General features: G+C 41.7%; 7 protein-coding genes and 1 long non-coding RNA gene across 13 annotated transcripts; 3 read left to right on the top strand and 5 right to left on the bottom strand.

The window, feature by feature from the left end:
* Window positions 1-5,395: 5,395 nt before the first annotated feature.
* LOC109879928 (B-cell CLL/lymphoma 7 protein family member A) lies at window positions 5,396-14,045 on the bottom strand. Of its 2 annotated transcripts, none has more exons than XM_020472135.2 (6): window positions 13,831-14,045; window positions 12,883-12,964; window positions 12,500-12,596; window positions 12,217-12,396; window positions 9,199-9,302; window positions 5,396-6,387 (listed from the first exon to the last, which is right to left on the bottom strand). In XM_020472135.2, the coding sequence occupies exons 1-6, from the start codon at window positions 13,920-13,922 to the stop codon at window positions 6,313-6,315; spliced, it is 630 nt and encodes a 209-aa protein (XP_020327724.1). In that variant the 5' UTR covers window positions 13,923-14,045; the 3' UTR covers window positions 5,396-6,312. The 2 variants fall into 2 exon arrangements, with proteins under 2 accessions (XP_020327724.1, XP_031676392.1); XM_031820532.1 differs by lacking the exon at window positions 13,831-14,045 and adding an exon at window positions 13,644-13,744.
* A 5,743-nt stretch (window positions 14,046-19,788) lies between these two features.
* On the bottom strand, window positions 19,789-24,638 carry LOC109879921 (26S proteasome non-ATPase regulatory subunit 9). The gene is made up of 6 exons (XM_020472123.2): window positions 24,427-24,638; window positions 24,071-24,170; window positions 23,703-23,896; window positions 23,459-23,560; window positions 23,203-23,291; window positions 19,789-19,989 (listed from the first exon to the last, which is right to left on the bottom strand). The coding sequence occupies exons 1-6, from the start codon at window positions 24,550-24,552 to the stop codon at window positions 19,962-19,964; spliced, it is 639 nt and encodes a 212-aa protein (XP_020327712.1). The 5' UTR covers window positions 24,553-24,638; the 3' UTR covers window positions 19,789-19,961.
* Window positions 24,639-39,940: 15,302 nt separating this feature from the next.
* On the bottom strand, window positions 39,941-43,962 carry gtf2h3 (general transcription factor IIH, polypeptide 3). The gene is made up of 13 exons (XM_020472113.2): window positions 43,849-43,962; window positions 43,433-43,512; window positions 43,223-43,329; window positions 42,960-43,105; window positions 42,784-42,846; window positions 41,692-41,721; window positions 41,533-41,561; window positions 41,368-41,442; window positions 41,226-41,279; window positions 41,074-41,142; window positions 40,849-40,984; window positions 40,731-40,767; window positions 39,941-40,609 (listed from the first exon to the last, which is right to left on the bottom strand). Exons 1-13 carry the CDS (start codon window positions 43,862-43,864, stop codon window positions 40,540-40,542), a joined length of 912 nt encoding a protein of 303 aa, XP_020327702.1. The 5' UTR covers window positions 43,865-43,962; the 3' UTR covers window positions 39,941-40,539.
* Window positions 43,963-44,332: 370 nt separating this feature from the next.
* LOC109873693 (uncharacterized) lies at window positions 44,333-46,948 on the top strand. Of its 2 annotated transcripts, XR_004208971.1 has the most exons (7): window positions 44,333-44,731; window positions 44,960-45,001; window positions 45,264-45,657; window positions 45,782-45,894; window positions 46,000-46,068; window positions 46,288-46,363; window positions 46,480-46,948. It is a non-coding gene; the product is annotated as an uncharacterized LOC109873693 (long non-coding RNA). The 2 variants fall into 2 exon arrangements; XR_004208970.1 differs by having other exon boundaries at window positions 44,960-45,657.
* Window positions 46,949-47,623: 675 nt separating this feature from the next.
* LOC109879890 (transmembrane emp24 domain-containing protein 2) lies at window positions 47,624-53,103 on the bottom strand. Of its 2 annotated transcripts, XM_020472087.2 has the most exons (5): window positions 52,552-52,731; window positions 50,466-50,658; window positions 50,263-50,283; window positions 49,372-49,479; window positions 47,624-49,176 (listed from the first exon to the last, which is right to left on the bottom strand). In XM_020472087.2, the coding sequence occupies exons 1-5, from the start codon at window positions 52,729-52,731 to the stop codon at window positions 49,052-49,054; spliced, it is 627 nt and encodes a 208-aa protein (XP_020327676.1). In that variant the 3' UTR covers window positions 47,624-49,051. The 2 variants fall into 2 exon arrangements, with proteins under 2 accessions (XP_020327676.1, XP_020327682.1); XM_020472093.2 differs by lacking the exon at window positions 50,263-50,283 and having other exon boundaries at window positions 47,936-49,176; window positions 52,552-53,103.
* A 2,534-nt stretch (window positions 53,104-55,637) lies between these two features.
* On the bottom strand, window positions 55,638-65,933 carry LOC109879880 (vacuolar protein sorting-associated protein 33A). Its single transcript, XM_020472078.2, has 13 exons — window positions 65,782-65,933; window positions 65,464-65,529; window positions 65,148-65,275; window positions 64,823-65,009; window positions 64,566-64,682; window positions 64,270-64,444; window positions 63,896-64,092; window positions 59,140-59,266; window positions 58,849-58,916; window positions 57,790-57,927; window positions 57,527-57,664; window positions 57,059-57,227; window positions 55,638-56,293 (listed from the first exon to the last, which is right to left on the bottom strand). The coding sequence occupies exons 1-13, from the start codon at window positions 65,881-65,883 to the stop codon at window positions 56,100-56,102; spliced, it is 1,806 nt and encodes a 601-aa protein (XP_020327667.1). The 5' UTR covers window positions 65,884-65,933; the 3' UTR covers window positions 55,638-56,099.
* A 44-nt stretch (window positions 65,934-65,977) lies between these two features.
* Window positions 65,978-113,062, top strand: LOC109879871 (rabphilin-3A). Its single transcript, XM_020472065.2, has 19 exons — window positions 65,978-66,724; window positions 100,755-100,935; window positions 101,719-101,812; window positions 103,059-103,070; window positions 103,488-103,616; window positions 103,834-103,963; window positions 104,149-104,232; window positions 104,527-104,692; window positions 105,786-105,974; window positions 106,110-106,289; window positions 108,338-108,417; window positions 108,583-108,657; window positions 108,918-109,027; window positions 109,207-109,333; window positions 109,435-109,491; window positions 109,615-109,769; window positions 109,986-110,067; window positions 110,255-110,351; window positions 110,459-113,062. The coding sequence occupies exons 3-19, from the start codon at window positions 101,739-101,741 to the stop codon at window positions 110,587-110,589; spliced, it is 1,878 nt and encodes a 625-aa protein (XP_020327654.1). The 5' UTR covers window positions 65,978-66,724; window positions 100,755-100,935; window positions 101,719-101,738; the 3' UTR covers window positions 110,590-113,062.
* Window positions 113,063-119,751: 6,689 nt separating this feature from the next.
* On the top strand, window positions 119,752-139,809 carry LOC109879864 (uncharacterized). 3 transcript variants are annotated; one of them, XM_020472053.2, is made up of 8 exons: window positions 119,752-119,925; window positions 120,225-120,694; window positions 124,529-124,661; window positions 128,997-129,131; window positions 130,662-131,629; window positions 133,665-133,794; window positions 138,183-138,302; window positions 138,520-139,358. In XM_020472053.2, exons 1-8 carry the CDS (start codon window positions 119,918-119,920, stop codon window positions 138,683-138,685), a joined length of 2,130 nt encoding a protein of 709 aa, XP_020327642.1. In that variant the 5' UTR covers window positions 119,752-119,917; the 3' UTR covers window positions 138,686-139,358. The 3 variants fall into 3 exon arrangements, with proteins under 3 accessions (XP_020327642.1, XP_020327633.1, XP_031676315.1); XM_020472044.2 differs by lacking the exon at window positions 119,752-119,925 and having other exon boundaries at window positions 120,052-120,694; window positions 138,520-139,809; XM_031820455.1 differs by lacking the exon at window positions 119,752-119,925 and having other exon boundaries at window positions 120,067-120,694; window positions 124,601-124,661; window positions 138,520-139,744.
* Window positions 139,810-143,083: the final 3,274 nt, after the last annotated feature.

Below are 143,083 nucleotides of genomic sequence, written 5' to 3'. Positions count from 1 at the left end.
TTTCTGATCCCCAGCAACATGGTCACCCCCACAATTGAAACACACACTTTTTCCCTTTAAACTACACTTGTCCCATGCCCTCCTGCACACTTATCACACTTTAATCTCCCTTCTGCATACTGCTGTAACATGACCATAAATTTGGCACCTGAAACACCTTAGTGGGTTCGGAACAAAAACTCTCACAGGATAATTTATACCCTAGCATGACTTTATCCGGCAACACAAAAAATATTTTGCTGTGCACAGGCTCATTCTCTGTGGGAGAGGGCGCAAAGATGAGAAGGAGAACTGGAGGTAAACTTTGTTTGCTATTACTATAGCACTTTTTTTTTTGCCCATAATGATGTTATTCAGAGTTATTGACTTCACAGTAATCCCGATTCGAGTAATTTACATTCAACATGTTGACTCAAAAGCTGCACTGACAGGTAACGTTAAGCTAACGAACTAACATGAGGGACTACCCAGTCGAGTTAACACTGAGACGGTTGTTGTATTTGCAGAAGGAAGTGAATAGATTGTGTGTACAATACAATTATTTAGCATCTAGCTACATAGATGGGTTGGCTGACAGCGTCACAAAAATTATGTGCAATCTTCCATGGGGCTTAAATCAGCCTGTTGTGATTCTGGATGGCCAGATTGCTAGCAAGAATGACACTGCCATGTGTGGAAATAATAAGTGTCTTATTTCAGCATATTTCATCCAAGTTATTGACACCATGTCTTGTTTTGACTGATTTCATGTCAATGCAAATATGGCTCAAATTCACTAGCTAGCTAACCAACAACTGTAACGATTTATTTGAAACAACAAGTGGTCATTGTGCAAATGTATTTGTTTTCAATAAAAAATAGGAAACTAAATATAGCTTACATGTTAACAATCTAAGCCAACCTAATTTGTTTTGCCACATGGTTGCACGCATTTAGATTTAGTTGCTAAAGCGACAGAGAGAACACAGGTATTGTGGTTAGTGAAGGGTAAAACAGTTGAATGTTAATCAGGTTTAAGATTGAGTGAAAAAAAATGTATGTAAACATTATTTGCCTGTTCATGTTGCGTGCATATTGCTTGTGTGTTTGTCTGTTCAGGATAGTCCATATTGCTACGGCACTGATACTATGCCTTCTCTGTAATAATATAGGAAATCCAAGACGGCAGAACGTCAGACAGCAAGGAAGAGAGGGGAGAAGACAGGAGAACATCTCGAGAGGGCAGGCCCACACAAGACAAACATGGCATATTAATCTCAAGGCAGAGGAACTAGTCCTTGCTAAACATAAATATGCCACTTCTGACATGTCCTGTGTGTATAAATTGTTAAGACACTGATATTTTCCCATCACTGAAGGCAATCATACAGACTGTGCTGACCATCCGTTAGCAGCTGTGAGAGATCTTTCAGTGCATTAAGACATCTACATACCTGGCTTAGGAGACCAAGATAGAATGCCCCATGACAATTGACAAGGATATTCATACTGTAATACTAACACACCCGGGAAAGAGTGAAGTCATAGTCCGGTTTGCACCTACAGTTTAATTTCTCATTTTTATGGATGGACTAATCCTAGTACTGGGTAATATAACTAGCAACCATTGTGAATATTTAGTTGGATAATGGATTGTATGCTGGTACATGTGTAAAATTGTGAAGTGTTGTTACTACAGCGTTGTTGGAGGGGGTGTATTTGTTTTTGTGTAATTACTTGGGTAGAAATATTGTCAAGTAGTTAATTGACCTTGGACCTTTCAACATCCACGCGATTAGGAATATACCATCTTCATAGTCATGTTATGCTTGGTTCAATAGCTATTGATGAGGAAACAGAATACCCAATATAAAACAAATTTTACCTCTGTAAGCAGGACACCACTTTCAGCCCCAGAGACTCAAAACCACAAGCAGATCAACCAAAGTTATGGATCCACTTTCTCCAAGAATCATACTCCCATTGGGCCAGAGTCTTCCTGATCATTGGAGTGAGGCCCAGAAGCCGTCACACCACCTGACGACCCAGGTTTTTTTCTCACTTTAGTCAGGATCAATTTCAAGTTCACTGTCCGTAGACAGCTCAGGGTCTTCAGGCACGTAACATGCATTTTGTCTCTCCCGATTCCTACCCCATTGAAGTTGAAAATTTAAATGGGTTAGGTAAGGGTTAATGGCAGGGGACTTGCCTGTTTTGCATGTTATTTTGGCATTAATACATGTCACATCAGTTTGCAAACAATGTAAAAAATATATACATTGAGTTAATAAAACTGCATACAAACATGGTGTCTTTTTAGTTTTTTTGAGCAAGGCAGCTCCAAAATGCAGGTATTTCAGCCTTGCTCAGTGCTTCTGTGGTGGTGGGACAAGCCAGCAGAAGAGTGTTGTGCTGTGATTGGCCCAGTGTTCTGTCACTCATGGGGACACTACGTCGCCACCAAGTCTAAGGGCAGAGCTCGAAAATTCAAGCCCCCTTGGGTGCTGCCATAGAGTTATTAGAAGTGCCCATCCAAGAATGCTCAAGGTCCTTGGCCACAGAATTACATAAAATCATGTTATATCTACAGTAGCTTTGATTGGACTTTCAAAATCTTAGCTAGCAGTCATCACCATGAATCAAGTCGACAATCTACTGGCAAATCCTTTTTAATCCTTGTCATATGAAGAGAAATTATAGATAAAACGTATTGGTGCTCATCGGCCATTGGACATAAACATTACACAAGTTGGAAATCGCATTCAACAGAGTGGTTTGGAAGGAATCAGTGGCTAACAAAGCAATCATTAGCTTCCTATTCAGTGAAGTGGCTGTGTGGTCACAAGTCTAAGATTAAGGGCCTCTTTTCCTAGTTTAAAATAACATTCAACATTGGCCATGCTGTCAATGAAGCATGATTTGTGCCACGCACAAAACTTAATTTGGAACTGCAAAATCTGACTTTAGTGAGTTTAAGACAACTGAGAACTGGAAAAATTAACTAAGACTGGGAAAATACATTTTGAACCTTCATCCAACTCCGAATTGTAAATCTGGAACTCGGCCTCTTTTTAGAGATCCTGGTTTGAGTCCAGGCTCTGTCGCAGCCGTCCGCGACCCGAGACCCATGGGGCGGCGCATAATCGGCCCAGAATCGTCAGGATTAGGAAAGGGTTTGGCCTGCAGGGATGTCCTTGTCCCATTGCACTGTAGCCTTACTTGTGGCGGGCCAGGCGTATGCACGCTGACACTGTCGCCAGGTGCACAGTGTTTCCGACGACACATTGGTGCGGCTGGCTTCCGGGTTAAGTGGGCATTGTGTCAAGAAGCAGTGCAACTTGGTTGGGTCGTGTTTCGGAGGACACATGGCTCTCGACCTTGGCCTCTCCCGAGTCCGTACAGGAGTTGCAGCGATGAGACAAGACTAACTTCCAATTGGGGAGAAAAAGGGGTAAACGTTTTAAAAAAATAGTTATACTAAGTGTATGTTGTGTAGTAAGCTGTTAGTAGCCCATGTGCTTCACCCTAATCATTTGGCCTATTTCCACCTCTTAATTTCAAATACTGTTTTGACATGGTGGTGCACATGTAGCCTATAACCTGTTTTTGAGAAATGTAATTATTGAAAATTATAAGAGCTCTCATTGTCTGCTTATAAGACCCCTTTATTTATCCTATGGTTCTGACTTGGTGTACAGGGATAACACTAAGAACCGCCCATGTTCTGAATTCTGTCGCTTTACATTTGAAAAGTGCTGAACAAAGTTATATTGACTATATCTATCCTAGCTCGCTCATTAATGTCTTAATCGAAATTACAGATTGCCTCATCTGCTTTTCCTCCCAGCGTCTGAGACAACCTCAATGGTGCTGCCTATGCTGTCTCCATTTTAAAGTAGTACATTCTTCTTCATTGGCTGATTGCTCCCAACTCAGGAATTCCCACCCAGTTGACTACTTAAATCAAAATGCATTTGTCACATGCTTCACAAACAGGGTAGACAAACAGTGAACTGCTTACTTAAGGGCCCTTCACAACAATTCAAAAATAAAGATAACACAAGGAATAAATACACAATGAATAACGAAAACTTGGCTATATACACAGGGTACCAGTACCGAGTCGATGTGCAGGTGTAAAGGGTAATTGAGATAGATACAAAATGCCCTCAATGGTGCAGCTGTAGAACTTTGAGGATCTGAGGGCCCATGATAAATATTTTCAGCCTCCTGAAGGGGAAGAAGCATCATCATGCCTTCTTCGCGACTGTGTTGGTGTGTGTGGACCATGTTGAATTCCTTAGTGATGTGGACACAGAGGAACTTGATCTCAACCCGCTCCACTATTGCCTCATCGATGTGAATGGGGTCGTGCGTTGCCCTCCATTTCCTGTAGTCAACGATAAGCACCTTTGTCTTGCGGACGTTGAGGGAAAGGTTGTTGTCCTGGCACCACACTGGCAGGTCACGGACCTCGTCCTTATAGGCTGTCTCACAGTCGTCGGCGATCAGGCTTACCACCGTCTTGTCGTCAGCAAACTAAATGATGGTGTTGAAGATAGGTGCGGCTACGCAATCATGGGTGAACAGGGAGCACAGGAGGGGCCTAAGCACGCACCCCTGAGGGGCCCCCGTGTTGAGGGCCATTGTGGTTGATGTGTTGTTGCCTACCCTCACCACCTGGGGGCGGCCCATCAGGAGGTCCAGGATCCAGTTGCAAAGGGAGGTGTTCAGTCTCAGGGTCGAGCTTTGTGATGAGCTTGGAGGGCAGTATGGTGTTATATACACGTCCTGATAATCCATCTGGCCTTGTTAATGTTAACCTGTTTGAAGGTCTTACATCGGCTAAAGAGAGCGAGATCACATAGTCACCCGGAACAGAGTCACTGGTCACATACACATATTTAACAGATGTTATTGCCGGTGTAGCAAAATGCTTGTAAAAAAAAAAATACTGCAAAGTTGCTTAGGAGCTCGAAGCAGAGCTGCCATATCTGTTGGCGCCATCATGCATGGTTCAGTGTTGCTTTCCTCGAAGCAAGCATAGAAGGCATTTAGCTCATCTGGTAGGCTCACGTTGCTGAGCAGCCCAAGGCTGGGTTTCCCTTTGTAATCTGTGACAGTTTGCAAGCCCTCAATGGCAATGTCCTCCATCTCTATGACAGGCACAACTCCCTTAAAGTCTTTTTTTCCTAAAGTTTCCAAAATGCCATGTGCATCTACTTATCAGTGCATTCATAACCTAACCATTACAAAACTTATTTTATCAAATAAGCCTTACGTAAGCAAATTCCAGAGTAAAACCTTGCTTCGCCTCTTCCTCTCCGACTCAATTCTGGAAGATATCCATATTACAGGTTTCTAAACTAGAGCAATCTGCATTGTTATGCAGCTGCCACCGATATAAAGCTACAAGTTTTTTTTTTGTAGAATTGTTTTATTTTAAAACCTTTTACATGACGAAATCAATTAATATTTGTGGAATAAATTATGCTAGTTAAACCCCACTCAAATGTATTCCAACACTAATAAAATAATAATACAAATAAGGGTCCCAAAAGAAGACATTCAACATTTGACTTTCTGTAGGACTAATTGAATAAGGCATTTTTAGTTGGGCAAAGGCTGACGAGGAAACAACTATTTAGGCCACTTACACTTCGCAAGTAGAGGTTATACTTATTGTTTAATCTATACATAGTGTTGCCAGCACTGCTGGACTTCAGTGAGGTATTCAAAGAGCTATAACCAAGCAGCCTACATTTGCACTGAAAAATGCTTTGAAAAGGTTAACAAAAACTGGGCAATGGGCACTTGATATACCAGAGTGAAGTATACACACACTATAGAAACAAATCTACACACATTATTCTGGCAATTCAAGGCACACAAACCTGGAAGTAGGCCTATGCTACAAGCTACAGCTTTCACACAAGGAGAAAGGGAAACCAATATGCAACCAAGTGCCACTAATTAATAAAAAATGTAGGTGTTGTCTTATAGTTAAATTAACTAATGTCTAACTGTCAAAGTAATAAAAAGGTTCCAACAGCAGCAGAACCAACAGATCATAAAAGGATTCAAACAGTGTGTTGACCCTCCTGAGCAAAACAACAAAAGTGACTAAATCAAAATACTGTATGTACATACACTTTGGCGAAGAACCAAAACAATAGCAGGTGTTAGTGGCAAAATGAGAGGGGGGTGGGGGTGCTGGATTCCTCTGGGACCATTGCAGAAGAAGAAAGAGATGAAGACACGGGAGAGGTTAGGACACCTGAAGTGATTAGGAAATAGCGACAGGTTGAGGAATTGCTGATGGGAGAAGATAAGTTAGATTTCCTCAAAATCAGCTGAGGGAGTTTCCAACTTGCCCTTCTTATTGGGAGGAGTGCCATCTTCAGATTCCTGCAAAAATAAAACAAATCATTTCAGAAAAAGTCAGCTTTTCATATTAAAATACTTTCTGTCAAACAAGTTTCATTATACTGCATCAATAAAATGTATAATTGACAAGCATACAGTACCAGTCAAAAGTTTTTATTTGTACTATTTTCTACATTGTAGGATAGTGAAGACATTAAAACTATGAAATAACACACATGGAATTATTTAGTCCACAAAAAAAATGTGCTAAACAAATCAAAATATATTTCAATTAATAGGTGCCTTTGTGGAATTTCTTTCCTTAATGCGTTTGAGCCAATCAGTTGTGTTGTGACAAGGTAGAGGTGGTACACAGAAGATAGCCTTATTTGGCAAAAGACCAAGTCCAAATTGTGGCAACAGCTCAAATAAGCAAAGAGAAATAACAGTCTATCATTACTTTAAGACATGAAGGTCAGTCAATCTGGAAAATGTAAAGAACTTTGAAAGTTTGTTCAAGTTCAGTCGCAAAAACCATCAAGCGCAATGATGAAACTGGCTCTCATGAGGACGGCCACAGGAAAGGAAGACAGAGTTACCGCTGCTGCAGAGGAGAACTTCATTAGTTACCAGCCTCTGAAATTGCAGCCCAAATAAATTCTTCAGAGTTCAAGTAAGTAACAGACATCTCAACATCAACTGTTCAGAGGTGACTGCGTGAATCAAGCCTTCATGGTCAAAATGCTGCAAAGAGACCACTACCAAAGGTCACCAATAAGAAGAAGAGACCTTGGGCCAAGAAACACGAGCAATGGGCACTAGACCGGTGGAAATCTGTCCTTTGGTCTGATGAGTCCAAATTTTAGATTTTTGGTTCCAACTGCCGTGTCTTTGTGAGACGCAGAGTAGGTGAACTGATGATCTCTGCATGTATAGTTCCCACCATGAAGCATGGAGGTGGTGGTATAATGGTGCTTTGCTGGTGACTGTCTGTGATTTATTTAGAATTCAAGGCACACTTCATTTACAAAATAGCTTCCTATACTCTACTCAGCAAACTGGATGCAGTCTATCACAGTGCCATCTGTTTTGTCACCAAAGCCCCTTATACCACCCACCACTGCGACCTGTATGCTCTAGTCGGCTGGCCCTCGCTACATATTCGTCGCCAGACCCACTGGCTCCAGGTAATCTATAAGTCTATGCTAGGTAAAGCTACGCCTTATCTCAGCTCACTGGTCATGATAACGACACCCACCCGTAGCACGCACTCCAGCAGATACATCTCACTGGTCATCCCGAAAGCCAAGACCTCCTTTGGCCGCCTTTCCTTCCAGTTCTATGAATGAATTGAATGAATTGCAAAAATCGCTGAAGCTGAAGATTTATATTTCCCTCACTAACTTCAAACATCAGCTATCTGAACAACTAACCGATCGCTGCAGCTGTACATAGCTCATCTGTAAATAGCCCACCCAATCTACCTACCTCATCCCCATATTGTTTTTATTTACTTTCCTGCTCTTTTGCATACCAGTTATTCTACTTGCACATCATCATCTGCTATGTATCACTCCAGTGTTAATTTGCTAAACTGAAATTACTTCTCTACTATGGCCTATTTATTGCCTTACCCCCTCATGCCATTTTCACACACTGTATATAGACTTTCCCCCCCTATTGTGTTATTGACTGTATGCTTGTTTATTCCATGTGTAACTGTTGTTGTGTTGCACTGCTTTGCTTTATCTTGGTCAGGTTGCAGTTGTAAATGAGAGCGTGTTCTCATTAGCTTACCTGGTTAAATAAAGGTGAAATAAAAAATAATCTTTTTTTTAAAGGCACACTTAACAAGCATGGATACCACAGCATTCTGCGGCGATACGCCATCCCATCTGGTTTGCCTGTAGTGGGACTATTTGTTTTTCAACAGGACAATGACCCAACAACTCCAGGCTGTGTAATTTGACCAAGAAGGAGAATGATGAAGTGCTGCATCAGATGACCTGGCCTCCACAATCACCCGACCTCAACCCAATTGAGATGGTTTGGGATGAGTTGGACCGCAGAGTGAAGGAAAAGCAGCCAACAAGTGCTCAGCATATGTGGGAACTCCTTCAAGACTGAAAAGCAGTCCTCATTAAGCTGGTTGAGGGAATGCCAAGAGTGTGCAAAGCTGTCATCAAGGCAAAGGGTGGCTATTTTGAAGAATCTCAAATATAAAATATATTTTGATTTGTTTAACACTTTTATAGTTACTACATTATTCCATGTGTGTTATTTCATGGGTTTGATGTCTTTAGCCAGCAGCATACCACTGCTGGCTTGCTTCTGAAGCTAAGCAGGGTTGGTCCAGGTCAGTCCCTGGATGGGAGACCAGATGCTGCTGGAAGTGGTGTTGGTGTTGGAGGGCCAGTAGTAGGCACTACTTCCTCTGGTCTAAAAAAAATATCCCAATACCCCAGGGCAGTGACTGGTGACACTGCCCTGTGTAGGGTGCAGTCTTTCGGATGGGACTTTAAACGGGTATCCTGACTCTCCGAGGTCATTCAAGATCCCATGGCACTTATAGTATGAGTAGGGGTGTTAAACCCGGTGTCCTGGCCCTCAAACCATCATGGTCACCTAATAATCCCTAGTTTACAATTGGCTCATCCCTCTCCTCTGTTACCATTCCCCAGGTCGTTGCTGTAAATGAGAATGTGTTCTCATTCAACTTACCTGGTAAAATAACATAAATGTACTATTATTTTACAATGTAGAAAAACCCTTGAATGAGTAGGTGTATCCAAACTTTTTACTGGTACTGTATACAAAGACATTCTAGTCTTGGATGGTTGTGGAAGAGAGGACCTGAGAATCTTGAGGAGTGTCTGAAGATGGTTCATTCCCTCCTGTGGACCTTCCGTCCCTCTTGGGTGTGCTTGTGTTGGAATACTCTGAGGAGTGAACATTTCCTGCAATAACAGAAAGTCTGTTTCAGGCATAACCATGGTAGACAAGATGATTTAAGGAAATTGAATAAGAAGGACAAGGCACTACTTCTGTAACAGTTCTGATTAAAAGTGAATTATTAAAATAGGCAAGTACATTTTCTGTTACATGCCGACTACACGCGTGCATCCGTCATTGCTGTTTTGTCCATCCACACCAGACGCAATCATGACACGGAGGTTAAAATATCAAAACCAACTGTGAACCAACGACAGTGCCTTTGGAAAGTATTCAGACCCCTTGACTTTTTCCTACGTTACAGCCTATTCTAAAATTGATTAAATCGTTTTCCCCCCCCTCAATCTACACACAATACTCCATAATGACAAAGAAAAAATTGTGTTTTAGACATTTTTGCAAATGACAAATTATTTTAAAAAGTATCACATTTATATAAGTATTCAGACCATTTACTCAGTACATTGTTGAAGCACCTTTGGCAGCGATTACAGCATTGAGACGCTATAAGCGTGACACATTTGGGGAGTTTCTCCCATTCTTCTCTGCAGATCCTCTCAATCTCTGTCAGGTTAGAAGGGGAGCGTTGCTACACAGCAGGTCTCTCCAGAGATGTTTGATCGGGTTCAAATCCAGGCTCTGGCTGGGCCACTCAAGGACATTCATTCAAAGACTTGTCCCAAAGCCAGTCCTGCATTGTCTTGGCTGTGTGCTTAGGGTTGTTGTCCTGTTGGAAGGTGAACCTTCGCCCCAATCTGAGGTCCTAGGCAGGTTTTCATCAAGGATCGCTCTGCTCCATTCATCTTTTCCTCGATCCTGACTAGTCTCCCAGTCCCGGCCTCTGAAAAACATCCCCACAGCATGATGCTGCCACCACCATTCTTCACTGTAGGGATGGTGCCAGGTTTCCTCCAGATGTGATGCTTGGCATTCAGGCCAAAGAGTTCAATCTTGGTTTCATCAGACCAGAGAGACTTTCTCATGGTCAGAGTCCTTTAGGTGCCTTTTGGCAAACTCCAAACGGGCTGTCATGTGACTTATGAGGAGTAGCTTCCGTCTGGCCACACTACCATAAAGACCTGATTGGTGGAGTGCTGCAGAGATGGTTGTCCTTCTGGAAGTTTCTCCCATCTCCACAGAGACACTCTGGAGCTCTGTCAGAGTGACCATTGGGTTCTTGGTCACCTCCCTGACCAAGGCTGTTCTCCCCCGATTGCTCAGTTTGGCCAGGCAGACAGTTCTAGGAAGAGCTTGGGTGGTTCCAAACTTATCCATTTAAGAATGATTAAGGCCACTGTGTTCTTGGAGACCTTCAATGCTGCATACATTTTTTGGTAACCTTCCCCAGATCTGTGCCTTGACACAATCCTGTCTCTGAGCTCTGCGGACAATTCCTTCGAACCGCATGGCCTGATTTTTTTTATCTTACATGCACTGTCAACTGTGGTACCTCATATAGACAGGTGTGTGCCTTTCCAAATCATGTCTAATCAATTGAATTTACCAAAGGTGGACTCATCTCAAGGATGACCAATGGAAACAGGATGCACCTAAGCTCAATTTCGAGTCTCATAGCAAAGGGTCTGAATACTTATGTATATAAGGTGTTTCTGTTTAAGTTAATATATTTGCAAAAGTTGTATATTTTTTCTCTCTCGCTTTGTCATTATGGGGTATTGTGTGTAAATGGCTGAGGATTTGTTTTTATTCAATCGATTTTAGAATAAGGCTGTAACATAAAACGTAGAAAAGGTCAAGGCATCTGAATACTTTCTGAAAGCACTATATTCATTTTGGGGTAGGTCGAACACACAAAACAATCATGAACATTTAGCTAGATAGATGTTGCGAGCCAGTTTGTCCTGGGAGATAAACATTGGGTTGTTATTTTACCTGACATAATTATGGTTCTCTTTTCAGCTGACTCTTTGTAGAATTTCTACCCATAGTCATGTTTCTCTACTCTGACTATTAATCCACAGAAAAAGTGAAACCTAGTTTGTTTTCTTTAATGAATCTCTCCTCTTGTCTTTCAAGCATCCACGTGGGTTTGAATCTTCCTGATATCCAATGAGGGGACATGCACTGTGTGGAATGTCTCAAATAGAACTAAATTATATTTTAGCGTTTGGCTTCGCAGACACGTTCACACGAGCGGTGTGGGTTAAATTATTGAATAACATGTGTAAATGTATAAATCCTCTGTTCAACCCCACAAGAGGAAACAATCTGTTTGCCTGTCTAGTACATAACAGCTAAACTTTTATCAAAATATATGAGAAACTCTTGTTGCTCAGACTTGTGAATAAATCTCTCTCGGTAGATGCCCATTTTTACAATACTGTTATGAGGCATGTTTAGCATTTCATGATATCTTCCATACCCCCATCGTTGATTATGGTTTGTCAATATGTATCGCTAGCCTGAAAATCTTTAACAAAAACTTGCTAAATTGTTTCAAGCCATTCTCTGTATGCTGATGGGTTAATTCATAGAATTGTTCCCAATGCTGCCATTGACATTGGTGAAGATGAAATAACATTTGTTTTCACGCATGACTAAGTCACTTTGGGGGGGGGGGGGGGGGGGGAAGAGTGCTAAATGGCATATTATTTTGTTCACCAAATGTTCCTTATGAATGCCATCTCTACAAGCCATAATATGTACACCTTTGACCTTGACAGCTGTGCAACTGCCATTTTTTTTACTATTCCGGGATTATGTGGGCTGTATAAAAGCATTCTGCATTAAGTCTTATTGTTTGACAAGTTGATACTACTCTTAGAAAATACCTCAAGGTAAGACAAGAGCACAGCTTTAATGAGGACAATATGCTGTATGCATGGTATAGTTTCATATAGTTTAGTTGAAACTAAGGCAATGCTCTCCCTTTCTGTGCTAGGTAGCATATTGACTGACCACTCTTGCCGTCTGTGCTCTTCAGCTGCTCTTTGCCAGGGGACTGGCTCTGGTCGCTCTTAGCCTCGTTGCTGTCACTCTGGGAAGTTGCCGTGGCCTCTGGGGCAGGGCTGGCACTGTTGCTGTTCTCCTGCTTCATCGGGGAGCAGTCAGCAATGGAGCTCTGGTTACTGTTATCATCTAAGAGATACGGAAAGTGAAATTAAGATGTTTACAACTATTATTGAACATCAGTTTGAAGTATTTTGCTCTTTGTTGGCACAAGGTGTGAATTGGCTCATACCATGCATGTCCATCATTCCAGGAGAGGAGCTGTTTTCTGGTGTTGTGACCTCCGACCCATACTTGTCATCCTTGCCTTTCTTCTTATTTTTGCTCTTCTGCAAGATTGCACATAAAATGCTGTAGTTGTTCTATTTATTATGTGTAACATATTACATTATGTATTTTATCTCAATATAATCACTTTGTATAGGTCATATCAGAAGGAATTTGAAAGGAGATGAAAAAAGGAAGCATAATGGTGATCAACCACCTTACTTCTGCAATTTAACTGTTTCCAGTTTCATTCTACACTCACCATTAAAAAAAATAGATATATATCTATATATCTATATATATATTTTTTTTTTTAAATTGGTGCCCCCAAACACCCTGCGGACTTACATCATTTGACTTGGGTTCGGTTACTGGCACCCACTTGTAGATTCGCAAGGATGTGTCACCGACTGTTACCCATTTCTTCTCCCTGCATTAGATACACAAATAATGAGGAACACTTGTTTGCATTTGTGTATTAATTTCAAAATGTCAACAAAACACCACAATAATATTTTTGTTTGCTATCACTTTAAATGTCAATTCCCCGTAGAAAATGTCCTTCAATATTTCTGTGGAAAGTTCATTTGAAAGTTAGGAATGTACGTACTTGTAGCCATTTGAGATATATACCAATGAGTGAGCCTACAGGCGAATAGCCTAAACTAAATTATTTAAATTAAATGTAGTGGTGATTACATTTAGGCTACGAACACATCCAAATTAGTGCAAATCTATAAATTGCAATTTTATTAAACTATAGGACCATCCAAAATAAAATTGTAAAGCAATTCGGTCTTCGCACAGTTCCTCTTCCCACCAGCACCCCACGCGCTCCCTATATTTGTAGGACACAAAAACCTCTCCAAGCGCTAAATTTAAAACCCCGCGAACATAGAAACTATTCTAACTATTGACCGCTGTCGTCGAACGGCGGCTGTGATGTTATTATTGATAACATTCGAGCGGTGAAAAAACAGTAGCCGACAAAGCTTCTCAAGCCGGCAGTACATGTACTATGCTAGAACGGCAAAGGCTTCATGTGACTGCAACGAAATGGCTTCTAGGTTCAACCCACAATATTTTCTGAATAGATGTAATATTCCCACATGATACGTGTTTAAGCGACCTCCTCCTCTGACCAGGGCACGGGAGCGCAGCGCACATGAGCCGAGATATCATCCGACCGAATTTCATTCAATATATCTTTCGTTTCACAAATATGTTCTTCTCCCGGTCTCTCCTCCCCCACTAGCAATGCTGCTCTCGGGTCTTAGATAACGCGTTCCCTCTTACCAATTTCGTACTTTATCAACAGCAGCCATAACCCGCTTGATGTCATCTTTCGCCCTACTCCGTGTCTCCGCGCGGACCGACCTGCCCGACATAGCTGCTATAGGTAAAATATTTTCTTAAACTCGCCGGCAGTTTAGACACAATGCAAACACACTGAAACGAGCTGTAGGAGGAAGTAATGCGCCTGCGCCAAGGACAGCGTTCAGAACAAGCAAAGCGCGTGCACGCCCAATTTTTTTTGTGTTTTGTAGACAGACAGCCTGAACAGAAGTTCCACTACTTCAGACAAAAGTTTTACAGCATTTAAGTCTCCCAGAAAACAAAAGTTAATGCATAGACTATACATTCATTTTTTAAAGTATAATTACTTGGAACAAATAAATTAAAAACATTTGCAATAAAATGTGTGATTTAATTTTTCATGTCATAACATATGCTGTATTCAATTGATCTTTATTAGCCAATCATAGCCAATAAAAGGTCACATCAGACTGCACCCATGAGGAAACCTGTATGTGTGTGCTTCATGAACTAGATATTTCCCATGAGTCTTTTACAGCACTCTTGCCACCTCTCCGTCATGATTTAGATCTCACTCTTGCCACCTCCCCGGTCAACAACAAGACCCAGGCCCTCGCACGATTCTGCCTGGGATCTTACCTCAGAACCCTGAGGCTGATCCCAGTCAACCTGCGAGCCCCAGTCTATTTTCTGCTCCCCACACACTATGTCCAGCTCCAGAAGTTAAGACATTTTAAACTGGAAAAAGAAGCAGTCACGGTTTTAACTAAACACGGCTCTCTTCTCTCTCTTGTGCAGGAGCGGGAACCAATGTGTACAGTGCGCAGGCTTGCTATAGGTGAGCCCACGACGGTTTGGCGCAACGTGGCCAATCTTACTCTGCTGAATTGGCACCAGGACCTGTCCTGGATGGTCACCCACAAGATCCTCCCAGTCAGGGCCGTTATGCACTCCCGGGGCATTGCGAGGACATCCGCATGCCCCTGAACAGGCTGCAGCCAAGGTGAGTAGGTGAGGCACTTGCTCTGGGAGTGCAGAGCCGCCATGGACCTGTGGAAGGAAAAAGGCCCCCTGATCTCCCTGTGTCTGCCAGCAGGGGAGGACCTAACGCACCAGCTCGTGCTGTATGGGGTGGGCTGAAGGCCTATTCCACAAAGGGCCTTCACCAAGCTCTGGCCCACCCTCATGTCTGAAGGAAGCACTGTGGTCCTCCCGCAAACTGCTGGTAGCGAAACGAGTAGACACCCAGGCAGTGGCCATGGTAGCCACGGAAGCCCTGTGGTGGTCCCAGCGGCCACGACCTGACAGCGCTGCGGCACCTAGAGCGATGCGCCTAGGGGAGGGATCTCCTCTGGGCCCCGACGGACAGGACGGTAATTGATTCAGAGGAGCAGGAGGTGGTGTGTTTGATAAGGACTCACCACGCTCCTATACAAAGGACAGAAGACAGCCTTTTAACAAAGTGACTTTAACATGTTTTTCATTTGTTAAATAATTTGTATACATTTTAAATGGATTTTACAGAATGAGGTTTTGACAGGAAAACACACTTTTATTCAAGGTTGTTTCTATTGTTTTTAACATGTACTTTTTTAACCAGGTAGACTAGTTGAGAACAAGTTCTTATTTGCAACTGCGACCTGACCAAGATAAAGCAAAGCAGTTTGACACATCAACACAGAGTTACACATTGTTTATTCAAACATACAGTCAATAATACAGTAGGAAAAAGTCTATACAGTATGTGCAAATGAAGTAGGATAAGGGAGGTAAGGCAATAAATAGGCCATGGTGGCAAAGTAATTACAATATAGCAATTAAACACTGGAATGGTAGATGTGCAGATTAATGTGCAAGTAGAAATACTGGGCTGCAAAGGAGCAAGATAAATACACTGCTCAAAAAAATAAAGGGAACATTAAAATAACACATCCTAGATCTGAATGAATGAAATATTCTTATTAAATACTTTTCTTTACATAGTTGAATGTGCTGACAACAAAATCACACAAAAATTATCAATGGAAATCAAATTTATCAACCCATGGAGGTCTGGATTTGGAGTCCCACTCAAAATTAAAGTGGAAAACCACACTACAGGCTGATCCAACTTTGATGTAATGTCCTTAAAACAAGTCTAAATGAGGCTCAGTAGTGTGTGTGGCCTCCACGTGCCTGTATGACCTCCCTACAACGCCTGGGCATGCTCCTGATGAGGTGGCGGATGGTCTCCTGAGGGATCTCCTCCCAGACCTGGACTAAGGCATCCGCCAACTCCTGGACAGTCTGTGGTGCAACGTGGCGTTGGTGGATGGAGCGAGACATGATGTCCCAGATGTGCTCAATTGGATTCAGGTCTGGGGAACGGGCGGGCTAGTCCATAGCATCAATGCCTTCCTCTTGCAGGAACTGCTGACACACTCCAGCCACATGAGGTCTAGCATTGTCTTGCATTAGGAGGAACCCAGGGCCAACCGCACCAGCATATGGTCTCACAAGGGGTCTGAGGATCTCATCTCGGTACCTAATGGCAGTCAGGCTACCTCTGGCGAGCACATGGAGGGCTGTGCGGCCCCCCAAAGAAATGCCACCCCACACCATGACTGACCCACCGCCAAACCGGTCATGCTGGAGGATGTTGCAGGCAGCAGAACGTTCTCCACAGCGTCTCCAGACTTTGTCACGTCTGTCACGTGCTCAGTGTGAACCTGCTTTCATCTGTGAAGAGCACAGGGCGCCAGTGGCGAATTTGCCAATCTTGGTGTTCTCTGGCAAACGCCAAACGTCCTGCACGGTGTTGGGCTGTAAGCACAACCCCCACCTGTGGACGTCGGACCCTCATACCACCCTCATGGAGTCGTTTCTGACCGTTTGAGCAGACACGTGCACATTTGTGGCCTGCTGGAGGTCATTTTGCAGGGCTCTGGCAGTGCTCCTCCTGCTCCTCATTGCACAAAGGCGGAGGTAGCGGTCCTGCTGCTGGGTTGTTGCCCTCCTACGGCCTCCTCTAGGTCTCCTGATGTACTGGCCTGTCTCCTGGTAGCGCCTCCATGCTCTGGACACTACGCTGACAGACACAGCAAACCTTCTTGCCACAGCTCGCATTGATGTGCCATCCTGGATGAGCTGCACTACCTGAGCCACTTGTGTAGGTTGTAGACTCCGTCTCATGCTACCACTAGAGTGAAAGCACCGCCAGCATTCAAAAGTGACCAAAACGTCAGCCAGGAAGCATAGGAACTGAGAAGTGGTCTGTGGTCACCACCTGCAGAACCACTCCTTTATTGGGGGTGTCTTGCTAATTGCCTATAATTTCCAACTGTTGTCTATTCCATTTTCACAACAGCATGTGAAATTTGTCAATCAGTGTTGCTTCCTAAGTGGACAGTTTGATTTCCCGGAAGTGTGATAGACTTGGAGTTACATTGTGTTGTTTAAGTGTTCCCTTTATTCTTTTGAGCAGTGTATATATATATATTTAGGTCCCCTTTTCATCTAAGCCTACACTGTACAGGACTGAACAATAAACCTCATCTTTACTCAGTTACCAACAACCATAAACATGCTATTTATATCCGTTCATATTCTCGTTGTTCTAGATGGACACTGCATGCTGAATATCATTGTAAACAGATATAGCCAATAAGGCTGGGAATTGCCAGGACCCTCACGCTATGATCACCATACTTAGATGCCGATATGATATGTATTGTGATTCTCACGATTCTTTAAGCATTGTGATTCGATACTGCAATTTTATTGCGATTCAATGATTAAACTAACAATCTGCTTTTGCTTGAAGCAGCAGATGCTCTTTCTGGGGTCCACACAAAAAACAGAACATGACAAGTAACAAAACACTGATACATTGACAGTCACACAAATTTAAAATACCACGATAAACAAACAATAAAACAACATTTTTGTGTGTGTTTGTGCTCCCTCACAGTTCCAAACATATTGCTCACCAAATGTTTATTTTTTGTAATTTTTTATTATGATTAACCCATCCATATTTGTCCCTCTTCCAAGTACACATATCTTTTACAACTTTTCTGCTACATATACAGTTTAAGTCAGAAGTTTACATACACCTTATCCAAATACATTTAAATTCAGTTAACAATTCCTGACCTTTAATCCTAGTAAAAATTCCCTGTCTTAGGTCAGTTAGGATCACCAACTTATTTTAAGAATGTGAAATGTCAGAATAATAGTAGAGCGAATTAATATTTCAGATTTTATTTCTTCCATCACATTCCCAGTGGGTCAGAAGTTTACATACACTCAATTAGTATTTGGTATAATTTACTTTAAATTGTTTAACTTGGGTCAAACGTTTCAGGTAGCTTTCCACAAGCTTCCCGCAATAAATTGGGTGAATTTTGGCCATTTCCTCCTGACAGAGCTGGTGTAACTGAGTCAGGTTGGTAGGCCTCCTTGCTCGCACACACCTTTTCAGTTCTGCCCATGATGACCACTCCAATACCTTGACTTTGTTATCCTTAAGCCATTTTGCCACAACTTTGGAAGTAAGCTTGGGGTCATTGTCCATTTGGAAGACCCATTTGCAACCAAGCTTTAACTTCCTGACTAATGTCTTGAGATGTTGCTTCAATATATCCACATCATTTTCTTTCCTCATGATGCCATCTATTTTGTGAAGTGCACCCTCCTGCAGCAAAGCACCCCCACAACATGATGCTGCCACCCCCGTGCTTCACAGTTGGGATGGTGCTTCTTCGACATGCAAGCCTCCCCCTTTGTCCTCCAAACATAACAATGGTCATTATGGCCAAACAGTTCTATTTTTGTTTCATCAGACCAGAGGACATTTCTCCAAAAAGTATGATCTTTGTCCCCATGTGCAGTTGCAAACCGTAGTGTTTTTTTTATGGCGGTTTTGGAGCAGTGGCTTCTTGCTGAGTGGCCTTTCATGTTATGTCGAGATAGGACTCGTTTTACTGTGGATAAAGATACTTTTGTACCGGTTTCCTCCAGCATCTTCACAAGGTCCTTGCTGTTGTTCTGGGATTGATTTGTACTTCTCTAGGAGACAGAACGCTTCTCCTTCCTGAGCGGTATGATGGCTGTGTGGTCCCATGGTTTTTGTACTGGCATACAATTGTTTGTACAGATTAACGTGGTACCTTCAGGCGTTTTGAAATTGCTCTCAAAGATGAACCAGACTTGTGGAGGTCTACAACTTTCTTTCTTAGGTCTTGGCTGATTTCCTTTGATTTTCCCATGATGTCATCAAGCAAATAGGCACTGAGTTTGAAGGTAGGCCTTGAAATACATCCACAGGTACACCACCAATTGACTCAAATTATGTCAATTAGCCTATCAGAAGCTTCTAAAGCCATGACATCATTTTCTGGAATGTTCCAAGCTGTTTAAAGGCACAGTCAACTTAGCGTATGTAAACTTCTGACCCACTGGAATCGTGATACAGTGAATTATAAGTGAAATAATCTGTCTGTAAACAATTGTTGGAAAAATGACTTGTGTCATGCACAAAGTATATGTCCTAACAGACTTGCCAAAACTATAGTTTATTCACAAGAAATTTGTGGAGTGGTTGAAAGGGGCAGAACGACAGATTTTTACCTTGTCAGCTTGGGGATTGTCAGCTCAGCTCAGGGATTCAATCCAGAAACTTTTCTGTTACTGGCCCAACGCTCGAACCACTAGGCTACCTGCCGCCTATTGTTGAGTAACTTTGCCTGAAACCAGAAATTACAATGGCTCCCCAAGCTAAATTGCTTAGGCTTTTTGGAAATTGTAAATGTCTCTAATATAAAAAAAATTGTCAAATGTTTTTATTTTATTTTTAGCTGATACATCAGGTGAGGAGTTGGGCAAATGGAAATGTCAGACAAATATTGAAAAAATATATATTTTCACACTGAAAGCAATATGTAAACTCAAATAAAATAATGTTAATATTTTTTTTATTAGAACATTAAATTGACATTGAATCAGTTGAAAATGTCAGTCTTCTAATTTATGGGCTCAAACAATTCCTTTACTCATAGCCATCCAGTGCATAACAGTAAGGTTGGTGTTAAAGTTGAACCCTTACGATCTTGCTGGTCATATGGTCCTTATCATCTGTGGATGGGCACAATGTTACATCTGTTGGGAAAACAATTAATAAGAAGTCAATAGTTTATCTTCTACAGTTGTCATGGTGCTGGCTAGCCAAATTAATATAGATTTAGTCTGGATAAAATAAAATCCTGTCCAAGAATTAATGGCAAACCAGCTTTTCAAGATGGCTAGCTCATTTGAGGAGTCACCTGAAGCGTGAGAGGAATTGGAGATCGAGGAATACAGCAGAGGGCTCGTAATGAGGACGACTGGCTACTGTTCTGAACTGTGTGGTGAGCTTTCTGGAAACCAGATCTGCTGGAGCATCACCCAGGTGGGTGCTACACAGAATGGAAGAGGAGAAGTCTAGTAGCTATGTCCAATGGCTATAAAAGTCAGGCTGGTTCTCAGACTTGCCCTCTACAAGATCAGCAGCAGACACAGTCACCATCATCTACCATCCTCTGACCAGCTACCGCCACTAAAGCCATAAACGGACCCTCTCCATGTCACCAGGAGGCAGCTTTTAAAGACTTGGCCTCTATTAGTTGACCAGTCATATAATATTGCTTGTTGGTTTTTTGCTCGAAGCGGTTTGAGATTCTATGAAAAGCACTATAGAAATTAAATACATGATTAATTATAATTTAGCTAACAATGCCAGCTAGCGGTTTTGATTGGTGTACATTGGCCTACATTGGGCAGTTTCTATGGACTCCTTGACTGAAGAGGGGGACTACAATTCAGTGGCAAAGTGGCAGTGAGGAATTCATTTCTCAAGAGTATTCGTCCAAAGTTATGAGTAGACTGTATCCTGAGTGAGAGCATGGTGAGATAAAATACAAGGGCCTCCCGAGTGGCGCAGTGGTCTAAGGCACTGCATCGCAGTGCTAGCTGTGCCACTAGAGATTCTGGGTTCGAGCCCAGGCTCTGTCGCAGCCGGCCGTGACCAGGAGACCCATGGAGCGGCGCACAATTGGTCATCTGGGTTAGGGGAGGGTTTGGCCGGCAGGGATATCCTTGTCTCATCACGCACTAGCGACTCCTGTGGCAGGCTGTGCACAGTGCACGCTGACATGGTCGCCAGGTGTTTCCTCCAACACATTGGTGCAGCTGGATGGGCATTGGTGGGCATTGTGTCAAGAAGTTGTGCGGCTTGGTTGGGTTTTGGAGGACGCATGGCTCTCAACCTTCGCCTCTCCCGAGTCCATACGGGAGTTGCAGAGATGAGACTAACTTCTCCCAATTGGACACCATGAAAAAGGGGGGCTGAAAAACACACAAAAAATAAAAACGACATCTCCGACAAATGACATCTCGTTCCACAGGTACGGACGTCGAGAGCTACCTGCCTACCCCCAGATGACCTGATATGGCTGCTCAGCTCCTTCTGTTGGCCACCTGCACCCCCCTCTGCCCAAGCCTTGTGCTATTGACTGTCACTCCATGTGTCGGAGGCTCAAAGTACTCAGAACTTTGTAGCCCAGACCTATACTCATGTCATTCATATTTTTATTTGATGTTTGTTTTGCTTTTCAAGCAGTCTGAGATTTGTTTACTTGTGTGTACTGCAATTCAGCTTTTAGCTGCCAAGTATGGCTTACATGTAAAATAGTTTATAAACTACCACTACTAACAAATATCTCAGGTGATGAATTAGAGTGCCTTCAGAAAGTATTCATATCCCTTGACTTAGTCCACATTTTCTTGTGTTACAGCCTGATTTCTAAATAGATTAAATATTTTCTCTCTCACCCATCTATACACAATACCCCATAATGACAAAATTTAAATATGTTTTTAGACATTTTTGCACATTCATTGAAAACGCAGTATTCACACCCCATGCCTGAAAATACAAAGAGTTGTACTAAGTGATATGTTTCGGGCAAACACGACACAACACCTTGTATTCAGGACATAAAGATAAATTCTTTGACACATTTTCGCAGTTTTATTTTAGTGCCTTATTGCAAACAGAATGAATGTTTTGTAATATTTTTTTAATTCTGTATATTCTTCCTTATTTTAACTCTTTCATTTAGGTTAGTATTGTGCAGTATTTAGGTTAGTATTGTGTATCTTTGTAGGGACTGGGTGTATTGACACATCATCCAAAGTGTAATTAATAACTTCACCATGCTCAAAGGGATTTCAATGTCTGTTTTTTTTACCCATCTACCAATAAGCAGTGGTATCTGTACTCCACTATTTATATTTTTGACTACTTTTACTTTACTACATTCCTTAAAAGAAAATATTGTACTTTTTACTCTATATATTTTCCTTGATACCCAAAAGTACTCGATACATCTTGAATGCTTAGCAGGACATGAAAATGGTCCAATTCACTCACTTATCAACCGAACATCCCTGGTCATCCCTACTGCCTCTGATCTGGCGGACTCATTAAAACACACATGCTTCATTTGTAAATTATGTCTGAATGTTGGAGTGTGCCCCTTGCTTTCTGTAAATAAAATAAAAACAAGAAAATGGTGCCATCTGGTTTGCTTAAAATAAGGAATTTTAAATAATTTATACTTTTAATACTTAAGTATATTTTAAAACAAATACTTTAACCCAAGTAGAATTTTACTGGGTGACTTTTACTTGAGTCATTTTCTATAAAAAGGTAGCATTACTTTTACTCAAGTATGACAGTTGGGTACTTTTTCCACCACTACCAATAGGTGCCTTTCTTTGCAAGGCACTGGGACATCTCCATGGTCTGTTGCTGAATCTGTGTTTGAAATTCACTGCTCGACTGAGGGACCTTGCAGATAATTGTATGTGTGGGGTACAGAGATGAGTTAGTCATTCAGAAATCATGTTAAACACGATTACTGCACACAGAGGGAGTCCATGCAACGTATTATATGTGACATGTTTAGCCAATTTTTACTCCTGAACTTATTTAGGCTTGCCTTAACAAAGGGTCTGAATACTTATTGATGCAATACATTTTTGCTTTTAATTTTATGAATTTCTTTAAAACAAATATATATAAAAACATAATTCCATTTTGACATTATGGGGTATTGTGTGTAAGCCAGTGGCACACAATCTCAATAATAAATATTTCATTCAGGGTGTAACACAGCTACATGTGGAAAAAGTCAAGTGGTGTGAATACTTTCTGAAGACACTGTACATGATGTGTATTTTGGCATGGCATGTATTTTAAATGTGAACCACAGTAAAGTTAGATCAAATAGTAATCAGTCTAATCTCTACCTCAATAGGTAGGACACTCACCCCAGTAAACCTCTGCCCGACCACCGCTGTGGGGTAAGTCCCATTTGGGTCTTCTGGCCATTTCGAATCACTGTAACGTTTAATGGTCTCTAAGGAACAGAAAAGACAACATGTCACGCATGGTAAGTTATCACTGTAGTGACTGCATTTCATATTGCTGTCATAATGGCACGTTACCCCGCCAATGATTAGGTCACTTGGCACAACAAAATACAACTGGTTATAACAAGATTATTATAGTCACAGGCGAACATACCCCTTCACTATGCTGAACCACTGAGGCAATATTCTGCAGGTTCTGGAAGTTCCCTGTGTTGATGGATCCAAATGCTATGATTTCATCACTAATTCGCAAGCCCTATGGGAAAAAACAAATGTATCACAGCTGAAAAAAATAACACTCTTAAATAACCCCAAACACACAAAGTAAATAACAATGTCTGTGTTGTAAACAAATTCTATATAGGTTTTAGGTCAATCTAGAAACTGTAAACACTCACAGCCTGACAGGCAGGGGAGCCTTGTGAGACAGCATCCACACGGGCAAAGGGAGAGGGCAGGGTGACCTCCTGCTCCATGGACTCAGTCTGGGATTCTGCCTGGTCTTGCTCGCGCTTCGCCTTCTCTAGAGCATGCAGCCTGTGCAGGGCCTCCTCGATTTCCACCATGATGGCTTTGTGATCATTCTGTAGACCTGCCTCATCCACAAGGTGGCCATAGTTAGCCGGGGGGAAAATACATTAGGCAGTAGCACACACGAACAATGGTCCCTTACATACTACACTGTAAATAGTTTGTCTGACTGTTGTCAAGTAATGTGTCAGTTAAAACATGTTATATTGAGCAGCAGTGCTACAAGCTCTCTTACAAGAAATAGTGTGCCTTGCTGTTCTGATCTGGTACACATTAACATCTGCGCGAGGGAATCCCTCTGCATCAACCAAAGGACCTTCCATTCCAACCTCTTGCTAAAAGAGAACACACAAATTATTGACGGGGAATCATATTTCTTGCGTCATATAATAGCCTCACAACACGCACAAACACGTTGTTTCTAACGTTAGATAATACAGACTGAATAAAGCTAGCATTGATTGACGTAACTTAGCTACAACATATTGGAAAAATAACCACATTTGAGCTCGCAAGCTAGCGTTAGCTCGCTAACGTCAGCTGGTCCGAAATATAAACAAACAACGTATCCATGTAACGTTACAAACGTACATCTTCTAAAACGTCGTAGTAAGCTTTAATTTGTTCTTCAATAGTGTCTTTCTTTTTTATAAGACTTTGGACATCTTCCATTGTTATTGTCGAATTTCCATCGTTGTTTTCCTCCGTCATCTTCATGATTCTCTCTCGTCCGGAAACTCAATAACGACAACTACCAAACGGTGAATAACAAAAACAGTCAGACAAGTTAAAATACTTAGGCCCGGTTGCTATTTCCGGTTTATTCTTCTTCTTCGGTGGGTTTATCGGCGGTTGGCATCCAACGTTATGGTGCATTACCGCCACCTACTGTACTGGAATGTGCGCCAGAGACAGGGAGAAACTAAATCCTACCTGCCAGCATTGCTCTAAAAAAAGATAACAAAATATTTAAGACTATATCTAATGACGTTCTACTCAACATACTCTTTAAACTAATTTCCTGTATCCCCTTCTCCCTCAAACTAGATCTCATCCATTCTCTTTCCCTCCAATAATGTCCACACGGTATCTACACATTTTTATTTTTTAAAATGTTATTTCACCTTTATTTAACCAGGTAGGCAAGTTGAGAACAAGTTCTCATTTGCAACTGCGACCTGGGCAAGATAAAGCATAGCAGTTCGACACATACAACAAGAGAGAGTTACACATGGAATAAACAAAACATACAGTCAATAATACAGTAGGAAAAAAAAGGAAAAAAAGTTTATATACAGTGAGTGCAAATGAGGTAAGATAAGATAAGGGAGTTAAAGCAATAAATAGGCCATGGTGGCGAAGAAATTACAATATAGCAATTAAACACTGGAATGGTAGATGTGCAGTCGATGAATGTGCAAGTAGAGATACTGGGGTGCAAAGGAGCAAGATAAATAAATAAATACAGTATGGGGATGAGGTAGTTGGAGTGATCTGTGAGCTGCTCTGATAGCTGGTGCTTAAAGCTAGTGAGGGAGATATGAGTCTCGAGCTTTAGTGATTTTTGCAGTTCGTTTCAGTCATTAGCAGCAGAGAACTGGAAGGAAAGGCTGCCAAAGGAGGAATTGGCTTTGGGGGTGACCAGTGAGATATACCTGCTGGAGCGCATGCTACGAGTGGGTGCTGCTATGGTGACCAGTGAGCTGATATAAGGCGGGGCTTTACCAAGCAGAGACTTGTAGATGACCTGGAGCCAGTGGGTTTGGCAACGAGTATGAAGCGAGGGCCAGCCAACGAGAGCATACAGGTCGCAGTGGTGGGTAGTTTATGGGGCTTTGCTGACAAAATGGATGGCACTGTGATAGACTGCATCCAATTTGTTGAGTAGAGTGTTGGAGGCTATTTTATAAGTGACTTGGCCAGGTCGCTGCACAGTAATGTCTCTTATCGATGGCGGTTATGATATCGTTTAGGACCTTGAGCGTGGCTGAGGTGCACCCATGACCAGCTGTGAAACCAGATTGCATAGCGGAGAAGGTACAGTGGGATTCGAAATGGTCGGTAATCTGTTTGTTAACTTGGCTTTTGAAGACCTTAGAAAGGCAGGGTAGGATAGATATAGGTCTGTAGCAGTTTGGGTCTAGAGTGTCTCCCCCTTTGAAGAGGGGGATGACCGGGGCAGCTTTCCAATCTTAGGGAATCTCAGACGATACGAAAGAGAGGTTGAACAGGCTAGTGATAGGGGTTGCAACAATTTCGGCAGATAATTGTAGAAATAGAGGGTCCAGATTGTTTAGCCCTGTCACGTCCTGACCATAGAAAGTCTGTATTTTCTATGGTAGAGTAGGTTAGGGCATGACTGGAGGGTTGTTCTAGTTTATATTTTCTATGTGGGGTCCTAGGTTTGATTTTCTATGTTGGTGATTTGTATGATTCCCAATTAGAGGCAGCTGGTTATCATTGTCTGTAATTGGGGATCATACTTACAGTCGTCTGAAAAAGTTTGGGCACCCCTCTGAGGCTGCATAATAATTTACTCTGTCGTCACAGAAAATGATCACAGTGGCATGCCATTCATTTTCTAATTAAAGCTGAGTACTGGGGTATTGTCCAGAAAAATATTTTTAGTGTAGCAATATTAAGTTGTATGAAAGTAAATCAGATGTGACAAATAGGCTATGCAAAAATGTTGGCACCCTTGTCATTCTGTTGATTTGAATACCTGTAACTACTTAGCATTGATTAATTGGAACACACAATTGGTTTGGTGAACTCATTAAGCCTTGAACTTCATAGACAAGTGCATCCAATCATGAGAAAAGGTATTTAAGGTGGCCAATTGCAAGTTGTTGTTCTCTTTGACTCTCCTCTGAAGAGTGGCAACATGGGGGCCTCAAAACAACTCTCAAATGACCTAAAAACAAAGATTGTTCAACATTATGGTTTATTGGAAGCTATCGCAGAGATTTAAGCTGTCAGTGTCCACTGTGGTGAGAACGGTCAAAAACAGCCCACAGACCACCTCCAAAGATCTACAACACCATCTTGCTGCAGATGGTGTCACTGTGCATCGTTCAACAATTCAGCGCACTTTGCACAAGGAGAAGCTGTATGGGAGAGTGATGCGGAAGTAGCCTGTTCTGCACACACGCCAAAAACAAAGTCGCTTGAGGTATGCAAACGCACATTTGGACAAGCCAGCTTCATTTTGGAATAAGGTGCTGTGGACTGATGAAACAAAGATTGAGGTGTTTGGTCATAACAAGCATAACATGCATAATAACGCATGGCAGCAAAAGAACACAGCATTCCAAGAAAAGCACTTGCTACCCACAGTCAAATTTGGTAGGGGTTCCATCATGCTGTGGGGCTGTGTGGCCAGTGGCGGTACTGGGAATCTTGTTAAAGTTGAGGGTCGCATGGATTCCACTCAATATCAGCAGATTCTTGGGAATAATGTTGAAGAATGAGTCACAAAGTTGAAGTTACGCAGGGGCTGGATATTTCAACAAGACAACAAACACAAAACACTGCTCAAAATCTACCTAGGCATTTATGCAGAGGAACAAGTACAATGTTCTGGAATGGCCATCCCAGACCTGAATATCATTGAGAATCTGTGGGATGATTTGAAGTGGGCTTTCCATGCTCGGCAACCATCAAACCTAACTCAACTGGAGATGTTTTGTAAGGAGGAATGGTCCAAAATACCTTCATCCAGAATCCAAACACTCATTAGAGGTGATGAGAAGAGTCTAGAGACTGTTATTTTAGCAAAAGGAGGCTCTACTAAATATTGATGTGATTTTTCTTTCGGGGTGCCCAAATTTATGCACCTGTCCAATTTTGTTTTGATGCATATTGCACATTTTCTGTTAATCCAATAAACCTCATTTCACTACTGAAATATTACTGTGTCCATCAGTTATTTGATAGATCAAAATAAATTGCTGACCCAAACACCCAATTATTTATAAACGGAAATCATGGAAATTGTCAGGGGTGCCCAAACTTTTTCATACGACTGTAAGTAACATTTTTTTCCACTTGTGGGTTATGGTATATTGTTTATGTTTAGTTGCCTGTTAGCACTATTGTTAGCTTCACGTTTAGTTTGAGATTGTTTTTGTTTTGCTGTGAGTTTCACTTAGTAATAAAAAGATGTGGAACCCAGATCACTTTGGTCCACTTATTATGAAGATCGATGATAAGCCCGGCTGATTTGTAGGGGTCCAGATTTTGCAGCTCTTTCAGAACATCAGCTTTCTGGATTTGGGTGAAGGAGAAATGGGGGAGGCTTAAGCGAGTTGCTGTGGGGAGTGCAAGGCTGTTGACCGGGTAGGGGTAGCCAGGTGGAAAGCATTGCCAGCCCTAGAAAAATGCTTATTGAAATTCTCAATTATAGTGGATTTATCGGTGGTGACAGTGTTTCATATATGCTCCACGGTCTCTGTTTCCTGGCTATGCTCACATTTTCCTGTTGGATGCTTTCCTTTCACATGTAAGGTCTTATTCAACTGTCTGTGTCCCACCCTTAATCTTGTAAATGTAGCCTCCTCTCTTCTGTCCCTTCCTGCCGTTCTCCCCTCCCCAACTTTCCTCTGTACTTGAAATAAATGCCTGCCCTTAGTATCTCTATTCCACTGCTCCTGACATTTCTCCACCATCACTTTCCATATCTTGCTTTTTGCCTCTGCATTGCTCATTGAAACTACCACATCAACATCCCCACTACTTAGTGCTTGTTTAGTCAGTACATCAACTGCCTCGTTCCCTTCCACTCCCACATGAGCTGGGACCCATGTAAATATGAACTGTATACCCATTTGTTTACTCCTGCCATGGGTTTGTACCTTAACTTACTCCAACCACTGCAAGGCCAGCAGTATGGCCATCATCTCAGCAGTATATACAGCCAGATGATCTGTAATACGTTTCCTGACTCTCACCCCACATCCCTGCACTACAAATGCTGACCTAGTACGTCCTGTCCTTGGATCTTTTGGACCATCTGTGTATATGGCCACAAAATTCTGATACACAGTATCAAGACTCTTTATCAAGCCTCTTTATCTTTCTGTATTCTCTCCAACACTTCTAGAACTACTACTGGAGGTGGGAGTAGCCATGGTGGATTCACAGGGATAGATACCATTGGACTAAACTCCCTTCCATACAGCTCTATCTCCTTCACCTGGGTATTACCCACCCACCCAAAGCTTATGTTCTGTCTTCGCTCATGTTCCCAGCATGCCTGTAAAATGCCTGTAAAATCCCTGAGATAACCATGTCTCTGTAGGCTGACCCAATAACTAATTGCCAGCTGCTGTCTCCTAATATGCAATGGCATTTCCCCCATCTCCACCTGTAGTGCAGCCACTGGGGACTTCTGAAGCGCCACACTACAAATTCCAATGATGTCCGGGCTGCCGAACCATACGCTATACTTCCATAGTCTACTACAGATTGGATAAATGCAACATATATGGTCTTCAATGAGGCACGCCCAGCCCCCCACTCCTTTCCTGTCAGACAGCGTATCACATTTAGTACCTTCTTACACTTTCCCACCACTCTCTCAATGTGTTCTGCCCAGGGCATTCTAGTATCAAAGTATACCCCAAGGAACCTGAAGGCCTCCACCTCTCCAAGTTTCTCCCATATAACCTCAAGCATTCCTCATCTCACACCTTCCACCTGGTAAAGAGCACTGTCTGAGTTTTCTCTACAGAGAACCTGAATCCCCACATTACTGCCCACCACTCTACCTCATCAATTGCTTCCTGTACCTTCCTGACTATACAGTATATGGCACATTTCTTCCTCTCTTCCGTAAGGCCCCATCATCTGCAAACAACAACCTCCCAATATCCGGCTGTGCCTGAGAGTAAACATCATTGATCATGATTGAGAACAACAGAGGACTAATCACACTCCACTGTGGTGTACCATTATCCACCATGTAGCTGCCTGAGAGAGACTTCCCCACCCTCACCTGGATAGACCTTCCAAACAGGAAATCCTTTATCCAGTTGTACGTTCTTCCTCCTACCCCCATAATATCATGCTTGATTAACAACCCCTCCTTCCACATCATATCGTATGCCTTCTCCACATCAAAAAATACAGCTACAACAGTCTCCTTGTTCACCTGAGCCTTCCTGACCTCTGCTTCTGGGTCCATTGTTCCCTTTCCCTTCCTGAATCCGCTCTGATGTGGCGATATTAACTCCCTGCTCTCCAGGAAGTAAGTTAGCCTCTCCGTTATCATACACTACATAATCTTACATACATGTGATGTTAACGTTATTGGCCGATAGCTTTTTGGCCTCGTTGGGTCCTTCCGGATTGGTACCACTACTGCCTCCTTCCAGCTGCCTGGTAGTTTCCCCTCCTCCCACACTCTGTTGTACAACACCAATACCTTATCCAGCGCCTCATCACTAAGATGGGCCAACATAACATAGCACACCTCATCTTTCCCATGTGAAGTTAATCCAGCCTTTCCTATTGCCCTTTTCACCTCTGCCATGGTAAATGGTGCATTCTTTCCTGTTTCTATGTGTCACAAACATTTTAAATGACTAGGTTTTCATTGCAAGACAGAAGCCAGAGCTAAAATGGCTATAATATCAATATGCATTTGGAAGAAAATCAGTTTTTTTGTAAGGTTAAGCAATGCAGCTTGGCTTTACAGCTCAACCTGATACTCAAGACAACCGGAAGAAATCAGATACAGACTACAAAAATAAAATAATGTCCACTTTCCTTATACATTTTTTTTATATAATTAGATGTTCTGCTGTACATCCACTAATTTCTTCATTATCTTTGGAAACTTTATTTGAAACATGTAAACAGTGTACTCCACAACAGTGATTACATGGAATACAATCAGCTTTAATCCTTTACAAGAGCAGGTATATGCAAGGGATTTTAACTGTACCTTTAACATAGTCTAAGTCTTATATCGTAAAGTAACACGTAAACCATAATCACAAACCATTGAATAAATGATTTTGCTTTGACCTCTTATTTAAAGGGTTTATCAATGAAAGGTTTCACATTTTATTCACAATCTTCATGACTATTTTATCACATTGTTTGCATAGGCACTTAGAATACTAAGTGAAGATAAACCTAAGAAATAGGATAGTAGCAATCAACAGTAAGTCTGCTCACTACCTCAGTAAGTGCTCAGTTATTACAAAAATACTTTCCTACTGTCCTCATATTCGACAAACTTCAATGTCCGAGACATAACTTTTTTCTGACAGCATATAAGAGCACATATCTTGTAATTATGAAAGTGACTTGTGCAAACAAATAAGAGAACGTAAAAACGTGGTCAAGAATGTAAACATTGACGACTGCTCTTTGTGATCTGTGAAACCAAATAGCAGAAAGAATTGCCTGTGGTAACAATGGTTCCAAGATCAGCCATCAGGTAGTGCATTTTATGTCCAAAGTTGGCATCAAGGAATGTTGAGGTCTGTTTGTCTTTGAGGATCCCACCAAACTAAAAAAAGGTGCCATTATTTGGTGCCTCTGTTATCAATTAAGCTGCTTCCTATAGTCCTACAGAAATACTTATTGTTGTCAATCACCTGTAACTCACCAATATTTACTCCACAAAGCTCACACAAGCATTAAGAACCAGGGTCAAGGGGTTGACCACTGTACCCCAGTCTTAATATGGCTAACACTCTGTCTCCGTTAGACAAGTGTTGTTGTTGGACTCTTGACCCTCTAAAAATATCACTGACTGGTCTTTGACATCATCTGCCTGTGCAAGAGTAGAGACAGAATAGCTTTGCAAAAACTCTGTACCTACGGCTGTAGCTGCTCTTTGAGGGAGTTCATTCCTTGGTCCACCTTCTTCTGTCTGCCCTTGGTCTTGTGTCTCCAGGGCCATCTTTTGCCTCACTTCCCCTCTTGGAGGGAGCACGGCGACCCAGAATAGAACTCTTATCTGGGATAAGATTGAGTGCTGGCCCATCCAGCTTCTCAATGAAGGCCACTGCTCAATGTTAAATTGAGGACAAAATGAGAAAATTACCAAAAAGGACTGTCGTAATCTCAGCACGAAGACTATGTACAATCAACAAGTGATGCATGCACATACCATTATCTCACCAAATTGGTGAAGTAGTAGCCAAAACTCTCCTGCCATGAGGCTGTGAGGGAGGCCCAAGTGGATCACATATTGCATGTTAGAGTGAAGCCGGGGTGGGTAAATCAGGCCAGACAGGAAGTTGTCAGCATTTGCTGGCTCACTATTGGAGGTGGAGAGAGCCTGGAAGACATTCTGACTGCACTTCCATACGCATGTAAACTTGTCCTGTTGTGCTCGCTTGGCATCCATCTCAATAATGGCTGACAATTGTGAGTGTCACACAGTTAGTACACAGGAGAAACTTGAAATGGTCTGGAAATGTTTTACTCAAACTAATTTAATAATTTGGCTTTCTTCATACTGACATTTATGTGTCTGTGGTGCCATGTTTTATCCAAATAAAGGAACACTGTCTTCTGTTACATTACAATTAGTCATTTAGCAGACACTCTTATCCAGAGCAACTTACATGATCTTAAGATAGCTAGGTGAGACAACCACATATCTCAGTCACCTGTTATAGCAGGCAGAAAGGGATCACTGACAACCTCAGCCCTCTCATCAGGAAATGGCAGTCTCAGTATGTGGGTGTGACCCAGTTTAAAGACTTGTCAATGTTAAATTCTAAATTAAAAGCAATTGTAAACTAAGTTGAATCACAATAGTAGATGAGTCCTTAACATTGCTAAGGAAGATATTGGTGATGTTAGATAGACAATGGTCAGGGGAGGGGGTTTGCCATAATAACCACACACATCGTTGCATAGAAACTCTGTATGAGCGCCTCAGATCCAGCGTTGCTGCTCTGCTGCCATATTTCAGCTCTCTTTTACTCCCACTTTGTGACATAGCAAACGCAGGTCAAAGTCATTGCATAATTGTTTAAATACTTTGAACAACTCATAGACAAACATAGGCAGGATGTAAATACAAACACAGATAGAAATACACGTTTTACTTAGCATAGTTGCAGTTAATATAACAATCAGCATGTAGCTAGATCAAAATTATCATAATAAAAATGACCAGTAAATGATTAATAAAATAACTAACATGATGCCAGTTGATCAAGCATAACCACTGATTTTTCTCCGACTAATTCAGAGGTCATGTCTGACATTTCAATAAAATATATTCTTTAGCTAAATGCATTCTTGTTCAGCAAAGCAATCTTAATTCCTGGTAATATAAAATAACTTGTCACACTTCATCAGTTTTCCCTCTACCGTTACCACTTCAGTTACCAAAATCTAGCTTCTTCACCACTGGAAAACTGTGTAACGTCCCGGAGCGAGGAGGCTACCCAAATTCAAAACCTAGTCATTGAATACATTACAAATACAGACCAGACTCAGAGAAAGAACGCCAGCTAGCTACCTGTTCAAATTAGTTTACCAAGAAATAATATATATATGCAAAAGTATGCGGACACTCCTTCAAATTAGTAGATTTGGCTATTTCAGCAACACCTGTTGCTGACAGGTGTATAAAAATCGAGCACACAACCATGCCATCTCCATAGACAAACATTGCCAGTAGAATGGATTTACTGGAGAGCTCTGTTACTGCCACGGTCAACTGTAACTACTGTTATTGTGAAGTGGAAACGTTTAGGAGCAACAACATCTCAGCCGTGAAGTGGTAGGCCACACAAGCTCACAGAACTATTATTGTTGACGATATATAGTTTTGGCAATATTGCAATATTTTTGTGCAAGCTTACTATACCTGCACCAAAACACCACTATTTTCCCTTCATACTTTGTTGTCAATCTTCTTTTTAATAGGGATCCAATTTTTTTTCAGACCCATTATTTCTATGACTGATCAAAACTCCCTCTCGTCCTTCTACATGTGGTGGGCAATATGTATGAAACACGAATCGCAATAAAATCACAGTATCGAATCACAATAGATATAGAATTTAGATAATCGCAATGCATATTGTATTGGCACCTAGGTGATTGTCATGAAACCAGTTTTAACCATGGCAGTAGCAAGAAAACTAACAAACAGATAAAAATAAAATAGTACCACAATAACATAACAATAACGAGGGTATATACAAGGAGAACCGATACAGAGTCACTGTACGGCGGTAGGAGGAAGTTGGTGCTGATATGTACATGTAGGTTTGGTGAGGTGATTGATTGAAGTACTATGTACATGTATTATTGCAGTAAAAAGTGTCTGACGTTTCTCATTACCATAACACTACTTCAGGTTGCTGTAAATACTACAATAGGCTTGGATTTTTTTTTTTTACATAGTATCTCATAGAAATACTTTGATTATTCTTTGTATGATAACTAGTTTAAAATATATCGCTAATTCTGTACCTTTCCATAATTTTCACCCTAATTATTAATATACAGGATGTGACTCTTATTCTGAAGGATCCCAGAAATCGGTGACCCGGAAGTACCTTGTTTCACAGAGGAGGTTTGATTTGCTTGGTCTTGGTGTTTTCAATCTATCCCGGAACTCGGGAAAAAACGAGGTCAAGCTATGACGTCAGTGATCTGAAGGTTGGCGCTCTTGAAAGATTAGTTTCTGACTTGGAATTCCGAGTTGAATGAACAATGTTTTTGTTGTTGTATTGAACGCACTGAAGTCAGAGATTTCCGAGTTATTTTGAACGCGGCATGTTGGTTTCCACTAGTTACCACAGCCACAAAGTCAAAATTGGCACTATCGTAAACATTGATTTGTTAGATCAGTCACAATTTACCTATCATATATCACGGTTTTGATGCTTTCGAAAAAGACCTCCGATAGAGCTATAAAGAACGGACGTGTTTTTACCTTTATTTAACTAGGCAAGTCAGATAAGAACAAATCATGATTTACAATGACGGCCTAGGAACAGTGCCCCTTGTTCAGGGGCAGAACGACCCTGTCAGCTTCGGGATTTCGGCTACTGGCCCAACGCTCTAAACACTAGGCTACCTGCCGCCCCTTATACAATGGTATAGTCTGCTCATGTTTGGGTTCCCTGTGTTTCCAAACTGAAATGTTGGACAATGTGAGATATAAAGTCGCGTAATCTTTGGGATTTTGTGATCGATCATTTACAGTATTTAAAGTCATGGGGTGTTGTGCTTGTTCACGCACTCTCACTGAGTGGTTCTCGCGTTCAGTGTTGCCATGTTCGCAGTTTTCTTGCAAAATTGGAAAACGATGTCGCCGGTTTAAATGTATTGGTTGCGGGTATTTGGGCTATTTCTAAGTTGCACCGCGGCCGACATGGAATTTCTCTTAAAAAATATACACTGCTCAAAAAAATAAACGGAACACTTAAACAACACAATGTAACTCCAAGTCAATCACACTTCTGTGAAATCAAACTGTCCACTTAGGAAGCAACACTGATTGACAATACATTTCACATGCTGTTGTGCAAATGGAATAGACAACAGGTGGAAATTATAGGCAATTAGCAAGACACCCCCAATAAAGGAGTGGTTCTGCAGGTGGTGACCACAGACCACTTCTCGCTTCCTGGCTGATATTTTGGTCACTTTTGAATGCTGGTGGTGCTTTCACTCTAGTGGTAGCATGAGACGGAGTCTATAACCCACACAAGTGGCTCGGGTAGTGCAGCTCATCCAGCATTGCACATCAATGCGAGCTGTGGCAAGAAGGTTTGCTGTGTCTGTCAGCGTAGTGTCCAGAGCATGGAGGCTCTACCAGGAGACAGGCCAGTACATCAGGAGACCTGTAGGAGGGCAACAACCCAGCAGCAGGACCGCTACCTCTGCCGTTGTGCAAGGAGGAGCAGGAGGAGCACTGCCAGAGCCCTGCAAAATGACCTCCAGCAGGCCACAAATGTGCATGTGTCTGCTCAAACGGTCAGAAACAGACTCCATGAGGGTGGTATGAGGGCCCGACGTCCACAGGTGGGGGATGTGCTTACAGCCCAACAGCGTGCAGGACGTTTGGCATTTGCCAGAGAACACCAAGATTGGCAAATTTGCCACTGGCGCCCTGTGCTCTTCACAGATGAAAGCAGGTTCACACTGAGCACATGACAGACGTGACAGAGTCTGGAGACGCCGTGGAGAACATTCTGCTGCCTGCAACATCCTCCAGCATGACCGGTTTGGCGGTGGGGCAGTCATGGTGTGGGGTGGCATTTCTTTGGGGGGGCCGCACAGCCCTCCATGTGCTCGCCAGAGGTAGCCTGACTGCCATTAGGTACCGAGATGAGATCCTCAGACCCCTTGTGAGACCATATGCTGGTGCGGTTGGCCCTGGGTTCCTCCTAATGCAAGACAATGCTAGACCTTGTGTGGCTGGAGTGTGTCAGCAGTTCCTGCAAGAGGAAGGCATTGATGCTATGGACTGGCCTGCCCGTTCCCCAGACCTGAATCCAATTGAGCACATCTGGGACATCATGTCTCGCTCCATCCACCAACGCCACGTTGCACCACAGACTGTCCAGGAGTTGGCGGATGCTTTAGTCTAGGTCTGGGAGATCCCTCAGGAGACCATCCGCCACCTCATCAGGAGCATGCCCAGGCGTTGTAGGGAGGTCATACAGGCACGTGGAGGCCACACACACTACTGAGCCTCATTTTGACTTGTTTTAAGGACATTACATCAAAGTTGGATCAGCCTGTAGTGTGGTTTTCCACTTTAATTTTGAGTTTCACTCCAAATCCAGACCTCCATGGGTTGATACATTTGATTTCCATTGATAATTTTTGTATGATTCTGTTGTCAGCACATTCAACTATGTAAAGCAAAAAGTATTTAATAAGAATATTTCATTCATTCAGATCTAGGATGTGTTATTTTAGTGTTCCCTTAATTTTTTTGAGCAGTGTATATTTCACTGTGACCTGCTGCTGACTGTCAGGCAGTGAGGCAGGCAGTTGCTGAGTGGTGGGGAGAACCGGAGGAGTGTATGTGTGTTGAGCAAGAGGTGTGAGAGCAGCACGTTCGCACGTTGTGACAACTGTTTGTTCTTTTTCGGACAACTTTTTTTTTAAACCAGTTGTAGGTAGGCTATTTAGAGTGTCAGGTCGTTGATGTAAATGAGAATGTGTTCTCAGTCAACGTACCTGGTAAAATAAGGGTCTAATAAAAATAAACATGCACAAAGGGGATTTATTTACAATTATAAACATGGTTCGAACCCTGAAAGCTGTGGTATAATAGACCATGTACCACACGATTGACGAAACATTTACTTTTTACTGTTCAAATTACATTGGTAACCAGTTTATAATAGCAATAAGGCGTATATTGGCTATATACCCTACCCCCTTGTGCCTTGTTGCTTAATCATAGCAGTCAAACGAGTTAAATCGACATCCATTGATGGAAAATGATCTGGTCAGTTTAATTTGGATGAATTATCTTTTCTCTTGCAACATATTTAAATGGGTTAATTATGTCATAGCTTGCAATAATTATTATTTAGAGGAAATCCGAATGTTGCTTCTAACATCGTTACAAGTTACTATGATATTCATTGGCTCGATAATGGAAAAGCGTGTATTGTATAGTTCTGGCAACTCCTCTCTTGCTGTGAAAAAAATGTATTGGACAAGTGTTCAGACCTTTTGTGTGGGTTTTGTTTGGTGACGGGCTACACATTGAGCTTGACCTGGCAACCCTGCTCGCGCTACCCTGCCTAGTCAGTTGAATGAGAGAGTAAAGCCAACTGAAACTGAGGAGCAGCGCCAGATAAACGAAATATTTTAAACGTTATCATCACGGTGAGCGAGTTATAAAGCATAGGATATGAAACATAAAGTTACGCGAAGTGTAATTATATAATTGTTATTTTTATAATGTTATGATAGTTTAATTCATTTATAAACGTCCGTTAGTATAGAAGCTAACGTCGGCTAAAGTTAGCTCCAGTCAAGCTAACCCGCATGGCGACAGGACCAACGTCTTTGGCCATTAATGTTCACAGTGTAAACAAAGGGAAACATTGTAACTTGCTGTTTTTTGGGTTGAGAATTACATTTTGTTTTTCTGCGATATCTTTACAACTTTTTTTTTTTTTGTATGTTGGCTATTTATAATTGTGTAAGAGTAGCCAAGTCAGTTGAATGAGTGAGAGCCAACTGAAAACTGTATTGAAGAGAGAAGCACCAGATAAACTATTTCAAATCTTCAATGTTTCAGACTCCATTAAATTCTTCCCACCATAACGTTACCTTTTCCAGGCCCAATGTTTAAGAGGGTGCACTACACAACTAGAACATGTGTTTTGTGGTTTTTCACTTTGAGCTAAGGGGGTTTAAGAGGGTAATGGCCTACACTTTGCCATTGCAGAGCAAGTAGTCAATGTTGCATTATGTGAGTACCATAAATTACTACGTTTTTGGTCACTTTACCCGAAAAACGGTGGGGAGACAGACCATCACAATACATTGTAAACAACTAGTTGGCTTTCGTTTCACTACATGCTGCTAGTACAAAACCATGGTATTTTTTAAAATTGTACTACCATGGTTCATTGTTGTAACAAAAAAAACTAAAAGTCACTACAATAGCAAGAAAAAACACGAAATGGCCAAAAGTATGTGGACACCAGCTTGTCGAACATCTCATTCCAAAACCATGGGCATTAATATGGGGTTGGTCCCCCTTTGCTGCTATAATAGCCTCCACTCTTCTGGAAAGGCTTTCCACTCGATGTTGTAACATTGCTTGCTTCCATTCAGCCACAAGAGCATTAGTGAGGTTGGGAGCTGATGTTGCGCGATTAGGCCTGGCACGCAGTCAGCGTCCCAATTCATCCCGAAGGTGTTCGATGGAGTTGAAGTCAGGACTCTGTGCAGGCCAGTCAAGTTCTTCCACACCGATCTCGACAAACCATTTCTGTATGGACCTCGCTTTGTACATGGGGGCATTGTTATGCTGAAACAGGAAAGGGCAATGCCCAAACTGTTGCCACAAAGTTGGAAGCAAATAATCATCTAGAATATCATTGTAGGCTGTAGCTTTAAGATTTCCCTTCACTGGAACTAATGGGCCTAGCCCGAACCATGAAAAACAGCCCCAGACCATTATTCCTCTTCCACTAAACTTTACAGTTGGCCCTAAGCATTGGGGCAGGTAGGGTTCTCCTGGCATCCATTAAACCCAGATCTGTCCGTCGGACTGCCAGATGGTGAAGCATGAATCATCACTCCAGATAACAAGTTTCCAGTGTCCAATGGCGGTGAGCTTTATACCACTCCAGCCGATGCTTTGAGCATGGTGATCTTAGGCTTATGTGAGGCTATTCGGCCATGGAAGCCCATTTCATGAAGCTCTGGACTAACAGTTCTTGTGCTGATGTTGCTTCCAGAGGCAGTTTGGAACTCAGTAGAACGGGTTGACGATTTGTACTTGGTGTTCCCGCTCTGTGAGCTTGTGTGGCCTACCACTTCATGGCTGAGCAGTTGTTGCCCCTGGATGTTTCCACAATAACATAATTTACAGTTGACTGGCTCAGCTCTAGCAGAGCAGAAATCTGAATGGTTGGAAAGGTGGCATCCTATAATGGTGCCACGTTTAAAGTCACTGAGCTCTTCAGTAAGGCCATTCTACTGCCAATGTTTGGCTTTGGAGATTGCATGGCTGTGTGTTCGATTTTATACACCTGTCATTTACAGGTGTGGCTGAAATAATTTGAAGCGGTGTCCACATACACACACCAAGGTACTGGTGCAAATACCATGATATTTTCCTGCCATGGCAGTACAATGGGGAAAAAATGACCATGTCAGGAAATACCATGGTATTTTCCTGCCAAGGATAGTGACCGAAAAACCATGATAGTGCCATGGTATTAAGGGGTAATAATCAGCTGCCTGCCTGATGACCACCGTGTTAGCTAGTGACGACCGATGACACTAGGAAAAACATTTAATTTAATCTTTATGGAATTAGTTTTCACTTAACAAATGGTAAGAGGGTATTGTAAAAAAAACAATTCAGAATGTTGGTATGAGTGGATGCAAAAACGTATAGGAATTCATATTAAGGAATATTAGGCCAGATTTATTGATTAACAAATTCTGTATTTAAAAGTATCAAAAACATGCATGTAAAAATTGTGAAATGTGACATAAAAAAAACAACTAATTGTAGCCATTAACTTTTGTGATCATAAACCGAGAGCTATATGGTGGATTCATGACGGAAACTCGGAACCTCAGAGTAAAAATGTACCTAGGTTATTTGTGTAGAGCTTCCCGTTGGTTTATTCTGATACTGTCTGAGTGGGAAACTCGGGTATTATCGGATCCAAGTCAAACATGTCATGAATCAAGCATTAGCACTTCCTAAACCATTGGTGGCCAACTCTGTTGTAGTGGTGTGTTGCAGGCTTTTGTTCCTTTGTTATTTTGATTAGTTCAATCAGGTGTGTTACTGCTTGCCTGAAACAAAAACTTGCACCCACACAAGCCCTCTTTGTATTAGTGGCTATCCCTGGCCTAAACCAATATTTCCTCTTGACATAACCTGCGGTTTACCAAGGAGGGTGATACAGTAATACCTTACCAAAAGAAAACCGTGGTAATCTTTAAATAAAACTTTCCAATTACAAAGGTCCATGTACAGTGTTAATTTGCATGTCACGTTGATGGCTTGAGTTTCTTCTTCTTTGACTTCACCACCTGGGGCAATGGAATTTTGAAGGCAGTCCTACAAGGAAAAGGCATTTGAAGATGACTAAACACATTTGCACAGAAACAAAAATAATTACCACCTGTTCCTACTTCCCTTAATGTCTATTACAACAAGAGTAAAGGTCTGTAATACTCACTCGCACGTTGTGCAGATGGGACTGAAGTTGCAGAATACTTCAAGAGAATAGGGTTTGTTCATTAGAAATTAAATCATTATACAACTTTTATACAATGAGAAAACAAAATATAACTCACTTGACAAACACACTGAGCAGACATAACCAATCTCAATGAGGTTTCTGTGGCAAAAGCATGCTGCTCTGTAATCCACATGTACAGGAGGTGGCAGCACCAGTTGGGAGCGTTGGTCAGAGTCTGGCAGGAATACCCACTACAGATAAAAGAGAATGTAACCAATGTCACACAAAACACAAGACATAAAAGCTAATCAATCTTTAACTCTGTCATTTTTATCCTCACCAGAAGATATTGTGCCAAGGCAATCTTCTGTGGTATCTTCAAGTACAATCCTCCAGTTATGTCACAGGCCTGTTAAGACAAATACAGTAGAAAATGGTGAACATTCTGAAAATGTTTGTGCACATCTATATGATAAAGCAATCAAAACTTGCCTGTTGGAGGAGACCTGAGTCCGAGTCCAACACACAGGCGTCTATTAGGATACTCTGTAACAAGACAAGACAAAATAGAGACACAGTTTCTTTAATAAACATATGCTAAAGAAAGCGAAAGCTGAGAAGACAGTAATTTTACCTGCTTCTGGGCAGCGAAGATCACATTCATGAAGTTCATGTATTGCAAGGCACAGTCTTCTGCTGCTTTAACGACCTATTCCGCAAAAACACAAAACAAATATTCAAACCACACTCACCAAAAGAGTAAGCTACCCTTGTGAAACTGACTCCAGTGAGGTCTTACCAATATCCTTGACTTCATTTCTTGTCCGGCTGAAAAAAAGCACGGAAACATATGACTGAAAACCATGACTGGTATAATGACCATTACAAAATTGTAAGATTAAATCTGATGGAATTTATTAACACTTTATTAACCTAGTAATTGAAATGCTCTGAATACCTTCCAGCTCCTTTGCGACTCTATGGATATCTGAATATTGAAAGTAAAAGAAACATACAAGCATCCAGCTCAAATTTGACGAGGGGAATTTTATTTATAATTTACAAATCGACAAAACACCAACAAAAACCAGCCATTTAAAACTAATTCAGTGGCTGCGCGTCAAAGTTCTCTAGAACCCTCTTCCCGACAACTAAAGGTCTGAAGCTTCTGCGCATGTGCGTGATTCTCTACTTCACGCAGTTTCTGCTCTACTCATTCGGCTTCCCAGAGAACAGGCGACTCTGGCAAATGGTGCTTATTTAATAAAGTTGGATTAAAGCTGAATCAATGTCTGCAAGATCACATAATGACAGTATTCTGCACAACAGAACTGAATATAATAGCATAGCGTTACTGTAAGACAAAAAAAAACAACATATATGATATTTTCCCCCTTATGATAGTGTGAATGGTCGTATTAAATACATTTTTTAAGTGTGAAACGTCAATCAGTTTCATGGGGATATATATTTAGATGTTCTTGAGTTATCAACAGTGTTGTTCTAAAGTAGCCTACAGGGTTGTTTTGAATTATGTACGGTGACTAAATTTAGAACAGATGGTGTTAAAGTAGCATACCTGTGTTTTGTTTCAATCAAAGCACATATTTTGCCTAGTGGCGCACGTTGTTGAGTTTTGACCGCACGAGAGAAAAATGGGAACAGCCGCACAATCATCCTAAAATCTCATAAATTATTTATTTTCTTACAGTAACGTTAAACTATGCTATTATATTTGGTTCTGTTATTGACTACTGTCATTATGTGATCTTGCAGACATTGATTCAGCTATGACCTAACTTTATTAAATGAGCACCCTTCGCCAGAGCAGCCTATACTCTGGGCAGCTGAACGAGTAAAGCTGAGAACCCTGCATATGCGCAGAAACGTCTGACCGTAAGTTGTCGGGAAAGGGTTCCAGAGACTGATGTGCAGCCTTGCCCAAAATAATTTCAGGGAAATTGATTAATATCTGCTCTAAGATGGTGATTATGCTGCTGTTCTAATGTAAATGCATTGTAATGACTAAGCATTTTAGTGGAAAGGATACAGCAGAGAGCTTTAGCAAGTGATCCCGCCAATAGTGTGTCTGTCTGGTTTCCCTTCACTTCAGCTGAAAAACATAACAAAAGTGAGGATCTTATAAGAGTACACAAAGGGAGTTGACAAACACTGCTAACTTTGTTATTTTTTTGGCAATGCACAAGGAAATTATTCTGCACTTACTTCTTGACATGAGATTCTTGATCTCTTCTGCAATGAAGTCATTGGCAACTGACAATAGCTCATACTTGCCATCCCCACTTGTTGATGCATTTTCATCCCCATGACCATCTCCAGATTTCCAGAGCTTACAAGGATACAGAAAATGACTGCAGCATATGACAAGGAAGGAAGGAGATTTGTAATTAGATTGGAACATAAAATCACCGGACAGAAACCAGCATTTATAAGTATTCTGTGTATCTACAAGTGACAAGTTTGAATACCTTTCCTGACAATGGCTGGCAATTATGGCCAGCTTGTTGGTCCTAGTCATGACCAAGTGGGAGTTACCCATCACCATGACTGCATCCAGACACTTGGACAGGGTGAACTAAGAGAGGAGAAAGACAAATCATGCATATCTCAGTCTAATATATTCTTTGAAATAGAGGCCAACTCTGTAGACAATTGCACAATTAATAATAGTTAAATACCTGAGGTTCTCGATTAGCTTGCTGACCCCACCATATGGGATTGACATCCACAACAATGACCAGAAGACTGACTTCATCCTCTGCAGACAAACACAGAAGTTAGCTTGACCGGTGGCTATGGTTGTTATGACAATAACTAACTTGTGCCTTTTCTCATGCATTCATTTTATATCAGTGATTAGTACTACGCCAACGTTACTAATTTCTAGTTAGCTAGTGATTAGCACAAACTAGCCAATGTTAGCTAGCTAGCCAGCTATTTCATTTCTTCATAAAACTCATTCAATGCCAGCAAGCTTGTAAGCCAATGTTTTCACTATATATATATATGTTACACTTCCAATGTTTTAACATATTCATTATTGTTTAAGATTGATTTATTATGGCTAAATCTCTATTATGGTGAATTCACTTACCCGACGCCATCACCATAAGTTAACATTGCTAACTCCTCCAGCGTGCCCAAACTAAAGACCCGCCCATTTCTCCCTAAAACAACCAATAAGAAATTAGTTGTACATCATCAAATTGCGACATCTGATATTTATGCCGCGTTTATAACACCTGGGAACATGGAAATCTCTGACTTCCGAGCATTCACAACAACTTGGAACTTGGGGAAAAATGAGCTTGGACTGAGAAAAAGGTCCGTGCTATTCGTGGTCCTTGGGAAGTCTCTATCCCATTGAAGCTTATATTTAACATGGTTAGGGAAAGGTTTCTCAAACTCGGTCCTCGAGTGCCCGTTTTGGTCTTTGCCCTAGCACTATACAGCTGATTTAAATAATAAACTAATCATCAAGCTTTGATCATTTGAATCAGCTATGTAGTGTTTTTTTCCGGAATGCCCAGTTGCGTGAACGCACTGAAGTCGGAGAATTCAGAGTTCCCAGTTGTTTTGAACGCGGAATCCATCCCAAAAAACTAACAAACATTTACCTTAAACCCAGTATAACTGTGACAGAATTTGCTATTTAAACGTATTATATTTGACGCAAATCAAGGATTGTCTTTTCTCAGTCCACAACGCAAGAAGGTACACTTGAATGAGCATAATTCGCGTCAGAGGAGGACAAACGTGGCTGTTTAATGAGCGCGAGCAAGTACATGACTAGTAGCTCGCTAACGTTAGATAGCTGGAGAACGAAGGACTAGGTAGCGTAGTTGTCAGCAAAAATCCATCTGGCACATACTAGGTTAGCTGGCTAGAAAGTTTATTCTACAAATATTCAGGTATCATCTTGCCCGCTTTCTGCTTTGGTTGAGGTGTGGACTTGTTTGACAGAATGGACAAAGATGGTGAGTTTAGGTGTCATTGAAGAACTTGATGAGTAGACATGCTTCTCATATGGTCCCACATAGCAATATATACATGGTCTTGCCTGTAGTTGATTTCAGATGGGGGTTGTTTCCATGTAAGCACAACACACTATTCACTTTTTAGTGAGAGTGTAATCAAGTAGATTTGCACTTCTATATGGTTCATATTTTCATATGACTGACCTTCCCATGGCCATCTGCTTTCAGAGCTGGTGGAGTACTTCAGGAAGCATGAGACAGGACCCTGAGGTACCCTCTGCTGTAGCAGCAATCTCCTGGAATTCCTCAAAAGAGACCAAAGTCAGATTTACTTAGACAAGACATTACTTTTCTACCCTCCTTCACTTGTTATACTGATGTGTAAATCAAGAGGCAAATCTTTTGTCTGATGGTTACTGAATTCAATATATTTTCCTTATCGCTGCTGAAGGGTTGGCACTCGATTTGTCAATTATTAGCAAATAGACAAGTTGTGGTATTGATTGGTTGGGTGCTTTATGTCCCTGAGCAGGTGAGACCATCCTGGGCCTGAGAGAGAATCTGACCCAGACCATTGGGTGTCTGGAGGAGGCGGACTCCTCTGTGGCTGTCTCGTCTGGTGGCGAACTGTTCCTCCGCTTCATCAGCCTCACATCACTGGAAAACCCTGGGAGTAGAGGGCTATCACCTATCCCTCTTGCTGCAACACCTAGGCTACTCTTATACACTCGAGCTCACTTTACCGTGATTTGACATATATTCAATGGCGAGAGTACCTTGAGTTGTACAACGTACCATCATGATTTGAGATGTCATTCTCAGAAATGTTTTATTTGTCCCCCGAACAGGATCTCTCTCAATGCAAGAAAGCTATGGTAGAGAGAGGAGAGCTCTTTCTAAAGAAAATATCCCTTTCCAGGAGCAAAGTAAGGATGGAGCTGTCAGTATTTCTATAGAATTTGGTTTTTCGAACGAAGTCTCAAACCCGCCCCACTGGAACACATGGTGATTCTGCCTCTGACAAACACTGTTTTCTATTGCCATTCACAGAAAATACTGACACACTCATCCTCCCGGGTGGTTCTTAGGGTACTGGCGAGTGCAGCAGCCGACAAGAAACGTTTCATTGTGTACGTCACTGAGTCACAACCAGACTCTGCAGGGTGTGTGCTCAACCCAAACGCATGCGTATGTATAATACCAAACTAAGCAAACCCTAGAGAGGAACTTGAAAGAATATTCACAAGTATACTTTTGTCTCTTTACAGACAAAAAATGGCAGAGAAATTACGCAACCTAAACATTCCAGTCACAGTGGTTCTTGATGCTGCAGTGGGGTAAATATCAAAATCATTTCAGTTGAGTCATGAAATTATATAAATAAATCGGATTGAGATCTCAGCTCAATCATACTATTTTTTTTTAAAGGACCTTAAAATTACTGTTTTAATAATACCCACTTTTGATTTATACAGGTAGTCTATATGAAGGATATATGCAGTCAGTGAAATCCATGTATCTTATTACAGTACTGAAAATAGTGTGTTTTGTTAAAGGTAAATAATGGAAAAGGTGGACCTGGTGATTGTGGGTGCAGAGGGAGTGGTGGAAAGTGGTGGCATTATTAACAAGGTACTGTGTATTTTCTGAATTGGATAACACACCAACTAGACAATCTTATGTTTGTCCTTTGGATGATACCAGTTACACATCATGGGTTACCCTGTGTTCTGCAACCCACTTGACAGATTGGCACCTATCAACTGGCTGTGTGTTCAAAGGCTCACAACAAGCCTTTCTACGTTGTGGCAGAAAGCTTCAAATTTGTAAGACTCTTCCCTCTAAACCAGCAAGATGTCCCAGACCGATTTAAGGTAATTGCACTAAAATATGGTCATTAACATTCATCTTTAATTTACAATCTGTAGAAACTGAGAATAGAAAGGTTCAGAACTTGTCAAACATTCCAGCACAGTTAAAGTATATGGCAATTAGAAAATCAAAACTGGATGGTTTTCAGAGATAGATGGGAGGAGTGAGGGTAGCTGAAGGGTGGGACTAAACAAATACAAATTAAAAAAAGATAACTAAATGTAAAATATACAGTTTCCATAAAGTGTAGTATGTAGACGTAACAAAAATATAAATGCAACAATTCCAATGATTTTGAGTTAGAAGGAAATCAATCAATTGAAATAAATTAGGCCCTGATCTATGGATTTCACATGAATGGGCAAGGGTGCAGCCATGGGTGGGACTGGGGAGCCAGGCCCAGCCAGTCAGAATGAGTTTTTCCCCACAAAAGGGCTTTATTACAGAAAGAACTACTCCTCAGTTTCATTAGCTGTTCGTGTGGCTGGTCTCAGACCATCCAACAGGTGAAGAAGCCAGATGTGGAGGTCCTGGGCTGGCGTGGTTACGCATGGTCTGCGGGTTGTGAGGCTGGTTGGAAGTACTGCCAAATTCTGTAAAACGACAGAGGAGGCTTATAGTAGAGAAATTAACATTAAATTCTCTGGCATCAGCTCTGGTGGAAATTCCTGCAGTCCGCATGCCATTTTCAAGCTCCCTCAACTTCAGACTAGTGGTGTTGTGACAACTACACATGTGTCCTTTTGTCCCCAGCACAAGTTGCACCTGTGTAATGATCATGCTGTTTTAATCAGCTTTTTGACATGCCACAACTGTCAGGTGGATGGATTTTCTTGCACAACATTTGAGAAATAAGCACTTTGTGCGTTTGGAAAATTTCTGGGATCTTTTATTTCAGCTCATGAAACCAACACTTTACATATTGCATTTATTTTTGTTCAGTGTAGAAGCTACATATTGTTGTCCATTTTACTCTAATTAGGGGAGGTAGGATCAGAGTAAAATAAATTAAACATTTCAAATCTATGGAGGATTGGAAATGATGCAGACAATTACATTGATAGAACCCACAATCTACAATATTAAAGCTGTTCCACCCCTAAAAACAATTAAAGGTCATTGGGCTGTAGTTATGTGGTCTCACTTTGCTTTATACTGAGAGAGAGCAAACACTCTGAAGGCAGTGGAAGATCTAGCACAAGAACACCCCATGATTGACTACACACTGCCATTGCTGATTATACTTCTATTCACAGACCTGGGGGTTCACACTCGTTCCGCAGTCAGTGACGAACTTAAGCTGTACTTGTAAACCACCACTGGAATAGAAAACACCATCAAATGGATTCATTTAATTCAGATATTAACAAGTCACCTTTCAATATGCATATCACTAATAACATTAAACCCATAGTGAGTCAAGACATAATACAAGGATTTTATTATTAGTCTTGGATTTAAGGAGAAACTCACAAAAAGCAGGTGTTTTACTTTGTATGAACATTTTCCCCCTACTTGCTTTACTGGAGTTTGAGAACGTTCTGCCGACCCATGGGAGAGTATATAACTACTGTACTAGTTAATTACAAATTAAAAGCAATCAATCTCAAGAGGACAAGGAAACACTTTATTATGAACTGAATTTGGGTCATAAGTTCATCCACATTTTAATTTGACTCAAAGTCTGAGCTCTGTATCTGTTATTCACCCCGTTGTGACCAATGTCACCCTCTGCTAAACCAGACAAAACATTGAACATAACTACCAATACAAAGTAGAATAAAATCTGTACAAAATTGTCCTCATTTGATAAAGTACAATACTAGAACAATAAATGCTCAAGCAACTACTTCAAACTGGCAACAATAGCTCAGATCTCACACCAAGGCTTTTCTTATTCTGCATCTTACCCCAAAATGTAACAGTCTTAAATACATACAATATGATTATATGCCATTACTTTTTCCATTAAATATGCATTGTGCATACTGTGACTGATTGGCACGGTAGGTGTTAAAACAAAAGTTATTTGTACAACAAAATATACTCCCTAAAAAACATCTAGAGCAAGCTGAACAGTTGTCTAACAATTATCATTCCAAGCCCAGTGTTGTATTTAATGTGTGCACAACTTACTACAAAACCTCCTCCTGGCATAGTTTTAGGGCAGTGGGTTTGAATGCATAAATACTCTTGATCAAAAATGTATAATACCCTCTTCAGTGCTATTGATATCAAAGTCTGAGGAGTCAATGCAAAGACAGTTCTCCTCGATTGGAAAAACATACATTGTACCATGGCCTGAAGTGCAAGAAGAGGAAAACAGACATGAGATTGGATAAGGAAAAGGCTTTTCAGAGGTTGTTTGATTTCCAACTTTGTAGTATGGTGCGGCTAATGGTTCAAGTGAATGATGACTCACTTTGGAGTTGGAAAAAAAGCCATGTTTTACACAACTCTCCGCACCTCAAAAAATCTCTTCAGGTAGTAGATCTGTCCCAGGGTCATGGCTACCAACACAAGCGCTTCAAAGAAGGACCAAAGCACCACTCGGCTGTTTGTGTTGTCATTAACTAGAGGTGAGGGGGAGGGAGAGAAACAGGACAATACTTCAAACAACTACTGCCACTGAACAATGCATTCACTAAGCTGTCAAAATTGGGTGTTCTTTACATAAATGCTGTTTGGTTTTGTTCATACGTTATTCATTTTCTATTGAAATAGCACATTGCTATGTTGTTGAAGAAAGAACACAGAAGTGGTCTTACTTGCTCTGTGTATTCTCTCTCGGACCTCCATGTATTCCTGTTCGTGTTTTACTGCCGTCATGGCAACTGCTAGCTCATTAATCATCTCCTCCAGCTTGTTCTGGTGGGCTGTGAACAATAACAGTACACCAAATATTGCACAGTTAAAGAAACCAAGAAGCACATGCACATCAAGTAAAACTAAAATCCAAGGTTTATTGTAGATGCTGGTTAAAGGGATGTAAGGACTTTCAAGCAATAAACTTGTGCAGGAAATGTTTGTACATCACAATAAACACAGTCAGTAACTGTCAGTAAACTGTGACATCCATGTCTCTGCCAATATCTTGTGCATACCTATTGTGCAAAATTGTCCTTTTAACTAATCTTGACATTAACCTTATACTTTGTCAGGTACATTAAAACATTTTAAGTGAGTTTTCTACATAAAATAACTGCAGTAGCAAAATACTTGGATAAAACTAAAGGCACAGTATGAGCTGGTAGTGCTGTGCAAACTGCTGCATTGACTGGACACACGTGTACATGGATTGGATACCAGATTTCTTATTGAAACTGACCAACTAATAATTTTGAAAGACTGAGAAAAAATAAAATATATATGTTGACCCAATTTGTTCACTTACTGCCCATAAGGCAGAGGCTGAGGGGGGCATACATTTCCAAAATCCATTCACCAGTCTCAAGTCATTGCTAAGCAACAGGTGAGTGTCCATAAAGCAAAAGACAAAACAGCACAACCCAGGCAATTAATAAAACTGCACTATTTAAATTCCCTGTGTTTATTAAGTAATTAAGTATCTGGGGTAAGCAACACTACAGAGAATGTCATTCTCTCCAAGAGCATTGAAGAATGACCATCTCTGACCTCATGCAATAGTGTTAACCTACCGTCCCAGGTGTCTCCACCACCTGATGGAGGGAAGGGGCAGGCAGAATGAGAAAAGGAGGAATATGATAGAACAGAAGGAATATAAAGGGAAACAGGAGAAAATAAAAGTAGCACAGTGTTCCCCAGAACGTAAAAACATTGACGGTGAGATGATATTCCTAACATCAGTGTAGCCATTGCTGCCTCGTCAACCCCAGCCTACCTTCCGTCTCCATGCCGTCTCCCTTGGGGGCCTCTCCGATGTCAATGGTAAACATGACAATCTTGGGCGTCATGGTGGACATCTTATTGCTAAAGCAGAACTTATATGTGCCATCCATATGGGCAGCCACAGAGTACTTTCCACTGGATTCTCTGTCTCCTTTATAAATCTGCTTCCCATCTGGACCCGTGATCTGCAAATGAAAAGTACCTTTTTATTTTACCTTTATTTAACCAGGCAAGTCAGTTAAGAACAAATTCTTATTTTCAATGACGGCCTAGGAACAGTGGGTTAACTGCCTGTTCAGGGGCAGAACGACAGATTTGTATCTTGTCAGCTCGGGGGTTTGAACTTGCAACCTTCCGGTTACTAGTCCAACGCTCTAACCACTAGGCTACCCTGTCGACCCCGGGGCGGCAGTTGCTTAGTAGTTGATAATCTCCTGTTAAAGGGATAGTCCAGCCAAATTACAAGATTACCAATTGGTTTCCTTACCTTGTAAGCAGTCTATGGCCAAGGTATGACAGCAATCCATGCTTTGGTTTTACTTCCCTTGCGCTGTTTCCAAATGCTAACATTTTAGCATTTGTGGCACAAATCCCATTTAAGTCATGGTACCGATATTAGCATTTTTCGTGCATCATGTCCAAACATCCGAAAGTATCTCAAATTTATTCTGAAGCTCAACAAAGTCACTTATAGATAATTTGAACATTAACATTGTGCACCCAAAATGCTAATACCGGCACAATATACTTGAATGGGTCTTCCGAGTTGCGCGGAGGTCTAGGACACTGCAGTACCAGGTTCTAATCCAGGATGCATCACATCCGGCCGTGATTGGGAGACCCATAGGGTGGCGCACAATCGGCCCCGCATAGTCCGAGTTTAGCCGGGGTAGACCTTCATTGTAAATAAGAATTTGTTCTTAACTGACTTGCCTTGTTAAATATATGTTACATTAAAACATGTATAAGTGGGATGATAGTAGGGCAAGGAAAACAATATATAATTTGGGTGAACTATCCCATTACTGTTAGGAATACAGGTAATTTAGTCATGTTTTGACTGGACACCAGAATTAAAGGTGCTACATGGTCAATCCAACATCTGCATTGGCCATGCAGCATTTATGGCGATATGGCCTCTGGAGAAGTCAGGGCATTCATACTTCTTGGCTTCGTGGAGCAGGGCAGAACTGTTGTGAAGGAAGTTGTCGAAGTGAGTTTGTGTTTAAACAGGACCTCCAGCACCCCTCAACCAATCATGTCAATGCGGAGCTGGGATATGGAGCCCTCCGCATCGTTACAAAATTTGGGAGGCGCATGCCATGCACATGGCTCAAATTGGGCTTCTGCATGCCGCTGGAGGCTTCGCAATTACGTCACACCCTCCACACTTGGAGCCCCCGACCGACCACATTTTCGGATCAAGCACAAATGGGCTCTTAGACAGAATGCTGCCCAAATCCACCAACACAAATATATGAATGATGAAACATGAAATCATGCCTTGGCTCATGTTATTTAAATTATAAGAACTATGTAAAACAGGATAGTAGCTACTTAGAAAGCTACTAACTATTATTATATGGCACAATTTCAGTGACGTTTGCAAGGAGATGCTGCTACCTAGGCAGGTTAACGTTAGTTGGCCAGCTCGCAAAAAAAGTTAGCGATCAAAGATACTTAGCCACTAACATCCAGAGAGTTTTCTAATATCTCCGACATAGCTAGCTACATTTCCAAGCTATCTATTTACCCACCCAATTTAGCTAACAATACAATTGTCAGTATTCTGTATCGTAAGGTGTAGACTTCGCTACAAGTACATTATATGCCAAGACAAGACCAACTGTTAGCATTATTTTTAGCCACACGTACTAACTCATATTGCTAGCTAGTAAACTAGTAGGACGAGTTTAATGGATTGCTAGCTAGCTAGGCTAACGTTAGCTAACTCAATTGCTCATATTTAGCAAGGCCCACATATTCCAAACCTAGATAATTGAGCTGCTGCAGGGACCGATTTCGCGCAAACAGATTTAGAAATATGTTGGGCACCTTCCACAATTTAATGTGCTTACCTCCACATCGATGTCAAGGAAACCGCCTTCGGCCACCTCAAACATGAGGCCCATCTTGGTACCAGAGTTGACTCGTTCAAATAAACATTCTTCTGCATGAGCGTCTATGCTTACAAAATAGCCTGACGCTGTTGCGGACAACATAGCTAAAATTACCATAAACTCAGAGAGGGTAAACATAACTGCTGTTGTTTTTCGCAACTATCTATGTGAAAAAGACGCTAAAGCGTTCTAGTAGAGCGAGCCCTCGCAAGCCACTGATTTGTGGAGGAGGAGTTAACACTACTGGAGACTAGTGGAACGCGGACCCGTTCTTCACACCTCAGTGAACGCGTCTTACTTGAAGATGGTGCCACATAAAGACGGGAAAACGGGCCGCGTCGACGTTTAAAAAGCTATTGGATTTCCGCTCCGCACTAATACACTACACACTCAAATTGACCGGGGCCCTGGTGCAAGACCTGTTGTAGGCCTACGTATCATAATCTAGTACACCGGCGGATTGTAATTTAGCTGCAGATGAAGATTTCGCCTGCTGTAATTACTTGTTCTGCGTTTGCGGCACACGAAACTTTCAGCACCATGGACAGCGCCACGATCAGCGCAAACTTTGAGTTAGCTATGCTGTGCATTTTATTTTAAATGTTTAATGAGTACATAATAATTTGAGTTTGCACACAGGGAAATCAATCCTCTTAGAAACATGGCTAAGAAACACGTTTACACCATGAACACATGACCAAAGCATTATGATGGGAACTTTCTTCCCTTTGCGAACCAACCCCCCCCCCCCCCCCCCCCTCCCCCCGCACCATAATAACAGATAAACAAATGTTCTATACAATATCATTAGACATAGCATACTTCTGCTATTATCTGGAAACCTGCTTAAGCCGGTTATATCCGTAATTATTATTATTAGGCTGTAGACCTACAGTCTGGCTATTTTGAACAACAATAGGCCTACTAGGCTTTTCTAACAGTCATACTATAATAGAGCAATTCATCAAGTCCCCCTTTTTATTTTGCAACCATGAAGTATGTTGTCCAGCCTGCTAAGAGCAAAGCGCCTAACAACACTGTGTAAATGAAGAGAACAACTTTCAGAAGTTCTTTAAAGGTCCGAAGGAAGCAGACAAACATTGGCTCCATCTCGTACAGGTATTCAATCACCCAATGAGTGATGTAGTTTGCAGGATCTGTCTGCTCTGCAATCCCAGGCCCTGAAAAGATTTAAAGGATTTTAATTTGGTCCCCCATTGGGTATACAGTAGAACCTATATCAGCAACTCATATGCATGGCTAAAAACTGCAATAGTCAAACCATTACCTTATGCATAATATATTTGCAAATGGCTCCAAATGCTTTTGGTCTCACTCATCGCAAATCATCATACATTTACTTCAGACACATACACAATAATTAATCAGACACAAAAACAATAATTATTTGTAACGATACAAAATATTTGAGAGAACCAATAAGGAGAAGAGCTGCTGTTTGTAAACACTGGAGTGGATGGTTCCCCCACTCAGAAAGTAATTAAGCAACTTTATCGATTGAAATGATCTTCAAATTGATTTATTTTTCAATTCTCTCAGGGAATGTAATTCCTTTATAGATATCCTGTCTATCGTCCACATGCACATTTTACAGTGCACAAATAGCACAAATTCCCTGCACTTGTAGACGATACAACCTCTATTATATAGGCCTATGAAAGGTTGTAGCCCTACAAAAGTCAAAATAATGTAAGTCTAAGGGCTCTATTCAATCTGTATCACCGAAGCGTTATATTGCGCAATATACATTTTAAGGTAATTTCCGACAGATGCAGCGTTTACCTTGAATGCAGCCTCCGCTGACGCTCGAACATTGACTACATTTCAATCACGCTGTAACGCTGAACTTCCGCAATATGGATCGAATAGAGCTCTAAAACAAAATATAGCCATAGCCTAAACACATTTATTCAGAAGGAACTATTTAACGGATGGTGCACCAAAAACAGCAAAGCCCCACTTCTTTCTCAGCTAAAGTCATTTTTGTTGTTGCTTTGATAACCTATATCATCTGTATTATTATAAAATTGTTTACTAAACGATACAGTTTATGCTTTTTTTCAAGTATCTGAAAGTTTATAACTGAACATGGATACAACCAATGAACTCATTGAACATATCGTTACAACGTTGTCAGTATTTATAAACGGCCTAAAAATGGTTAGGGTACTTACCCAGTCGGGAGCCTATTGGTAGCCTATTTTTAACTTCTTGGAAATCGCATCTTTTGCAGATGCTCCCAGTGCACGGGTTTCGATGTGTTCAATTGTGTGTTATCATGCATTTGACAAACCGAAAAGAAAATGCAATACCACATATATCTTCATGTGATATTTCACACTCAGTTCCTGACTCTTCGCTATAGGTTGAAGATAATATATATTATTTTCGATCTGGACTGTGGGTTCACAAAAATCTCAGACTGTCAATACCCGTCCCCCACCGACTACAATACCCCGCTGAGTATAACGCAGGGCACGGACAAACCATCGATCTAGCTAGGAGATCAAACCCAACTCCCCCGCACTTATCCTCTACCCGGAACACGGAGCAAATTGCCTCCAAATTCAATCAGCGTCCTGCGCTGTCAAATCATGGACCTTTATGGGATAAGATATCCAGACAGCAGAGGGCGATTATCGGCTGATCGGGAGGCCTGTTATTGGGCTAATTTAATTGATCATTGAGAGAGCTGGACTGCTGAAGGCTGACTGGGCTCACAACCTTTCCGCTCCACTCCTTTCCTCCTTGCCTGCATCATTCTGTCCCATCTTCATTTTCTTCTACAGCATAAACAACTCATAAAGTAACAATACATGTAGCCTAATTAATCGTTACCAAGGATTTTAGATCCTACATGTTGAAGGTGGAAAAAGGAGGTGCTCCATAGTGTAATGGAGGTGCAGCCAAAGTCTGCTGTACATCAGACATTTGGTCACATTGTAGAGTGGAAGGATGAAGGATACATGTTTAAATGGTCAGTGTTTTAGAGACCTGAGGTTAACTGATTATAAAAGCAGTAATAAGCTGTCAATTACACATTTTATTTACACGAGTTTTTACACAAATACTGGAAAGGAGAGAGAAAAGTCCTATACTGTACAACACAAGATATAGGTTGAAATCACTAATAAACAATAATAATAATACAAACAACTACATTTCAGCCTCTGTATAAATACAGTATTATTTTTTTACCAAGATCTTAGAACCTTTCATATGATCATGCCCCAAGTAAGACGACATCTTCTTGGCTCCATACAGTGACCACAACAGGTGACAATGGAGAACTACATTTAGCAAGCTGTGAGAGTTGCAGAGGAAAGACGTTGACAATTGAGGAGCTGACTTCTGGTGAGCTCAATCAGACACACTTGCAGAGAGCTGGAATATGGACATTAAAAACAAGCGGGAAGGTCTTTTGTTCCGAATATTTGTTGGGTCCAGCAGTGCATCTGTTCCCCCTGAGGGGGCAGTCAGCAGGCTCAGGAGGCCTGAGCCTCAGGACGGTCCATTAGGGATTTGATCCAGCTCGTACCATTGATGAGCTTGGTGGTGGCAATGATGTATTCTGTACCACCATCCTCCATCTGAGACAGGAAGCGCAGGGCAGCGATTTCCGCGTACGTCACCCCTCCCAGAAAGAACACCAGTGTGGTCCTGTTCTCCCCCTGCTGGCCTGTGGGTGGGGAAAGCACCGTCAAACAGAGTGGAGATCAAAGGGTGCACCATTCTCAGATGGTGTCTCAGGGGGAGTTGGGATATGGAAAAAAATACATTTCCATTTCACACATACGTATAATACACACTTGTACATGTATGAAACAGGACAAATATAAGCACCCACCAAATTATCATTACCATTACTTAGCAGATTATGTTTGTTTTGACCCAGATCATTGGGCTCACGAGTGGCGTAGAGGTCTAAGGCACTGAATCTACATTCCCTGGTTCTAATCCAGGCTGTATCATATCCGGCCGTGATTGGGCGGCGCACAATTGTCCCAGCGTCGTCCAGGTTTGGCCGTCATTGTAAATAAGAATTTGTTCTTAATTGACTTGCCTAGTTAAATAAAAGCCAACATAAAAATACAAAAAATGTCCCCACCCACACACTATTCTCTCAAATCGCAAACAAACTCCGCCCTCCTCCTGCTACAACAGGCTTGTTTATTGTCAGTCTTCCATTATCACCTTTCATAAACAAATACATGTAGACAAACAATTACCCAGACAGACACACACTTAATGGTAAGGTCCAGTTTGGTTCACTGTGTACAATAAATCAACTGCTGCTCTAAGACATCTGACAGGACAGGGAAAAAGCCCATTCTTATCTACAGCCAGCAGATCACCACACCGGTGATCATTCACCCTGCCTGTCAATAGCTCAGCTTGTTGAGCAAGAGAGCAACTGGCTGCCTTGGTCTCCTGCAGTCCTTACGTTTCTTATGGAGACCAGCAGGCAGCTGTTGTCTCTCCTCAAAGTGTGGACCAGGGAGCATCTTCAGAACCTCCTCGATGCTGCGCCAGCCGGGCCTGGCCAACACCTGGGTCAGACGGATGCTAAGAGGAGCATAGCCACTGTACACATAGGAGATGTCGTTGGGGTTCTGGATGAAGATGACACACAAGCTGGGTATCAGTACAGACAATACTACATACAAATACACATCCCACTCTCACAGTCAGAGGAAAAACTACGCATGTGACTTTTGGGAACGTTGTTTAACAAAGACATTTTTTTCTCTCAACTTTCTTAATGACAAAAACAACTCAACTCCATTATTGTGCAATTACTAAGCAATGACTATATTACTAACGTGTCACTAGAATAATTACAGTGTTGTTAGTGTTAATCCCCATCCCCTCTCCCAGACTGCATTATGTCTCTCTCATGGGATTCATTCACCTGTTCGTTGGCATCCTCCATCCAGAGTTTGAGTGTCTTCCTGATGGTGGGGTAGTTATTCCTGGTGCTTGTCTGGGGCTTCAGAAGACCTGTCTTCTCCAGGTTGTTGAGGGTAAGCATGTGTTCATATCCATAAGTCTGGAGAAAAACAGCACAGGTCAATCATGTTGCCACAGTAGCATTAATCACATCTTCAAAATGACCATTTTTTTTTCGTTCTAAAACCACTGACTTATTGTAATGTAATCAGAAAAAAAATGCACCTGCAGAATCTCCCTCTTGTAGTAGTCCAACAACTTCTGCTTGAGGCCATTGTTGCAGACCGACTGCATACAGACCAGCCGCAGGATTTTGATTAGGGGATCCTTCTGGGCGATGCAGTCCTCTATGTATGTGTTAACCTGTGGAATGGGAAATAGGGGATGTTGATTAGCAAGACTAGAAATTAGTGCGCACGCACGCACGCACACTGACACACACACAGCCCAAAAATATATTTATTCAGTGAAGGCAGCTTTCAGGGTCGACCCTAGCTTTTTGGGGGCCCTAGGCAAGAATTGGTTTTGGGGCCCCCCACCTCACTGGTAAAACATTTAAGTGAGCCCCCTCTACGCCCATGGTCTTAAAGCATATTTTGTGAAATTGTACACATTTTGCCATGGGGAAGAGAGAAAATGTTGCCGTTGTAAAGCAAGTTTCCGATAATTCTACAAAGTTTGCCATGGGGTGGAGAGAAAATGTTGCAGTTTTTAAAACATGGCATAACTGAACATACCATAACTGACTTATGCCATGTTCATATGATATCTGAGTGAGAGTGACTAACAAAATCAGGGCCACTGGGCACATGCCCGGTCAGTAATCATTCGGCCACAAATACTACAAGGTGTAAATAGCCTCTCAAACAAACTCCACCCTCATTCTGCTACAACAGGCTTGTTTATTGTCAGTCTTCCATTATCACCTTTCTAGAACAAAGACATGCCAGACATGTAAGATCAAGTCAACTGTCTAATACCCAAACTCAGTTCTAATAACATTGCATGGTGTGAAAGGCATCTCACCAAATTATTTATCTTCATGTCAATAAGATGTCCAAACTGACCCTGGAGTCAGTAACCCACACTGATAGTCACATTGAGACATTAGAAGAGAAGAACTGGTGATGCACTACTACATTTCAACATTCCACCTTGTGTATTCTACTATTCTAACTCTCAACAGTAAGAAAAATTTTATATTTTGTTTGCGCCCCCCCAGCAGCAGCTTACAATATTAGAGCTAACCACGTCCATCAAGCACTGAAAACATTGTGTACCTACCTTGTCTGTATCGACTCCAGTCATAAACTCCTGCTCCACTGTCAGGTTATCAAAGAAGGCCTCAGATGCTGTATCAGAGAGAGAGAATATCCATTTACCTCCGTTACAGAGTATCAACAGCCGTCTTACTCTAAACTGTATGCCACACATACATGACATACTCTACCACATTCAATTCTATCAAGATCGGATTATACTGTAGGTATATCTTGTATCAGGAAGAAAGACAGATAGAATGGAGGGGTGTTAGTCGGACATGAAAGGAGAAGGAGTAAAGGTTGTTTTTCTCACTGGTGATGTCCTTGATGAGCTCAGCTATGGAGGTGTGATTGGCCAGCGAGCTCCGTGCTGCCTGCATGTGGGGCAGCTGGGACACAAACTGCTTTATCTCGCCCACTGTTTTGGCACTGTGCCGCTCCTGCAAAACAAATTCAATTAAATAACATTAAAACACTGGGGGAAAAGTTGACAGGTCAGTCGTAGACAGCTTTAAAAAAAAATCACACATTACCATGAGTCAGATACTGGATGCTGGAGGTTTGAAACAAGGAAAATGTATGATAGATTTTTAACAAGGACTGTGTAGCGTAACATACGGATGATGTGAAATGTGAGAACCGTTTGAGATGACTACAATCACGTAGTCAAAAAAAAAATCAACCTCTCAACTACACAATAAACAGACATTAAGCTCAAAGCAAAGATGTCGGGATGATTTCAGATGAAACATATTGTATAGACTGCTGCCATGTAGGCATAACAGTAGTAAGAAAAGGGCTTGTTGGCTGGAGAACAGCTGATGCTCTCACTGATACAATCATCAAACTAGAGAACATAAACTTGGATTAGGAACAGGTTTGGGCAGGACAGAAATGTAAGAATACATCAACACCCACCGGTGTGGGACGTCAGCCTAATTATCACATGCAAAGCATCCAGTGACAGTTATGATGCCAAAAAGTCTCTTGCTGACAGAAATGTAGGCCTATAGGGAGATGACCTAAACACAGTTGAAAACGGCTTTTTGTGTTGCTCTTATCTGACATTATTGTGTCATAAAAATGTTGTTTTACGGTCTTAGTCGATAATACTGTCAGCTGGCTTTACTTTTTACCACTGGAAATCCACCTTCTGAAAAGTCTACCTGGCACATCGAAGGTGATTAATAAGAACACAAATGGATTTGATTAGAGAAATCGGTAGCCTATGTAATTACATTTACATTAGAGTAGTTTAGCAGATGCTCTTATCCAAAGCGACTTAAATGAGCTTTAGAAAAGAGTTGTCATTTTCAGCCTGTACCTGATGAGCTCAACAGTACTGATTGGGCTTATGCTGGACCAGAATTTCTCCAAATTGAGTCGGGTCCGAATCATGTAACAAACAAAAAAAGACCTTGCATATCTGTTCGACTACTAGTGCACCTTGGACTCCACTACTACGTTCTCTAAATCTCTCTTCTCAGCAGCGAGCAGGCACAGGCACCAACAATGTGTATGCTGTGTGATGACATGATTAATTGATTGCGATATACTGAAGTAAGTTACGTTAAGACAGCAAAAAAAAATGACACGCTCTCACAGCTCGATAGTGGATATTTTATACCAGGCTACTATAGCCTAATAGGACTAATAATAATAATACTTAGTAGGCTATTACAATGATATTCATAATAATTGTAATACTAATAATAACAATAAGAAGACGATCAAGAAGAGGTACAAAAGGAGGGTAGGAGCAGGTGCCAAACAGGTGTCAGTTGAATTAAATTTGTTACCGTTTGGAACAGTGTAAACAACACTAAAAACACATTTTAAGAAATCCCAGAGTCTGTTCTAACAAAAACTAGTTTTAAAGCCTTTATTATGTATTGCAAAAATTCAAAAAACCGATGCATTTGTGAGATGCGATTGCTTTAGTCGACATGTTGTGGAGCTCACGGAATCAGTTTTTACTCAAAGACAGGAAGCAGTAGCAGGATCTGTCTAATTTCTGAAGCTATATGGATGTTCTATAAAGCCTGTCACATTTAACAGTTGTTGATCATAAAGGTGAATTTTCCTGTATCCTCGCTTTTCTTTCATTTTTTTGTGACCAACATTTTTATCAGTTTGGATATTTTAATTTTTCAGAGTGGGGTTACAGGTACAAAAACAATCAAATAAATGCCTACAAAGATAACCCAAACCCATTCCCGCCACACCCGGAAACCATGCTTCCCACTCCACCTAATAACACTAATGTTAGAACTTCCAATAGTAACTGTATCCACTTCTTAAAATGGATGAGAGTGAGGTGGTTGCCATCTTAAAGGAAACAATCAGTACGAGAATGCCATTTTGATTCCCAGTTACAGTTAAAGTGGGAAGTTTACATACACCTTAGCCAAATACATTTAAACTCAGTTTTTCACAATTCCTGACATTTAATCCTAGTAAAAATGTATTGTCTTAGGTCAGTTAGGATCACCACTTTATGTTAAGGATGTGAAATGTCAGAACAATAGTAGAGAGAATGATTTATGTAAGCTTTTATTTCTTTCATCACATTCCCAGTGGTCAGAAGTTAACATACACTCAATTAGTATTTGGTAGCATTGCCTTTAAATTGTTTAACTTGGGTCAAATGTTTTGGGTAGCTTTCCACAAGCTTCCACAAGCTTGCTTTTTCAGTTCTGCCCACAAATCTTCTATGGGATTGAGGTCAGGGCTTTGTGATGGCCACTCCAATACCTTGACTTTGTTATCCATAAGCCATTTTGACACAACTTTGGAAGTATGCTTGGGGTCAATGTCCATTTGGAAGACCCATTTGTGACCAAGCTTTAACTGATGTCTTGAGATGTTGCATCAATATATCCAAATAATTTTTGCGCCTCATGAAGCCATCTATTTTGTGAAGTGCACCAGTCCCTCCTGCAGCAAAGCACCCCCACAACATGATGTTGCCACCACCGTGCTTCACAGTTGGGATGGTGTTCTTTGGCTTGTAAGCCTCCCCCTTTTTCCTCCAAATATAACGATGGTCATTATGGCCAAACAGTTCTATTTTTGTTTCATCAGACCAGAGGACATTTCTTCAAAAAGTATGATCTTTGTCCCAATGTGCAGTTGCAAACTGTAGTCTGGCTTTTTTATGGTGGTTTTGGAGCAGTGAGTTCTTCCTTGCTAAGCAGCCTTTCAGGTCATGGTGATCTAGGACTCGTTTTACTGTGGATATAGATACTTTTGTACCGGTTTCCTCCAGCATCTTCACAAGGTCCTTTGCTTTTATTCTGGGATTGATTTACACTTTTCGCACCAAAGTACATTCATTTCTAGGAGACAGAACGCGTCTCATTCCTGAGCTGTATGATGGCTGCGTGGTCCCATGGTGTTTGTACTTGCGTACTATTGTTTGTACAGATGAACGTGGTAACTTCAGGCGTTTGGAAATTGCTCCCAAGGATGAACCAGACTTGTGGAGGTCTACAATTTTTTTTCTGAGTTCTTGGCTGATTTCTTTTCATTTTCCCATGATGTCATTTTCCAAGCTGTTTAAAGGCACAGTCAACTTAGTGTATGTAAACTTCTGACCCACTGGAATTGTGATACAGTGAACAATAAGTGAAATAATCTGTCTGTAAACAATTGTTAGAAAAATTACCTGTGTCATGCACAAAGTAGATGTCCTAACAGACGTTCCAAATCTATAGTTTGTTAACAAGAAATTTGTGGAGTGGTTGTAAAATACATTTTAATGACTGCAACCTAAGTGTATGTAAACTTCTGACTTCAACTGTACATTGTTTTATCAATTTTGCACCAAATAGAAATTGTGTGAGCAATAATAGGACCAAAGCGTAGTTTACATTGTTTAAGGTATATATCAGAGAAGACCACCAGACACCATATTTCTCTATATATTCAGCCCGGTGACAGAAGAATCTTGTTTAATCCAATTTAGGACGGGGCAAAAAGCTAGTGGCTGGAAATACAATTTGAAGATTGGTATGGAATCTTCCTACGTCTTTCCCTCTTGTAAATTTGTTAATTTTATCCGGGATCATTTACCTTGCCATATACATTTTATAACCGCACTATGAATTTTATCCCAATAGCCAAAAGAGGGAGCGCCATGGGAAGCATTGAACTACAGAAATTCAGCCATGGCAATATATTCATTTTGACAATAGATATTCTACTGGTTAAAGCAACTGGAATATTATTCCATCTACTGAGGTCAGATTTAATTGATTTGAGCACTCTGTTAAAGTTTCTACCAATGGTTTCATTTAAAGAAGGAGATATTCCCAAATATTTAAAATGGGAAACGATTGGATTCTATAAGTAGAGATGGAGTCCTCCATCGGGGTCTTGAGAGGCAGTAGGGCTGATTTGGTTAGATTTATTTTACAACTTGAGATGGAGCTGAATTTATCTTATCTTTATCTATTACCTTCAATGCATTTTGATGCGATTGAGATACATTGTCTAGATATCGTAAAATATCTTCTGTGTATAATGAGATGAAGTGATCAGTAGATTTTAGAGATTGACGAATTGCCTGGGCCAAAGGTTCCATTGATAATAAGAATAGCAGTGGTGGAATTCAATCCCCTTGTCTGCTGCTTCTAGTGATTCTGAACAGAGCAGATTAGATATTGCCTGTTATAACTATGGCTGAGGGATTGGCATATAGTATTTTAATCATATTAATGAAATTGGAGCCAATTCCCATATGTTCCAAGAAAGAAACACCTCGCCTTTCTAAGACAAGGACTCGTCTCTTCACCCCGCTGCCTCTCGCCTCCGCCACATTGTTCTCAACATCAGTTTAAATCAACATATTTTCAAAAACCGATGGCTTTTTTTCAGGTTCATAAAATGTCTGTGATGTTGGACGGGGCCTGGGCTCGGGCTTCAGCTCACCGGGCTTGGCTCAAATTGTTAAGTTGATGACAACTCTAGCTTATGTGGTCTGGCATTAGGACTTATCTGAGTGGTTTTCAACAGTCGGTCTGCCCTGTCTGTGTGTGTCTGTGAGTGTGTGTTGGGATGAGGCCAACCTCAAATGCAGCGGAGATGATCTTGGCCTTCTTGCTCAGTGCAGCCCCTACGCCATTGAAGTTTTTGTCCCGTATCTCAGCATACAGCTCCTCTGCTGAGTTGAGCTGCATCTTCTTGGGCTCCGTGGGCAGGTCTTTACCCGCCTCACCCTGCTTCTTTTGGGCAGAAAACTTCTCAGGAGGCAACTTCACATAACCTGTTTGCAGACGCATGCACACAGAATAGACAAACATGCAGACAAAGGTCACAAAACCACATACACAAATCGACAGAAACCTCTCAAGATGTCTGTATTTGAATCTATATGTCATTGAATATGTCTGTATTTAGCTTATTATTGATTTTTCATGCATTAACAGAGGCCCATTCTCACCGTTGGTAATTCCATAGACTTCGTCAATGAGGCCCTCGTATGTGAGCTGTGTGGCCAAAGGGGTGAGCAGGTCTACATTGCGGTCCAGCAGCAGCAGTGAGTCAAACACAGGTAGGATCTGAGTCTGGCTGCCAGCAAACTCCCTTTTCATCCTAAGCATCATGTTAGCTACATGCTTCACAGGAAAAAGACACTAGTTTAATTTCCAACACAATGCATTTATCCAAGAGTTGACTGTTTGTTTTAAAACAAAATGTGGACATTTAAACTCCAAATGAACCCTTTCCAATACTCACCCGTGCACACTCCCCTTTCCCAAATATCTGGGGGATGGTCCCATACAGAGCCTGGAGAGTCATAAGGCCCTTGGCAGTGTGGTACAGACTTGTCTGGTCACTTTCCAGATAGCACTCCTAAAGGAGCCAGGCGGGGCACATGAATGGGTAATTACACCGTACAATACAAAATATAGCTTTGTACCTGAGCCTTACTGGGCATATGCATACACTGGGACGTGTGTAGTGTCTATGTGCATGTCCCTGTCCTAACCTACCCTGAATGCCCCCTCGGACTCCATGGAGAGCAGGTCTCCATCATAGGGGATGAGGTCTAGGATGTACTCGTCTATGTTGATAAACGAGCCCAGGACCCCCTGCTCTTTCAGCCGCTGCTCACAGAGCATGCTCCGCCGTGGCACAAACAAAATGTGGAAATCACGTGGGGAATGCATCTTATCCTCACTGCAGAAACACACATTGAACACAAGAGATACGCTATATGAGGGTAAGCAAACCACATTCACATCCACCCATATGCAATACTGGCTGCAGCATTACTCCAAAATCAATACAAGTGTTTAGTGCCAGTGAGATACTGACCTGATTACATTTTCAGCTATAATATCCATCAGCTCAAGCCTGGGACGGACAAAGAAGATGATATTTTTCACGTCAGCAGCAGGGAGACGCCCCCCTTTGAGGGTGAACATCTTCTCCACCTCATGTTCCTGGAGGATATAAAGAAGACACAGATCTGTCAACAACCAGTTTGGCATTTTGCTCTTGCTGTAATGTGAGCCTTCTAAAGCCTATGCAAACACAAGCATTCATTGTTGCTTTTCTGTCAGACCCCCTTATAAAAGTTTTACTGTAGGTCTACAGTACACACAGAAGTACACATTTGAGTCAGTCTTACCTTCAACAATGAATATTGTGCTATCAATCCAAAGGGTCCAGTCAGGTATTCATCCCACACAATAGCCTATGGACAGTCAACAACCATTTTTGAAACATAAACACTATTTGAGGTCCAAAGTTGACACTTGAATCCACTGCATCTAACTGCTAGCTAGCTAACGTTACTAACTATGTGGATTACTATGTACCACAACAACCCCATCATTGTTTATGTGGATGATAGCTTAGCATGCTAGCTAGTGTTGAACAGAAACATTCAGATTAAAACAAGGTAAATTAGTTTTTAATTTCTAAACTTTTAATCCAGACGTTTTACCTTGCTTCCTCCACATTTGTCCAAAAACTCACGGAGCTCCTTCCGCGCTGCTTCCCTCAAAATGTTTAAATTTACTCTTCCATATGATAAGTGCGCAGACATTTTTGCACCGACTGTGTAGGGAGTGTCAGGTGACTTCTAGTGGTAAAGTGTGTGTGTGCACCATGTGACCTACAAGAGGTCGTCTCTGAGCTGTAATAAATATTCTGTCCAATAGATGGCCTTATATATACACAATGAATCCTCAGTTATACCGCAACTGTAAAATCAGATGCGGTGAAAGGCATTTAGAGACGGGCAAACCATTTAACATGCACAAATCAATTTAAGACCAAAAATCGAGGATAAAGTGTGGCAATAGTATAACGATGTGCCTCGACAAAATGTTGTTGATGACCATGGCCAGTTGATTTAGCATATAAAACACAGACATGTAACTAATGTGGCCTTTTGATGGAGGGAAAACAAAAACTTCATATGTTACCCCGATCTGCAGGCTGATTGAGCATCCATGAAAATAAGGTTGACGTCTAGGCTATTAGACCGTTTAACTGAAAGTGTTTACTTTCATTGGGCCAGTGTAGCCAATCAATTAAATAGTAAGTTGAAATTTAGAAACACGAAACGAAGACTAATTTAAAGTATAACCAGGTAAGAGTCCACTACTTGAGCATCAATGATAGCCTACATGGATGCAGGGGTCTCCTTCCCAGGGTACCAAGGGCTTACCACTGAGGAGAGGAGCCCACGCAGGGCGTATAGTGTGGAGATTGGTCCTGGCGACTGTGTTATAGGAATTGAGAAGCACCCCTTGACAAAAAAAAAATGGCTTGTGACAGGCGTTGCATGCGCAATGAACGGTTTGCGGTTGATTCCAGTACAGTATAAAATTAGTCCGCATCATTCCCTGACATCTTCCTTCAATAGAGGGCTGAAATCTCAGGTAGGCTTGCTACGGTTTTCTAAAGGTCTGCATCTATTGTAAGCAATAGGCTACATTTCACGTATTGCAGTTCAGGGTGCATCAATTAAAGATTTTTTTTGTAAAATGCAGTTACATGAATAAAATAACATTATGTATACATATGAGGACTGGCTGGTTCTAAATCACAGATTCTCCATCACTTATGATGAAAAATGTATAGAGCGCTGGGCTTCAGTTTATTAGAATAATCTAATTGAAAATGTATTTGAAAGAGAAAAGTATCGAATTGTATCACATAGACCTATGGTATGCAATATGATGCTATCTGTATAAAAATTACCCGATGGATCAGAGTTTTATCTAGATTTTTGAAAACGTTCCCGAAGACGAGGTTGAGTGAATAGATTGCGTTTTATTTCGTAGCTGTAACAAATGCTTTTACTGAGGGAAATTACTTGACCACCAATAGAATGCTATTCCATAGAGCCTACTAAACAGTAAGCTTTACTGACGTCATTTTATGCTTAGCATATGTCACTTCAATAAAACTGATATTACAGTCTGTCTGTTGTAAAATACATAGGCTAATGATTACTTGCCGTATTTACATTTCTTATCCACTTCATTCATGAATAATGTGGTCCATTAATAACCACTGATGGTGGTAAAGCTTCCTGTAGCCTCCATTCCTCCATCAATGTCTACACACCCCTGTGCAGTAAGTGCCTCTTTACAATGAGACTAGTGGCAGACTACAATTCATTCTCTCAGGTCTGGATGCTTCCTTGTTGCAGTTGGGTTGTGGGAGAAGAGCCCTGGTATGTTATTTGGGAGATACTGTGGTTGCAGTAAGCTTCCTCACATCTCATCCCTGGGCGTTGCTGCAGGATTTGAGAGAATCACATCAGTACTTGATGTGCCACCGCTCCAGACCTGACTAAAATCATGGAGATTGATTTTAAGGCTCATGCTTTCCTGATGGTTGCACCATTGTTAGTCAACTGATGTTTGGTATGTGATGTTTTAACCTCCCCAGAGCATATTGAGAACGGGGTTGGGTGGCCAGAGTTATCTGAACCACAACTGTATTGAGGTTAAAACCAATCTAGGGGAAACACTGAGAAACCTTGAAATTATGATAGTACTCCCAATACCACCATCCCCAACTCTTGCCAAAGTCTTGAAGCACGGGGATTAAATGGAGGAGGGGAGATAAGACTGAATGGACTGCTTGTGATATCTGCAATTGCCTCCTCATATATGAGCAACCATCCATAGCAATTGGTTGACACCCTTGTGCCCCCCCCCCCCCCCCCCCCGCTTCTCTCACTACCACACTCTATGTGAATAAGCTGCTGCAGAGAAAGAGAATGGAATGTGGAGAGAGGAGTAACAATGTCTGTGAAGAAAGAGGGGGTTTAAGGAGGGGTGATTAGCTTCACACCATATATATATATATATACAGTGACAAGAAAAAGTATGTGAACCCTTTGGAATTATCTGGATTTTTGCATGAATTGGTCATCAAATTTCATCTGATCTTCATCTAAGTCACAGCAATAGACAAACCTAGTGTGCTTAAACTAATAACACACAAATTATTATTTTCTTCTCTATATTGAATACATCATTTAAACATTCAGTGTAGGTTGGAAAAAGTATGTGAACCCCAAGGCTAATGACTTCTCCAAAAGCTAATTGGAGTCAGGAGTCAACTAACCTGGAGTCCAATCAATGAGACGAGATTGGAGATGTTGGTTAGAGCTGCCTTGCCCTATAAAAAACACTCACAACATTTGAGTTTGCTATTCACTAGAGGTATTGCCTGATGTGAACTGTGCCTCGAACAAAAGAGATCTCAGAAGACCTAAGATTAGGAATTGTTGACTTGCATAAAGCTGGAAAGGGTTACAAAATTATCTTTAAAAGCCTTGATGTCAATCAGTCCATGGTAGGACAAATTGTCTATAAATGGAGGAAGTTCAGCACTGTTGCTAGTCTCCCTAGGAGTGGCCGTCCTGCAAAGATGACTGCAAGAGCACAGTGCAGAATGTTCAATGAGGTTAAGAAGAATCCTAGAGTGTCAGCTAAAGACTAACAGAAATCTCTGGAACATGCTAACATCTCTGTTGACTAGTCTACGATACGTATAACACTAAACAAGAATGGTGCTCATGGGGGGACATCACGGAAGAAGCCACCACTGTCCAAAAAAAACATTGTTGCTTGTCTGAAGCTTGCAAAAAGGCTTACTGATGTTCCACAGCGCTACTGGTAAAATATTCTGTGGACAGGTGAAACTACAGTTGAGTTGTTTGGAAGGAACACACAACACTATGTGTGGAGAAAAAAAGGCACAGCACACCAACATCAAAACCTCATCCCAACTGTCAAGTATGGTGGAGGGAGCATCATGGTTTGGGGCTGCTTTGCTGCCTCGGGGCCTGGCCAGCTTGCTATCATCGACAGAAAAATTCCAAAGTTTAACAATACATTTTTCAGGAGAATGTTAGGCTATCTGTCCGCAAATTGAAGCTCAACAGAAGTTGGGTGATGTAACAGGACAATGACCCAAAACACAGAAGTAAATCAACAACAGAATGGCTTCAACAGAAGAAAATATGCCTTTGGAGTAGCCCAGTCAGAGTCCTGAACTCAACCCGATTGAGATGCTGTGGCTTGACCTCAAGAGAGCAGTTCACACCAGACATCCCAAGAATATTGCTGAACTCATACAGTTTTGTAAAGAGGAATGGTCCAAAATTCCTCCTTACCGTTGTGCAGGTCTGATCCACAACTACAGAAAACATTTGGTTGAGGTTATTGCTGCCAAAGGAGGGTCAACCAGTTATTAAATCCAAGGCTTCACATACTTTTTCCATCCTGCACTGTGAATGTTTACACGGTGTGTTCAATAAAGACAACATATAATTGCTTGTCTGTTATTAGTTTAAGCAGACTGTGTTTGTCTATTGTTGTGACCAAGATGAAGATCAGATCAAATTTTATGACCAATTTATGCAGAAATCCAGGTATTTCCAAATGGTTCACATACTTTGTCTTGCCACTGTATATGTATATATACAGTTGAAGTCAGAAGTTTACATACACCTTAGCCAAATACATTTAAACTCAGTTTTTCACAATTCCTGACATTTAATCATAGAAAGAAATTCCCTGTCTTAGGTCAGTTAGGATCACCACTTCATTTTAAGAATGTGAAATGTCACAATAATAGTAGAGAGAATGATTTATTTCAGCTTTTATTTCTTTCATCACATTCCCAGTAGGTCAGAAGTTTACATACACTCAATTAGTATTCGGTAGCATTGCCTTTAAATTGTTTAACTTGGGTTAAATGTTTCGGGTAGCTTTCCACAAGCTTCCCACAATAAGTTGGGTGAATTTTGGCCCATTCCTCCTGACAGAGCTGGTGTAACTGAGTCAGGTTTGTAGGCCTCCTTGCTCGCATACGCTTTTTCAGTTCTGCACACACATTTTCTATAGGATTGAGGTCAGGGCTTTGTGATGGCCACTCCAATACCTTGACTTTGTTGTCCTTAAGTCATTTCCATCCTCATGATGCCATCTATTTTGTGAAGTGCACCAGTCCCTCCTGCAGAAAAGCACCCCCACAACATGATGCAGCCACCCCTGTGCTTCACAGTTGGGATGGTATTCTTTGGCTTGCAAGCCTCCACTATTTTTCTCCAAACAAAACTATGATCATTAAGGCCAAACAGTTCTATTTTTGTTTCATCAGACCATAGGACATTTCTCCAAAAAGTACGATATTTGTCCCAATGTGCATTTGCAAACTGTAGTCTGGCTTTTTTATGGCGGTTTTGGAGCAGCGGCTTCTTCCTTGCTGAGCGGCCTTTCAGGTTATGTCGATATAGGACTCATTTTACTGTGGATATAGATACTTTTGTACCTGTTGTGGCAGGTACTACGTGTCTCCTTCCTGAGCAGTATGGCGGCTGCATGGTCCCATGGTGTTTATACTTGCGTACTATTGTTTGTACAGATGAACGTGGTACCTTCAGGCGTTTGGAAATTGCTCCCAAGGATGAAGCAGACTTGTGGAGGTCTACAATTTTTTTTCTGAGGTCTTGGCTGATTTCTTTTGATTTTCCCATGATGTCCCATGATGTCAAGCAAAGAGGCACTGAGTTTGAAGGTAGGCCTCGAAATACATCCACAGGTACACCTCCACCTCCAACCTCGATGTCAATTAGCCTGTCAGAAGCTTCTAAAGCCATGACATAATTTTCTGGAATTTTCCAAGCTGTTTAAAGGCACAGTCAACTTAGTGTATGTAAACTTCTGACCCACTGGAATTATGATACAGTGAATTATAAGTGAAATAATCCGTCTGTAAACAATTGTTGGAAAAATTACTTGTCATGCACAAAGTAGATGTCCTAACCGATTTGCCAAAACTACAGTTTGTTAACAAGAAATTTGTGGAGTGGTTGAGTTTTAATGACTGCGACCTAAGTGTATGTAAACTTCCGACTTCAAGTGTATGTATATATACAGAGAGAAGAGGGGTGGTCATGGAAGAGGTTGAAAAACAAATAGAGGAAAGAGCCAGATAAGTGCTCTGCAAGCGAACTGCATAATTTAAAGCTGGCAGATGCAAGGCAGATGTACCAAAATCTACCCCCTAGGCACAGTTCAACATCTAGTTTTGATTTACATTTGGTTAAGTTGTCAACTAAAGTGACTTCCACGTGAAACCAACAAAACAATTCACCATATCTCATTGGATTTAGGTAAAAAGTTGGGTTAAAAAAATGAAATTACTTTTTTCAAATCCAATCAGTTTGCCATGTTGATTCAATGTCATCACATTGACTTTTTTGGTTGAAATGACATGAAAACAACGTTGATACAACCCGTTTTTGCCCAGTGGGCAGTATCTTTGGGCTTGTTTTCATGGTTTCCCTCTCAGACCATACACTCTTAGGGGACTTGTTCTTATTCAATTCTATTTCTAGCCCTGATGGAAGGCTATCAGGCTGGAGGCATTATTTGGGTTGAAATACAAGCTCAGGGTTTTCCCCATCACACATATACCGGCTCTATGTTCCGTATATCATTAGTAATTAGTCATGTGTTTTGGACCCCTTGTGAGGACACACTATTTTCCCTAAAGCCCTAATCCTAAACCTAACCCTTACCCTAACCTTACTCCTAATCCTAACCTTAACCCCAAACCCTAACCCTAAGCCCTAATCCTAAACCTAACCCTTACCCTAACCTTACTCCTAATCCTAACCTTAACCCCAAACCCTAACCCTAGCTCCTAATCCTAAACCTAACCCTTACCCTAACCTTACTCCTAATCCTAACCTTAACCCCAAACCCTAACCCTAGCTCCTAACCCTAAACCTAACCCTTACCCTAACCTTACTCCTAATCCTAACCTTAACCCCAAACCCTAACCCTAGCTCCTAACCCTAAACCTAACCCTTACCCTAACCTTACTCCTAATCCTAACCTTAACTCCAAACCCCAACCCTAGCTCCTAACCCTAAACCTAATTCTAACCCTAAAACACATTTTAACCTTAACCCTAAACCCCCTAGAAATAGCGTTTGACCTTGTGGGGACTAGCAATATGTCCCCAGTTGATAAAATGTTTGTTTGTTTAGTCTTCTTCAAGTATAGTTAAACATGTCCACACACACACGCACGCACTCACACACACACACACACACACACACACACACACACACACACACACACACACACACACACACACACACACACACACACACACACACACACACACACACACACACACACACACACACACACACACACACACACACACACACACACACACTGTGTTTGATTGATCAATCACATTGTTTTCTTCTGATCACCCTGTTACCATGGCCACAGTTGGTAAAGGTAGTTCTGTTCCTCTTCTTCATGTTCTTTGGAATCCATTTTGGAAAAAGTTAAAAGATTTGATAGCTTTGTGAATGGTTATGTATGTGAGTGTGGCTTTGTGTCAAAAGGGAGTGAGATGTTTTGAAGCGTACTTCTCTGAGGATCATCAAGGCGTGGGATCAGGATCGATTGGCAGAGTGGGTTCCCCTGGACACTTGTTATCAGAGCTCTCCGAAAGCAGCCGTAGTGATGAAGAGAGGGGCCATTGATGAGACAATAACTCCACAGTCCACCCAAGAGAGAGGTTTAGAATCAGAACTGGCCATATCTTTAGCCTGGATTGGATGGGGGTTGAATATGTGTTAAGTGGCTCACACCCCAATAGAGAATCAGTCCAATAAATACAATTATCAGAAAATTAACAGAGGATAACAGGCCCTCTTGTGTTTCCACTGGCTCCATCTCTCTACCCTTTAGCAGCATAGAAAGACCAACCTGAGCTGTGATGATGGAGAGGACCACTGCTGACCCCAATATACAGTATCACCAAATGGCAGGTCATTAAGAAAATTTGCTCATCAAAAGGCTTTCCTAAGGGAGTTATTGTAGAGAGGGGGTGAGTGTAGAGTAGTTATAGCCTCGCTATTGTTATTTTACTGCTGCTCTTTCATTATTTGTTACTTTTATTTATTTATTTTTAAGGAATTTTTCTTAAAACTGCATTGTTGGTTAAGGGCTTGTAAGTTAGCATTTCACTGTTGTATTCGGAGCATGTGACAAATACAATTTGATTTGATTTGCCACCACCATATGAATAATACTCAACCTTAGCATGTGGAATCACTTTTTGGAATTTATATTTTTCTCATTTTTTTATTTTTCTATACTGGTCCCCCATGGGAATTAAACCCACAACCCTGGCATTGCAAGGACCATGCTCTACCAACTGAGCCACACGAGACCACAACACAACATTTCACCTCAAGAGAGATGTATCAGGGTCAGAATTGAGATGCTTAAACTGTCCCTAGACCCCTGCCCCTCCTATCTGAATAGCAGAATTCTAGATGGTCTTTCGGTGTGGGTTATTTACATTTATTTAACCAGGTTAGTCTTGTTGAGATCAAAAATATATTTTTCAAGAAAGACCTGTGCGTGCGAGTGGGCTCTTTGTTAGCAAACTGACCTGTTAAAGACACTCAGGTAGATGGTACCTGCTAGTTTTCTTGCGGGCCAGAGGGAGTGTCAGATAGCCAGCAGCGGAAGTGTGCCAGCTCCTCACAGCTGACATCCAGCAAAACAGCCGGGGGTCCGGCAGAGGCATCACCATTATCCTCAGAGAGACGAAATGGAATACGATTATATTTCCCTCCGCCACCTATCAATCATCACGTCTAGATCAATAGCCATATGTCAAGGTTTGTGTGCAACAATATAAAGCAGTAGATTTTGACAATGGAAAATGGGTGGCTTGATTTAATGCCCCATGCATGTCTTATTATGCCTGTCTCCTGGAGAGGTAGAGAGAAAATTAGGAGAAAATGACTGACCTACAACTCTTGAGTTGAATTTCCACGTCCCTCTTTTCAACTCTGGGGTACGGCAAGGATGAGTCACCAGACTGTGAGCTGTGAGCAAATCAGGGACGAGGAGCCCATCCTGAAATATAATCAGGTGGGTGCTGCCTTTATGATGAATGGTGTCTGCATAATGCTTGCATTTTCAGGTTGCCAAAGTCTAGAGTGCAATGGTTCTACGACTCAATGTAAGTAGGCCTACACATGCAACAGAGTATATTGGAATCAAAAATACCTTTTTGCAGAAGATACCTGTATATTAATATTAGTTTCCATGATGGTAAGAGATCACCGATACAATTGAATCCTATTTATGTTTTATTTGTATGTGTGGGAATGTGTACATACCACTTGTAAGTGTGTGTGTGCCAGCCCTTTCCGGTCCCATCTCTCATTGGCTCTATGTGGATGAAATGGCTGTGTCTGCAGGGCAATGACAGCGCGAGGGCGGGAGGATCGTTCCTCTTTGTTACCTAACAGGGTTGGATCTGGATATATGCCTCCCTAGAGGAAGTGATGGTGGTTGTGAGAGGTAGGGATGGCCATTCCTCACAGATGGCCACACAGATGGTCCCTTCTTCCCTGTTCAAATGACTGAAAACAGGGAAAATATTGTATGTGACATGTACTGTATGTCATAGACCTGGAAGACCCCCACCACCTGCTAAACCACAGCCACAGCTCTCACCAACAGGCATACCAACAGGCTCCCAAAATAAGCCAATTTCCTCTCCTCTACCATCCCTCCTTCCTTCCTTCCTGCCAAGCTCCTGGCTCGCACATAACGTTCTGAAAACCATGTTTCTTAGAACCTGGTGAGAGCGTGGTTGTCCAATGGTTATTTTGCATACAACCTTCCCACAACTTTCTAGGAATGCTGTAGTATAGTTTCTTGGTATTTCATTACTTTAACAGAACGTTTCCTCAAAGTCCAAACATGGTTACATTTAATTTACATTACAATGTTCTAAAATAGTTCAAGAAGCAACGTTCTTCTGTGGGAATTTCAGTACTTCAGCGTAATGTTTCCTACAGATTTACTCATGGTTATATTTAAAGTCATGTTCTCAAATTATTCCAAGAACATTAACAAACAACTTTCTTCTTTGGAAATGTCAGTACATCAGCATACTGTTTCCTACAGGTTTCCTCATGGTTCTGACAACGTTAAGAAAGCTTTCCATAAAAACCACAAGGAAACACAAGGTAACACTCAGAGAACGTTCAACAAATCTTTTTAAAGATGCACTATGCAGAAATCGTTCTGCAATTTCCTAGTTCGCCTAATTTCAGTTTATGTGACAAAACAAGCATATAGCGTAGAGAATCATTGTACCATCTAAACTGTTATGAAATATATTTTCCATTACCAAAAATATTGTATAGTGTGGAGAATCATTGTACCATCTAAACTGCTATGAAATATATTTTCCATAACCAAAAATATTGTATTTTCAGCTGTTTGAAGTTGGTGTACAAAACCAAAAGTAAAAGACACAACTTCAAAATGAGAAGCAAAGAAATAGCGCACATAGAACCAAATCTACCTCTTCTTAGAACAAGAGCACCTCCTCCCAGCTGCCCACTGGACTGAGGCTAGGTAACACGGTCACCACTGATAAATCCATGATAATCGAAAATTTCAATGAGCATTTCTCAACGGCTGGCCATGCTTTCCTCCTGGCTACTCCAACCCCGGCCAACAGCTCCGCCCCACCCGCAACTACTTTCCCAAGCCTCCCCAGCTTCTCCTTCACCCATATCCAGACAGCAGATGTTCTGAAAGAGCTGCAAAACCTGGACCAGTACAAATCAGCTGGGTTAGACAATCTGAACCCTCTCTGTCTAAAACTATCTGCCGCCATTGTTGCAACCCCTATTACCAGCCTGTTCAACCTCTCTTTCGTTTCGTCCGAGATCCCTAAAGATTGGAAAGCTGCCGCGGTCATTCCCCTCTTCAAAGGGGGTGACACCCTAGACCCAAACTGTTACAGACCTATATCCATCCTGTCCTGCCTATCTAAAGTCTTCGAAAGCCAAGTTCATAAACAGATCACTGACCATTTCGAATCCCACCGTACCTTCTCCCCTGTGCAATCCGCCACGCTCAAGGTACTAAATTATATAATAGCCGCCATCGATAAAAGACAGTACTGTGCAGCCGTCATCATCGACCTGGCCAAGGCTTTCGCCTCTGTCAATCACCGTATTCTTATCGGCAGACTCAATAGCCTTGGTTTTTCTGATGACTGCCTCGCCTGGTTCACCAACTACTTTGCAGACAGAGTTCAGTGTTTCAAATCGGAGGGCATGTTGTCCGGACCTCTGGCGGTCTCTATGGGGGTGCCACAGGGTTCAATTCTCGGGCAGACTCTTTTCTCTGTATATATCAATGATGTCGCTCTTGCTGCGGGCGATTCCCTGATCCACCTCTACGCAGATGACACCATTCTGTATACTTCTGGCCCTTCCTTGGACACTGTGCTAACTAACCTCCAAACGAGCTTCAATGCCATACAACACTCCTTCCGTGGCCTCCAACTACTCTTAAACGCTAGTAAAACCAAATGCATGCTTTTCAACCGTTCGCTGCCCGCACCCGGCCGCCCGACTAGCATCACCACCCTGGACGGTTCCGACCTAGAATATGTGGACAACTATAAATACCTAGGTGTCTGGCTAGACTGTAAACTCTCCCTCCAGACTCATATTAAACATCTCAAATCCAAAATCAAATCTAGAATCTGCTTTCTATTTCGCAACAAAGCCTCCTTCACTCATGCCACCAAACTTACCCTAGTAAAACTGACTATCCTACCGATCCTCGACTTCGGCGATGTCATCTACAAAATAGCCTCCAACACTCGCCTCAGCAAACTGGATGCAGTCTATCACAGTGCCATCCATTTTGTTACCAAATCACCTTATACCACCCACCACTGCGACCTGTATGCTCTCGTCAGCTGGCCCTCACTACATATTCGTCGCCAAACCCACTGGCTCCAGGTCATCTATAAGTCTATGCTAGGTTAATCTCCGCCTTATCTCAGTTCACTAGTCACGATAACAACACCCACCCATAGCACACGTTCCAGCAGGCATATCTCACTGATCATCCCCAAAAACAACACCTCATTTGGTCGCCTTTCCTTCCAGTTCTCTGCTGCCAGTGACTGGAACGAATTGCAAAAATCTCTGAAGTTGGAGACTTTTATTTCCCTCACCAACTTTAAACATCAACTATCTGAGCAGCTAACCGATCACTGCAGCTGTACATTGTCCATCTGTAAAAAGCCCACCCAATCTACATACCTCATCCCCATACTGTTTTATTTGATTTACTTTTCTGCTCTTTTGCACACCAGTATCTCTACTTACACATCATCATCTGCTCATTTATCACTCCAGTTTTAATCTGTTAAATTGTAATTATTCGCTCCTATGGCCTATTTATTGCCTACCTCCTCATGCCTTTTGCACACACTGTATATAGACTTTCCTTTCTCTACTGTGCCATTGACTTGTTTGTGTTATTGCTTGTTTGTTTACTCCATGTGTAACTCTGTGTTGTTGTCTGTGTCATACTGCTTTGCTTTATCTTGGCCAGGTCGCAGTTGCAAATGAGAACTTGTTCTCAACTAACCTACCTGGTTAAATAAAGGTGAAAAAAGAAATGTCCTTTCAATAAAAATTACTGCTCTATAACACACATTTCTATGTGAATTCTGCCGTGCATGCTGGCTCCATCCTGGTGGGGCAGTGGACTAATTCCATGGTTAGAGAACATGGTTAGAGAACAGAAGATCATAGATCAACGTTTTAAGGAAGGTATTCAACAACCTCAAAATAACCTATATTTTCTATTCTCAGAGTGTTAATAAAACCTCAAAGGAAAACTTTCCAAGGAACCAGAGTAAAATGTTCTCAGAACCTCCCTACAACCTAAAAATAAACGGCCCCAGAACAGGGAAAATGTTCACTTCTCTTCTCAGAACATTTAAAAAACGTTCAGTTTTACCGGTCAGGAAATGTATGGCTTTGTTCCTACAACCAATGAGAAACCAATACTTTCCCACAACTTCCAAGGAACAAAATGTGCTTTTTTTAAACTCCTGTCCTTTCCCTCCAGAAGCCGCTCTATGTGTTCAGTCAGACACACAATTTCGGAGAGCTTGCAGATAGAGTATGAATAACTAAAGTGCACTATGGCCTGAAAAAGGAAATAGAGAACCCGCTACACAGGAGTGAGGAGCCTTGCGGGATGGATTGGGAGTTGTAAATAATTTTTTTAAATGCAGAGAGATGTTTTCATCCTGCAGTATAGGGCTAATCGGCGCAGTGCTTTATAGTTCTGTCTAACTGTAGGCCTCAGGGTTGCTATCTCATAATCACACCCTCCCCTCCTGATGGAAAACGTGCCAGGCTAATGGAGAATGGGCTTTTCACTCAAACCAGTGGCCTCCCCAGCCCATTTCCCCTTAACACTCATGCTCTCTAACGCCAGCAGGACTCTTTGATCCCAATTGATGACAAAGATACAATTTTGTTAATGGAATGTGGGGATTCATTGGTTGTAATGATAAGGTTGATGAGATCTAATAATGGAAGGAGTGGAAGGATGAGGATGAATGAGCCTAAGTGTAAGTGAGTATGAGCATAAGAGAGTGATTCTGACCATGCACATCATTCATCAAACTACAGATGTCAGATCTTAACTTGATCACTCTTTTGTCACAGAGAACTTTACTGCTGCATCGGGAAATTAAAATGAGATCTTATGAATTGTGAGTTCCTGAAAAAAAGCGTCTATCTTTCTCTCCATGCGGGGGTAGTCGAGTCATTGGGATCAGTACTTGCTATCCAAATATTTTTTTCTCTCGCTCAAACGCTAGGACAAGGTCCTATTCCTGCAACATTCTAATGTACAAAAATGTATCAGAAATGCAGCCATACACATCAACAACCGTCGTTTTACAGCTTAATAACAATATAGATATTGGACTCCACTAGGCTATGACATACAAGTGTCAAGTGTATGGTAAGGTGAAAAGTAAGCAAAATTGTGGCATGGTGGTTAGGATCGCTGCCTTCAGCGTGGCCACGCACATGTATGTCTATCTTGTCGGCGTGGTTTTGATTCTGGCCTATGCCCTTCTGCCACAAATAACTCAATCACCAGATTGGTTTGATTTATTTACAGATTCAAATATGGAGAGCCCAGGGATATTTTACCCCTGATCTCGATAAGAAATGACCATGCTAGATACTTTTGGGTAACATAAACAGGATACAAATAAAATAATACCAACAGAATACACCAACATTAGTTTCCATTCATACAAAGTCTCGGGTAAATTGCCACAGTAGATTTGCCTTGGTAAACGATTAAATAGTTTATTTATATTATACAGAATGCTTGTCAAATAGATAATCGCCCTTAGTCTGTTCAAAAAGGGTTCAATTGTGGTGATTACAATACCAACCAGAGGGCGAATATATCTTAAAGACTTTGGTTGCAAGCAGGATTTAAAGACCCAGCATTGGCAATCTGTTGTCTGCATTGGCGTGCAGCGTTTACAGTGATACGGCTCCCAGTCAGGGCATTCATACTTGCGCTTCGCGGAGCACCTCGGAGGTGTTGAGCAGATCTGTTGTGAAGGAGGTGAGTTTGTGTTTATACAGGACCTCCCGCCCCACCTACCGTCAACCAATCATGTCAATGCAGAGCTTTACGTAGCTTTTCGGAGCCTGGCGCATTGTTAAAACATTTGGGAGGCGCACTGCGATGCGGTACAGAGCTCAATTTGGCCTCTGCATGTACAGAGCTCAATTTGGCCTCTGCATGCCTCCGGAGGCTCCGCAATTGCGTCACACCCTCCATATGGAGCCTCTGACCACATTTTCCGATCAAGCATAAACTGGCTTTAAGGGTAACGCCGAGATCCTATTTTAGGGAACGGTAGAGGTGACCAGTAAGGGTTACAATTAAGATCAGCAGTGAGGGTGAATTTAGCGCGTATTGATGGTTTAACGAGACATCAGATGGTGATAATCTAGTACCATCGATGGTTGCAATAGGCCCCTTGCTCTTTGATTATATTCCAATAGGCTACATTCTGTAGGCCACCCAATAGCCCATCCATTGTCACATAATGAAAGTGAAAAACAATAATAGGCTACTGTGTTTCTCTGGCAGAGTTCAGCCATCAGTTGAAAGACATATGTAGGCCTACTGTAGAAGATAACTTTCCTCCAGTGTGGATGCTCGTCCACATTTTGTAGTTAGGCTATGTATAATTTGTCAATATACAACTACATGACCAGAAGTATGTGGATACCTGCTCGTCGAACATCGACATCCAAAATCATGGGCATTAATATGGAGTTGGTCCCCCCTTTGCTGCTATAATAGCCTCCACTCTTCTGGGAAGGCTTTCCACTAAATCATGGAACATTGCTGAGGGGACTTGTTTACATTCGGCCACAAGAGCATTAAGGGAGGTTGAGCACTGATGTTGGGTGATTAGGCCTGGCTCGCAGTCGGCGTTCCAATTCATCCCAAATGTGTTCCATGGAGTTGAGGTCAGGGCTCTGTGCAGGCCAGCCAAGTTCTTCCACGCCGTTCTCGACAAACCATTTCTGTATGGACCTCGTTTTGTGCACAGGGGCATTGTCATGCTGAAACAGGAAAGAGCCTTCCCTAAACTGTTGCCATAATGTTGGAAGCACAGAATCGTCAAGAATATCATTGTAGGCTGTAGCGTTAAGATTTCCCTTCACTGGAAATTAGGAGCATCGCCTGAACCATGAAAAACAGTCGCAGACCATTATTCCTCCTCTACCAAACTTTATAGTTGGCACTCTGCATTGGGGCACGTAGCGTTCTCCAGGCATCTGTCCAACCCAGATTCGTCCGTCTGACTGCCAGATGGGGAAGCGTGTGATTCATCACTCCAGAGAAAGTCCAATGGCGACGAGCTTTACACCACTCCAGCCAACGCTTGGCATTGCACATGGTGATCTTAGGCCTGCATGCAGCTGCTTGGCCATGGAAATCCATTTCACGAAGCTCCCGATGAACAGTTCTTGTGCTGGCGTTGTTTCCAGAGGCAGTTTGGAACTTAGTGGTAAGTGTTGCAACCGAAGATAGACGGTTTTTATATTCGGTACGTGCTTCAGCACTCGGCGGTCCCGTTCTGTGAGCTTGTGTGGCCGTTGTTTCTCCTAGACATTTCCACTTCACAATAACAGCACTTACAGTCAACCAGCGCAACTCTAGCAGGACTTGTTGGAAAGATGGCATCCTATAATGGTGCCACATTTAAAGTCACTGAGCTCTTCAGTAAGGCCATTCTACTGTCAATGTTTGTCTATGGAGATTGCATGGCAGTGTGCTCGATTTGTCAGCAATGGGTGTGGCTGAAATAGCCAAATCCACTCATTTGAAAGGGTGTCTACATAGGGCTGTGGCAGAAATTACATTTTGTCAGCCGGTAATTGTTAAGCAAATAACTGCTGGTCTCACGGTAATTGATCCTTAACATAAACACATTTAGCATCTTTTGGATTCCACGCATAGCCTACAAGCCACTGATGCTGACCTTTGGAACATCTACATTTTAAAAAGTCTAATAAATCCATGTAATATAGTCTACACCACCACAATTAACCCATTATTTATTTTAGATAGGTCTAAAGAAACATGATATGAAGAAAATGTAGTCTATTTCAGAAGAACAGAATAGCATAATCTAAGTACTTATGTTTGGCCCTGATCTGGCTATGCCATATTGCTGTGGCTACACTAGTTCATTTAGCAGACAAGATTTGTTTAGAATTCCCTGGCATTATTTTATATTTTTTATAGTATGAAGAATACAATTGAACATATCTGAATGAAATAGACAGGATATTTTCTCCATGTGGCTATTCTGTGTTGAGCGGTTAACAAAGAAACAGGTGGGGAGAACAAGTATTTGATACACTGCTGATTTTGCAGGTTTTCCTACTTACAAAGCATGTAGAGGTCTGTAATTTTTATCATAGGTACACTTCAACTGTGAAAAAAAATCCAGAAAATCACATTGTATGATTTTTAAGTAATTCATTTGCATTTTGTAAAAAGACATTTGAAAAAAAGTAGCAAACACCTGTTAGTCAGGCTTATTGAGGTAGTATATACAATGGGGCAAAAAAGTATTTAGTCAGCCACCAATTGTGCAAGTTCTCCCACTTAAAAAGATGAGAGAGGCCTGTAATTTTCATCATAGGTACACTTCAACTATGACAGACAAAATGAGGAAAAGAAATCCAGAAAATCACATTGTAGGATTTTTAATGAATTTATTTGCAAATTATGGTGGAAAATAAGTATTTGGTCACCTACAAACAAGCAAGATTTCTGGCTCTCACAGACCTGTAACTTCTTCTTTAAGAGGCTCCTCTGTCCTCCACTCGTTACCTGTATTAATGGCACCTGTTTGAACTTGTTATCAGTATAAAAGACACCTGTCCACAACCTCAAACAGTCACACTCCAAACTCCACTATGGCCACGACCAAAGAGCTGTCAAAGGACACCAGAAACAAAATTGTAGACCTGCACCAGGCTGGGAAGACTGAATCTGCAATAGGTAAGCAGCTTGGTTTGAAGAAATCAACTGTGGGAGCAATTATTAGGAAATTGAAGACATACAAGACCACTGATAATCTCCCTCGATCTGGGGCTCCACGCAAGATCTCACCCTGTGGGGTCAAAATGATCACAAGAACGGTGAGCAAAAATCCCAGAACCACACGGGGGGACCTAGTGAATGACCTGCAGAGAGCTGGGACCAAAGTAACAAAGCCTACCATCAGTAACACACTACGCCGCCAGGGACTCAAATCCTGCAGTGCCAGACGTGTCCCCCTGCTTAAGCCAGTACATGTCCAGGCGCATCTGAAGTTTGCTAGAGAGCATTTGGATGATCCAGAAGAAGATTGGGAGAATGTCATATGGTCAGATGAAACCAAAATATAACTTTTTGGTAAAAACTCAACTCGTCGTGTTTGGAGGACAAAGAATGCTGAGTTGCATCCAAAGAACACCATACCTACTGTGAAGCATGGGGGTGGAAACAGCATGCTTTGGGGCTGTCTTTCTGCAAAGGGACCAGGACGACTGATCCGTGTAAAGGAAAGAATGAATGGGGCCATGTATCGTGAGATTTTGAGTGAAAATCCATCAGCAAGGGCATTGAAGATGAAACGTGGCTGGGTCTTTCAGCATGACAATGATCCCAAACACAACGCCCGGGCAAGGAAGGAGTGGCTTCGTAAGAAGCATTTCAAGGTCCTGGAGTGGCCTAGCCAGTCTCCAGATCTCAACCCCATAGAAAATCTTTGGAGGGAGTTGAAAGTCTGTGTTGCTGGTGTCTTTCAGAATAATTTTAGAACTCTATTTTTAAAATTTTTATAACTGTTTTTATTTACGGTTCCCCCCACCCTCCCCTTTAGCATTCTTACACAAGTAATGCTGAAGGCTCAAGCTTATACTACGCCATCTACTGGTATAACGTTGTTATTGAATGCAGACTTTTAACGTTGTTATTGAATGCAGACTTTTATTTTGGAAATGAACCGGAAGCTGCAAAGCAACTCTAACGTCTGGTCTAGAGTTTCTTGATTGACTAGCAAACTTTGACTAGCTATGTTCGGTTCATGTCCTTTGCAGATGCCACATTACTGACAAAGGTTGGTATTTATAAAAGATCTGTTACCAAGTAAAGGGAGACGTAAAGTAAGAATTGAACGTGTTAAAGTTCATTCATAGTCGTAACATAGGGTTTGTACATTACTAATTTAACGTTTACGTTTCATTTTTCACACATGGCTTTTCTTACGATCCTAGCAATTTGCGTATGAATTTTCTTACGATCCTAACGATACGTACATTCAACCTTTTGGCAGGTATCTCGCTCCATACATTACTGCAGACACTGTCATCTGAACCATCCGATTGGCCAGCGGTAGACCTATAGTGCACTTGATTTGCTCTCGGGGCCTGCCGGGAAGCCAGAGTTTGTATCTTCAGACACAGAAAATGGTTCAAAAGGGCAACAGCGCAGGGCAGCTGAATTGGGTGCACCTACCGCAACAGCCCGAGACAATTTTTTTTTTAAATAAATTGGAACCACAGTTAAATTCCACAGTCAGGAACCACAGTCATAACCACAGTCAAATTCCATGTGACCATTTAATCACAGTAACTAGGCTTCTCCAAGCTCTGATGCTGCTGATGGTCATGACCAAACTTGCTAACTGCCTTGTACTCAGCACTCTACAGTCCATCTAATCACTCTGACATCAATGGAAATGTAATCAAAAATCGAATGAAACACTTTGAGAGCCTATGAGGTCATGTTGCTCAACATTTCTATAGGCTATGCAATTCCGTGGGAAAACAGAGTGATGGCCTCTATTCAAAAGAGGAGTATCCCAACAGCTTTCTATAAGCTAGGCCTACTGTATTTGTTTCTCAACTTTCTTAATATTAAGCACATTGCTTCTATTTACAACAGGAGTATAGCCTTCCTGGCTGGCATGAAAATGAACCATGGGAAAAGCATCCTCCATTTGCTATTAAAGTGCATGATAATTTTTCTAATCATAATCACACACCTCATGTAGCCTAGCCCATAGGCCTATATGTTTTGATAAGGTTTGTATCACAACTAAAGTGACCAAATAACTTCTTAAAATTAAGCACATGAATCCACTTTACTAGGGGTGTAGAGTTAACTTGCATACATAAGCAGCGCGTGAGTTTCAAGTTTGGGGTAGATAATTTATTTTATTAAAACAAAAAGTTAATTTATTTGTACTTTTATCCCTTTTTCTCCCCAATTTCGTGGTATCCAATTGGTATTTACAGTCTTGTCTCATCGCTGTAACTCCCGTACGGCTCGACAGAGGCAAAGGTCGAGAGCCGTGCATCCTCCAAAACACAGTTTCATCAGCTGTCTGGGTGGCTGGTCTCAGATGATCCTGCAGGTGAAGAAGACCAATGTGGAGGTCCTGGGGTGGTGTGGTTAAACAAGGTATGCGGTTGTCAGGCCGGTTGGACGTACTGCCAAATTCTCTAAAACAACGTTGGAGGCGGCTTATGGTAGAGAAATTAACATTTAATTATCTGGCAACAGCTCTGGTGGACATTTTTGCAGTCAGCATGCCATTTGCATGCTCCCTCAAAACCTGAGACATCTGTGGCATTGTGTTGTTTGACAAAACTGCATATTTTAGAGTGGCATTTTATTGTCCCCAGCACAAGGTGCACATGTGTAATGATCACGCTGTTTAATTCTTGATATGACACACCAGTCAGGTGGATGGATTATCTTGGCAAAGGAGAAATGCTCACTGAAAGGGATGTAAACAAATTTGTGCACAATATTTTTGAGAAATAAGCTTATTGTGAGTATGGAAAATTGTATTTATTTTATTTCAACTCATTAAACATGGGACCGACATTTTACATGTTGCATTTATATTTTTGTTCAGTATATATATACTGTATTTATACTCCGGACTCTGACATTGCTCATCCTAATATTTCTAGATTTCTTAATTCCAAACTTTTACTTTTAGATTTGTGTGTATTATTATTGCACTGTTGGAACTAGGAATAGAAACATTTCTCTACATCCAAGGGATTCAGTTTTGACCAGTTTTGACCAGTTTTGATAGTTTTGACAGTTTTGATAGTCTTTAGCTGCACCCTCATACTACTCCTCCACTGTTCTGCGGGTGATGTGGAGGTAAACCCAGGCCCTGCATGTCCCCAGGCACCCTCATTTGTTGACTTCTGTGATCGAAAAAGCCTTGGTTTCATGCATGTCAACATCAGAAGCCTCCTCCATAAGTTTGTTTTACTCACTGCTGCACTCTCTGCTAACCCTGATGTCCTTGCCGTGTCTGAATCCTGGCTTAGGAAGGCCACCAAATATTCTGAGATTTCCATACCCAAGTATAACATTTTCCGTCAAGATAGTCTACCAAAGGGGGAGGAGTTGCAGTCAACTGCAGAGATAGCCTGCAAAGTAATGTCATACTTACCAGGTCCATGCCCAAACAGTTCGAACAACTAATTTTAAAAATTACTCTCTCCAGAAATAAGTCTCTCACTGTTGCCGCATGCTACCGACCCCCCTCAGCTCCCAGCTGTGCCCTGAACACCATTTGTGAATTGATCGCCCCCCATCTAGCTTCAGAGTTTGTTCTGTTAGGTGACCTAAACTGGGATATGCTTAACACCCCGGCAGTCCTACAATCTAAGCTAGATGCCCTCAATCTCACACAAATCATCAAGGAACCCACCAGGTACAACCCTAAATCTGTAAACAAGGGCACCCTCATAGACGTCATCCTGACCAACTGGCCCTCCAAATACACCTCTGCTGTCTTCAACCAGGATCTCAGCGATCACTGCCTCATTGCCCGTATCCGCTACGGAGCCGCAGTCAAACGACCACCCCTCATCACTGTCAAACGCTCCCTAAAACACTTCTGCGAGCAGGCCTTTCTAATCGACCTGGCCCGGGTATCCTGAAAGGATATTGACCTCATCCCGTCAGTTGAGGATGCCTGGTCATTCTTTAAAAGTAACTTCCTTACCATTTTAGATAAGCATGCTCCGTTCAAAAAATGCAGAACTAAGAACAGATATAGCCCTTGGTTCACTCCAGACCTGACTGCCCTCTACCAGCACAAAAACATCCTGTGGCGGACTGCAATAGCATCGAATAGTCCCCGCGATATGCAACTGTTCAGGGAAGTCATGAACCAATACACGCAGTCAGTCAGGAAAGCAAAGGCCAGCTTCTTCAGGCAGAAATTTGCATCCTGTAGCTCTAACTCCAAAAAGTTCTGGGACACTGTAAAGTCCATGGAGAACAAGAGCACCTCCTCCCAGCTGCCCACTACACTGAGGCTAGGTAACACGGTCACCACCGATAAATCCATGATTATCGAAAACTTCAACAAGCATTTCTCAACGGCTGGCCATGCCTTCCTCCTGGCTACTCCAACCTCGGCGCTCCAACCTCGCCCCCCCCCCCCCCGCAGCTACTCGCCCAAGCCTCTCCAGGTTCTCCTTTACCCAAATCCAGATAGCAGATGTTGTGAAAGAGCTGCAAAACCTGGACCCGTACAAATCAGTTGGGCTTGACAATCTGGACCCTCTATTTCTGAAACTATCCGCCGCCATTGTCGCAACCCCTATTACCAGCCTGTTCATCCTCTCTTTCATATCGTCTGAGATCCCCAAGGATTGGAAAGCTGCCACAGTCATCCCAATCTTCAAAGGGGGAGACACCCTGGACCCAAACTGTTACAGACCTATATCCATCCTGCCCTGCCTATCTAAGGTCTTCGAATGCCAATTCAAAAAATAGGTCACTGACCATCTCGAATCAGTAGCCTCAACACTACTCTGTAAGGTAGGACCATGGTGTAGCCGGAGGACAGCTAGCTTCCGTCCTTCTCTGGGTACCTTTTCTTCAATGCAAAACCTAGGTGGCCCATGGTTTTCACCCCCTTCCATAGACTTACACAGTAATTATGACAACTTCTTGGGGACATCCTCCAACCTATCAGAGCTCTTGCAGCATGAACTGACATGTTGTCCACCCAATCAAAGGATCAGAGAATGAATCTAGTACTGAAAGCATAAGCTACAGCTAGCTATCACTGCAGTGCATAACATGTGGTGAGTAGTTGACTCAAAGAGAAAGAAAGACAATAGTTTAACAGTTTTGAACAAATAATCTTTTTCCAAAATGAAGGAGAAGCAAGAGAGAAATGTTGCAATTTTTTTCACTTTCAGTTTCACTTATTTAGCTAGCAAATGCAGCTAGCTAGTTTAGCCTACTCAAACTCCCTGCTCAAACATAGTTATGCTATGTTAGATAGCTGGCTATGACTATCCAACACAACACTGGAACTCTTCCAAGTCAAGATAAGCTTTTGGTTTTATAAATGTATTGCCACACTGTAAGTGCTAAACTGCTTACAGACTGTACACTGTAACGTCACTGCATGACTGTAGTGGGTTTACTAACGCTCTAGTTCTATTAGCTATGTTGACAATGATGTTACATTAGCTAATATGGTGACAACAATGTAGGCTGTGTGGCGGTTATGATATGGTTTGGCTTGGAAAGGTTTTTTCACCTGGTCACATACAGCTGATGTGTTGTGCATTGAAGTCCATAAGCGAAGAGAATAGGTGGGAGGAGGAGAGCGCATCTATCTGAGAGAAGGAATACACCGTGGCTGTTTTGAAAGTGAACTGTGTTTACGCGTGATCAGGGGTGTATTCATTCTGCCGATTCTGTTGAAAAACGTTTCTTAAACGGAAGCAAACAGAAAGAAATGGGGATAAACATGCTTGCATTTGTCCAATAGAAACTCTCGTTTGCAACTGTTGGATTAATGATTACACCCTAGATCAGATAGATGTAGGCAAGAGTGTGCAAGTTGGTATTGAATGTGTCACTGTCTAACCATATGTCACTGTCTGTCGCCTAAAAACTTTCGACCAGTGTGCATCTACGCTGTAAACTGGCTAGGTTTTAGGAACCTCATGATAGTTAAAGGTAAAATGTGAGTATCATGTAGTAAACCTATTGCTGTTACATTGCACTGGGTGAATGGAATATGAATGAGTCATCCAATATGCTGTAATAGAAATAAGGCCATGCGCATAAATTTTTTTTGTCCTCCTTCATCTTAAACGGCACCGACCGCCACTGGTTCACAGAGTATGGATTTCCAAAAAGTAATCAACTTAAGGGCATTTCGTCTTTTTTTCACCAAATGTTTTACCTAAATCAAGTGTCATTTTTTGTTGATTTCACATTGAATTCACGTTAGTTGACAAGTCATCCGAATGTAAATCCAAACTAAACGTTGAACTGACGTCTGTGCCCAGTAGGTAGCCTCTCACTACTGCCAACAGACCCTTTGGCCAAAAGCCTTTTTTATACTGAAATTGCTGGCTATGTCCTCGATCAGTCCAACTGAGCGTATTTCTGTAACCACCCGAATAAAACCTTCCAACCTTGGCCACTGGTACATGCAGTATGTTACGGCTTGGTTGGATTGTGGGAAAAGGGTTTAATAAGGGTTGGGCTTGGGGGACTTGTCAGCACTGCTACACATGAGTGGTCTTTACAGGATAGCATTCTGTACCAACCAATCAGGATGATTATAGTGGATTTTGTGAGTTGTGAAGTTGGGAGAGTCGTTGATGGTAATATACAGTAAATGTCAGGGTGATTGTGGTGTTGCTGGTCCTCTGCTAACAGCATTTCCAGGTTTTACAGCTGAAAGGCCAGCTCAGCTCCGCATCAGGAGGGTGTGGTTGACAGACAGTGCATCCAGCCAGAAGCAGAGCAGAGGCACAAGCCTCTTCAGCAGCTGGTTCTGAGGTAGACTTACTGAAAGCTCTGTGGGCATGGTCCTTTCTTAGCATAAAGTAACTTAAGGGCAGGAATGAAATATTTAATGTGGAAAAATGTGCTTTTGAGCCTCTCACACTATTATTTTTGACATGTTCATTTATGGTTGGTTGTGCACTGAGTGTACAAAACATTAGGAACATATGCTATTTCCATGGCATAGACTGACCAGGTGAATCCAGGTGAAAGCTATGATCCTTTATTGATATCACTTGTTAAATCCACTTCAATCAGTGTAGATGAAGGGGAGGAGACAGGTTAAATAATTATTTTTAAGCCTTGAGACAATTGAGACATAGATTGTATATGTGTGCCACTCAGAGGGTGAATGGGCAAGACAAAAGGTTTATGTGCCTTTTGAATAGGGCATGGTAGTAGGTGCCAGGTGCACCGGCTTGAGTGTGTCATGAACTGCAATACTGCTGGGTTTTTCACGCTCAACAGTTTCCTGTGTGTATCAAGAATGGTTCACCACCCAAAGGACATCCAGCAAACTTGATACAACTGTGGGAAGCATTGGAGTCAACATCGGCTAGCATCCCTGTGGAACGCTTTCGACACCTTGTAGAGTCCATGCCCCGACGAATTGAGGCTGTTCTCAGGGCAAAAGGGGTTGTGACTCAATATTTGGAAGGTGTTCAAAATGTTTTGTTCACTCAGTGTAATTTTAGTCTTGTTGGAGAAAAAGCCCCTTGAATGATAGTGATTATAGCATTAACTTGACATCACTATCTGGGATTAGGTGTTGAAGCTCAGCAGTACACATTTGTCACATCAGCCCTCAGCCAATGGCAAGCCATGAAGGTGGGTGGTGTTTGGTGGCTGCAGCAGCAGTGCCCTGAAGCCGGACCGAGGCTTTGAGTCAAGCTCCACCCCTAAATTTGAATTCTGGGAGTCACAATGGGAATGCTGCCCTGATAAATTAATCATTAAAGTGAAACCAATCATGGGAGTTTACACTGATCTCAGAATCTCATTAACCCACTTAAGAAATGTATATCTCATCTCGGAGGAGAGGCCAGAGAGAGAGAGAGAGAGGGTGTCTTGGCAGAGTGGTGTGTCCATTGCAGTCAGAGCTTCAGGAAGGGTACTGTACTGTGTCTCCAAAAGCCCCTCACGTCTCACCCTCCCCAGTTTTTAAATATCAAACAGGTTTTTATAGTCAGTGTCCAAGTCATACTACAATGAGAGCAAGTTAGTCATTCTGTACCTAGTAGTGTTTGAAATTATTTTTTTAACTAATAAAAAAAACCTTTCAAGTAGTTCAGTGTAGGAGCATCAAGGGAACCTGAAATGATCCCACTCTCTGTCACCATATCTTTTATATTATGGTTTTCTATGTTTAGTTCTGTATTATTATTAAGAACAGGTACACCTGTAGGTGACCTTAGGTAGTTTAACATCTAGACAGAAGTAATATTTAAAATGGGATTTTTTTTTTTACAGAAACAGATATTGTCTCTCTCTAGCCAGCAGGAAGCAGATTGTGCAGTCAACGTTTCTACCTGTTCTTGATTATGGTGATACTGTTTATAAAAATGCAGCTGCCTTACTCTTCAACCCTTGGATGCTGTTTTTCATAGCACCCTTTGTTTAATGACAGGAGACAATTTTATTTATCATCACTGTATTTTTAACCAAAATTATGGCTGGACATCTTTGAAGTCACGTAGAGCACATCGTTATGCTCTTTTTGTTTACAAAGCCCTGCTCCACAAAGTTCCGAATGACCTAACATCACTGTTAAGATTTTAAATGGCATGTTATCAAACCTGTTCACAGGGTGACTCCTTTGGTGTCTAGAGAGATAGATAAATCAGATTTGAATTCCCTTGCACCATACGTGTAGAATTATCTACAATACACGTTCAATTGGATGAATTGGTTCCTCTAGGGCCTTTCAGATGGTTGTTAGGGGACATTTGTACTGAAGAATGTGTTTTTTATGATTGTGTTTTGCTTTCTGTGTATTGTTGTGTATAATAACATGTATTTTATTGTGTATATGAATGTGTAGTTTAATATTTGAATGGGTATTGTGGAGCTATACAGGGCTCATCTGGAAAGAGAACTTGGTCTCAGCATTGACTCCCTGCCAAAATTAAGGTTTAATAAAATTCATCACTGAGATACCATTGGCAGAAACAGGGTTTGGCTATAACACTGTCTCCAGACATATCTTTAAATGTAAGTGAACACAGTCAAATTTGAATAAGTCCGGCAAAACGTACTGAACAAGTAATGGACAGTAGGATGCTATAGCTAATAAAGAAAATGGTGGCTTACAGGTTGGCTTGGTAGGGACTTGTGCCTGGTATCTTGAATGACACAAACTAGTATTGACTATCCTGTTAGGCCCTTGAGTGAAGTCGCAGGTTTCAAAATTGGTCCTCTCCACCCCTGTAAGAAATGGTACAGTACGGATGCTGCTGAGGGGATGACTGATGGTAATGATGAAGGAGATGATGATGTGAATCAATGTTGGTGCTCTAGTTTCCCCCATCTCACCCTCTGTCTTCTATTATGCTTTCCTGGCACAGCTTCACACTGTTCTGCATGGTTGTTTCTCCATGATCCTGTCCCCAGGCACCGCTGTGCCGTGCCGTGCATATCGCTGGCTCTCAAACCTTCGTCTCTGTCACATTTAGAAAAATGCAGGGCAAATGCCAGCTGCTTCTAAAGGCACAATACAAAATCTGAATGACTCATCACTTGAATAAGATGAATGAAAGACGAGCTGGTGTACTCTCCAACACTGAGTGAGAGTCATAGAAGAGATGACGCAGACTGAGTGTCAACCCTGCATCATACTCATTGAGACAGATTCGTTCAGACCCTCACCTCCTAGTGCTGTGAGAAGACTATTGAAGCCTGTCGAAGGGTCAATAACCAGAATGTAGTGTCCTTTCTCTGAATGAATCTTCTGAAAGTCTCTGCCAGCACTGACAGAAAAACTTCTTCAGCGGAGGCATTTTCTCTCGCACTCTCACCGCAGTGACGCAACAGTGTTTATCTTCAGCTTTACAAAACTTTGTCTGGGTGAGAGCTCTTCCTCCAGGGTCCGTGTGGTGTACGTCTGAGTATCTCTCCACCTCTGATCCCCCCCGTCCTCTCCTCTCTATCTGCCTTCCCAGGATAACTATCCTAAACAAAAGGGGGATGATTAACTTTGTGCAGTGACGGAGAATCAGGGTTGTGAGACTCAGCATATGGGACGTATACAGTGTTATGCATTTTTGTTGTTTCCTTAGGGAGCTGGACAGGGGGAAATATTGAATGGAAGCCAGACCACTGGGCAAAAACTGGTTGAATCAACATTGTTTCCACGTCATTTCATTAAAAAAGATTCTATGTGATGACGTTGTATCAACACTGGTGATGCTAGTGAACAAGCTGGTCAAGCTGGTCTGGCAAAACCCGCCCATTATTATCATATTTCCCAACATGCTCTATTGCAGTTTTTTTGTGTGTGTTTTTGCATGTACATTGATTGATTTATTAATCATATGCTACACAAAGATGAATGACATACATTTGTCAAAACTATTCCAATCTTTTAGTTACAATCTTTTGGTTACTTTAATTTTTATTTCAACTTTATTTAACCAGGTAGGCTAGTTGAGAACAAGTTCTCATTTACAACTGCTACCTGGTAAGGATAAAGCAAAGCAGTTCGACAAATGCAACAACACAGAGTTTCACATGGAATAAACAAACATACAGTCAATAATACAGTAGAAAAAGTCTATATAAAGTGTGTGAAAATGAGGTAGGATAAGGGAGGTAAGGCAATAAATAGGCCATGGTGGCGAAGTAATTACAATATAGCAATTAAACACTGGAATGGTAGATGTGCAGAAGATGAATGTGCAAGTAGAGATACTGGGGAGCAAAGGAGCAAGATAAATAAATAAATACAGTATGAGGATGAGGTAGTTGGATGGGCTATTTACAGATGCAGTGATCTGTGAGCTGCTCTGACAGCTGGTACTTAAAGCTAGTGAGTAAGATATGAGTCTCCAGCATCAGTGATTTTTGAAGTTTGTTCCAGTCATTGGCAGCAGAGAACTGGAAGTAAAGGCGGCCAAAGGAAGAATTGGATTTGGGGGTGACCAGTGAGATATACCTGCTGGAGCGCGTGCTACAGGTGGGTGCTGCTATGGTGACCAGTGAGCTGAGATAAGGCGGGGCTTTACCTAGCAGAGACTTGTAGATGACCTGGAGCCAGTGGGTTTGGCGACGAGTATGAAGCGAGGGCCAGCCAACAAGAGCGTACAGGTCACAGTGGTGGGTAGTATATGGGTATTTGGTGACAAAACGGATGGCACTGTGATAGACTGCATCCAATTTGCTGAGTAGAGTGTCGGAGGCTATTTTGTAAATGACATCGCCAAAGTCGAGGATCGGTAGGATGGTCAGTTTTACGAGGGTATGTTTGGCAGCATGAGTGAAGGATGCTTTGTTGCGAAATAGGAAGCCGATTCTAGATTTAATTTTGGATTGGAGATGCTTAATGTGAGTCTGGAAGGAGAGTTTACAGTCTAACCAGACACCTAGGTATTTGTAGTTGTCCACATATTCTAAGTCAGAACCATCCAGAGTAGTGATGCTGGATGGGTGGGCAGGTGCAGGCAGCAATCGGTTGAAGAGCATGCATTTACTTTTACTTGCATTTAAGAGCAGTTGGAGGCCACGGAAGGAGAGTTGTATGGCATTGAAGCTCGTCTGGAGGTTAGTTAACACAGTGTCCAAAGAAGGGCCAGAGGTATACAGAATGGTGTTGTCTGCGTAGAGGTGGATCAGATAATCACCAGCAGCAAGAGCGACATCATTGATGTATACAGAGAAGAGAGTCGGCCCGAGAATTGAACCCTGTGGCACCCCCATAGAGACTGCCAGAGGTCCGGACAATAGGCCCTCCGATTTGATAAGATAAGTAGTTGGTGAACCAGGCGAGGCAATCCGCACCCTCATACTACTCCTTCTCTGTTCCGCGGGTGATGTGGAGGTAAACCCAGGCCCTGCATGTCCCCAGGCACCCTCATTTGTTGACTTCTGTGATCGAAAAAGCCTTGGTTTCATGCATGTCAACATCAGAAGCCTCCTCCCTAAGTTTGTCTTACTCACTGCTTTAGCACACTCTGCTAACCCTGATGTCCTTGCTGTGTCTGAATCCTGGCTCAGGAAGGCCACCAAAAATTCAGAGATTTCCATACCCAACTATAACATCTCCCGTCAAGATAGAACTGCCAAAGGGGGAGGAGTTGCAGTTTACTGCAGAGATAGCCTGCAAAGTAATGTCATACTTTCCAGGTCCATACCCAAACAGTTCGAACTACTAATTTTGAAAATTACTCTCTCCAGAAATAAGTCTCTCACGGTTGCCGCCTGCTACCGACCCCCCTCAGCTCCCAGCTGTGCCCTGGACACCATTTGTGAATTGATCGCCCCCCATCTAGCTTCAGAGTTTGTTCTGTTAGGTGACCTAAACTGGGATATGCTTAACACCCCGCCAGTCCTACAATCTAAGCTAGATGCCCTCAATCTCACACAAATCATCAAGGAACCCACCAGGTACAACCCTAACTCTGTAAACAAGGGCACCCTCATAGACGTCATCCTGACCAACTGGCCCTCCAAATACACCTCCGCTGTCTTCAACCAGGATCTCAGCGATCACTGCCTCATTGCCTGTATCCGCTACGGAGCCGCAGTCAAACGACCACCCCTCATCACTGTCAAACGCTCCCTAAAACACTTCTGTGAGCAGGCCTTTCTAATCGACCTGGCCCGGGTATCCTGGAAGGACATTGACCTCATCCCGTCAGTTGAGGATGCCTGGTCATTCTTTAAAAGTAACTTCCTCACCATTTTAGATAAGCATGCTCCGTTCAAAAAATGCAGAACTAAGAACAGATACAGCCCTTGGTTCACTCCAGACCTGACTGCCCTCGACCAGCACAAAAACATCCTGTGGCGGACTGCAATAGCATCGAATAGTCCCCGTGATATGCAACTGTTCAGGGAAGTCCGGAACCAATACACGCAGTCAGTCAGGAAAGCTAAGGCCAGCTTCTTCAGGCAGAAGTTTGCATCCTGTAGCTCCAACTCCAAAAACTTCTGGGACACTGTGAAGTCCATGGAGAACAAGAGCACCTCCTCCCAGCTGCCCACTGCACTGAGGCTAGGTAACACGGTCACCACTGATAAATCCATGATTATCGAAAACTTCAATAAGCATTTCTCAACGGCTGGCCATGCCTTCCGCCTGGCTACTTCAACCTCGGCCAACAGCTCCGCCCCCCCCGCAGCTCCTCGCCCAAGCCTCTCCAGGTTCTCCTTTACCCAAATCCAGATAGCAGATGTTCTGAAAGAGCTGCAAAACCTGGACCCGTACAAATCAGCTGGGCTTGACAAACTGGACCCTCTATTTCTGAAACTATCTGCCACCATTGTCGCAACCCCTATTACCAGCCTGTTCAACCTCTCTTTCATCTCGTCTGAGATCCCCAAGGATTGGAAAGCTGCCGCAGTCATCCCCCTCTTCAAAGGGGGAGACACCCTGGACCCAAACTGTTACAGACCTATATCCATCCTGCCCTGCCTATCTAAGGTCTTCGAAAGCCAAGTCAACAAACAGGTCACTGACCATCTCGAATCCCACCGTACCTTCTCCGCTGTGCAATCTGGTTTCCGAGCCGGTCATGGGTGCACCTCAGCCACACTCAAGGTACTAAACGATATCATAACCGCCATCGATAAAAGACAGTACTGTGCAGCCGTCTTCATCGACCTTGCCAAGGCTTTCGACTCTGTCAATCACCATATTCTTATCGGCAGACTCAGTAGCCTCGGTTTTTCGGATGACTGCCTTGCCTGGTTCACCAATTACTTTGCAGACAGAGTTCAGTGTGTCAAATCGGAGGGCATGCTGTCCGGTCCTCTGGCAGTCTCTATGGGGGTGCCACAGGGTTCAATTCTCGGGCCGACTCTTTTCTCTGTGTATATCAATGATGTTGCTCTTGCTGAGGGCGATTCCCTGATCCACCTCTACGCAGACGACACCATTCTATATACTTTCGGCCCGTCTTTGGACACTGTGCTATCTAACCTCCAAACAAGCTTCAATGCCATACAACACTCCTTCCGTGGCCTCCAACTGCTCTTAAACGCTAGTAAAACCAAATGCATGCTTTTCAACCGGTCGCTGCCTGCACCTGCATGCCCGACTAGCATCACCACCCTGGATGGTTCCGACCTAGAATATGTGGACGTCTATAAGTACCTAGGTGTCTGGCTAGACTGCAAACTCTCCTTCCAGACTCATATCAAACATCTCCAATCGAAAATCAAATCAAGAGTCGGCTTTCTATTCCGCAACAAAGCCTCCTTCACTCACGCCGCCAAGCTTACCCTAGTAAAACTGACTATCCTACCGATCCTCGACTTCGGCGATGTCATCTACAAAATGGCTTCCAACACTCTACTCAGCAAACTGGATGCAGTCTATCACAGTGCCATCCGTTTTGTCACTAAAGCACCTTATACCACCCACCACTGCGACTTGTATGCTCTAGTCGGCTGGCCCTCGCTACATATTCGTCGCCAGACCCACTGGCTCCAGGTCATCTACAAGTCTATGCTAGGTAAAGCTCCGCCTTATCTCAGCTCACTGGTCACGATGGCAACACCCATCCGTAGCACGCGCTCCAGCAGGTGTATCTCACTGATCATCCCTAAAGCCAACACCTCATTTGGCCGCCTTTCGTTCCAGTACTCTGCTGCCTGTGACTGGAACGAATTGCAAAAATCGCTGAAGTTGGAGACTTTTATTTCCCTCACCAACTTCAAACATCAGCTATCTGAGCAGCTAACCGATCGCTGCAGCTGTACATAGTCTATTGGTAAATAGCCCACCCTTTTCACCTACCTCATCCCCATACTGTTTTTATTTATTTACTTTTCTGCTCTTCTGCACACCAATATCTCTACCTGTACATGACCATCTGATCATTTATCACTCCAGTGTTAATCTGCAAAATTGTAATTATTTGCCTACCTCCTCATGCCTTTTGCACACATTGTATATAGACCCCCCCTTTGTTTTCTACTGTGTTATTGACTTGTTAATTGTTTACTCCATGTGTAACTCTTTGTTGTATGCTCACACTGCTATGCTTTATCTTGGCCAGGTCGCAGTTGCAAATGAGAACTTGTTCTCAACTAGCCTACCTGGTTAAATAAAGGTTAAATAAAATAAAATAAAAAAAATAAAAATCATTTGAGAAACCAAGGCTGTTGAGTCTGCTGATAAGAATGTGGTGATTGACTGAGTCGAAAGCCTTGGCCAGGTCGGTGAATACGGCTGCACAGTAATGTCTCTTATCGATGGCGGTTATGATATCGTTTAGGACCTTGAGCATGGCTGAGGTGTACCCATGACCAGCTCTGAAACCAGATTGCATAGCGGAGAAGGTACGTTGGGATTCGAAATGGTCGGTAAACTTTTTGTTAACTTGGCTTTCGAAGACCTTAGAAAGGCAGGGTAGGATAGATATAGGTCTGTAGCAGTTTGGGTCTAGAGTGTCTCCCCCTTTGAAGAAGGGGATGACTGCGGCAGCTTTCCAATCTTTGGGAATCTCAGACGATACGAAAGAGAGGTTGAACAGGCTAGTAATAGGGGTTGCAAAAATTTCGGCATATCATTTTAGAAAAAGATCAGTCTTCTCTGATCAGTCTTCTCCTTGTATGAGCTGAAAGTTTAGAGGGACGGCCAGGTCTTGGTAGATTTGCAGTGGTCTGATACTCCTTCCATTTCAATATTATCGCTTGCACAGTGCTCCTTGGGATGTTTAAAGTTTGGGAAATCTTTTTGTATCCAAATCCGGCTTTAAACTTCTTCACAACAGTATCTCGGACCTGCCTGGTGTGTTCCTTGTTCTTCATGATGCTCTCTGCGCTTTTAACGGACCTCTGAGACTATCACAGTGCAGGTGCATTTATACGGAGACTTGATTACACACAGGTGGATTGTATTTATCATCATTATTCATTTAGGTCAACATTGGATCATTCAGAGATCCTCACTGAACTTCTGGAGAGAGTTTGCTGCACTGACGGTAAAGGGGCTGAATAATTTTGCACGCCCAATTTTTCAGTTTTTGATTTGTTAAAAAAGTTTGAAATATCCAATAAATGTCGTTCCACTTCATGATTGTGTCCCACTTGTTGTTGATTCTTCACAAAAAGGGGGCCGAATACTTTCGCAAGGCACTGTATCTATGAGGGTGCCCGTGTTTACGAATTTGGGGTTGTACCTGGTGGGTTCATCGATAATTTGTGTGAGATTGAGGGCATCAAGCTTAGATTGTAGGATGGCCGGGGTGTTAAGCATGTCCCAGTTTAGGTCATCTAACAGCACGAGCTCTGAAGATAAATGGGGGGCAATCAATTCACATATGGTGTCCAGGGCACAGCTGGGGGCATAGGGTGATCTATAGCAAGTGGCAACGGTCAGAGACTTGTTTCTGGAAAGGTGAATTTTTCAAAGTCGAAGCTCGAATTGTTTGGGTACAGACCTGGATAGTAAGACATAATTCTGCAGGCTCTCTCTGCAGTAGATTGCAAATCCGCCGCCTTTGGCAGTTCTATCTTGTCGGAAAATGTTATAGTTAGGGATGGACATTTCAGGGTTTTTGGTGGTCTTCCTAAGCCAGGATTCAGACACGGTGTTACGACTCTCGTTGTTGGAATTAAGAGTGGACCAAGGCTCAGCGTGGTAGGCGTACATCGTCTTTTTAGTGATGACACCAAGAGCAAAACAACACAGACAACAAAAAAAGCGCACAGTTCTGTAAGGCTAAGAAACTATACAGAAAACAAGATCCCACAAAACCCAAAAGGAAAATGACAACTTATATGTGATCCCCAATCAGAGACAACGATAGACAGCTGCCTGTGATTGGGAACCACACACACACACACACACAGCCAAAAACAAAGAAATAGAAAACATTGACTTTCCCACCCGAGTTACACCCTGACCTAACCAAACATAGAAAATAATAAGGAACTCTAAGGTCAGGGCGTGACACATGGCTATGACATCCAGGTTGGCAGAGTGTGCTAAAGCAGTGAATAAAACAAATTTAGGGAGGAGGCTTCTAATGTTAACATGCATGGAACCAAGGCTTTTACAGTTACAGAAGTCAACAAATGAGAGCACCTGGGGAATAGGAGTGGAGCTAGGCACTGCAGGGCCTGGATTAACCTCACCAGAGGAACAGAGGAGGAGTAGGATAAGGGTAATGGTTACTGAAATGGTTGTTCCAGTTTAGATGGTCTCATTTATTCATAATTCTAACCCTGGCAGTCTTTCTGAATGCAGATTTGGGGTGAATAGAAATTCCAATAGTTGGATATTCCTACTCTGGCTGGATTCCAATAGGAATTAAATATACCTTTGCAAACCAGCATAATGTGACTTGAAGGCCTGAGGGGTTCACTGTATTAGGGAGAAACTCTTAAAGTAAGACCTACGTGATGTACTGTCTTTAATAATTAAGCACTTTGATGCTGGTGACCAGTTGATGCTGGTCACCAGTGTCCAAAACACAGAGAAGGCTGGTCACCAGCATACCATGCTCATCAGTGTCCAAAACACAGCGTATGCTGTGATCAGCCTATGCTCGTCTATGCTGTTTTTTTCCAGCAGGTTAGTGAGACAGGTTCCAGGCCAATACTATAAAGGCATCCTCCTACAGTTTATATACAACAGTACTCATTGTTTGTTCTGCATTCTGCGGGTGATTTGAATGACCAATAAATGTAAGTCTTAATACAGGAGTTAATACTGTAGATCAGAATTACCCCTCCCCCTCTCTTTTCCCCCACTCCCCCCTCTCTCTCACTTCTAGCTATGTTCTGGAGTGCTACTGTGGAGTGATTGCTTGTAGCAAACTGAAGACAAATGAGATTTATAGATTTTTTCCCCTTACATTTTATTTTCTCTCCCTCTTTTTCTGTCTTACCCCCTTACTCTCTCCAATCATGCCACAACATGTCTCAGTTCCCTGCTATCATCAGATTTGGACGGAGGAGCCTCTATCTGAGCCAGGCTACTGTGGAAAGAGGTTTGTTGACCCTCCCTACCCACCCTGCTCATTCCCTGAGGACCCACCCTGTTGCTGGTTGGGTGTCGCTCCCCGCTCTGCCTGGTGGTGGCCCTCGGGAGCTTTGAGCGGATAGAGGTACGTTCAGTTCTCTACACTCCTATTGATTTCAGTAATTTCATGTCACATTGTTCCATTCGATTAAATTGCTCAGTGTTTGCATCACAAACATTAGTTGGTCTGTAAAAATTGTCTAGACATCGGGTGACATGGTTTATCGATCGTTACTGTAAAGTTTTACACAGATCACATAAAGGCACTGTTGATATTGTCCTTATTCATAGCCCTTATTGTTATTGTAATGCACTGTGTCAGTATCAGACTCTTACATCAAATAGAATAAGTATGTCTGATGACAAGGTCAGTGAATCTCCTGGCCCACACTCTTAGCATACAGAGAGCTCTGCCTGCTGAGAGGGCAGCAATATTAGTGCTGAAGTCAGTAACATTTGATTTGATTGGAAGTTAGTGCTGCTTAAGCAGGGAAGATTAAATGTGACCGTCAATTTGATCAATTGACAGTTAGTTATGCTTTCCTGCATGGATTTGATGTATTGATTTGAGTTGTGGTAAAGATGGGATAAGATAACTTTTAATAAACAACTCATTATGATTATCTAACTCATAATAATTTAATGTGTGACTAAATTGATTACATAGTGAGGAACAAGATTAAAATTGTTCATGTTGTTTCCAATGAAGGAATCAAAGAATGTAAATGTAAATCTTAAAACCTAGCCTAAGTGATTTAGGGCAAAGAGTATCTGTAGCTAAGAATTCCTTCTTATATGTATAATTTATCATGTAACTTTGTGTGTGTGTGTGTGTGTGTCTCGTCTTTATCTGCGTGTCCACCTGCAGAGTGCAATAGTGCAGCAGCCATGACGAACGCAGTGATGGGCGGTAGCTCGGACCGCTGGGTGCCCAACGATAGGCAGATGAGCATGCATGCCAAGTAAGCACGGGTGGCAGAACAACAGGGTACACTAAGCACCATGCTGTTATCTCTCTGAGTTTTATTAATTTGAGTTATTTTGACCTAGCCAGTTGGGTTGTGTGAATAACCCAACATGTTGAGTTGTTGGGATTACCGAAACATGGGTTAATTTAACCATCAATTTAGTTTTTATTTACTTTCATGTTGGGTTGACCCAGCAGCTGGTTCTTTTTAATGTTATTTTCAGGAGGCGGGGCTTATTAGTAGTGTTGCTTTCTACACTATTTTTTGGCCATCCATGAGAGAAAATGTCATACCTATTCATCATGTTAAGTTTGTACACTGCAGTGCCTCCCGGGTGGCGCATGGGGCATTGCACAATTGGCCCAGCTTCATCCGGGTTAGGGGAGGGTTTGGCGGGCAGGGATGTCCTTGTCTCATCGTGCACCAGCAACTCCTGTGGCGTGGCGGGCCGGGCACAGTGCACCCTGACAAGGTTGCGAGGTGTACGGCGTTTCCTCCGACACATTGATGCAGCTGGCTTCCGGGTTAAGTGGGCATTGTGTCAAGAAGCAGTGGGGCTTGGTTGGGTTGTGTTTCGGAGGACGCTCGACCATCACCTCTCCCGAGTCCGTACTGGAGTTGCAGCGATGAGACAAGACTGTAACTACCAATTGGGGAGAAAAAGAGTAACAAAAATACAAATAAAATGTTTGTACATTGCAAATGTATATTTTTCAAACATGACATATTATAACATGATTATTTACATTGTGTACTAAAGTGGTAACTATCCCAACATTGGGATTTGCGTGACTCCTACTCCTTATGTGACTTCTACACATGTGTAAGCCTCATTAAAGCTGGCAGTGTCCAACTGTAATATATGATAACAATACAACTGAACAGATGAACAGGAATGACATTTGCTCTCACGGGTGGCTAAAAATAACTTTACATCTGAAAGCTACACCCTTACTAAGCCACGCCTCCATTCTTATGATCTAACCCACTGGGACATATCTCAATAATCCAGCATCAAAAACCCTACCTTGCAATTTTTAAAAGAAAACAACCCAACTAAGAGACCCAATGCCTGCAACCCAGCAGTTGGGTCATCCAAACAACCCAGCATTTTAAAAAAAAGTGTTGGTCAATTGCCTGCTGCATGGTGCTGTTAACCCCTCCATGCTTTCCCATGCACCAACTTATTTTCTCCTCTCCTGTCTGCTTCCTTTCAATCTCTGCCATGGCTGGGACTCAGTGATAAGGAACAGTAAGTAGTACAGCTCTCCCTCCATCTCTCCATCTACCTTATCCCCCCACCCTCTCCACTGTTTCAATCTACTATTCTACTGTTTGATTGTATTTAGAGTGTGTCTAGGGTATGTACAGGTAAATGTATATTCTCTCCTTAATTATTGTATGTTCACATATGTTTTGGACACAGGTAATGAAGGGAGTTTGCACAATGTGCACATGTGCATTAGGCCATTATGGTATTTGTTGTATTACGTTGTCTACTTTGTCCCTGTCTATTGTATACCTCTGTCAATTCTTGTGTTTGAGTGTTATTTTGCATATACATTTGATTTCTCACTGTATGTCTGAGTGTGTGACCCTGACAAGCTAAAAATGCATGCATGCAGCATGGGTGCCTCAGCCCCAGACAGTTTTCCTGTGTGGTTGTCAGGGGCAACTGGACCAACCAGGCCAGGCCAGGTCCCGACGCTCCGGACCTGACTGACGAGGAGAAGGAGATCATTAACGGTGTGATCGCCCGTGCTGAGAAGATGGAGGCCATGGAGCAGGAGAGAATTGGGTGAGGACTAAAGAGACATTCTGAGCTAATGGATTGGAACTCCATTGCACGGCCCACCTCAGTGTTGTTAAATCTCAGCTCTGCAAAAATACTGGACAAGATGATTGAATGACGTGTGTGTAAAAATCAGTTGGACTATTAATACCACATTTACCCAACTGAGCATGGATGTTCTACTGGTAATTGGCTGTAATGAAAGTTGTCCTGGCTGCTACAGGCGCCTGGTGAACCGTCTAGATGACATGAAGAAGACGGTGTGTGGGGACGGGGTGAACCGCTGTCTGCTGTGTGGGGAGCAGCTGGGTGTTCCAGGGGTCAGCTCAGTGGTTTGTGAGGACTGCAAAAAGGTAGGGGGGTTGGAAAGATTGTCTTTTTTCCCCTTCCTAGATGGCAAAGACGCTTTGCTTTTGCTGTGATGAACCATTACGGACCATGTTAGGCCACAATTGACCCTGAGAAATGAAATGGTAATATATCTGTGACATTGTAAACATTAATACCTCTTTGTGAACCTGTGTCTTTTCTCCTGTAGCACATGTGCACCAAGTGTGGAGTGAAGAACGGCAGCCGGTCGCGCTCTGTGTGGCTCTGCAAGATCTGCAGCGAACAGCGAGAGGTGAGTATTTCTGCGAGACACACAGGGTGACAGGAATATGTCATAGCATGACACATGTTACGCTATGTGTCATAGTGAATTAAAGGACGTGGTGGGTGAAAGATACAGAGTGATGATTCACTTCTGTGAGACAGAGGGATCAGGGAGATTAACAGTGAGTGTACTGTTGGTGTCAAGGTTAAAGCTTATATGACGCAGGCCATTATTTACGAACCCCAGGAAGACTATCTGTTGTCATGGTGTCAGCTTGATGGGGATCCAAATAAAGATGAAAGATTCTAAATCATCTCTTAGGTGTGGAAGCGATCTGGTGCCTGGTTCTTTAAAGGCTTTCCTAAGCAGTTCCTGCCCTCGCCCATGTCCATCTCCAAGTCCAAAGAGTCAAGTGCCCAGCGAGCCCCAGAGCCAGCATCATCTGACCCCAGGGCTGCAGCTGGTCATCCCCAATCACAGGCCAGAGGTAAGCAGGTCACACGGAGCAGTGGGAAAGGGGGTTGTGTCAGGTTGATTGCTTTCTTGGCTTGTGAGAGTGGCAAAGCAGATATAGACATGGTCTGTTTTCAGTAGCTGGCCAGGCAGAATAAAACCCATTCAGCTAACTAATTATAGCTAAATGGGAATGATGTTGTCCTGAAGTCAATATTCTATTCTAAAAGATAAAAGCGATGGAAACCCCGAACAGTATCTACAATGTTTTATTTGTTTTATCTTTTGTACTGTTCTTTACTGATGTTGTCGACTATGAATATAGTACTACTGTTTTGTTGGGAACATATCTCAGTGGGCCATGCACACTCGGGAGAGGTCTTAATTCATGAACATGTACCATGTTCAATATGACTGAAGTCTTATACAAAACAATACAGTTGACGGGGCAAAAATAAGAGTGTAGGTGTGAGAGAGAATCAGTGTCCGGTGCTGCCTGTCTCCCAGGTCCAGAGGAGAGTCAGTCTCCTAGTGCTAGCCAGCAGGGAGCAGGTGAGTCATTCAGTCATTAACCTTATAGCCACCATCTCAATGCACCGTCTCACCAGTTTAAACAGACAAACATCACCAGATGTTGGGCCCTCCACTGGCTCCCAGTCACTCCTAACATTTATTTTGAATTATTCATTTGTCAGCATTACCATAAAAGCCCAGGTCTGTTTCCCAGGATGAGCACTGCCGCCTCCTCTCAGACAGCCAGATCCAGGGGTGGGTGGGTTGACTTAGGCAGTGGGAAGTACATTCTGGGGCAAGGCTGGCACCTCCAGGGGGCTCTGAAAAGAGAGGTGGTATAGAATCGGCTCCCACTTGCAGCAGTGCCATTAGAATCGCAGTAAGATATCCTCAAAAAAGAAAGCTGGGGGGGAAAGGTAGAGAAAAAAATCCAGGCTTTAGGAAGTGATCAAGGTTGCCTGCCACAGTTTGTTGTACTGTATGTAGGTCAATGCCTGTGCAATGGAAAATCTGCAACATTAAAAGGATTCACAGAGACTAGGGAGCTTTATGGATTCCACTGCAGGGCAGTCTCAGTGTTATACTGGTGTGTGTGTGTTTGTTAATGTGTGTAGCAGGACCAGAGGAACTGGGGCATGCTGGCAAACCACCTGTGGCCCCTAAGCCGTCAGATGTTCGCATGGCCACTGGTGGGACTGGTCATGGTTACAATGAGGGAGGTGCTCAGAACAGCCCAGTGGCGCTGCAGAAGGCTGTTCCAGTCCAGAGCTCCAGGCCCCCTCCAGCAGCATCGGCCCAGCAGGGTATGGCAAAGATGGACCCACATCACCAGGCCAGCCCTGACACTGACACACACTTAGCATTTATAGAGGATAGAAATATGTAGTGTCCATCAGCACATAAAAACACACTAATCATTATCATGGTTATGGTTGTAGCTCCACTGGAGACGGAGGGAGGTGGCTACTCCACTAGCGGTGCTCCAGTGGAGGAGAGAGTGCCTCCTGCAGTGCGGGAGGAGAGGAGACAGCCAACCACCTACAACTCCGTTCCTGCTCGACAACAAGCCCCTCCGCCTGAGGAGGAGGATGCAAACAGCTATGACTCAGATGAGGCCAGTAAGTGACCAGCCTGTCCTTCCAGCTAGACCTCTTCAATATGGGCTATGTGTCTACTGTTGGATTTCCACCTTACTCAAGACTTCAGTGATCTCTCTCTCTATGGCTTCCAGACTGTTTTAAGTCAACATACACTGAGTGTACCAACATCACTTAGTTGTGGTTTACTGGGCATATATCACACCTCCTCGGGCCGTATTGCTTAAAAAGACTCAATATTAGGAAGATGTTCTTAACGTCTTGTACACTCAGTGTATAAAGACTCCCCACTGGGCACATACATCAATTTAACTTCTATTCCACGTTGGTTCAATGTAATTTCATTGAAATAACGTGGAAACAATGTTGATTGAACCGGTGTTTTCCCTGTGGGTCTGCTCTTTGTATTTCTATTTGTTTACGTAGTCATTCAGCAGACACTTTTATCCAGTCTGTTGTAGCATCTCCATGCTTGATCTCTTACCCCTTTGAGTCGATGGCCTTTGTAGCGTTCTAAGCATATCAATCATCTAATAATACTAGCAGCCAGCATGCATCCTTCTAGTAGAATTCATGGAGATGTATTGGAGATGATATACGATAACGACTGTATATTATCCAAGCATGTGAATCAATATCTTGGAAGTAAAGTAGAAGAGAATGTAAAACAATTCAATAGTGAGACAAACTCTGTAATGGAACAATTTGTATGCATGTCTCCTTTGCGTGATAGGAATCGTGTCATGACAGTCGTACGCCATGTTCCATTCCTCAAATGGTCTTTCCTTGCTCCCTGGGGGATGAGGCATTCATTTACTTCATGGAGGTCCGGGAATTTAGAACAGAACACATTATTTGGGATAAGAGAGTGCTGACGGGATCTAGATTTCCCTTGAGTTTGAATAGTTCCCTAATGTTATGGTAGAAATAGCATTGGTTCTGGTTCTCTATGGAGTTGGCAGTGCTAGGACAGCCAGGTTCTGTGGTACAGACTGGTTTCAATAGCTCAACTGCTGCTGACTAGATCAGTGTTCAATCTACTCAGAGATGTCCTGGTTCTGTAGGCCTAATGGATTAAACAAGTACATTATTTGTTTGCATCTAGTTACTATAGATAGCATTATATTACAAAAATTAAATGTGTGCATTTTGGCCCTAATCTAATATTCAACTTTCCTGTGCTTTATGTTTTCCTGCCATTTGAAATGTTACGTATTAGCTCAGTGATGTCTAATAGCTAAAGAGGCTGATTGGAGTCAGAGAGATTTAAGTACACAGGCCACTAGAACTACAGGCTTTAAAAGCTAGCTTCCCAACCATTACTCAACAATGTGGTGGTTTGGAGCTGTTGGAGGTTTACTGTTTTAGATGAGGGGGATGATAGATTTAAACCTATTGATTATTAGTATCATCCCAGTTTCACCCTCCCTAAACATCCATGCATAGAATCCCATTTAACTTCTCTGTTTTCATGTTCCGTTTGAAGTGGGATATTTTCTAAATGTATTCCTTTGTGAGTCATATTTTTCTTTAGTTGATATTACAGTGATATTCTGCTGGTTTTTAATGGAATTTCCTGTTTCTTTGGATGGATGCATAACCTATTTCATCTGTTTACAGTCCATTTAGTCTGCAGATTTTCTGTTGGATTATTTATTTATTTCTCCTTTATCAGTTCATCACTTGATTTTCTGTTGTTTGGTCTGCCGTCTGGCGTGAGGCTCATGTCTCTTTTACTGTCGACCAGGCCTCTCCAACCCTGTTCCTGGAGAGTTACCCTCCTGTAGGTTTTTCACTCCCACACCAGTTGTAACTAACCTGATTCAGTTTATCAACCAGCTAATTATTACAATCAAGTGCGCTACATTAGAGTTGGAGTGAAAACCTACAGGACAGTAGCTGTCTAGGAAAAGGGTTGTAGACATTCTCAATATTTTCTGATACTCTGAGAATCAATCCTAGTCTAGACTCTATTTACAACCCAGTGCTCTCTATAATTAGATGTACTGCTAGTGTCTGTGTTCCACTGTTTGTTGTCTGATCTAATGACTGTTCTGGGTGTATTTCAGCCACTCTGGGCGGCTTGGAGTTCAGCTTGCTTTATGAGCAGGAGAACAACAGTCTCCACTGCAGCATCCTCAAAGCCAAGGTATCACCTACTGCACTCATTCACTCACTCACTCTGAGCCAATTACACTGAAGTGGCCTGTGTTAAGAAGCTGCTGCTGCAGTAGTTTACTTTTCCATCTTGAATAGGGGCTCCTGGTCCCTGCTGTCCTGTCTGGTGACATAAAGAGTCTTGTCTTTCCCTCAGGGACTGAAGCCCATGGACTCGAACGGACTGGCTGATCCCTATGTCAAGCTGCATCTATTGCCAGGGGCCAGTAAGGTGATAGAATTCACTTTCCTTATTTTCAACCTGGGAGTTAATATATGTTTGTGTATTTGTTATGGTATGTGTTATTATTCAGAAAAATGTGTAATGCTAGGATACACGCCCATTAGCTCAAGCCTGCCACCATAAGGATTATCCATTGTACTACACATAAAGGTCCCTTGACTCTCTCCAGCCTCAGACATAGAAGTGCTTTAGACCAGTTGATTGAGTTCCTTATCTTTATTTATTGTATCTACTCTCATGTGCTGCAGTCCAACAAGCTACGCACCAAGACCCTGAGAAACACCCGTAACCCTGCCTGGAACGAGACCCTGGTCTACCACGGACTCACAGACGAGGACATGCAGCGCAAGACTCTCAGGTGGATGCTTGAAGCAGAGAAACAACACACGTCTGTTCACTAAACATCAGGATAACCTGTCTCGTTGTCTACATTTGTTACCGTGGTTTTATCTAAAGGCTTAATTGTTTTAATTTACATGATTTCCTCCATAGACGTGATGATCCAATATTATCGATGTACTATCTTGTTTGATGTAGGATCTCTGTCTGTGATGAGGACAAGTTTGGGCATAATGAGTTTATCGGAGAAACTCGCATTGCGCTGAAGAAACTGAAGATCAACCAGAAAAAAAACTTCAACGTGTGTCTCGAGAGAGTTGTCCCTGTGAGTACGTTAACATGCTACACACATTAGATAAATATACAGTAAAAGTCCCATTTGTTTGTATGTTTGATTGGACCACCCTTATCCATATTTTTCCACAGACAAAGAAGACTGCAACAGCTGGAGGGGCTCGAGGCATTTCACTCTACGAGGATGAGGTATTGGTGTTTGACCTGCATGTGTGGGCATGTAGATTACCGCTACGTGTCTTCATGCAAATCATGTCTTCATGATATGATTTTTAAAAAATGTTACACTTCCCTCCTCTCTCTCTCATCCAGGGTGGGAAGGAGGTTGGAGATGTGGAAGAGCGTGGTCGTATCTTGATCTCCCTCACGTACAGCACCCAGCAGAATCGTCTCCTCGTGGGTGTGGTGCGCTGTGTTCACCTGGCCGCCATGGATGCCAATGGATACTCTGACCCATTTGTCGAAATGTCAGTCTGTTTCACTGTGTTTCCTATCAGGCGTGAATACAAACAAAACTTTTCCAGTGTTTAGTATCATTTTTTCACTCAAAATCAATACAAATGGAATTATGTCAAAGTTTTTCATTTGCATAGCAGAATATATCTGTTTTGCAATTTACTTTCCTATCCCCAAATGCAGGATGACAACATCAAACTAATATGATCTATTATATGATGTGTTAGATGCCTGAGACCTGATATGGGGAAGAAGGCCAAGAACAAAACAAATATCAAGAAGAAGACCCTAAACCCAGAGTACAATGAGGTCAGCCTCCTGTTGGTCCCTTGCAATAATAATAGAAGATGAAAGTAACCATCTGATAGCAGTACTTTGTTTGTGCTTTTAATGTTTAAATGCCTGTGAAAACATCAATGTATTGATTTGTGTATCGAAGTAAATGACATTTATTGGATATTGTGAGGGGGATGATTTCTCCGTTGTTGTGTTACAGGAATTTAGCTATGACATCAAGCACAGCGACCTGGCTAAGAAGACCCTGGACATCTCAGTGTGGGACTACGACATTGGGAAATCCAACGATTACATCGGTACGATCCATAGGAGATCTGTTTGAGATCTACGATACCTTGTTGAAGTTTCCATCGGTTGTGCCAGCCCTCTCACCCTCCTCTCCCTCCTTGTTGGTCTGCTGTAGGTGGGTGCCAGCTGGGCATCACAGCCAAAGGGGAGCGGCTGAAGCACTGGTATGAGTGCCTGAAGAACAAGGACAAGAAGATAGAGCGCTGGCACACCCTGTTGAATGAGAATCCTATCAACAGCAACTAACCCCTATTAGAATGAGCAAAGTCCTCTCCCTCAACACTCACCCCCCTCTCCTTTCTCACATTACCCTCTCTACCCTTCCCAATAACCTTTAATATTGAACTGAACTAACCAGTAGTCTTTCTGTCTGGCTGTCTGCATTCTTTCCTGTCCTCAACCCAACCCGCCACATGCACCTTTCCATCCTCCCCTGTTGTCCCAGATGTGATATTCCCATCTCATGTCTCTCCCCCTTTACTGAGACTTATCTGGAAATACTCCTCCAGAGGCAAAACATGGTATACTTTAAAATCATCCTTCATAAACAACTTAGGGATTCAACAATTTAAGGCAAAAAAATAAAATATATAAATAAATACTTTTGAAGATAATAAAAACAACAGCTTGACATTGCATTATACGGTTGCATTGAGATAATCATAGCAGTTGATGATGTTATATATTGAATTTGACACATCCTAAAGAAAACCAATATTGAAATGCACTAGCACAAAAGATGTTGAAGCAATATGTAATTCTATGTGGGATTACAGCTGCAGCACCCGTTGAACTATGAAGTTCATTAGACTGGCAGGTTGTAATCCTTGATTTCTTGTAAAATGACATCATGCAGTATTATTACCACTTGTATGAGCATGCAAAACCACATGAAAACACACCGAGGACCCACAGCTGCCCTCTGAACTATTTCAAATGTTCCAAAAGTCACGTGTTTATTTAATGATATCTAATGAATATTATGGCATTCTCATGAAGAAGGTTTATATGCTGCAGAATTTCTGAAGTTAAAGATAAAAAATAATCTGGACTCTGGGAATGATTCACCAAAAAATTGACAAAAAACATATATTTATTATTTTTTAATATATTACATATAAATAGGCAATTCAAGTAAATCATATTTGTATTTATTTCAGAATCAGTTAAAATATTTTGAATGATAGCACTCCTATTAGAAGAAACTGTGCTCACTTCATGCCAAGTGTTCACTTTGTCCTTATTTGAGTCATGTTTATAGAGGTAGTGGGAACATGTTCAATTTTTGATGAGAATGTTTGCACTGAAAAGTTGAAAATCTGGTTCAGTTCTTTGTTTACGGTGAAGGAAGAGAGGAGACAGGAAAACCGTATTTCCCTGGCGAGTAATGAGAAGTATACTATGACAGGTGTGGTCTAAATGAATGTTTACTGAGGTTTTTTACTGACTGACATTTTTAGATCGAATGCACATGATCTGATTTTTCACTGACACTTAAAGCCTGCTCCACCTTAGTCACATTAAATAAGACAACATGGGTAAGGCTATGTCATAAGTAAATGTGCTGCTTGCATGCACTGTGCTCGTGACCCTTGTGTTTTCTGTGGCTGGAGCAGTCACACACCCCAACCGGCTCCTCCCCACAATGCACCCCCCTTTACCCACTCTGGCCGCCTCCATTAATGCGTCATCCTTTTTTGCTGCACAGTTCACTCACAAGTTTTGGCGGGCGGCTGTTGACCAATTACCGTAATTCAAAGAAAGCACATCGTATACCATGGAATGACCTCCATTTATACAGCTGTTTGCAAGTTTCTAAAAAAAAACTATGCATGAGAGATCTTGTGGTTCATGATATATACATTGACTTAAGAAACAAATTATATTGTAATTTGATGATTTATCTCTACCCCTTAACATTGGTCCAAATGCTTTTTTTTAAAACACTGAAGTCCACAGCAACATACATGTATTTATGCAGCATGAATATCAGGACTATTATTATCATTAGGTTAACAATGGATAAATTCATTGATGTAGCGCGCTACTTTAGACCCTCTTCAGAGCATCCTCAGCTTGGTAATGTGACAGGGATGAGAGTAAAAGCTAGGACCCTGTACACAGAGCTCAGATAATGCTTAGAGGGCTGATTACTGTGCGTAAACAGTCAAGCACGGTGATCTCACCGACCAGTTCCTGAAGGTAGACGATTAAAGGAGATTCATCTCATCTATAGAGTGATGCATTTTCACCAAGTGCTCTGTCTCCTCCTTTGATGGGTAAAAACAGGGGCTCCCACAGCCAATGAGAGCCTCTCCTGAACTGTATTGTCTTGCTGTCTACCAGTAGCCACAATTTCAACATTATTTTGTTGCGTATGCACTTGGTTTTCACTGGTTCTACTACGGTACTATTGTAGCCTACCTGTTCTGTTTTGTGACCAGTTTAGTGGTCTTTAATCTTAATTAGTTTCTTTTCTCTTTTCTGGATAGTAAGTGTCGCTAAACCTAAAGAGGATACAACTGTTCTCCGTTTTGTTCTGCCTACTCTATTTAAATGAATTGTTTGTTGGTTTTATTTATGTCAATTGTAAATAAGTAGTGCATGGACTTGAGAGAAACAAAATATAAGTACCTGTGTATGTTTGCATGTAAAGATTTTACAAAGAGTTAGGTTTACACAGATCAATAAAAGCAAGGTCAGACTTGTGAGATCATTATCTTGTGTACCGTCTATGGTCTTTGTGGGGAGATAGTTTTGTGTGTGTGTGTGGTTTTGATACTACATGTTGCGTTGTGCCTAAGAACAGCCCATTGGGCATATACCACACCTCCTCGGCCCTTATTGTTTAGAGAAACACTGAGTGTATTAAACATTAGGAACGCCTGCTCTTTCCATGACATAGACTGACCAGGTGAATCCAGGTGAAAGCTATGATCCCTTATTGATGTCACTTGTTGTCTAGATGAAGGGGAGAAGACAGGTTAAAGAAGGATTTTTAGGACTTGAGACATGGATTGTGTATGTGTGCCATTCAATTCAAATCAAATCAAATGTTATTTGTCACATGCGCTGAATACAACAGGTGTTTCACCTTACAGTGAAATGCTTACTTACAAGCCCTTAACCAACAACGTAGTTAAGAAAAATACCTGGTAAGTTAACAAAAACCACAAAAAACAAATAAATACAAACAAATACAAAAGAATAAATACAAAGAAAAACAAAACAAATACAAAAAAAAAAAAAAGAAATAAAAGTAACAAATAACTAAGGAGGCAGCAGTAAAATAACAATAGTGAGGCTACCGGTACAGAGTCAATGTGCAGGGGCACCGGTTAGCTGAGGTAATTGAGGTAATATGTACATGTAGGTAGAGTGAAAGTGACTATGCATAGATAATAAACTGAGGGTAGCAGCAGCGTAAAAGGGTGTGCAATGCAATTGCCATTTGATTAGCTGTTCAGGAGTCTTATGGCTTGGGGGTAGAAGCTGTTTAGAAGTCTCTTAGACCTAGACTTGGCGCTCTGGTACCGCTTGCCGTGCGGTAGCAGAGAGAACAGTCTATGGCTAGGGTGGCTGGAGTCTTTGAAAGTTTTTAGGGCCTTCCTCTGACACGGCCTGGTATAGAGGTCCTGGATGGCAGGAAGCTTGGCCCCAGTGATGTACTGAGCTGTTCGCACTACACTCTGTAGTGCCTTGCGGTCGGCGGCCGAGCAGTTGCCATACCGGGCGGTGATGCAACCAGTCAGCTCTCCATGGTGCATTTGTAGAACTTCTTGAGGATCTGAGGACCCATGCCAAATCTTTTCAGTCTCCTGAGGGTGAATAGGTTTTGTCGTGCCCTCTTCACGACTGTCTTGGTATGCTTGGACCATGTGAGTTTGTTGGTGATGTGGACACCAAGGAACTTGAAGCTCTCAACCTGCTCCATCCACTACAGCCCCGTCAATGTTAATGGGGGCCTGTGCGGCCCTCCTTTTCCTATTGTCCATGATCATCTCCTCTGTCTTACTCACATTGATGGAGAGGTTGTTGTCCTGGCACCACACTACCAGGTCTCTGACCTCCTCCCTATAGGCTGTCTCATCGTTGACAGTGATCAGGCCTACCACTGTTGTGTCGTCAGCAAAATTAATTATGGTGTTGGAGTCGTGCCTGGACATGCAGTCATGAGTGAACAGGGAGTACAGGAGGGGACTGAGCACGCACCCCTGAGCGACCCCGTGTTGAGGATCAGCGTGGCGGATGTGTTGTTTCCTATCCTTACCACCAGGGGGCGGCCCATCAGGATGTCCAGAATCCAGATGCAGAGGGAGGTGTTTAGTCCCAGGGTCCTTAGCTTGGTGATGAGCATTGAGGGCACTATGGTGTTGAACACTGAGCTGTAGTCAATGAATAGCATTCTCACATAGCTGTTCCATGTGTCCAGGTGTGAAAAGCCAGTGTGGAGTGCAATAGAGATTGCATCATCTGTGGATCTGTTGGGGCAGTATGCAAATTGTAGTGGGTCTAGGGTTTCTGTGAAAATGGTATTGATGTGAGCCATTCATAGAGTGAATATGAAAAACAAAATAGTGCCTCTGAATGGGGTATAGTAGTAGTAGGTGCCATGCGCACCGGTGTGAGTGTGTCAAGTACTGCAACACAACCATGCAATCTCCATAGCCTAACATTGCCAGTAGAATGGCCTTACTGAAGAGCTCAGTGACTTTCAACATGGCACCGTCATAGGATGCCACCTTTTTAACAAGTCAGTTCATCAAATGAATGAGCAGCCCAGACAACTGTAAGTGCTGTTATTGTGAAGTGAAAACGTCTAGGAGCAACAATGAGCTGCAAAGTGTTAGGCCACACAAGCTCACAGAGCGGGAGCACCTCGGTTGCAACACTTACTACCAAGTTCCAAACTGCCTCTGGAAGTAACATCAGCACAATAACGTTCGTCGGGAACTTCATAAAATGGGTTTCCATGGACCAGCAGTCGCACACAAGCCTAAGATCACCATGCGCAACGCCAAGTGTCGGCTGGAGTGGTGTAAAGCTTGCAGGCATTGGACTCTGGAGCAATGGAAACGCGTTCTCTGGAGTGATGAATCACACTTCACCATCTGGCAGTTCGACGGACGAATCTGGGGTTTTTCGGATGCCAGGAGACGGCTGGCTACCTGCCCGAAGGCATAGTGCCAATTGTAAAGTTTGGTGAAGGAGGAATAATGGTCTGGGACGATTCTAGACGATTCTGTGCTTCCAACTTTGTGGCAACAGTTTGGTGAAGGCCCTTTCCTGTTTCATCATGACAATGCCCCTGTGCTCAAAGCAAGGTCCATACAGAAATTATTTGTTGAGATTGGTGTGGAAGAACTTGACTGGCCTGCACAGAGCCTAAATTGGAGCGCAGACTGCGAGCCAGGCTTAATTGCCCAACATCAATGCCCAACCTCACTAATGCGCTTATGGCTGAATGGAAGCAAGTCCCTGCAGCAAAGTTCCAACATCTAGTATAAAGCCTTCCCAGAAGAGTGGAGGCTGTTACAGCAGCAAAGGGGGGACCAACTACATATTAGTGCCCATAAATTTGGAATGAGATGTTCGACGAACAGGTGTCCAACAACGTTGAATTGACGTCTGTGCCCAGTCGGCAGGCTTCTCTGATTTCTCCAACCGGCAGCAATTTCTCCCACAAACTGCTGTTAATTGACTTTATTCTAAATTACAGGGTAAAGCAAGTACATGCAACAGGGTTGGTTATGTTTCTACTTGACACTGCATAAATACAGTGCATTCGGAAAGTATTCAGACCTTGTGACTTTTCCAAAATCTTTTAACTAGGCAAGTCAGTTAGGAACAAATTCTTACTTACAATGACGGCCTACCCTGGCCAAACCTGGACGACGATGGCCAATTGTGCTCTGCCCTATGGGACTCCCAATCACGGCCGGATGTAAATACAGCCTGGATTCAAACCAGGTACTGTAGTGACGCCTCTTGCACTGAGATGCAGTGCCTTAGACCGCTGTGCCACTTGGGAGCCGGCTGCTACATTACAGCCTTATTCTAAAATGGATGTAATTGTTTTTTCCCCTCATCAATCTACACGCAATAACCCATAACGACAAAGCAAAAAAATAGTTTGCTTTGTCATTAACCTTCATCCCAGTCTGAGGTCCTGAGCTCTCTGGAGCCAGTTTTCATCAAGGATCTCGCTGTAATTTTCTCCATTCCTCTTTGCTGACTAGTCTCCCAGTCCCTGCCGCTGAAAACCATCCCCACAGCATGATGCTGCCATCACCTTGCTTCACCTGTGACGAGGGTGGGTATATGTGTTTTTGTCTTGTCTAGGGTTTTTGTATGTTTATGGGGTTTTTCTTGTCTAGGTGTTTATATGTCTATGGTTGCCTAGATTGGTTCTCAATCAGAGGCAGCTGTTTATCGTTGTCTCTGATTGGGAACCATATTTAGGTAGCCATATTCCTTGGATAGTTTGTGGGTTATTGTCTATGTGTAGTTGCATGTCAGCAACTACCCTTCCCCAGATCTGTGCCTCGACACAATCACAATTTGAGCTTTTTGGCCATCAAAGAAAATGCTATGTCTGGTGCAAACCCAACACCTCTCATCACCCCGAGAATGCCATCCCCACAGTGAAGCATGGTGGTGGCAGCATCATGCTGTGGGGATGTTTTTCCATCGGCAGGGACTGGGAAACTGGTCAGAATTTAAGGAATGATGGATGGCGCTAAATGCAGGGAAATCCCTGAGGAAAACCTGTTTCAGTCTTCCAGAGATTTGAGACTTGGACGGGGGGGGGGGGGGGGTGAATAGTTATGCATGCTCAAGTTCTGTTTTTTGTCTTATTTCTTCTTTCTTTCACAATAAAACATATTTTGCATCTTCAAAGTGGTAGGCATGTTGTGGAAATCAAATGATTCAAACCCCCCCAAAATCTATTTTAATTCCAGTTTGTAAGGTAACAAAATTGGAAAAATGCCAATGGGGTGAATACTTTCGCAAGCCACTGTATACAGTACCAGTCAAAAGTTTGGACACACCTACTCATTCAACGATTTTAAAAACTATTTTCTACATTGTAGAATAGTGAAGACATCAAAACTATGAAATAACACACATGGAATCATGTAGTAACCAAAACATTGTTAAACAAATCAAAATATTTAATCTCCTAACTTTATTCCATTGATATTAACATTGTTCCTTATTATTTGAGCTAAGAGTTCAATGCTTATAGCAAACAGGAGTGGCGAGAGAAGGAAACCTTGCCTACATCCTTGGTCCAGCCGGATAGACTGAGAGAAGCTCGGACTATGCCTTGTGTGGCAGAGTATAATGAGTATAATGACTGAATCCATTGAATTACATTTTTCAAATGTTCGGAAGAGACCGTTTCAGCATCCAGTGCCAATGCCATGCGTGGCACTAGTTGGGGAATTGGGTGGGACATAATGTTAAGCAATCTACGTATGTTGTCAGGTTGGTGACGACCAGGAATGAAAACTATTTGGTCTGGATGTATTATTGTTGTTATCACTGCCTCCAAACGTTTAGCCAATATGGAGGACGAGATTTTACAGAAGTGCAATTGGCCTGTATGGGGAGCATTCTGTGGATCTTTAAGTGCTTTGAAGATGACAGATATAATCACCTTCTTCCAGCATAGCGGGAGCTCCCCCTTCTGGAGAGCATGGGAATAGGCCCTCTCCAACAGTGGGCAAATAAGGTCAATCCAATTTTTATAAAACTAATTTGAGTAGCTATCTGATCCAGGACTTTTATTATTATTCAATCTCTTAAGTGTCCTCAATCTCTTCCCTTGTTATGGGAACATCAATGTTTTTTTTGAGGCAGCTTGATCTATTTTGGGTAAATTAATGGAATCCAAATAGGGATCAATTCTGTTGACATCAAATCAAATCTTATTTGTCACATACACATGGTTAGCAGATGTTAATGCGAGTGTAGCGAAATGCTTGTGCTTCTAGTTCCGACAATGCAGTAATAACCAACAAGTAATCTAACTAAACATTTAAAAAAAAACTACTGTCTTATACACAGTGTAAGGGGATAATGAATATGTACATAAAGATATATGAATGAGTGATGGTACAGAGCAGCATAGGCAAGATACAGTAGATGGTATTGAGTACAGTATATACATATGAGATGAGTATGTAAACAAAGTGGCATAGTTAAAGTGGCTAGTGATACATGTATTACATAAGGATGCAGTAGATGATATAGAGCACAGTATATATGTATACATATGAGATGAATAATGTAGGGTATGTAAACATTATATTAGGTAGCATTGTTTAAAGTGGCTAGTGATATATTTTACATCATTTCCCATCAATTCCCATTATTAAAGTGGCTGGAGTTGAGTCAGTGTGTTGGCAGCAGCCACTCAATGTTAGTGGTGGCTGTTTAACAGTCTGATGGCCTTGAGATAGATCCCCACGTCTGCGTTAGAGTGCAATATCTTACAGAACTTAGCAAAGGCATCAGATATTTATTTTGGTTTGTACAGAAAGGGTTTGTCTTAATTAGTGCTTTTAATTTTCTGTACAATTGTCAACCCAGACTGTTTCCTGAGTTGAAATGCCAAAAGTCAACAGGCTCTACTCCCATGATCATAGTATCTGTGTTAAAAATCATAGGTTTCTTTCTACGTTCTCTCTCAGCAATCCATCTAGTACTCTCTTCACCTCATTTAGCTGTGTTAGATTTTCAGCTATGGCCATCTGTGATTGTTCTAGACCTATTTTCTTCTCAAGTTCTAAACATTTGGTCACTAGCTTTTTCAAGGTTGAAGAAAATACATAATTTTACTCATCAATATCACCATAGGTTGTAGGAGAAATCTCTGCTGTATCATTGAATTCAAGGAATTTCATAAACTCTGTCCTGATGTAGCATTGGAAGCCAGTGTCCCCTACCAATCAAATCAAATTTATTTATATAGCCCTTCGTACATCAGCTGATATCTCAAAGTGCTGTACAGAAACCCAGCCTAAAACAGAAACCCAATGAGGTGTTGAGCCTCCAGCGATTTGCTGAGGTATTCCTTTCTATGTCCCACATTATAGATACTGGGGCATGATTACTGAGAGTAATACTATGAATCTTACAGTCCAGATCCCTATGTTTTTAGATACCAACATCTTTAGTTTTACTCGAGTATGACAATTGGGTACTTTTTCCACCACTTGTAATACAAAATAATGTTTTGATCTGCTGCTCTGCTAAGTAGCTAGCTAAAGTGTAGTCAGTGGCTAGCTAAGCCATTGAAAGCGGCCCTTAGAAGTTCAAAACTTTATTCAATTAATTTCAATACAGTTGAAGATTTCATCATGGATTAGGCACAGGTCTCTGATCACGCTGGTCGGTAGTTGACAGTGTAGGCTAGAGAGTGTGTGCAGGAGCTTCTTGCAGGAATTAAGTCTTGCGAAAGTCTTTGTTGCTAATTAGCGTTTCAATTTTTTTTGAGTAAATTGAGACGAATGTATTGATAAATCTCACCTTGTCTGAGAGAGAATTACACGGTTGACAAAACGTCATGCCAAGGTAAGCCTACACCAAACACACACTTAATTTGAAGTGTTTATACAATTCACCGTGTGAAAAATGAATGTCTGAAAAAACATTGGAACCATGTCGGTGTTTTTATGGGTATTATGACGCGTCCACTGTGGCGGACTGAAAGAACTAGAGGCAACTAATTTCCGGTTTTTAGGACTACAAACTGAAGAGCTCTATTGAGACGGCTGTTACTTTTTAAATTTATGTATTAATATCATTTAGTCTATTTTTGATATGATAAACAAACGTTTACTGCAATTTGTTCTGTGCTTGTCATTGCTCAGTTTGCTAAGTGCACATGATGTGAAGATGTCAGCAGGGACCGACGCGCAAAACGCCAATTTCTGCCACAGGACGAGTTTCACTGGACTAGGACACACGCGCCTAAGCTTCCTCCGAAATATGGTCGGGACTCCTACGTTGATGTTATATGTGAGCGAATGGTCAGAGAAGCAGCTTGTAAAATGCTCAATTAACAACGACCCTGTAGCCACTGCCAGTTACCTGTTTCGTTGCCGCCAAACGCGCCCGGAGAGCCTCGTGGAATTATCCCTCTTCAATATCAGGGCGTTGTTGAGTCCAGACAACCTGTGCCCACTGAGTCCTGTCGATGGATTTATCAAACAGACGAAAAATTACCCATTGGAGCAACAACATATTTCGGGTGCAAAATCCCGTAGGAAACGCGCGTGGGTATTTCCTGGGACACTTTGGTGTGGCACTGGAAGCAAAGCGATTGACTACAAGCAGTTAGGTGAGTAGAATAATATTTACACTCACACATGCTGATCACCAGAGATGTTTTTCAGATAGATGTGTCCAATAGACTCAAAATACAGTAGTCTATTTACAGTATAAATGTATCTATACATTTGAAATTCTGTAATTCACACCCTCAACACTTTTTATTAGTGAAAATTATACTCTGTATGAAATATCACATAATAGTATATACTGTAACGACCCTGGGTTTATAATCGCGGAAATCGACCCTGCCGCACGAGCATGCTTTTGCGGCACAGTCGACAGCGCGCCGGACCTCGAGCTAGAAGGTCGAGGGTTCGAGACCTGCGCCCTGCTGTTTCATTACAATACCTTGTCATGTTGTATCAAAGTTTTTCAAAGTTGGGTAAGCCTTCTGTCCTTAAAACCATATTTAGGCTGCTTCATAATGTAATGTATAGTGAAAACAAGAGCCACAAAGATAGCTGTTTCTGGACAACATATGGGACAGTCACACACAGAGGACAGAGTTAATAACAAAAAAAATATTTTGCCTCAAATTGGGCACAGAGCACAACCTTAAAGATTTATGAGTTGAAGTTGCCCAGACTTGAATGAAATTTGAGTGCTTTACCTGTAACTTAATTCTCAATTCCATATCTTTCTTTAACCTTAATCTTTATTTTTCTCTCATTCATTTAAAGTATTTGTCTGTAGCCTATTTGATCAGGACAACTCCTTGGAGTTGCCATGTGTAGGCCTACTTCTTTTCCAGCAAGTACTATATCACATCTTACTTATTGATCTATAACATTACTGCTTGGTGCTACTACTGACCACCCACTGTAGCCATTAGAGGTCGACCGATTAATTGACAAGGACGATTCATTAGGGACGATTTCAAGTTTTCATAACAATCGTTAATTGTCATTTTTGGACGCCATTTACATTGCATTCCACGAGGAATCTGTGTGGCAGGCTGACCACCTGTTACGCGAGTGCAGCAAGGAGCCACGGTAAGTTGCTAGCTAGCATTAAACTTATCTTATAAAAAATAATCACTAGTTAACTACACATGGTTGATGATATTACTAGGTTAACTAGCTGGTCCTGCGTTGCATATAATCAATGCGGTGACTTTTAATTTATCATCGAATCACAGCCTACTTCGCCAAACGGGGGAGGATTTAACAAAAGCGCATTCGTGAAAAAAGCACAATCGTTGCACGAATGTACCTAACCATGAACATCAATGCCTTTCTTAAAATAAATACACAGAAGTATATATATTTTTAAACCTGCATATTTAGGTAAAATAAATTGTTAGCAGGCAATATTAACAAGGGAAATTGTGTCACTTCTCTTGCGTTCAGTGCAAGCAGAGTCGGGGCATATGCAATATTTTGGGCTGCCTGGCTCGTTGCGAACTAATTTGCCAGAATTTTACATATTTATGACATAACATTGAAGGTTCTGCAATGTAACAGCAATATTTAGACTTAGGGTTGCTGCCCGTTTGATAAAATACGGAACGGTTCCGTATTTCACTGAAAGAATAAACGTTTTGTTTTCGAAATTATAGTTTCCGGATTTGACCATATTAATGACCAACGGCTCATATTTCTGTGTTATTTATATTATAATTAAGTCTATGATTTGATAGAGCAGTCTGACTACGCGGTGGTAGGCGGCAGCAGGCTCTTAAGCATTCATTTAAACTTTACGGCGTTTGCCAGCAGCTCTTCTTAGCAATGCTTGCTTCACAGCACTGTTTATGACTTCAAGCCTATCAACTCCTGAGATTAGGCTGGCAATGTCACGTGTCATAATTCCTATAATAACTACAAGCTAAAACTTCTTAACTGGGAATACTGAACCACCAGCTTTCATATGTTCTCATGTTCTGAGCAAAGAACTTAAACGGTAGCTTTTTTTACATGGCACATATTGCGCTTTTACTTCCTTCTCCAACACTGTTTTTTGCATTATTTAAACCAAATTTAACATGTTTCATTATTTATTTGAGACTACATAGATTTGATGTATTATATTAAGTTACAATAAGTGTTCATTGTTCATTCAGTATTGTTGTAATTGTCATTATTACATATACAAACATATATGTACAGTGGGGCAACAAAGTATTTAGTCAGCCACCAATTGTGCAAGTTCTCAAACCTAAAAAGATGAGAGAGGCCTGTAATTTTCATCATAGGTACACTTCAACTATGACAGACAAAATGAGAAAAAAAATCCAGAAAATCACATTGTAGGATTTTTAATGAATTTATTTGCAAATTATGTTGGAGAATAAGTACTTGGTCAATAACAAAAGTTTATCTCAATACTTTGTTATGTACCCTTTGTTGGCAATGACAGAGGTCAAACGTTTTCTGTAAGTCTTCAAGGTTTTCACACACTGTTGCTGGTATTTTGGCCCATTCCTCCATGCAGATCTCCTATAGAGCAGTGATGTTTTGTGGCTGTTGCTGGGCAACACAGACTTTCAACTCCCACCAAAGGCCACTCCAGGACCTTGAAATGCTTCTTACGAAGCCGCTCCTTCGTTGCCCGGGCGGTGTGTCTGGGATCATTGTCATGCTGAAAGACCCAGCCACGTTTCATCTTCAATGCCCTTGCTGATGGAAGGAGGTTTTCACTCAAAATCTCATGATACATGGCCCCATTCATTCTTTCCTTTACACGGATCAGTCGTCCTGGTCCCTTTGCAGAAAAACAGCCCTAAAGCATGATGTTTCCACCCCCATGCTTCACAGTAGGTATGGTGTTCTTTGGATGCAACTCAGCATTCTTTGTCCTCCAAACACGACGAGTTGAGTTTTTACCAAAAAGTTATATTTTGGTTTCATCTGACCATATGACATTCTCCCAATCTTCTTCTGGATCATCCAAATGCTCTCTAGCAAACTTCAGACGGGCCTGGACATGTACTGGCTTAAGCAAGGGGACACGTCTGGCACTGCAGGATTTGAGTCCCTGGCGGCGTAGTGTGTTACTGATGGTAGGCTTTGTTACTTTGGTCCCAGCTCTCTGCAGGTCATTCACTAGGTCCCCCCGTGTGGTTCTGGGATTTTTGCTCACTGTTCTTGTTTTCATATTCACCCCATGGGGTGAGATCTTGCATGGAGCCCCAGATCGAGGGAGATTATCAGTGGTCTTGTATGTCTTCCATTTCCTAATAATTGCTCCCACAGTTGATTTCTTCAAACCAAGCTGCTTACCTATTGCAGAACAGTTTTCCCAGCCTGGTGCAGGTCTACAATTTTGTTTCTGGTGTCCTTTGACAGCTCTTTGGTCTTGGCCATAGTGGAGTTTGGAGTGTGACTGTTTGAGGTTGTGGACAGGTGTCTTTTATACTGATAACAAGTTCAAACAGGTGCTATTAATACAGGTAACGAGTGGAGGACAGAGGAGCCTCTTAAAGAAGAAGTTACAGGTCTGTGAGAGCCAGAAATCTTGCTTGTTTGTAGGTGACCAAATACTTATTTTCCACCATAATTTGCAAATAAATTCATTAAAAATCCTACAATGTGATTTTCTGGATTTTTTCTTCTCATTTTGTCTGTCATAGTTGAAGTGTACCTATGATGAAAATTACAGGCCTCACTCTTCTTTTTAAGTGGGAGAACTTGCACAATTTTTGGCTGACTAAATACTTTTTTGCCCCACTGTATATCGGCCGGATAATCAGTATCGGCTTTTTTTGGTCCTCCAATAATCGGTATCGGCGTTGAAAAATCATAATCGGTCGACCTCTAGTAGCAATGTGTCATTACACATGAAATGTGTATTTAATGATCTGAGAGACTTATTTAGTCTCTCCACTGTTTGTTTCTTGTTGTAGGAATGTTTGAGCGAGCAGACGGGTGCTGCCGTGAGCATGACCACTGCAGTAACACTATCCCCTCCTTCACAGTGAACTATGGTGTTTTCAATCCAAACTTCTTCACCATCTCACACTGTGACTGTGACAAAAGGTGAGCCTCAATGTGTAGCCCCTGGGCAGCATCCATCACATTCCAGGTATGACACAGACATACATTCCAGTACCCCGAAGGGGAACACCTTAGAGCTATAACTCAATAATGTTCAATAAAGACAGACGTTTCATTATGCTGACCTTTATTTTTCAGGGGTATGGTGCATGGCTCATCTGCTAACTGATAGGTGTTTTTATTTTCTGGAATGTCGGGTAGAGTGTGCCATTGTACCAATGATACTATATCAGATCATTTGATTCAGTGCTTTAGAGTACAAATTGTAGTCTAACTTGAGAGTCAGGATAAAGATCTATGTTTTTTTCCCACTCAGTAAAACTGTAAATATGCTATAGGCTTAAAGCTGCAATATGTAACTTTTTGGGCAACCCAATCAAATTCAAATCGAAATGTGAGTTATAGATCTCTCATTCTAATTGAAAGCAAGTCTAAGAAGCTCTATGTGGGCTATTTCTATGCTTCCCGTTCTGAAGTTCTTTTGTGTCTATTACTTACGGTTTTGTACACCTGCTTCAAACAGCTGACAATACAATATTTTGGGTTATGGAAAATAGATTTCATAGCAAGTTAGATGGAACACAGTTTAGCTGGAACAATGATTCTCTACACTATGCTTGCTTGTTTTGTCACATAAAGCAAGTAGTTTTTTGCAACAAGGAAAAGGTGTGATTTCTGCATAGTGCATTGTTAAATGGCACCCCAATTTGGATTACCACAATGCATGCACCAATAAAATAAGGTGAATGAAAAGAAAGTCGCACTCCCCCATTAAAAAAAGACGTAGTCCCCACAGTGACTGTACGAACATATCCCAACCAGAAGCCATGGATTACAGGCAACATCCGCACTGAGCTAAAAGCTAGAGCTGCTGCTTTCAAGGAGCCGAACACTAATCCAGACGCTTATAAGAAATCCCGCTATGCCCTCAGATGAACCATCAAACAGGCAAAGTGTCAATACAGGACTAAGATTGAATCATACTACACCGGCTCTGACACTCGTCGGATGTGGCAGGGCTTGCAAACTATTACGGACTACAAAGGGAAACCCAGCCGCAAGCTGCCCAGTGACGCGAGCCAACCAGGCGAGCTAAATGCCTTTTTATGGTCGCTTCGAGGCAAGCAACACTGAAGCATGCACGAGAGCACCAGCTGGACTGTGTGATCCTGCTTTGTGTAGCCGATGTGAGGAAGACCTTTTAAAACAGGTCAACATTCACGAGGCCGTGGGGCCAGAAGCATTATCAGGGAAAAGAAGAGAGCATGCATGGACCAACTGGCAAGTGTCTTCACTGACATTTTCAACCTCTCCCTGACAGAGTCTGTAATACCTACATGTTTCAAGTAGACCACCATGGTCCCTGTGCCCAAGAATGTCAAGGTAACCTGCCTAAATGATTACCGCCCCGTAGCACTCACGTCGGTAGTCATGAAGTGCTTTGAAAGGTTGGTCATGGCTCACATCAACACCATCATCCCGGAAACTCAAGACCCACTCCAATTCACATACCGCCCCAACAGATCCACAGATGACGCAATCTCAATCACACTCCACATTGCCCTTTCCCTCTCAGACAAAAGGAACACCTATGTGAGAATGCTGTTCATTGACTACAGCTCAGCGTTCAACACCATAGTGCCCACCAAGTTCATCACTAAGCTAAGGACCATGGGACTTAACACCTTCTTCTGCAACTGGATCCTGGACTTCCTGACGGGCAGCCACCAGGTGGTAAAGGTAGGCAACAACACATCTACTATGCTAAACCTCAACACCGGAGCCCCTCAGGGGTGCATGCTTAGTCCACTCCTGTACTCCCTGTTCAACCACGACTGCGTGGCCAAGCACGACTCCAACACCATCATTATGTTTGCTGACGACACAACAGTGGTAGGCCTGATCACCGACAACGATGAGACAACCTATAGGCAGGAGGTCAGAGACCTGACAGTGTGGTGCCAGGATAAGTCTCTCCCTCAATGCGAGCAAGACAAAGGAGATTATCATGGACTACAGGAAAAGGAGAGACGAATAGGCCCCCCATTAACATCGACGGGGCTGTAGTGGAGCGGGTCGAGAGCGTAAAGTTCCTTGGTGTCCACATCACCAACAAACTATCACGGTCCAAACACACCAAGACCCCCTCAGGAGACTGAAAAGATTTGGCATGGGTCCCCAGATCCTCAAAAAGTTATACAGCTGCACCATGGAGAGCATCCTGACCAATTGCATCACCGCCTGGTATGGCAACTGCTTGGCATCCAACTGCAAGGCATTACAGAGAGTAGTGTGTACGGCCCAGTACATCACTGGGGCCAAGCTTCCTGCCATCCAGGACCTATATACTAGGCAGTGTCAAAGACTCCAGTCATCCAAGTCATAGACTGTTCTCTCTGCTTCTGCACAGCAAGCAGTCCCGGCGCGCCAAGTCTAGGTCCAAAAGGCTCCTTAAAGAGCTTTTACCCACAAGCCATAAGACTGCTGAACAATTAATCAAATGGCCACCCGGACTATTTACATTGACTCCCCCCACCTGCTGCTACTCACTGTTTATTATTATCTATGCATAGTCACTTTACCCCTACCATCAAGTACAAATTACCTCCACTAACCTGTACCCCTGCACATTGACTCAGTACCGGTACCCCCTGTATATATGCTCATTATTGATATGTAATATTATTGTGATACATTTTATTTGAATTTGTACTTTTATTTAAAAATATATTTTTTAAAATAAATATTCTTAACTCCATTTCTTGAACTGCATTGTTGGTTAAGGGCTTGTAAGTAAGCATTTCACAATCAGGTGAAATACACCTGTTGTATTCGGCGCATGTGACAAATAAAATTTGATTTGGCCTGTAAACCAGGTGTTTCCTGTTAGGGTCTAACTAGGCCCTCAATGAAAGACCTTATGATTTATGTAATGTATTGTTATAAAAAGTACAATTTTAAAGGCTTATAAGGTTGGTGGAACCATTCATATAGGGTTCTAGGAAAAAAACCTTCAAAGATAAAAGCATTCTTTGTTGAACCTGTCAGAGGGTTCTAGGTAGGACCATTTACAGGAGGTTCTTTGAAGAACCATACATAGAATGTTCTAGGTAACCTTCTGCAAAGGGTTCTACCTAGCACCAAAAAGGGTTCCCCTTAGGTAATAAACCAAAGAACTCTAGAAGGTTCTATTTAGAACCTTTTTAGGGTGAGCAATAATTGCCCGTCTCTTTCAGGACTCCTAATCAGACACTTTGGAGATCTAAGTGAGGTGTCAACTCCTAGCTCTGAGTTCCCACAGAACACAAGACCGATGTTTGTGTAGTACGCTTATACTCTGATTAATTTCCTTTATGCATGAATGCCAGACAGATGATGCAGTCTCGTTCTCCTCCCAGGTTTAACTGACAAGGTCATACACATGATTCATTCCACAGTAAGGTGCCTGAACGTCGCGGACATGGGTCGGGCTCAGGCTTAAACTCCACGCCTGTGAAGGGCTCTAAAGCAGAGCACGTCCATGGCTCGGCTTCAAAATGTTAGTGATCAATTGAGTGATACTCGAGCCCTGCCTGTTCCCTAGTTATGAATCAACATTCCCTACCCGGCCCTAAACCGATAGCCTAAACCGTATAGCACGTCACTTCATGTTTCCTCGTAAGCAATTTAAATCTTCCTGTAAAATGTCATGTTTTGACTTGTCACTTCTCCCTGTGAATACCAAGCAACAACGATATGTGGCTCTGTTGGACACATTGGCATTAAATAAATTATGGGAAACATCAACTATTCAATAATAATAAGTGTTATACAACAGTGTGATTTGCTCTGGCTGACAACATGCCAAGTTTGCCAACCTATTTGAATTATTCCTTGGGTGAGAGATCCCTGATTTGTTGTTTGAGCTTAAAACAGCAATGGTAAGCTTAGGAAAACTGACGACTTAAAGGGACGTTTCTATCATGTTAAACTTCATTCATTATTTCGAGCAGCACCCCAATGCCAACATATGTTAAAATAGCGCGTTTCTATGTTTTGTAGTAAAAGATGGATGAAGATAAGTGTTCCCAATGACATCATCGGTGTGTATCATGTAATTTTAAGCAATTGTGCGTATGCATTGGCTACTAATTGATTGATTGTCATTGGAAACGCTTATATTCCTATTTTTTAAATTATTATTATTTTTAACTACAACACAAACACCATTTTCACATATGTTGGGTGGGGCTGGATATGATGAATATGGAGTTCAACATTTTAGAAATTTTGCTTTAATGCCACGGCATTACCTACCCTTCTTTCTGTTGTCATCAGGTTTCGCCAGTGCCTCCAGCGTGTAAATGATACCATCTCCAATATGGTGGGCTTCAGCTTCTTCAATCTCCTCAAGATGCCCTGCTTCGAGTTCACTCCCAGGAGTCAATGTACTGAGCTTAACTGGTGGGGAATGTGAGTACTGTCTGTCAGAAATAATGTAGTGTGTGTAAGCGATACTGTCCTGATCAAGTCTTTACAGTACATGGACTTTGTTCTATAATACTGTGATAAGGATAGTAATATGGGACATGCTATTGTTTCATCAAAAAATTGAATAAGGATCATATGATGGGCAATTGAAACTGCAGCAGAAACTCTCCAGTTTTAACTGAGATGCTTGTGATAACTTGCCTGATATCCAGCCCCCTCACTCTTCCTCCAGACAACACCACTTTGCCCTGGTCCATCCCAGCAAAACATAAAAAATTAAAAGTAATTCCCTGTATTCAAAATACGCAGTGAAACTTTTTAGATTGTATTAGATAATGTAATTACTGTATGTTCCCCCCCATATGACATATACAGTGTACAAATAATACAACCAGTAAGCTAATGTATACACAATTAGAAAAATGTTGTGAGATGTTGTGAAAAATACAGAGAGACCCATTGCCAGCGTTGTGGGTAACGCGTTACAAAGTAAAGCGTAATAATAATATTATTTTGTGGTAACAAGTAATATAATAAAATACTGTTCCAATTTTAAATAATAATACTATAGTTACTGATCAAAGATAGGTTGTTGTTACTTTTGTTACCCTTCCCATTACAGTTATGGATCCAAATAAATATTTGTGATTATTATTCCCTCTCTGTTGGCAACATTTTTAACCCCCCACCTCCCAGTATTGTTTTCTTCCTAAGTCTGATGTCCTCACACCAAGTTCCTGTTTACGAACGCACTACTACAAACTGCTTTAGTGAGGGCAATGAAAAATGGCAGAAGCATCTAAAACGCTGAGTTTCAGTGGGGAAGTACTCCCATTACTTGTGGCCTTTTTTCCCCCTCCCACACACAGTTTGTAATAGTAAAAAACAAACTGTCTTTCTATTTGTGCAACTAAACTAAAGTAAACTTTGATGTCGTGTGAGGACAAAATTACAAGAATATAACCTTAAAACATAAACTGTGCCCAGGCATGAGAAAACACTTCACTGCTAGAAACACAACTTCCAATCTCTTGAAGCACCTGCAAAAGCAACACGCCAAGACAAAACTCATAGCGGAAAACCCCCAAGGCCTGATCACTGCTGCTGAAGATGACTATGTAGGCCTACCCCCTCCAAACAACCCAGGCTTGATTATAATCGTTCAGGATGACAGGCTTTAGCCCAGGGAGAGGTGAACAAGCTTGTAGCTTGGTATGTTGTAGATTTTGTGTCTGTCATTATTAGGTTACTTGTGTTAGTGTATAGGCCTAAGTAACATAACATTTACATTGAGTGAGGGTGCACAATATTTTGGGGTGTAACACAAAAGTAATATTGTAGTGTAAGTGGTTACTTTTCTCAGGGAGTGATAAGTAAAGTAATATGTTACTGTTGATGGATGTAATACTTTACATATTTTAAGTAACGACCCCAACACTGCCTATGACTTTATGAAAGGATTCTCTTGGCATGTTTGGCCTGTCCTAATAAGTCAATTTTTGCTCTGTGCAGGTGCAAGGTGGCCAAGGTGGCCCCATATGCAGTCTTCAAAAATCCCAAAGATTACACCATAAACCGCACGGCAAGTAAACATGGTGGCAGCAGTGACCCCCAAACCTCAGCAGGCACCGGGGAAAACCTGGTTACAGGGAGACCCTTGTCTAGCCCAACCAGGTTAATCCCCAAAGGGAACCGCCCCAAGCTATTTTCCCCCTCACCGGACTGTGTTCCAAGAGGTCCTCCCAGAGGAGACACCTTTCAGATCAAGCACAGGAAAGGATGCAGCAGGGGCAAGAAAACATTCACAACTCAAACAACCACAAGTCAAACACAGACCAGCACGCCCTTAATACAGACAACTGCATCCCTGATACCGAGGAGTGCATCACAAAAACAGAAAACCACACCCACAACTCAGAGAGCTGCTTCGAAAATTATTACAACCACATCACAGGTAAAAATGAAAACTGCTACACAAAAGACTGGATCAAGAACTGAAAAAACGATCTCACTTCAAAATCAAGCTACAACAAAGAAAAAACCACGGTCACGACAGAGGACAACATCAACACCAAAGCCTTCACCTCATCCACAGACAACAACTTTAACAACCACAACTCTTATACCCAAAAGTCCCAAACTCCCAAAGGTCCTTAGGAAACTTCACCGTTGTGGCCACCCAAGAGGAGATGCCTTTCAGCCTCGCCGCTGGAGGGGGGAACGAGGCAAAGCCTGTTTGGAACAGATAACTAAAACACCAACGACCATATCCTCAGCAAACAAGACTGCATCACCAACCCAGAGGAGAATATCTCAAACTCAGAGAACAATGCCCTCAAATAAGAGAACAACATCTGCAACTGTAATGACCTCATCTACCCTTTGGAAGAACACAATTACTAAGAGGACCGCCTCCTCAAAGCTAAGGACCACACCTCTAATACAAACCCCTACTGAGAGTGCACCATCTATGACAACAGGTAGTAGTTTTGTGTTTCTCCATGAGCCCACTATCAGTCTGGTAACTGGCCAGCCTGCAACTGCCCCAAGCTTTAATTTGACTTTTTAGGAAAAGCATTCTAGATATACAGTGAGAACCCTCTGTAATTATTGGGACAGTGAAGCATTTATTCTTTATTTTGGCTCCGTACTCCAGCACTTTGTATAAGAAATTATCCAATGATTGTGAGGTTAACTTCTTATGGGCAGGTGGGACGGTCTGGTGAAATTGTAGAGCCCAAAATTAAAAGTAATTATAAATATTTAACTGTCATAACATCACAAGTGTAATACATCAAAATCAAGCTTAACTTCTTGTTAATCCATCCGCTGTGTCAGATTTCAAAAAGGCTTTACGGCGAAAGCACACCATGCGATTATCTGAGGACAGCGCCCCGCATACAAAAGCATGAAAAACATATTTCAACCAGGCAGGTGCGACACGAAAGTCAGAAATAGCGATATAAAAAATGCCTTACCTTTTGATGATCTTATTCTTTTGGCACTCCAAAATGTCCCAGTTACATCACAAATGGTCCTTTTGTTCGATAATGTCCTTCTTTATATCCATAAAAACTCAGTTTAGCTGGCACACTTCAGTCAATAATCCACCCAGTTTCCCTCCATCAAAATGCATCCCAAACGTTACTAATGAACTTTTCCAAACAAGTCAAACAACGTTTATAATCAAACCGTAGGTACCCTAATACGTAAATAAAAGATACAATTTAAGATGGAGAATCGTTATCTCTCATTCACACGCTTGGAACCACTACAGCCAAAATGGGAGCCACCTAGAAAAACTACAATTTCTGGCTGATTTTTTTTCCCAAAACCAGGCTGAAACTCTTTCTAAAGACTGTTGACATCTAGTGGAAGCCCTAGGAACTGCAATCTGGGAGGACTTCAACTTATAATAAAAGTGACAGCCATTGAAAATAGTGGTAGGCTGAATTGTTTTTTGGTGGGGATGGTTTGTCCTCTGGGTTTTGCCTGCCATATCAGTTCTGTTATAATCACAGACATTGTTTAACTATTTTAGAAACCTTAGTGTTTTCTATCCAAATCTACCAATTATATGCATATCCTAGCTTTTGGGCCTGAGTAACAGGCAGTTTACTTTGAGCATGATTTACATCCGGACGTGAAAATACTGCCCCCTACCCAAGAGCGGTAAAAGTGCAGACTGTCAGCTTTAATTAGACATTACAGCACTTTTATACATAGTTACCCCATTTTAGGGGACCAAAAGTATTGGGACAAATTCACTTGTGTATTAAAGTAGTCAAAAGTTAAGAATTTGGTTCCATATTCATAGTGCGCAATGACTACATCAAGTTTGTGACTCTATAAATGTGTTAGATGCATTTTCTGTTTGTTTTGGTTGTTTCAGATTGTTTTGTGCCCAATAGAAATTAATGGAAAAATGTAGTGTCATTTTCGTGTCACTTATTGTAAATAAGAATAGTATATGTTTTTAAACACTTCAACAGTAATAAGGATGCTACCATGATTAAAGATAATCCTGAATGAATCATGAATAATGTTGAGTGAGTTACGGACGCACAAATATCATACCCCCAAGACATTCCAACCTCTCACCATTACAATAACGGGGGAGGGTAGCATTTTTTTAAAGGGGGGTGGGTATGATATATTTGTGGAGCTAACTTTCTCACTCATTGTTCATGATTTAATTTAGGATTATCTGTAATCATGGTAGCACCCACATTAATGTAGAAGTGTTGGAAAACATATTCTATTCTTACTTACAATAAAAGTGACTCCAGAATGACACAATGCATTATTTACCATTCATTTATCTTGGGCAAAATCTTATCTGAAACATAACCAAAACAAACAGAAAATGCATCCAACACATTTGTAGAGTCACAAGCTTGATGCAGTCAAAAGAAGAAATGCCTCACTGTCCCAATAATTACAAAGGACACTAACTTACTGCATGTCATGACTCAGCTAGCTTCATTATGTTATTTTTTGTTCTCTGTGTTACAGATAATATGCTTCTTTGTGGCACTCTCAAGCATTTGGATGAATGTAAATACAAAATTCCCCCTTTAGTGAAGAGATATGATCTCCACAACATGGGATCAAAGACTGTGTACCATTGTGATTGCACCCACAGGTGAGAAAGTATCCATACAGTACAATGCAGTGATGCTTATTTTTTATGAGCATGGCCTTATTTCTATTACAGCATATTGGATGACTGTCATTCATATCCCATTCACCCAGCTCAATGTAACATCGATAGGTTTAGGCTACTACATGATACATTTTTATACCTATCATGAGGTTGCTACAACCTAGCCTATGAATGAAAGTTTTCAACGTAGGTGCACAGGGTGAGAGAAACATTTGAGTCATAAAGGTGACAGACAGTGACGCATTAAATACTGCCTGGCACACTCTTACCTGTATCTAGCTGATCCAGGGTGTAATCATTAGTCCAACAGTTGCAAACTAAAGTTTCTATTGGACAAATTCAGCTATGTTTATCCCCGTTCCGTTTGCTTCCATTTTAAGAAAAAAGAAATTCTACGGAATAGGCGGAATAAATACACACCTGATCACACGCTAACCGTTCACTTTCATAGCAGCCACATACAAACAGATTGATCATTTTGCTCATTGTATAATTCCTTTTTGAATCTACGCGCTCTCCTCCTCTCACCTTTTCCCTTCGCTTGTGGACTTCAGTGCACAACACATCAGCTGTCTGTGACCAGGCGAAAAAACCTTTCCAACCCAAACCTTCATATCATAACCGCTAACCGCTACACACAGCCTACATCGTTGTCACCATATTAGCTAACGTCATACCTAGTCAACATAGCTACTATAACTAACGTGTTAGTAAAGCCCCTACATTCATGCAGAACAGTACAGTCAGCAAGCAGTTTAGCAGCTACACCGGTGGGCCACGGTGACAATAAATTAATAAAACCAAAAATGTTGCTTGACTTGGATGAGTTCCAGTGTTGGATAGACATACCCAGCTAGCTAACATTGCATCCCTCTCTGTTTGAGTCAGGTGTTTGAATAGGCTAAACTAGCAAGTTGTATTCACTAGCTAAGTGAAGGTGAATAAAAATACAATGAAATAAAGCTAGCTCTCTTGCTTCTCCTTCAAAACTTTTCAACTATTGACTTTCTCTCTTTCAGTCAACTACTACTCACGACTTTGTATGTACTGCAGCGCTAGCTATCTGTAGGTTATGCTTTCAGTACTATATTCATTCTCTGATCCTTTGATTGGGTGGACATGTCAGTTCATGCTGCAAGAGCTCTGATTGGTTGGAGAACGTTGTCATAATTACTGTGTAAGTCTGGAATTGTGGTGAGAAGGTTTTGTATTGAAGTCAATATGCTAGTCAATGTAGTGGACTGGTCGATTGTTTAGTCGGTAGGCTGTTGGTCGACCAATATTATTATATTTTGAGCAGTAGCAAATATGTATTTATTTCTTTATGGCACACAAGTCTGATTCAGTGAACTAATCCATTGCGGAGGCTGGGGGGGGATGGCACAGTTTTAGAAGGTCAGAGTGGCTAAAATGCACAATGTTCTTTGCTCTCCAGAATGCGCAAAATCATTGTTTCATAACTTCATTGTGTGAATTGTTTGGCTTGATTTTTATTGTCTATCAATTCCCCATGACCCATATCACCAGTAGTAGCCTACATTTACTGTTAGTTCCTATAATTTCTAATCTGCAATGTTTGTTTGGTTATGTTAATTTCTGTTAATGCATTCAATATATAATTTTTCCAGTCTTTTACCGTTCTCATTGTCAGAGTGGACAAGTTGTTTGCAGAGCGCACAACCTATGCTACACTTGTGAGAAACAAGTTTAATTCCATTTACAAGTTTTGTCAATTTAGTCATTGTCTTTTGTTTGGAGCGCTACTGTCAATGTTGAGTAAGGACGCGCACTGATTACGCAGTTAGGCCTATAGGCATATAAATGTACCGATTTGGGGAACAAATAGTATTTCTGATTGGCTTAACGCACCACCTCTAATGAGCTGTGGAGCTTCTCAAAGTAATGTTTTCTTCACCTCACAGCAAGCAAACAAAGTCGGGTTTGTACATACACATTGAAAATGACAATAGTTCCTCAAAGTATTTGAAAAATATCCCTTTCGATAACCAGTCCGCGTGAAAGAGGAAAATGTTATGCTCGGATCCAGTGGAAACAGTCATAAAATAGGTCGACCTGATGAGTCTGTCCCGAGCTTACTGGTGTGGGAAACTCTGGGTGCCCAGAATATTTTATGTTACAAGTCTGCTAGTGTGAGCTTCGGGTTGGACCCAAGTTGATAGTTGATACCATGTTTAAAGTTCGTTGCAGACAGGCTAATATTAGCCTATGTGATTTATAGGAGATCTATTTTTATTAGGACATTTTCTACCTGCAGCCTGCAATGTTTTTATTTGATGGCTTTATGTAGGTTTGTATAATTTAATTTAGAGTTGGATAGAATTTTGATTAACCACATCCCAATGAATTTGAGGTACAAAGACGTTATCAACTAAATGAAACCATAACACGAAAATGTTCATATGAAAACCATAACTGACATGCTGATCGGTAGAAATTGTAAGACAAATTTGCATTCCACATGAAAATAGTTGCAGACTCCTAGTGTAGCCTATTACCGGCAACTTCAGGAGAGTAATGGCAGAACCTGCGAAAGCCAGTAGGAGCGGGAGAAGGTTGATCTGGTTAGCTTTTTCTTTTCTGATGATCTTGATCTCTGCTCCCTCTTGAGTCATTTGTGTCTTATTTCATCAAACAGCATCAGACAAGCATATACCGTAATTGCTGGACTATTAAGCGTGCCTGAATATAAACGGCACCCACTGAATTATTAAAAAATATGTATTTTGTACATAAATAAGCCGCACATGTCTATAAGCCGCAGGTGCCTACCGGTACATTGAAACAAATGAACTTTACACAGCCTTTAAACGAAACACGGCTTGTAACTAAAATTAAAACAGTAGCCTACCAAGAAAGTCATTGGTCACTATCTTCCTCCTCCTGTGCACTGAAACCACTGAAGTCATCTCCTTCGGTGTCGGAGTTGAATAGCCTCAGAATTGCTTCATCCGATGTTGGATCGTTTTCATTGTCGCTCTCATCACTTTCATCCGGAGGCAAATACCCTTCAACACGCAGCAGTCCAGCCTTTCGAAACCCGTTGATGATAGTGGATTTTTGTGGATAGTGGATTTTTGACAATGCTCCATGCTGTCAGGACCCACTGGCAGACTTGACCATAAGATGCTCTTCGCCTGCGGGCCGTTTTAGTGAAGGATTTCTCCCCACTTGTCATCCAAGCCTCCCACTGAACAAGGAGCGCCACCTTAAATGCACGATTTACACTGATGTCGAGTGGCTGCAAATACTTTGGGCCATCTGCTTTTCTTCCCTCTGAAAGCTTTTGTTGTATTTTTGCACTGAGTCATTTCCTCACGCTGCTGTTTCCAACGTCTTATCATCGACTCATTAAGGCCAAGCTCCCATGCAGCAGCTCTATTTCCTTTTCCAACAGCCAGATCGATCGCCTTCAACTTGAAAGCTGCATCATATGCATTTCTCCGTGTCTTTGCCATGATGAGGGTGACAATTACTACCGTAATCAGAATGATGGGAAGTTTGAGCGCGCTCGATTTACGTCACATTATGTGACGGTGCTCAGTTTTTTGGCGGCATGAATCTTGTGAAAGCGGGAAAAATCCATAAATTAGCCGCGTCATTGTATAAACCGCGAGGTTCAAAGTGTGGGAATAAAGTAGCGGCTTATAGTCCGGAAATTACGGTAGTTGATTTTATTAAAACACAGGGTAGGTCTATATATGGAAAAATACACGTTTAAAAAAAAAATGTAAACCAATCGAGTGGTCGAAAGAACAGACGACTTTTGGTCACCAAGATTTTTGTTGTTGTAGGGGACAGCCCTACAATGTACCTAGAGGAGGACGGAAGCTAGCTGTCCTCCGGCTACACCATGGTGCTACCCTACAGAGTGCTGTTAAGGCTACTGTAGACCTTCATTGCAAAACAGTGTGTTTTAATCAATTATTTGGTAACATGAATATATTTAGTATAGTTTTATCTAAAAAGCATAACTTTTTTCATATGTTTCACTATTTCTATTTTTATGGAATTCACTGAGGAGGATGGTCCTCCCCTTCCTCCTTTGAGGAGCCTCCACTGGTACAATGTATCCTGAGCACTTTGTAACTAAAATGGACTGTGTTAAAGTATTTTTGCAGCTGCCTTAAATAACTAAGGGTTAGAGGGTTAGGGCCTGCTGGGTTAGATAACTACGCAAGATGGACGCACATGTTACATGCGTGCGCGCTCGCGCACACACACACACACACACACAGTCTCACATATTTCCTTTCTGATAGTGTTTGTCTTTCTCTTAACCTTTTCTCCTCATCCACTGGCTCTCTCCCTGGAGCGCTGGTCTCCTATCTTTTTCCATCACATTTCAGGCTGGCTGATCAGATCAGACACTTGGAGAAGACCACAATTCTCCAATCCCTCCTGCAGGACTTTGTGTCTCTATCCTGCTTCAACGTGCCGAGTGTGCAAGACTGTCATGGAGGGAAAAGGTTGGTGGCTCAAATTCAAAGGATGATAGATTTGCAATGAGCCACAACTTTTTCAATGGATCTCTTCACAAGGCTAATTGTTCATTGTTACATTACATGCAATGTGTCAGTGTCTTACCTACTGTCAATCTAATAACAATAATCCATATGCACAATAACTGTGCATATGCCTGTCGGTTCAACTATTTATATATTTTTCTTTGCTCTCTTGCTGTAGCTGTACTGCTGGATTTTCCCAAGCCACTGACCTAATTCAAGTCCTTAAAAGCATGGAGGAAAGAGGAAGACTTAATGCTCAGAGCACAAGTAAAGACTCAAAAAGAGGGACTCCTATTCGCCTCTACAAGCGATGTCTGAGGATCATTGAGTCCAAGAAGCCTTGACTGATGATTCCCAAACATCAGCACCCTTAAGTACCAGTTACTAGAATGGGAATGCAATGCATCTGTCCAACATCACCCTCTATTGTGTTTTTTAAAAGATTTTTAAGCCTTATGATAAATGTGGCAGAAGGACTTGATTTGCTGCTGTTCGGTATAGGAGGGAGTTCCTTATACCTTCCAACTTTTCCCCAAATCTTTGAACTCAACTGTAAATAATGATCCACAACTAGAGTTGTACAGAATTCTCCTGCTGAGGGTACTATGATCTCTGACAAAAATTTAATATATTTATATAGAGTCTTTGTACTTCTAGATTAAAACCCTTGAATATTACCAGTCTCTGTTACGTCATTGTCTCACATTACAAGATTCCCTTAAGGTGCACAGTATTTTTTAGCCAGTAGCATTTCTAAAATTGCTCAAGAGGTGGCACCCTTCTACCTCTAACAGTAAGGTAATTGACATTCACACGCTCATTTGTTATTTTTCTTAGTTTTAGTATGTCGTGAATTGATCATGTTGAAGTAAAGTGTGGGATTTTCACTTCTTACCTAAAGGCTTGAAATTGAAATATTGTGTCATGATGATCATCATTTACCTACCTTGTCACTACAATCAGAAAAAGTACAGTAATAAAAATTAAACCATGAGTATTAAACAAACCCTAATACAACCTCGGCATTACTAGGAAGTATGTTTGTTGAAATGTTTGTCGGCCAGGGCTCTCCAACAGGTAGATCGCGAGCTACTAGTTGCTCGCAGCCCACCTATGAGTAACTTGCCAATCAATTCTGAAAGTACATGCAGTTTTTTTTGTGTGTTCCGTTGTAAACTGTCATAAACACAGAGCTCCTGCTACTATCCAATCCATGCCACTTTGACATTATCCCATCCCTGGTTAGCCACTACTAGCTTAAACAGGGCTGCCAACTTTTGAAAAAAGCTTGGAGTGAGATTTGTTATGTGAATTTCTTTGCCCCCTGGCACAACCCCTATATGTACAATTTTACTGTTTTAAAGCTAATTTCCTGCAATTCTACATATTTTCACATGGCTTAGGCATATGACACTGGTCAGGTGTATTCAGGGTATTTTGAACATTAAATGAACACTCCATTTGACGACACTGTTACTTTGAGATTTTTGGGAGATAAATTTAAAAGAATGATAATATATAAAAATAAAAATGTTTAGGTGGTTTGACACTTTAGACAAAAATTAAATGTGGGTAGACAGGCAAATGCTAGAAACAGTGGGAAGGTTGAAAGCCGGGATTGTTCCCTGTTCTCAGGTGAAAGTTGCATGCGACAATCTACCACTACGCCAAGTCTCTGCACAGGAGATGATAATAATAATAATAATAATGGTTGTTGGCATTGGGTAACCAAATAATAGATTGCAGTCTACTTGTCTATAGACTGCTTTCAAGTTAAGGACACAAAGTGGAATAACCGTAGTGTTCTTGCTGACAAGAACAGTAATTACCCTATATTTTAGCCCATTGTTAAGAATGATAATTGTTCCACTGATCAGAATAAATAAATAGTTAATGAAATTGAAGAATTAATTATATAAATCTGCCCCTACACACTAACCAAATAATTGTTATATTAATTGTCCCTTTAGAATCAAACGTACACTTTTCGGTTCACTATCTCTTTGACAAATTGATTTCATAGTTACAAATCAGGCCACCGTGCCTTGTTGTCACAGCCTAAATGCCAATCACCAAACGAAGGGACTAATGCAAGTGGATTAAATTGATTTTAGTACATGCTGTCAAAAGGCTGCATTCAGCAATATGGACTGAAGTAACAGCAACCTACTTTTGTTGACAACATTGTACATGAAACAGCGCTACCATGCTACTCTTTTTAGTTTAGTCTAAACTCCGCAGAGAAGGTTCTCTCGCTCCATTCAACTCCACTAATTTTGAGGGGCGTTTCTTCAAAACATCAAATCCCCTTGATCCCTTACATAACTAGACCAATCATATGCTTTAATGTGTCGCGGTTCAGTGCTGTGGCAAGACAGGAAAATGATAGAGGTTCAGCTCGTTATGTTAAATTACAGTCGCAGATGCTCCGATTTCAAAACGATTTGGAGCACCCCTTACAAAAAGCACTATAGGATTACTATAAAAAGAGTATTATATAAATATCACAAAAAAAGCATAGTATTCTTGTGGTAAATTCAGACATACTATAGAATAACTACAGTAATCTTAAAGGAATACTATAACATCTTATAGATATAGCAATAACTATAGCAATATTATAGTGATCCTGTAAGATAACTATAGAAGAATATTATAAGAAATTAAACTTTTCACCTTCTATAGTATTCTTATGGTAAATTCAGACATACTATAGAATAACTACAGTAATCTTAAAGGAATACTATAACATCATCTTATAGCGATACTATAGCAATAACTAACACTATACACTACTATACCAATATACAAAGATATACTAATGGTATATCTTATGGTAATATTATAGCAATCTTAGTGATACTACAGCAATAACTAGTAGATTTGAAATGGTTTTGTTCTGTGTACATTAAGAAGTTGACATATGAGGACATCGTATTTGAAAAATTATCAATTTTAATACTAAACTGAGTTAACAAATCAAAAAGTTAGGCCTTAGACTCCAAGTTACTCCCTTTTAAGTAAAACAAAAAAAGCAGTTTTAAACCTAAATCATGGACTTATAGCAATTTCGATTCAAGCTTCGATTAAATTATTTTTAAGACATCCTTCTCATCCATCTGGTTTCGCCTAATTAAAAAGGCTGTGGAGAAAAAGAAAAGAGGGTTTAAACAAATTTGCTTTGAGTACAGAATAGTCTGCCTAACCCCAAATGAATCAACAGTCTTGGCACAAATTAATAGACCTGAGATCAGGTTACTCACACACATTCACACTCTTGTAATAAATAAATAATACAATAAAATAATAAAATAAACTACAAAACCCCTTTTTGGCCATTTACAGTACTAGTAGTTCTGCTGTATTTTGAAGTAAACGTCTTATTTCATAATTTTACATGTTATTGTACATTATTTATACTAAAAAGTGACTAAGCAACTTACTGCAAATGCCTGTCAACGAAGAGACTGCCATCACCTCTGGGAAACAGAGCTGTCATGAGCTAAGAAATGCACTTTGATGGTTCTTTGCTCAGTCGAGTGATAATGTTCGCTTGAAGTTTAACACCCTCTGCCAGTTCGACATGTAAAACATCATAAAACAATAACTTTAATAATATACATAAGCCAGTTACACATGATTTTGGACCTTTAGAAGCTGTGGTCAAAATGTGCTATTTGCACAGTACTGTAGTAGTTATCAACAATGTATTCAAACTTTCCTTTGTGATGGACAGAAACACCGTTTTTTGCATGATATTAGAATATTAAAAAATGATATCCGAAATCAATACACTATTTTAATATTAGGATTTGCTCTGACTTCCAGTTGGTGTGCACCTGTTCTAAAAAACAATATTGTTAGTGCAATCAACCCCAGTATGTCTTTAATAGGGGTGTGCCAAGTATTAGGACAAAACCATTATTGTTACTGATATTAGGACTTTGCAGAACACAAATATGAATAGATTATTAACATCATTATCCGTGATTGTAAAATGTTTCAGAATAAAGAATTTATCAAGAAATACTACAAAATTAACAAAACATTGTTTTTGACATTGTCACGTGGTCACCATTGATGATGGATGTAGTCCTATCCTCCAGCCCTAGTGGTAACTATACAACTCTTATCTCCTTCTTTCTCTGTCTCCCTCGCTTTGTCACTCTCCCCTTCTATCTTTCTCCCCCCTTTCTAAGTACAGTATATTAGAATTTAGTTTTCGGCTTAGTCAAGCATATGTTCTCTGGCTACCTCTCAGATTCATGTTTAGATAAATGCTTTGCTCAAAGTATTATCTTGAAATGTAAACTGTTGTATTGCCTTGTTTAATGTTTTCATCAACTATGTTGAAGGGGTGGTTCTTCGAAAAATATGTTTAATCTCACTAGAACATTTTCCTTGGCATTATCCTTCACCAGAGACGGTTTTTTAGGTTGGTTGGGTCAGTATTTAGTTTAGCGCATCAGCAAATTCGACTTAGCCCTCTCCCATAGAAACCCCATTTAATGTCAAAGTGTATCATAAATACCTTCGAAAGACACCAAAGGTGCCCCCAATCACTGCAATAGCCCTTGTAGTTAAAATCTTGATAAGATTACTTTGCTAAAATATTTACCTAGCCTAATATTTCCCAATGATATCGCTAATTTTTTCATTAAAATCCGAGTGGGCCGCAACTGGATAAGTAACGTTTTTACACCTAATGGTGCTACGATGCTCTGAGATACGTACTTTTAATT

This window comes from Oncorhynchus kisutch, linkage group LG3 (genome assembly GCF_002021735.2).
Source record: "Oncorhynchus kisutch isolate 150728-3 linkage group LG3, Okis_V2, whole genome shotgun sequence".
NCBI lineage: Eukaryota > Metazoa > Chordata > Actinopteri > Salmoniformes > Salmonidae > Oncorhynchus > Oncorhynchus kisutch.
Note: the sequence above shows the minus strand (reverse complement) of the source record. Positions and strands in the feature narration are given on the sequence as shown.

What these genes read in the sequence shown, in the direction of transcription:
- LOC109879880 (XM_020472078.2), bottom strand. Translation starts at nt 65,883, where the DNA reads ATGTCTGCGCACTTATCATATGGAAGAGTAAATTTAAACATTTTGAGG. An exon ending in CACAATATTCATTGTTGAAG is followed by an intron (nt 65,276 to 65,463) that starts GTAAGACTGACT and finishes TATATCCTCCAG; the next exon opens with GAACATGAGGTGGAGAAGAT. An exon ending in TGGAGGATGCCAACGAACAG is followed by an intron (nt 57,228 to 57,526) that starts GTGAATGAATCC and finishes ATCTTCATCCAG; the next exon opens with AACCCCAACGACATCTCCTA.
- LOC109879890 (XM_020472087.2), bottom strand. Translation starts at nt 52,731, where the DNA reads ATGTTTACCCTCTCTGAGTTTATGGTAATTTTAGCTATGTTGTCCGCA. An exon ending in TCCTTGACATCGATGTGGAG is followed by an intron (nt 50,659 to 52,551) that starts GTAAGCACATTA and finishes TTTCATTTGCAG; the next exon opens with ATCACGGGTCCAGATGGGAA. An exon ending in AGAGAGAATACACAGAGCAA is followed by an intron (nt 49,177 to 49,371) that starts GTAAGACCACTT and finishes CCTCACCTCTAG; the next exon opens with TTAATGACAACACAAACAGC.
- LOC109879871 (XM_020472065.2), top strand. Translation starts at nt 101,739, where the DNA reads ATGACGAACGCAGTGATGGGCGGTAGCTCGGACCGCTGGGTGCCCAAC. An exon ending in TCCCCAATCACAGGCCAGAG is followed by an intron (nt 104,693 to 105,785) that starts GTAAGCAGGTCA and finishes TAATGTGTGTAG; the next exon opens with CAGGACCAGAGGAACTGGGG. An exon ending in GCAGCATCCTCAAAGCCAAG is followed by an intron (nt 108,418 to 108,582) that starts GTATCACCTACT and finishes TCTTTCCCTCAG; the next exon opens with GGACTGAAGCCCATGGACTC.
- gtf2h3 (XM_020472113.2), bottom strand. An exon ending in GCCAGCCATTGTCAGGAAAG is followed by an intron (nt 43,106 to 43,222) that starts GTATTCAAACTT and finishes CATATGCTGCAG; the next exon opens with TCATTTTCTGTATCCTTGTA. An exon ending in CCCATCTGCACAACGTGCGA is followed by an intron (nt 40,610 to 40,730) that starts GTGAGTATTACA and finishes TTTTCCTTGTAG; the next exon opens with GACTGCCTTCAAAATTCCAT.
- LOC109879921 (XM_020472123.2), bottom strand. Translation starts at nt 24,552, where the DNA reads ATGAAGATGACGGAGGAAAACAACGATGGAAATTCGACAATAACAATG. An exon ending in AGCAAGGCACACTATTTCTT is followed by an intron (nt 23,897 to 24,070) that starts GTAAGAGAGCTT and finishes TGGATGAGGCAG; the next exon opens with GTCTACAGAATGATCACAAA. An exon ending in TCGGGCAGAGGTTTACTGGG is followed by an intron (nt 19,990 to 23,202) that starts GTGAGTGTCCTA and finishes TTTTCCCAACAG; the next exon opens with ATGTAACATTGTGCCCATCC.
- LOC109879928 (XM_020472135.2), bottom strand. Translation starts at nt 13,922, where the DNA reads ATGTCGGGCAGGTCGGTCCGCGCGGAGACACGGAGTAGGGCGAAAGAT. An exon ending in GTTGATAAAGTACGAAATTG is followed by an intron (nt 12,965 to 13,830) that starts GTAAGAGGGAAC and finishes TATCTAATGCAG; the next exon opens with GGAGAAGAAATGGGTAACAG. An exon ending in CCGAACCCAAGTCAAATGAT is followed by an intron (nt 12,597 to 12,882) that starts GTAAGTCCGCAG and finishes GCAATCTTGCAG; the next exon opens with AAGAGCAAAAATAAGAAGAA.
- LOC109879864 (XM_020472044.2), top strand. Translation starts at nt 120,175, where the DNA reads ATGATAAACAAACGTTTACTGCAATTTGTTCTGTGCTTGTCATTGCTC. An exon ending in GATTGACTACAAGCAGTTAG is followed by an intron (nt 120,695 to 124,528) that starts GTGAGTAGAATA and finishes TTCTTGTTGTAG; the next exon opens with GAATGTTTGAGCGAGCAGAC. An exon ending in CACTGTGACTGTGACAAAAG is followed by an intron (nt 124,662 to 128,996) that starts GTGAGCCTCAAT and finishes TGTTGTCATCAG; the next exon opens with GTTTCGCCAGTGCCTCCAGC.